A 108,026-nucleotide genomic window follows, 5' to 3' on the forward strand; every position below is an offset into this window, starting at 1 on the left:
TAGATATATAATAAATGACCTCCAAGTCATTTCTCTAGCCATATGCCTGTTTTCAAACACTGCAAAAACTTACCCTAGCCTCTCCGAAGGGAAAGCTACTCGGTTGTGTTATCTAGATAGTGGGTTCCTTGCTCCCATAAATTGCAAGGTGGTGGCAGTTAAACTACCCTGTGTGTAGTTCCGGTCGCAGTTCGTCGCACGCTTACTTGCGGTCAATCGGAGGTCCACTCCCTGCTCTTTCAGCCTATCGACTGTACGGACTCAAGTTAGACTGTCGGTGTGCTGGAAGTGGCTGGGGGGGCCTGTTTGCGGATTGACCACTAGGGGCGCTGTGACGGTTTCGTGACGTATTGTGGCCGCGGCGGTCGCAGTTCGTCACAATTATACATAAAAATAAAATCTTAAAGAGGACCTTTCACTTGTATAAACTATGTGAACTGAGTATGCTGCCATATAGAGCAGCGCCCTGGGATCTCACTGCACTTACTATTATCCCCGGGCGCCGCTCCGTTCTCCCGTTATAGGCTCTGGTACCTTTGCTCCTTAAGTTATAGTAGGCGGGTCTTCCCTTGTCCTGTGGGCGTCTCCTTCTCCTAGGCTGCAGCGCTGGCCAATCGCAGCGCACAGCTCACAGCCTGGGAGAAAAAAACCTCCCAGGCTGTGAGCTGTGCGCTGCGATTGGTCAGCGCTGCAGCCTAGGAGAAGGAGACGCCCACAGGACAAGGGAAGACCCGCCTACTATAACTTAAGGAGCAAAGGTACCGGAGCCTATAACGGGAGAACGGAGCGGCGCCCGGGCATAATAGTAAGTGCAGTGAGATCCCCGGGCACCGCTCTATATGGCAGCATACTCAGTTCACATAGTTTATACAAGTGAAAGGTCCTCTTTAAGCCTGGTATATCATTGACCAAAATTCTCCCAAAAATGTCTCCATAAACAGCTTCATAGCTCAGTAATGCTTATTTGGAGTGAGTGTATATATATATATATATATATATATATATACAGTACAGACCAAAAGTTTGGACACACCTTCTCATTCAAAGAGTTTTCTTTATTTTCATGACTATGAAAATTGTAGATTCACACTGAAGGCATCAAAACTATGAATTAACACATGTGGAATTATATACATAACAAAAAAGTGTGAAACAACTGAAAATATGTCATATTCTAGGTTCTTCAAAGTAGCCACCTTTTGCTTTGATTGCTGCTTTGCACACTCTTGGCATTCTCTTGATGAGCTTCAAGAGGTAGTCACCTGAAATGGTCTTCCAACAGTCTTGAAGTAGTTCCCAGAGATGCTTAGCACTTGTTGGCCCTTTTGCCTTCACTCTGCGGTCCAGCTCACCCCAAACCATCTCGATTGGGTTCAGGTCCGGTGACTGTGGAGGCCAGGTCATCTGGCGCAGCACCCCATCACTCTCTATCATGGTCAAATAGCCCTTACACAGCCTGGAGGTGTGTTTGGGGTCATTGTCCTGTTGAAAAATAAATAATGGTCCAACTAAACGCAAACCGGATGGAATAGCATGCCGCTGCAAGATGCTGTGGTAGCCATGCTGGTTCAGTATGCCTTCTATTTTAAATAAATCCCCAACAGTGTCACCAGCAAAGCACCCCCACACCATCACACCTCCTCCTCCATGCTTCACGGTGGGAACCAGGCATGTAGAGTCCATCCGTTCACCTTTTCTGCTTTGCACAAAGACACGGTGGTTGGAACCAAAGATCTCAAATTTGGACTCATCAGACCAAAGCACAGATTTCCACTGGTCTAATGTCCATTCCTTGTGTTCTTTAGCCCAAGTCTCTTCTGCTTGTTGCCTGTCCTTAGCAGTGGTTTTCTAGCAGATATTCTACCATGAAGGCCTGATTCACAGTCTCCTCTTAACAGTTGTTCTAGAGATGTGTCTGCTGCTAGAACTCTGTGTGGCATTGACCTGGTCTCTAATCTGAGCTGCTGTTAACCTGCGATTTCTGAGGCTGGTGACTCGGATGAACTTATCCTCCGCAGCAGAGGTGACTCTTGGTCTTCCTTTCCTGGGGCGGTCCGCATGTGAGCCAGTTTCTTTGTAGTGCTTGATGGTTTTTGTGACTGCACTTGGGGACACTTTCAAAGTTTTCCCAATTTTTCGTAAAGTAATGATGGCCACTCGTTTATCTTTACTTAACTTCTTTTTTCTTGCCATAATACAAATTCTAACAGTCTATTCAGTAGGACTATCAGCTGTGTATCCACCTGACTTCTTCACAACGCAACTGATGGTCCCAACCCCATTTATAAGGCAAGAAATCCCACTTATTAAACCTGACAGGGCACACCTGTGAAGTGAAAATCATTTCAGGTGACTACCTCTTGAAGCTCATCAAGAGAATGCCAAGAGTGTGCAAAGCAGTAATCAAAGCAAAAGGTGCCTACTTTGAAGAACCTAGAATATGACATATTTTCAGTTGTTTCACACTTTTTTGTTATGTATATAATTCCACATGTGTTAATTCATAGTTATGATGCCTTCAGTGTGAATCTACAATTTTCATAGTCATGAAAATAAAGAAAACTCTTTAAATGAGAAGGTGTGTCCAAACTTTTGGTCTGTACTGTAGATACCGTAGTTTTCGCTTTATAAGACGCACTTTTTTCCCCCCAAAAGAGGGGGGGAAATGACAGTGCGTCTTATAAAATGATGGTTGATTTTTCTTTTACAGGGCTGTAACTGATATATCGCCGGCTGCTATACTGCACAGTGTGGCCGGCGATACATCAGTCACAGTGTCGGGACGGAGGAGGGGCCTGAGGCAACTCACAGCGGGGTCCGGTGCAGTCACTGTATTAACCGGGCCCCGCGCACAGAAGTCTCTTTGTATGTAAAATCTTTCATTAATCCTTTATCAATCACTCTCCTTTGGATAAACTAGCCTAATCGCCTGCATCAGTACTCACTATGAATGCAGCGTGTGGTCCGGCCGGCGTGTGACTGACATCACGCTCCTCCCACTTCATTAATGAAACAGGAGCAGGATGAAGTCATGCACCGGAGGGACCGCACGCTGCATTCATAGTCAGTACTGATGCAGGCGATTAGGCTAGTTTATCCAAAGGAGAGCGATTGATAAAGGATTAATGAAAGATTTTACATACAAAGAGACTTCTGTGCGCGGGGCCCGGTGTAACACAGTGACTGCACCAGGCCCCGCTGTGAGTTGCCTCCAGCCCCTCCTGCCTCCCCACACTGTGACTGATGTATCGCCGGCCACACTGTGCAGCATAGCGGCCGACGATACATCAGTGTCAGCTAGGTGTAGTAGAGTAATAGAAACCCAACAGTCATGCCATGCATGCTGCTGATTCTCTGTAATTCAATCACTTATTGAAAGGGGCATGTTTAAAATAAGGAAGGCAGCAAATGTTGTACATGAGCTGGTTACAGAGCATTTCTCTCTGAAATTCTGAGGGAAATGGGTCGTTCCAGACATTGTTCAGAAGAACAGCATACTTTGATTAAAAAGTTGATTGGAGAGGGAAAAACATATAAAGAAGTACAGAAAATGATATGCTGCTCAGCTAAAATGATCGCAAATGCTTTAAAATGGCAACCAAAACCTGAAAGACGTGGAAGAAAGTACTACCATTCTAATGGATAGAAGAATAGCCAAAATGGTAAGGACTCAGCCAACAATCAGCTCCAGGAAGATCAAAGAAGGTCTAAAGTTTCCTGTGAGTAGTGATGGCCAGCTCGCATTGTTCGCCCGCGAACATATGCGGGCTGCCATCTTTTTTCACAAGTCCGGCGAGGCACAGGTAAGCCCTTACCTGTGCACGAGCCGGTCTGAAAACAAGTGCGGTCAGCGGGAGCAGCCAGTTCCGAGAACAGCTACCGGGGGCCTTCATCGGGCTGTTCTCGAAACTGCCTGCTCCCAGTGACCGCATTTGTTTTCAGACCGGCTTGCGACACAGGCATAGGTAAGGGCTTACCTGTGCCTCGCCGGACCTGTGAAAAAAGATGGCAGCCCGCATATGTTCGCGGGCGAACAATGCGAACTGGCCATCACTGCCTGTGAGTACTGTTACAATTAGAAGATGCCTATGTGAAGCCAAGCTATCTGCAAGAAGCCCCCGCAAAGTCCCACTGTTGAAAAAAAAGACACGTGCTGAAGAGGTTACAATTTGCCAAAGAGCACATTGACTGGCCTAAAGAGACATGTTGTGGACTGATGAAAGTTTGTCAGATGACCCCCAAACACTGAATTCAAGCCACAGTACACTGTGAAGACAGTGAAGCATGGTGGCGCAAGCATCATGATATGGGGATGTTTCACATACTACGGTGTTGGGCCTATTTATCGCATACCAGGGATCATGGGTCAGTTTGAATACATCAGAATACTTGAAGAGGTCATGCTGCCTTATGCTGAAGAGGAAATGCCCTTGAAATGGGTGTTCCAACAAGACCACGACCCTAAACATGCAACATCTTGGTACCAGACCAACAAGATTGACGTGTCAGCCCAATCCCCGGATCAGCCCAATCCCCGGATCTTAATCCAATCCTAATAAAAATTAGTCCGCCCCCGAGGGCGACTTTACCCCATACCGCCATTTAGCGAAGCTAAATGGCTAACCAGCACCGCAACCACCTTCAATCACATTTTGGAATCCAACATTAAGTACATCTAAACCAATTTCAGATAGTATCTTTCCGGAATCATCGTACAATCCACTGACAAATCCTTCCAACCCTACATGCCTGTAACTTTTACCTTGAATAGATCCTATGAATTTTTAAATACTCTTATCAATACGGATTTTGATCTTTTCCATGAAGATTATATTCTTATCTGTCCAGGCCCATCTGGGTGTTGGCTATTGGGAATTGCACGTGTATATCCTCCAGCGTATTTTTTAACACTTTTATTAACTCATTGGTTTTTAACTAGCCCATGTCAAAAGAACCAGCATTATATCATCATGTTAGGCAACGGCCATATTTTTTATGCTGAAATACATTCTGAGTAGATGTTTTTTATTCGCATTCAAGCTGTACTTTTCCCAAAAAATGTAACTGTCATTGAAGCCTAAGTTGTCTGAATTAAATTTTAATGTATATAGTTTTTTAGCTGCCGAAATGAGTTCATTTTCAGTAATCCAGATGATCTTCAGCGAATCTGGAAAAAAATTAAAATTAATAAATATGGTCTATTATACAATTTATATCTGATGTCCATCTCCCTATTTTCTTTTTTTTTTATGAATTCTTTATTTTTCATTTTTATAGAATCAAGCAACATATATGCATTGGTATGACATAAGAAAAGGTTGCAATTATGATACAAGATTCACAGTCGTACCTTAGCGATCAATACATGTTATTCAAGTACATACATGGGCCTGATTAATTGTCAAAAAAGTTGGCCACTTTCAATACTCAAGTATCTTTTAAGCCAATTATTTTTGCCAAAGTAGAAAGAATGGGCAGAAATGTTCTCATTTTTAAACCCAGCTTTGTTTTTACATTCCTTTAGAATAAAATTTAACTGAAATTTCGTTAAAGGTGACTTATTAGAATGAGCAAATAGAGGGCCTTGGATGTAAGACCTTACCCATAACCATTCTTTCACAGCTAGAACTGGACAAAGAATAGATTCCGATAATTCATTGAATTTTATGCAATTGCCAATTCCTGATTGGTCTGTTTTTGATCTTTTTATGAACAATTTGATGTGATTAGCATGGATCTGCAGATCATTAATTAATAAAGGTGCATCTGCATTTTTATTCGCAGCTGCAACTTCGTTGATAGGGAGTGCTCCAAAGAAAGCAAATAAAAATGCAGCTTTGAAAAGGAGAATTTCGTAGGAAGAAGAACATATAGAAGACAAGTAATTTAAGAACGTGTTTAACAATTCTAATGAAATTGGCCTAGTTTTATTATTGTTGGTAGTACCTCTTTAAAATCAGCAATGAAGCAACTGAAGAGCTACCTTCACTATATTATATGTAGAGGCATATATAAAAAGGGTTTGTATTAGAAAAACATGGCTACCTTTTTCCAAAAGTGCGCACATTATAACCCTAATTTTCAGAGACAGATTGGGGAAGTTTTCAAGGGTTCTAACTCCAGTCGGTAAGTATGCCATTTACAACCACTAGACTGTATATAGACCGTGTATAACAGGGATTAGCAACCTCCTGCACTCCAGCAGTTCTGAAACTACAACTCCCAGAATCCTCCTTTCACGTCTATGGGAGTTACAAGAATAGCTGAGTAAGTGTGCATGCTGGGAGTTGTAGTTTCACAGCAGCTGGCGTGCCAAAGGTTGCTAAACCCTGGTGTATAACAAACACACTTAGGCCACCTGCACACGTTGAGGAATATGTGCAGGAAAACTGCAGCGTAGTATAGTATCAGCAAAGTGTATGAGATTCCGCAAATCTCATGTACGGCAGATTGGGAACCTAAAGTGGCCCTGGAAAAAAAACTAAAAGTGGTCCCAACGTTGTAGGTGGGTCCAAAGCGACAGAAGGTGGTGCTCAGAATACCATACCACAGAACCAAAAATACTCTTCAGAAGCTGTCCCTCTGTGGTGGTCATCAAGGCCACATTCTGTCCTCCTCCCAATGTTTCGAATATGGATATGGGAGGTAGGATATGGGCCACAACATCAAACCAACTGTGCCTTCAGCATGCTGCCTGGACTACCTCTAATAATGACCTCTATTGTTCCCCTAGTAGTATGTACCCTGCCAGTGGCACAGAGGTGGGCTAGAGTGGCCCAGGAAAATTTCTTGTAGGGTCTATGGCCAATCCGCCACTGCTCATGTATACTTTGTAGATTATTTCCATGTGGAAACTGACCTGTAATGCCAAAATGTCTGGCTACCCCATTCTGAAGAGTAAGGGGAGCTACCTGTCCCATCACAGACAATTGGGGCATATCGCTAGGAACTGCACCTACGTTGAGAACGGAGTGGGGGGAGTGGTGGATGGGGTAATGTGCATGCCCAGCCACCCTCCATTCATTCCTTTGGTGCCGCCAAAAATAGCCAAGCGCTGACTCAGCTATTTCTGTCGGCCCCATAGAAATCAATGGGAGCGGTGGCCACGCAAGCCTGGTGTGCTCCCATTAACTTGTATGGGGGGAGAGCTTGGCGGTGGCTGTACCCCGTGAAAACCCGGGGTCCTCCATATCCTAGCGATATGCCCCCATTGTCTGTGATGGGAATACCCCTTTAATTGGTAGCAGCCTGATTTTTTTCATAAATATGGTCTGCAGCAGATGAGGTGTATTGTCACGATGGGGATCTTAAGGAGATGGCAGGTAAGCGAAACCAATAACACACTTACATGCCACAGACACACTAACTGGAACCCGTGCACAAGTGCTGCTGTCCACACCAACATAAAAGGACACAGCACACACCACAAACCACACAGGAACCCAGGACACCATAGCTGCAATAAACATGAGACAGGGGAATGTCTAGTAAACATGCTGGACACCAAACACCACCAGACATGTAACACCAAACTAGACATACAAACACCCTGAACATAATCCACTCCATACAAATAGGGACAGGAAGGGAAGGAGACACCGGGATACCATTGATGACCACAAGGGTGGCCCTCACTGGACAGATGGAACACCCTGGACCAGGGGCGGACTGAGAACCCTCAGGGCCCCCGGGCAAAATAAATCAAGGGCCCCCTTACAGGCACCACCCATGTTCTGCTGCAAGCCCCACCCTTGTCCCGCCTCCAGCCACACCCTACACAATCTTTATTAAGATTTCAAAGTTAAAGTGACACAAAAAGCACACAGACCACTTCAGCTCATTGAAGTGGTTTGGGTACAGTGTCCCTTTTGCAAATCGAGCTGCAATGTTCTAGAGAAACTGCATTGTTTACGTTCCAGCAATAAGTCAGCCTCTAGTGGCTGGCAGCCACCTGAGGGCTTCCTGGATTAAAACAGACCTTTGGTCCGGTATCTGACGCTGGACGTCCTCACACCCTGCATGATGACCTCCAGGGTCAAATTTTTCCCCATAGGAAAGCATTGATTCAATGCTTTCGTATGGGGTGATCTAATCTTAGCGTCCATTAGTGAGCCTCTGTTAGAAGCAGTCCCCTCCAGGCCCCAGTATAGACTACAATTGAGGGCTAATGGGCCATGGAGAGGGGTCTTTCTAGCAGAGGCTATCTCAGTGTCCTTTAGAGAGTGTGTTCGAAAGAATCCCCTCCCATTAGAGATTACAATGGGGTCTAATGGGGCCTGGAGGGGGGCCTCTCCAACACTCTGGTTCCTATTCGCAATATAGCAACGCAACATAGCTCTCTGATACCTAGGCCAAGTTGGCTCCTCTTACCTCAATTACGGTTGCTGGCTGGCAGGCTATGGGCTTGCTGGCTGCGGCTGGCAGGCTTTGGGCCTGACTGGCTGGCCTGTAATCCAGAGAGGGATTGTAGAAGCTATGTAAGTAGTCATAAAAAACAGTAGAAGGGCCTGTTGGACAGTGGATGATTGTTATTTGGAGGTTGGAGGGAGAATAACTATTGTGAGAGGACACACATCTGGGCATAACTACTGTGAAGGGGGCACATATCTGGGCATAACTACTGTGAAAGGAGGGGGGGGGGGAGGCCCTTCACAGTAGTTATTAATCCCTTTCAGCAGTCCCCCCTTCAGTGAATGGGGGACTGCTGAAAGGGGTTAATAACTACTGTGAAGGGCCTAGCCGTCTGGGCAACCCCACAGATCGTCCCCCCACCCACCTTGTACTTGTTCCACTGATCCTCTACTTGCGGGCTACGTGGGCATGAGTTCAGTCACTTCAGTGCGCAATCCCATCCTGCGGCGCGTGATCCCGCGAGACCTACAGCGGCGGGTCTCGCGGGATCACACGCTGCAGGACGGGATTGCCCACCGAAGTGACTTAACTCATTCCCGCGCAGCCCACAAGTAGCGGAACAATTACAAGAGGGGTTGGGAATAGCCAAATAAAAAAATATTTTGAACCAAAAGGTGTTATGGGGGCTATGTGGATGGCACTGTTGTGGGGGCTCTGTGGATGACACTGTTGTGGGGGCTCTGTGGATGACACTGTTGTGGGCGCTCTGTGGATGACACTGTTGTGGGGGCTCTGTGGATGACACTGTTGTGGGGGCTCTGTGGATGACACTGTTGTGGGGGCTCTGTGGATGACACTGTTGTGGGGATCTGTGGATGACACTGTTGTGGGGATCTGTGGATGACACTGTTGTGGGGATCTGTGGATGACACTGTTGTGAGGATCTGTGGATGGCACTGTTGTGGGGGCTCTGTGGATGGCACTGTTGTGGGGGCTCTGTGGATGGCACTGTTATGGGCGCTCTGTGGATGGCACTGTTATGGGGGCTCTGTGGATGGCACTGTTATGGGGGCTCTGTGGATGGCACTGTTATGGGGATCTGTGAATGACACTGTTGTGGGGGGGGGGGGGATCTGTGGGTGACACATATACAGGGAGTGCAGAATTATTAGGCAAATGAGTATTTTGACCACATCATCCTCTTTATGCATGTTGTCTTACTCCAAGCTGTATAGGCTCGAAAGCCTACTACCAATTAAGCATATTAGGTGATGTGCATCTCTGTAATGAGAAGGGGTGTGGTCTAATGACATCAACACCCTATATCAGGTGTGCATAATTATTAGGCAACTTCCTTTCCTTTGGCAAAATGGGTCAAAAGAAGGACTTGACAGGCTCAGAAAAGTCAAAAATAGTGAGATATCTTGCAGAGGGATGCAGCACTCTTAAAATTGCAAAGCCTCTGAAGCGTGATCATCGAACAATCAAGCGTTTCATTCAAAATAGTCAACAGGGTCGCAAGAAGCGTGTGGAAAAACCAAGGCGCAAAATAACTGCCCATGAACTGAGAAAAGTCAAGCGTGCAGCTGCCAAGATGCCACTTGCCACCAGTTTGGCCATATTTCAGAGCTGCAACATCACTGGAGTGCCCAAAAGCACAAGGTGTGCAATACTCAGAGACATGGCCAAGGTAAGAAAGGCTGAAAGACGACCACCACTGAACAAGACCCACAAGCTGAAACGTCAAGACTGGGCCAAGAAAAATCTCAAGACTGATTTTTCTAAGGTTTTATGGACTGATGAAATGAGAGTGAGTCTTGATGGGCCAGATGGATGGGCCCGTGGCTGGATTGGTAAAGGGCAGAGCGCTCCAGTCCAACTCAGACGCCAGCAAGGTGGAGGTGGAGTACTGGTTTGGGCTGGTATCATCAAAGATGAGCTTGTGGGGCCTTTTCGGGTTGAGGATGGAGTCAAGCTCAACTCCCAGTCCTACTGCCAGTTTCTGGAAGACACCTTCTTCAAGCAGTGGTACAGGAAGAAGTCTGCATCCTTCAAGAAAAACATGATTTTCATGCAGGACAATGCTCCATCACACGCATCCAAGTACTCCACAGCGTGGCTGGCAAGAAAGGGTATAAAAGAAGAAAATCTAATGACATGGCCTCCTTGTTCACCTGATCTGAACCCCATTGAGAACCTGTGGTCCATCATCAAATGTGAGATTTACAAGGAGGGAAAACAGTACACCTCTCTGAACAGTGTCTGGGAGGCTGTGGTTGCTGCTGCACGCAATGTTGATGGTGAACAGATCAAAACACTGACAGAATCCATGGATGGCAGGCTTTTGAGTGTCCTTGCAAAGAAAGGTGGCTATATTGGTCACTGATTTGTTTTTGTTTTGTTTTTGAATGTCAGAAATGTATATTTGTGAATGTTGAGATGTTATATTGGTTTCACTGGTAAAAATAAATAATTGAAATGGGTATATATTTGTTTTTTGTTAAGTTGCCTACTAATTATGCACAGTAATAGTCACCTGCACACACAGATATCCCCCTAAAATAGCTAAAACTAAAAACAATTTAAAAACTACTTCCAAAAATATTCAGCTTTGATATTAATGAGTTTTTTTGGGTTCATTGAGAACATGGTTGTTGTTCAATAATAAAATTAATCCTCAAAAATAAAACTTGCCTAATAATTCTGCACTCCCTGTATAGCACCTTATGCTATATATGTGTCATCCACAGATCCCCCCATAACAGTGGGTGAATGATCCCCAATACAGGGTCTGGGGGCCGGCATCTGGTGCTGTAATGGGAGCGGGGCCCGGTGCAGTCACCGTATTCTTTTACACCGGTCCCCGCTCACTGTAATATTGAGGCATTAATGTAGGCAATAGGCATTAAACAAGAGAAATTCTCTGCGATCTTCTCCCTCTCTGTACTCACAATCTCAGTAGCAGGCAGGCCGGGCGGCAGCGCAACTCACTGACGTCACGCGCCTGCTCCTCCCACTCTATGAATGAAGCAGGCGGAGCAGGCGCGTGACGTCAGTGAGTTGCGCTGCCGCCCGGCCTGCCTGCTACTGAGTTTGTGAGTACGGAGAGGTTTTCTCTTGTTCACATATGAATATTAGTATTACAGTGAGCGGGGCCCTGTGTAATAGAATACAGTGAGTGCACCGGGCCCCGCTGCCATTACCAGGCCAGCATAACATTCGGAATCGGGGTGCTGGGCATAACACATTATGTTATTCTGCGGCGGGCCCCCATCCCGGCCGGGCCCTCGGGCCATGTCCGAAGTGCCCGACCGGTCAGTCCGCCCCTGCCCTGGACTGGAGCAGAGCTCCAGCACCAACCACAGCTGAAGTACAACTGACTCCAGCCAGGAAACAACAGAAGATATAAGCCAAGTGATGACACCCAATCAGGGAGTTAACCCTTACAGCACCAGACAGAGGGAGGCTACAACTAAAAGGGAAAGTGCACACACCAGCCACAACATTGCCCCTGACAACAGCATGCGTGGCAACCGCAAGTGTGGCAACAGTGTCACAGCGTACACCATAGGCCGTGACATGTATATTATGATGTGTTACAGCAGATAGAACACAGAAGTGTATAATGCAGACATGGTTTGTGACCTGTGCAGGGGTCATTGTGCAGGGATGGGGAGGGGATGAGTTGTCTCCTATTGTCAGTTGTGGATTCTGTGTTTCTCCCAACTTTATAACAGAGGTTTTATCGGTCAATGTAATCCTGTCTGTGGCGATAATGAGATGACTGCAGAAAAGCGTTCATAAGTATTACACCCCACCTCAAATACAAGTGCGTTGTCATAGACTATGCACAGTGCAATCGGCACTGGGGGGTTGGGTCATTACACAATTGTGCATTTAGTCCACATAAGTCTCTGATGTAAGAGAACTGCAGAGCCAACTCAATTAACAACCACAGAACAGCTGATAAGCCTCCAATCATTAGTCATTAGCACAGAATTACATAAAATAATGATGTTCACGATCTCATTTAAATGGTTTCCTCTCTGAAAAGAAATGTTAATCATCAGGAAAGCAATTAAACAGGGAGAATTAGCTGTAGGGATCAGAGCACAAGAGTGAAAAAGTCTCTCCAAAAATTACATGTCCAGGAGCCACTACATGCAAGGGGATTTGGCTTGGGGTCAATGTACTGTTTTAAGGTCAACCTTTTAATTATGCTTTTTAAGGGGAATGTCTCACGATGAATGTCTCAATGTCTTTGCTACAGATGTCTTTGCTACAGATGTCAGAGAAATTCGGGCTCAGGACCCCTCTGTAGGAACACCTCACTCTCAAGCCATCTATGTAATACATGGACACCTTTCCCCCATCAGAATCAGCTGTATACCTGCAGTGTTAAGAAGCGAGGTTTCCATATGAAAGCAGATACGTGTCTAACCAACGGGGGTCCAACCGATGAGACCCCCGTAGATCACAAGAACTGGGGGTCCCAAGTTTGCCCAATCCCAATCAACTCTTAGCTGTCTGAGTACAGGGCTCAGCTCCGACATAGAGTTGAATGCAGCGGACATGCGCAAACACTGCTTTATTCACATGGGAAAACACGAGACTCCCGTTCTTGGGAGCAGCGTGATTTTTTTTTTTTATGCGAAAATTGCTGTTTTTTGTTTATTCCACCTACCAGAAACTGCAATAAAAAGCCATCAAAAAGTAAAATACACAGAAATGTTTTGGGTCTTTGATTGCAGCAACACAAAAAAAAATACACATTTTTAAGAAAAAGAGCTTTTAGCATGCAAAAACAAAAATCTTGTACCGGTGTAATCGGACTGACCGGCACAATACCCACAAACAAGCCCTCATACGACTATGCTGATCGAAAAACATAAAAGTTTTTGCTTTTGATTGGTGGGACTGATCATGAGAACGGAGACCTGGTATCCCGTGGAGCCCCCTGAAATGAACGGAGCAACCATTTGGGCATGCGCGCAGCCACACCATGCCTTTCAAGTACAAGTGCTTCGTTATTTCCGGAACTCCCACAGAAATGGATTTAACCTGAATACCAGAGTGCCAATCTAGGCAGCATCCTTAAGGGGTTAAAAAGATAGTTAAGGGGGAACTGTTGAGCATGCAGAACCCTTCAAAGAGTCACTTGTAAACTGGCCAGGTATGCAAAGCAAGACCCCCAATATCACTGCTAAGAGCCTGTAGTCACGAGTAAGCAGAATTAAAGAGGATTCCTGAGATTAGGTATACAAATGTCTTAAAAAAGGCCCCAAAATCTTTACATTCATCAGGCTTCGATTTTATTTATTATTATTAGATCTGATTTATTTTTTTTCGTATGAGAATAAAAATGAAAGTATACAACAATCACAGTTATGGCAAATGTACAAGTACACATCAAGTACAGAATAAACAGGCTTCAATTGCAAGTACTGACAGGAGTGCTCCTGCACAGAACCTATACCTGCTGCGTGTTCTTATTGTGTTCGAATGGCTGTAGTTATTCTGGAAAGGCGGATCAATTTACATCAATGCCTTTCACCAACAGTCAATTTCTACCAAATGTGTAATGCCGAGGCCAATTTTTAAAACAAGAAAATATTGATTAGTCACGCTGAAAAAATGCATCTGTGGGGTGTTGGCAACTTCAGGGTGTTAATGGGAAACAAACCGTGCTGACATGGGTTACAGCTGAAACACCTCTATCACATAGGTTACAATCGTGCGCGTTTCAGGCCCAAAAGGAGGCTTGTAAAGTGTGGGACTGGGGCTCCTTGGATATTATTCTGAGGGACCACCATTAGTTATCTTATTTGTATACGAGATCAATAAACTCTAACAAGGTTATATGTGATAGTGGGAAGTGACTGGCACCAAAGTCAGTGCCAAATGGGGGTTGACGTCTTCTAAACCTTTGGCACAACTTGTTGTACTAGGGGCCCATTAAGGTGTCAGAGCCTAGGCCCAGGTGGAGGATCCCTTGGGGCCCAAACAAAACCTTGGCTTGCATATTTATCCACATGATTTAATCAACAAAAAGCCTTTCAGACAGCAGGTTAAAGCGGCTTTTTCACCAGGATCAACCCTATTAAACCAGACATACTGCCTGGTAGGGCGCATCATGCTGATTAAAACTTATACCTTTCTTTTGTCTGTATGATAAACAGCTGCAGAGAAATCCGTGTGTGTGTTCATATGAAAATGAGAAGCTCAAACATCAGGAGGCGGGGCTGAATCCTTTGAGCACCGCTATGTAACACCCCCTGTGCTCTGCACACGCCCCCTCTTCTTGATTGACAGGGCTAGACATGCTGAGAGCAGAGCTGTGTCCTAGCATCTACATATCCTATACTCTATGTACTGCAAGAAAATTTAGACTAAAACCTTCAGGATCACAGGTGCATATCCATGAGGCAAACATAATTACAAAAAACAAAATGGCTGCACACCATTATATATACAAAAAATAGAGCTAGGAAATGGGGGTCATTCTAGATAAAAGTGGTACAATACCGACTATAAATGAGTATACATATCCATGAGGCAAACATTTTTTGTAATTATGTTTGCCTCATGGATATGCACCTGTGATCCTGAAGGTTTTAGTCTAAATTTTCTTGCCATACATTGGGGGTGGCACCCCTTTTAGACTGGACATGCCCATCTACCTGGGACTTCTGAGCAGAGTATGTTTGTAGCTGGTTCCTACACTGCCCTGAATATTGTAGGCTTAAGTAAGTCCAAAGTGAGGCGGTATCTTTAGTGTTAGGGACCCATCTGCGGAAGCCACCTTGACGCCTGGTAGATGGGCCCGACACCTATGTGCGCTAAGAGCTTCCATTACTCATTTATAGTCGGTATTGTCCCACTTTTATCTAGAATGACCCCCATTTTTTGCATATATAACGGTGTGCAGCCATTTTATACTCTATGTACTGTAGCTTCACCACACTGAGATCTGCTTAGAAAGCTAATACATATTGCTGCTTTATTCACAGGCATAATACATGATTATACAGACACCAGTATTATGTGTTAGCTTATAAGCATAGAAAACATCCTTCTCTATGTGGTAATGCCACAGATTGGTGATAAGTGTATGGTTTTGCATGTCACTAGGCTTGGCGCCAGGGGCCGGCTCTATCATAAGGCAGCCCAAGCGGCTGCTTGTGGGCGCAGAGAAGGGGGGGGGGGGGCGGCGCCGGGGCAGAAAACAATTAACTTGCTAACTTACACTTGCCCGCTTGGCGCCATGATACTGGCACATGGAGGGGGGAGGAGAGAGGCACTTGATACTGGCACATTAGGGGGCAGGGGGAGAGGATGGCACTATGGCGCCAAAATGTAGATTCGCTTGTGTTGACAAAAATCCTTGCAACGACCCTGTTTGGCGCATGCTCAGTGACATATTTGAAGCTGTTGCCCTCAGAAGCTTCTACATCGCGCAGGCAGTCCACGATACTGCGGCTGCGTAAGATTTTACCGAGCGTACGCAAGGAATCTGTGGGCGAAGTTACATCCAAATAATGACATAGCGGAGGGGGGCGGCGGAAAAGAGTTCAGGTGTGGGCAGTTACTTATGCTGGAAGAGGCGTGCTTAGGCTCTAAAGGAAGGCGGGCTGGGCACTGTAGGGGGGAGTTACTGAGCTCCAGAGAAGGATAATAACGCTCCTCTGGGCACCTTGGACACTCATTTGCATAACAGAAAAAGTGTATTTTATCGCTAATGAAACCATAAAACAAAAAATGAACACTATAGCAAGAAATAAGGTATTTTATTGTACATGGCAGTAGTAACACTTTAATATGCTCAAACCAGGTGACAGATTCCCTTTAAAGCAGCAGTGATAGCTTATCAATGGTAGCAGGTTTGTAGATATACTACTGTAGTTTTAATCTCTATCATGCCCACATTAATTCTAGTTACTCACACAATGATGCTCGTTCCTCTATTTATTATCTACCTTTAGTTTGTGTGTAATAAAATGTGATTATGATGCATATGGATGTTCCTTTCTATATCTTATATCCACTGTGTTCTTGATGATGGCAGAAAAAAGTATATAAAAAAAAGTATATAAAAAATATATTTTCTTATATTGTATTATAACAAGAGTTTCTTCCTGTATATTGTGTCCATTTTGTAATTATAATTAATGTGAGCATGACAGAGATTAAAACTTACAGTAGTAGTAGTATATGGTGGGACACGATGGCTTGAGTACGTGATGTCGAGCCCTCCCCATCTCCCTGACCTGTCTTCCACGATCTCGCTGCTGCCTGCCGTCCAAATATGTGTCCATCTGTTGGACTGTACCGCCCAGGACGAGTACTGTGACCCTGCCGTAGAGCAGCGATGCGGGAGGGAGAGAACGCTCCTGTTGTATGTCTCCATGGCTGGTCCCCGGCTTTCTTCTTCTGTGCAGCTCCCCCCGCGAGCTTCTCTGATCCCGGCACCCTCCCTCCTCCATTGAAGTTTGTCCACGTGTGTGGTTTGACCGGGGGCTCGGCTGAGGCTTGCGGACAGCCGGCACGCCTGCTCTGAACATCTTGCCTGTGCTGTTACCCCAGATCCTTTTGGGTGGCTGTGCACTCCCTTTTGGACACGCTTTCTCCCTTCTATCTGCGATCCTGGAAAATAAGCTCTGGAAAAATCCTGGGCCTTCTGCTCTCTAGGTCGGTGAGATCTATCCTTATAGTTGATTATATTTCTCCCCTCACTTATCCCCCTTCTCCCCTTTTTTGATGTTTTGTTTTTGACTTGGAGAAATAAGGAAGGAGGAAGGGAGGAGAGGGAACTGAGAGGGACTGGGGGAGGACCAAGTAGGGGGACAGAAAAAAGAAAAAAGAAAAAAGAAAAAAAGAAAAAAGAAAAAAAGAAAAAAGAAAAAAGAAAAAAAAAAAAAAACAGGATCTGAAATTGGCCTCTTAAAATATCAAGAACTATTTGGAATTAAAATAACGAGAGAGGAAGGAGAAGAGATTGAGGGGGAGAGAGAAGAGAAAAGGAGATAATAAAAAATTTTTTAAAAAAAGGAAGAAAATGGGCCCTAAGCAGAATAGGGGGTCAATTGACACTTCTAAAACTGGTTAGAGATCTACAGAATCCCTAAAGATTGAAAAAGTAAATACCAGAACTGGACCAAAAGGAAAGTATGATGTAACATCCAAAATGAATACTCCTGGGCCTTCATCGGAGGAGGTCTCCGATGATTATTTTCAAGATGGAGAGGAGGAGAGGGTTGAAGAAGTTGATATCTCCTTGGCGGGTTCCTCTACATTAGAAAAGATCTTAATCACTGTTAAAAACTATGGAAAGGTGATAAAAGATGTCGCCTGCCAGCTGGAGGTAGTCAAGTCGGACGTGTCCTTAATAAGAGACGACATAAGTAAGATACGAGATAGAGTTACGTTTATTGAAAATTCTGTTGGTTCCCTGGATGATGAGTTAAAAGTAATAAAATCTGAAACCGCCAACTTAAAAACTGATTCTAATAATCTACAAAAAAAAGTCGTAGGCCTAGAAGATAGGTTGAAACAATCTAATGCCAGAATTTTGGGGCTCCCTGGGGAGCAGAGGAAAAAAATCCTGCAGTCTTTTATTTTTTAGAATTTTGGAAAAGAACATTTTCTGCCTTTTTTTTCTTAATAGAGAGGGCCCACCGAATCCCCGGGGGAAAACTATCTCCTGGAATGCCACCCCGGGTTCTTCTGGCAAAGATTCTTGTGTCCCGGGATAGACACATGATCCTAAAGAGGGTCAGGGAGTGTCCCCCTATTGTTTATAATGGTAGCAAACTGTCCTTTTTTTCCGGATTTCTCTAAAGAGATCCAGGAAAGGAGACACAGTTTTGTTGCTGTTAAAAAGAGTCTACAGGCCAAAGACATCAAGTACTCTTTTCTTTATCCAGCTAAATTCTGTATAATTTTTAATGGAATAACTCATTTTTTTGATACTCCGGCCTCTGCCACAGACTGGCTGGATCGGAATAATGTTTAATTTGTGGTGGCTTTTTTCTCGTCTTCTGGTTCCTTACAGTGGGGGGCAGGATCAGGACAGGGGGAGCGTTGGTCCATGGAGAGAGATTTGCTTTTTGAAGTGGCGGATCATGGTGGGGTGGGGGTGGAGAGGTAGGTTGGTGGGTTTCCTTGGGTTGGGTTGCGATGAGTCTCCCAGATTGTGGGGGGGGGGGGGGAGAAGAGGGAGGATTTGTTTATTTTTATTTTTTTTCTTGATCGATGTCGGTTAGAATTGTAACCTGGACTGTTAGGGGTCTAGGTGATGAATTAAAAAGACAGGCAGTTTGTGATCGGATTTGGAGACATCTTCCAGTGATCGTCAATTTAGTGGAGACCCACTTTACTGAGGGAGAGATTTCTCAACTCGGTGGGGGATGGGCCTTGCAGACCTATTACTCCACTTTCACTAGCTACTCAAGAGGAGTTACAGTTTTAATTCATAATGGGATAGATTTTGTATGCCAGGCCTCCTCCATCAACAAGCAGGGGAGGTTTGTTTTTCTTTATGGAAACCTATATGGGAAAGTATGCATTTTGGCTTTCATCTATATCCCTCCTCCTTTTTTCTTTATATATTAAATTATCATCTTTTGTGGATCGGTGGCCTGAATGCCCTGTCCTTGTGACGGGGGACTTTAATTGTGTCATTGATCCAGAAAAGGACAGGGTTTCCATGGAGACAGACAGTTATACCCCGCGTCAAGGGTCTCCTCTGTCAAGCTTTTGCCAGGAAGCTAGTTTCTTGGATATATGGGATATTTAGAGTAGGGGAAGCAAAGATCAATGTCTAGGATAGATTTAGCCCTGATAAATAAAAAATATTTGAAATATATAAAAGGTATTAAATATGAGGCTAGGTCTTTATCTGATCATTTACCTCTTTCTGCTATCTATGGAAGATAAGTGTTAGACCTCCATTTAGACTAAATCCTCATTGGATCTTTAGAATGGATAATCATGAATTGATTAAGCAGGAGATGGAATTTTTTTGGGATACCAATTATAACTCTGCAAAGACCTATTTTGTATGGGACTCATTTAAGGCATTTATGAGGGCGGTGTTTATTAGTAACACCTCTAATCTAAGAAAAAGTTGTGCTAAGAAAGAGATCCGCGGCTGCCGGTATGGATACGTTTTCTAGTAGAAAAAAACAGAACAAACTAGGGAAATTATGCAGGGGACAAGCCAGGCTTTTTCGGATTTGCTTCTGGATAAGGCCCAGCAAAGGCTTTTTTTAGGGGACAAAAACATTTCTCTGAATCAGGTGGCCCAGGGAAAATGTTGGCTAGGGTGATTTCTAATAAGGAACCAAAAAAAGAGATAGTATTTGTTCTTCTGAAGGTACAATTATCTAAGATCAAGAAGGTATTAAGGAGGCATTTGTGAAATATTTTTTGGAACTGTATAAATCATAAAATACTATGTCAGATGAAGCGATCGATTCATATTTAGACTCTATTTCCTTTGCAGTTCTTACAGATATTCAAAGAGGCCGATTTCCTTATTAAATACCGATGTTAAACTTTTTTTTAATGGATTCTTACTACTAGGTTGTCTAAAGTAATTTCATCTATTATACACCCTGACCAAAATGGGTTTATTCCTAATAAGGGCAATCATTATAACGTGCATCGCCTGTTTGCTAATATTCAGTCCTCCCGTGGGGTCTCTCGCTCCATCCTGTCTCTTGATGCCTCTAAGGCCTTTGACAGGGTGGAGTGGAGATTTCTCTGGAGGGTACTAGAGAAGATGGGATTTAGTATCAAGTTCATAAACATGGTTAGTAATCTGAGGATCTCTGACACACTTGAATATTTGGGGATCACTATTTCCTCTAAGATTGAAGATTTTTTGCAGTTTTGACCCAATTAATAACTAGATTGAGATCTTAAATAAAGACATGGATTTGACTCCCGCTATCTAGAGCCGATAGAATATCTCTGGTGAAGATGGTGATCTTGCCTCAATTACTTCATATCCTCAGGAACTCCCCAGTATGAATTGAAGACAAATTTTTTAAATTGATTGAGAGAATTATTAATGATTTACTTTTGGGGAAAAAGCGAGTAAGGCTTAAATTGGAGTATTTTTATAAGCCGATGGAACAGGGAGAATTAAATCTTTCCTGGTTCAAGGGCTATTTTATAGCATCACAGCTATGGTTATATTATGAATGGGAGAAGAGCCCACTTTGTAGAGTTTTGGTGAAGAATTCTTTACACGATAATGTCTTTGCTTTAGGGTCCATTCACACTTCCACAAATGGGTCTACATCCGTTCCGCAATATCGGGAATGGGTGCGGACCCATTCATTCTCAATGGGCAGGAATCGATGCGGAGAGCACACTGTGTGCTCTCCGCATCCACATTTCCAGAGCGCGGCCCAGGATGCGGCTCCGCAAAAGAATAGAACATGTCCTATTCTTGTCCGCAATTGCGGACAAGAATAGGCAGTTCTATGGGCGGTGCCGGCCGGGTGTATTGCGGATCCAGATGTGTGAATGGAGCCTTATTGGAATCCGGTCAGTTATTCAGTTCCCAACAGGAGTGTAGAGTTGCTGTGAAGCTACTCACTAAGGGCTCTTTCACACCTGTGTTATTGTCTTCCAGCATAGAGTTCCGTCGTCGGGGCTCTATGCCGGAAGAATCCTGATCAGTTTTATCCTAATGCATTCTGAATGGAGTGAAATCCGTTCAGGATGCATCAGGATGTCTTCAGTTCCGGAACGGAACGTTTTTTGGCCGGAGAAAATACCGCAGCATGCTGCGCTTTTTGCTCCGGCCAAAAAAACCGAAGACTTGCCGCAAGGCCGGATCCGGAATGAATGCCCATTGAAAGGCATTGATCCGGATCCGGCCTTAAGCTAAACGTCGTTTCGGCGCATTGCCGGATCCGACGTTTAGCTTTTTTAGAGTGGTTACCATGGCTGCCAAGACGCTAAAGTCCTGGCAGCCATGGTAAAGTGTAGCGGGGAGCGGGGGAGCAGTATACTTACCATCCGTGCGGCTCCCGGGGCGCTCCAGAGTGACGTCAGGGCGCCCCAGACGCATGGATGACGTGATCGCATGGCACGTCATCCATGCGCCTGGGGCGCTCTAACGTCACTCTGGAGCGCCCCGGGAGCCGCACGGACTGTAAGTATACCGCTCCCCCGCTCCTACTATGGCAACCAGGACTTTAATAGCGTCCTGGGTGCCATAGTAACACTGAAAGCATTTTGAAGACGGATCCGTCTTCAAATGCTTTCAGTACACTTGCGTTTTTCCGGATCCGGCGTGTAATTCCGGCAAGTGGAGTACACGCCGGATCCGGACAACGCAAGTGTGAAAGAGGCCTTAGTCCTGGAGTATTATTAGACATTGGTTTGGAATAAAGGGATCCCTTTGCTGTATGCCCTTTTGCATACGGTAACTATTATTTACAGGCCTTAGACAAATTGGCTAGGGATCCGTATTGGCAAAAACGAGATTTTTGTATAACTTACCAGTAAAATCTCTTTCTCGCTCTTTCCTTGGGGGACACAGAAGACCTTGGGTATAGCTCATCTCCATAGGAGGCGTGACACTAAGTGAAAACTGTTAAGCCCCTCCTCCACAGCTATACCCTCAGCCTGGAGAGAGAGACTGCCAGTTGCGTGTCCAAGCAGTGAGAAAAGGCAAAGACCAACAAGGAACCAAAAAGCCAACTACCCAACGGGTAACAAAAACTCGGAAAACGCACAGAGAAAAAACAATGAATGGGTGGGTGCTGTGTCCCCCAAGGAAAGAGCGAGAAAGAGATTTTACTGGTAAGTTATACAAAAATCTCGTTTTCTCGCCCAGTTTCCTTGGGGGACACAGAAGACCTTGGGACGTTCAAAAGCAGTCCAAAAGGGGGAGGGACCACAGCACCAAGGTGAAGCACCCGAAAGGCATCAATGAACCGCCGCCTGTAAACCCAGGCGGGGTAAGGCAGCATCCGCCAAAGTCAGAGTATGCACCCTGTAGAAACTCAGTAAGGCGTGCAAGGCAGACCTGTGGCCGCCGTGCCCAAATGCCCAGCCGAAGCCCAATGCCTCCGGCCCAGGAGGCACCGACCGCTCTGGTGAAAGGCAACGGTGACACCAAAGACAGAATCCTGCCCTAGGTGCGGTAACCTCAGCAATAGCCAATCTGATCAAGCGGAGGAAAACCACCCTGGAGTCTGTCAACCCTATGCACAGACCTCCTGGAAACCCAAGAGGCCGAACGTCTGCAAGAGTCGGAGATCTCCAAGTAAAAACGGCAAGGCCCAAACAACGTCCAAATAGGTGAGGTGTTGAAGCGAAAGGCAAACACCACCTTCGGAAGGAAGGAAGGAAGGAAGAAACGGGATGCAGAACAGCCCTGTCCTGGAAAAGACAGAAAGCTCGTAACAAAAAAAGGGGCCATTCCGGCACCCGTCAGAGACACGACTGATACGGAACACAACCGTACAGGACAGAAGGGATAGAGAGAACTCCTGTAACGGCTCCAAGGACAAGATTGGAGCGCCGAGAGCTCAGAATACAGTCCCCAGGGCGGTACCGAAGGACAGCACAGAGGAACCAAAGAGCCACTCCGAGGAAGAAGGTCTTGGCAGGCCAGAGGGCCGGGAACGCTGGAAGAGGAAGAACAGCGCCGACACTTGACACCTCAAGGAAAAGACAGAACCTCGGGGAAAGAACTTCAGAGTGGGGAATGCACAGCTTCCCACAGAACCCCAGACAAAAAACCCTAAGTCTTACGACAGATCCTGGACGAAACACAGCCAGGAGTGGACAGTCGCCTGGCAAGCAGGCGAAAACCCAATGTGATCAGGCGCAGACCAGTAACACGGGCAGAAGGGTCGACAAAACTAGCCCCGTCGGCCCTCGAACAACGTTGTCCCGTATCCACCCGAGTGGAGGAGCAGAGGACAGAGGGAAAGAACCCAAAGGATCCGCCAGATGCCAGGGGAAGGCAGGCTAAAGTCCATGCTGATGCAACCACGTTGTACAGTCCCGGTGAGGGAGATCAAAGGACAATCTGGACCGAGGTAGTCCCCCCAAGTTATCGAGAAAAGCAAGTCTACATCAGGACCATCGTCTTAGAACGGGCCACGCAATCTGCACTCAGTGGGGGGACAGAACGCGGTAGACTCGGTAAATAGGCACACAGCTAATACAGCCAGCGTGAACAAGGGAGACGGTACGAGGCCAAAAGGAACACCGGAACCATCCACATGAACAATCATGCTCTCCCCAGAGGGGAGGACAGTGAAAATACAGCCTCCGAAGGCTGGCGAGAAGCCACATCGGAGTGATTCGTATAGAGCGGGAGCCGAACAAAGCCGGCGAGATAAGGCCGTCGAGACAGAGGCCGACAAAACACCCTCCAACCGAAAGGAGGAGGAGTGGGCAACAGGGAAGCCATAGGACTCAAAAGCAGAACCCGCTACACTGTGAGACGCCCGGTCCACCGTCTCGCAGAAGGCGAATACCTTGAAGAACCCAAGGCGGAGGTCCCCGGACCTGGGTAATCCAGCACCCAAGAGAAGTCGGGTGACCTTCCCGAGAAGAGCAGCCCGAACCCGGTAGCAGATCAGACAGAAGCGTAGAGGCGCCAAGAGGACGGACTCATACCACACTGCATCCGAAGAGGAGGAAATTGCAGCAGGCAAGGGAACCGCAGTCCTGCCAGAGCCAACGAAGAATTCGAGAGGCGCTGCAGACAACAGCACTCTCGACCATGTGACCACTAGCGCAGGGAAGTAATGCCGCAGAAGGACGCATGGGCATGCATCTAGGACCCACGAACACTCCCTGGCAGCTCGGTGCAGCAGAGAGCAAAAGAGTCTGTCCGGTCAGGAGGACAGAATGAACTCCCTAGGGACGAGTGCAAGGCTGGCGGCAAGCATCGTCTCCCAAGAAACAAAGATATGCCGCAGGAAGCAGGTGAGGCATACGTACGAGCAGCCCCGTAAGCAGCGAGAAGGCCAACCCACCTAGAAAAAAGGGGGGGCTCGTCCCAGAGTGCCACAGCATGTACGGAATTGCAAAGTGCAACCTGAAAGGGAGTTATGCACAAACCTAGCATAGCATGCGAAGGAACGCAATCAGTCCACCCTGAAAGGGGGGAAATTGTACCTGGCCAACAGCAGTCGGCAAGAGTGCAAAGACCCGTCCCAAAAGGGAGTGATGCCTAAGGCCGTACCTACTTCAGAGAAGCAGGACATTACCCTATAAACCAGCAGGAACGCAGGAGGTCCACCTAGCGAAAGGGGAACATGCACAGGGATATCCTAGCATTAAATGAGTGTGCAACAATACACCCAACACTGAACTCAGCGAGAGTGCAACTACTCTGCCAACGAAGGGGGACATGTACAAGTCCAGCACAGCCATATAAGGACAGCCGTGAATCTCATGAGCGTGCCAAATTCTGCCCTTGAAGTGAGAGGAGGTCACGCACAAGGCCAGCACCGTAACCAATGGAAGTGCAAGCGTTCCACCCATGTTAGAGGGCCATTCTCATGGCCAGCAATGTATCCGGTGAGAGTGTAGCACAACGCCCAGAAAAAGGGAGGGTAAAGCACATGGCCAGCATCTCATCCAGGGAGAGTGCGAGCACACCGCCATGCATGGGAGTCATACACATGGCCAGCAATGTACCGGCAAGAGACAAACACAGTCACTAAGGATGTGTGCATGTCGCCTGAGGAAGGAAGGCATGTCCCGGGCTGGCAGAGAATCCAGCAAGAGTGCGTACACCGCCTACGGAAGAGGGGCCATGCATATGGCCGACAGCGGATCCAGCGAGAGTGCAAGCACCCTGCCATGTATGGGGTACATGCACGTGGCCAGCAACGTACCTGCGAGGAAACAACCAACGACAGAGGGATGTATGTATGCTGCCTGAGGGAAGGAGGCATACCTAAGGCCGGCAGGGAATCCAACAAGGGTGCAGCATACCGCCTAAGAAATGGCCGGCAGCGAAACCAGTGAGAGTGCAGCACAATAACATAGTACATAAGTACATCATAGCACATCAGCGAGAGTGCAGCATTCCGCCAATGGAAGGGGGACGTGCACATAGCCAGTACCGTATCCGGTGAGAGTGCAGTATTCCGCCTAAAAAAGGGGGTCATGCACATGATCGGCAACAGATCCAGTGAGAGTGCTGCGTTCCGCCCAGGAAGGGGGTCCCGCACATGGCCGGCAGCAAATCCAGAGAGTGCAGCGTTCCGCTTATGGAAGGGGGTCGTGCACATGGCCAGCACCGTATCCGGTGAAGGTGCAGTATTCCGCCTAAGAAGGGGGTCATGCACATGGCCAGCCAGGGAGAGTGCAGTAGCCCGCCTAGGAGGGGGGGGGAATGCACATGGCAGGCACCATAACTGGAGAGACGATGAATGCTGCCTACAGAAGGTCCGAATGCACTTGGCCAGCGCCGTATCCTGGAAGAGGCAAGAAAAAACCGCCTAAAAGGGGAAATGCCCTAGCAGCGACGCAGGCTGGGAGCGCAACACCATGCCGCCTGTGGAAAGAGGTCATGCAGACATGCAGCATTACTGATGAGGCTGCAGCGTCCTGCGCAGCCCAATAGAAATCATGATCTATTATTAATAATTTTATCATTATAAATTATTATTTTTTTTTTTTTTTAATTTCATTTAAACCCAGCTTCTGAGGCTAAAGGGGAGCCACTATATAGGAGCCCCTCAGGAGAAACAAAGGGGGGCCAACTATACAGACCCATTTGTGGGAGCCGGCCCGCACCCAAAGGGTTAACATGGATCCGGCCTGGAGGGCGGCGTGCGATCCCCTGAGGGCGGAGGAACCTCCAGGCGGGAAAAAAATCGCGCCTGGAGAAGTTCCCGCCCCCTCCACCAGAGACCGGAAAATTGCGGCCTAGTAGGCCGCGAAGCCGGGGGCTAAATTTGCGGAGTCCGGCCCGTCATACCGCCGGGACCTGAGGCGGAATGGCGGTTCAAACCGGCCGCGGGAGCCCACCCCGCGGGCCGGTCGGGATTGCGGCCCAGCAGGCCGCGAAGCCTGGGACCAATTAGCGGAGCCCCGCCGACCGGCACCTGCTGGGGCATAGTCAAGCCCAATGCCGGCCGCGGGAGCCCACCCCGCCGGCCGAAAGAGACAGGGGCCCGGAGTGGCGGTTTTGCCGGCCGCGGAGCCCACCCGGCCAGCCGGAAGAGACAGGGGCCGGAATGCGGTTTTGCCGGCCGCGGGAGCCCACCCCGCCGCCAGAAGAGACAGGAGGGCCGGAATGGCGGCTCGCTGGCCGCGGGAGCCCACCCCGCCGGCCGGAAGAGTAAGGGGTCCTCCTTACTCCACTGCAGCGTCCTGCCCCTCCGGTAAGCCCAATGTGATTAGGCGAGATGGGGGGAAGCGCAGATGCCAGGGGGGGACCCATCAGGATATAGTCCCCTCACTAGCAGCATGTCCTATGAGGCCAGGAGAAAAGGGGAGCAGATTGCCGCACAGCGGCACCCCAGGGGCCAGCCTATGTCCAGCAGGGGAAGGGTCCAGAGGCCCAGTATGGGGGTCAGGCACGCAGGAGACCATTGGGTGGGGGACGTAGGGCTGGAGAAGCCACTCTCTTACCACAGCCGTCTTCACCCTCGGTCCATTCCAGCAGGGTCGCCCCTTCAGCTACTGGCACCGTAGTGGCAGGACGCTGGAAGAGGGGCTTGGCGTGCGGGCGACCCTTGCGCTGGCGGGATGTAAGGGAGCTAGGCTGCCCTGATCCACCTTGCCTTCTGTGGGGGAGGCAGCAGTGCGTTGATCGGCACTGGCGCAGCTCAACCCCGGGAGAAACAGAGAGGTCTAGTGCGTCTCTGTTGTCCCTGATGATCTGGAACAAAAAAGAAAGAAAAAAGTAAAAATCTAAAATTTAAACAAGGAGAAAACAGCCCTGCAGAGCAGGGAGTGTCTTGCCTCCTTGGACACTAAGCTAAAAACTGGCAGTCTCTCTCTCCAGGCTGAGGGTATAGCTGATGGAGGAGGGGCTTAACAGTTTTCACTTAGTGTCACGCCTCCTATGGAGATGAGCTATACCCAAGGTCTTCTGTGTCCCCCAAGGAAACTGGGCGAGAAATAATATTTGCTTTTTGGCACTGGTTTTTGTGAATGGTCACATTTTTCTTTTTCGGAGCTAGTACACAGGAAAAATATACCTAATTTATCTTGGTTTCAATATTTCCAGTTACGTTCATATAGATACTTCTACTTTTTTGCATGATTTAATAGTAAAGCCAACACAGAGGGTTAAGATTTCTCAATGTTATAAATATTTACTTAAAAGTACATTTTACTAATGTATACTCTTCTGGGCAAGAGGCCTGGAGAAGGGAATACACAATGATTCAAATAGATGAATGGGATAATATATTGTTGAATGTAGCAGAGTTTATGTTACACTCCTATGGCTTAAAAAAAAGGAATCTTAGAAACACTTCTAAGTGTCCGTGGTGTGATTCTCCTGAGGCCGATCATTTACATATGTTCTGGCCTTGTATACAACTTAAAGAACACTAGGGGGCAATACATAATTATGTTACCCAAAAGCTGAAAGTGGCGATCCCATTTACAGTAGAGTCTTGGATTCTGAGCGATCTTACTAAGGTTGGGTGCCATAAGTACAAACGGATTCTTTTAGTTAAAATAATGTTCTTGGCAAGACTTCTGATTGCACGGGCTTGGTTCTCATCTAATACTTCAAGTATGAATACATGGCTAAACCTCGTTAATAAGATTAAAAGATTTGAAATTATCTTATATAAACAAAGAAACAAAGAGGATAAATGGTTTAAGTCTAAGATATGGGGAGAATGGAATGTTAAATTTTTCCTGTCTCAACCTTCTCACTATCCCTGTCCCATCCTTTTCGGTAGGGGGGTGGGGGGAAACGCATCACAAAGGTGTGGGAGTTTGGGAGGGAATTGGGAGGGCTTAAGGAAATTAAAATTATAATTTTGATTTGTTATTTTGTATGGAAATATTAATGTTTGAAATAAATTTCGAAAGTAAAAAAAATAAATAAAAAAAAATTACAGTAGTATATCTACAAACCAGCTACCATTGATTAGCTATCACTGCTGCTTTAAGGAAGAATTCTATTGGAGAAATTTATATAGCCGCCCATTCACAATCAATTAATAGAAGGCATAATTATTGCCCATATATTGGAATGCCCTCAATATAAAACACGATTCTCTTCTCCTTTATGTTTCAACTATTTACAGTACACTAAAGTATAATTAAGTTTTTTTTATTTAGGTTTAAGAAATTATTTTATTATTGTGGAATGATGTGTAATATTAAATGATAATCAAACTGATAATCTCTTGTGTAGAGTGCTTGTCTCAAGTATATAAATAATTTATCAGATTGACTGGGTGAGTCAGATTGACAAGATTGAACACCTTGTCCACAGTATCAGGAGAGTGAGCCGCCGTATCTCTTTGTATAATTATTATATAACCATGATAACACTAATGGGCAGTACGGTGGCTCAGTGGTTAGCACTGGTGCCTTGCAGATCTCGGGTCTTGGGTTCAAATCTGTCCAAGGACATCATCTTCATGGAGTTTGTTGTTCTCCCTGTGTTTGCGTGGGTTTCCTCCGGGTACTCCAGTTTCCTCCCACACTCAAAAGACATACTGATAGGGAACTTAGATTGTCTGAAAAGTGCTGTGAAATATAACAGCGCTATATGAGTGCATAAAATAAATAAAGGCCTTACTATATTGAGAATAGTGGGATTTTCTTAAACTTAGAAACCTGAAAACTATTACTGGTTTATTCGTAGGCACAATATAGGATTATAAAGAAACTAGCCATATTTATTAGCGGTTTAAGCCTAAAAACATTCTCACCATGATAAGGATATAGGGGGTCATTTATGAAGCAAAGTACTCTACTTTTTGGCGTACTTTTGTCACAGATTCGGTCGCAAACATTATTTGCGTCCGAATCCGCAACTTTTCCAGGGGTGGGCCTTCCTCATTTATCATTTTCTAAGCCTGTTTTGGTGTAGAAAATTACAGTAGTAGATTTAAGCAAGTCACATGGCCAGCGCCTAAGTTATGTGGAGGCCGGCGCCTCTACATAACTTAGGCGCATCAAGTGCCAGCGCAGGGTTATATAAGACCAGCGTCTAAAACGCCAGTCTTGATAAATGACCCCAATATACTTTTATTATGGGTTAAATGTGGAAGAAAAAAATATCTGAAAAATAAACCTGAAAGTCTCTCCCAGGATCTCTACATGAAAAACCATACATTTAACACAAAGCTATAGCATTACCACATAGAGATGCGGGTTTATTTCTATGCTTAGAAGGTAACAAAACTGGTGTCTTTGTAACATATATTCTGCCTGTGAATAAAGCAGTGATATGTATATTAGCTTTCTAAGCAGATCTCAGTGTGGTGAAGCTACAGTACATAGTGTATATGATATGTAGATGCTAGGACACAGCTCTATCCTCAGCATGTCTAACCGTGTCAATCAATAGGGGAGGGGGGGGGGAGTGTGCAGAGCACAGGGTGTGTTACAAAGCAGTGCTCAAAGGATTTAGCCCCACCTCCTGGTGCTCGAACTTCTCATTTGCATATAAATAAAAACACAGATTTCTCTGCAGCTGTTTATCATACAGATAAAAGAAAGGTATTGTTTTAATCAGCATGATGAACCCTACCAGGAGTTTGTCTGGTTTAATAGGGTTGATGCTGGTGACAGAGCAGCTTCACAGTTTGTATTGCCATTTACATTCTGAAAAACAGTTGCTTGCAGTTGGAGGAAAGTATGGTCAGTGGGGGTGGAGGGGTGGCACGGGACAGACAGGACAAGACTCGATACACCTAATAGATGCTGGCACAGGTGAAAGACCGTCGCCAAACGCTTACAATGGTGTTGCTGTTAATATTTCTTTACGGATTTGAGGGTAACCACCTACACATAAGCATCACTACGCCCATCTTCTACTCTCTACCACTTTAATCAAGTCTTTGCTCTTCTATGGAATCCTCCACTCTTACCCTCTAAATGCACCCTATAGTTTTCAAGAATAATATGACCTCAACTGCATGCAAGGAGCAGATTACTCCTTTCCCGCCTCCCTGTATCCAGCTTTCATTCTCGATAGATTGTAACCTAATGAGCAGGTTTCTCTTATGACTTCTGCGAGTTGATCAAAGGAAGCAAATTCTACATTGAAAAAAATATATGGCCAAATCATAACAAGCATGAGCCACTTACCAACATGTAGAATAGGATGGCATCCACCTAAGTTGTAAAACCCAACAATCCTTGTTTCCAAAAGATACACACACATCAAATTCTATAATATTCTATAATTTTATTACTTAAACAAATATTTCGAAAGAAGATAGAAAGTTTTTCAGGGTCCAAGTATGCATAGTTCTGCAAAATTATGAGCTGAAAGACTGGAAGCGCCTTCAGTTCTGCCTCCTGTTCAGTTAACATAGACATCACATTCTCTCAGAAGATCCTCTTTTTTCTGGAAGTAATCGTGGAACCAATCTATGTGATCTTTCTTCTGCTGGACAGTAAGATATGGGTTTTTAGAAAGACCACAGATGACCAGCTCCATAAAATGTCTGATCGGTCCATGCCTTGGAAAGTCTTCCAAATACTTTTCCAGGAATATGTGCTCGTGGAACTCTACCTTCTGCTCCTCATCAAGGCCTGGAATATAAATCATACCAACATACTGTAAGTTTTCTTAAGAGCAAACTATGGAGAACATTTCAAAATAGGAGAGGGTGCTTACGGCTGGGAAATACCCCTTAACTTTACAGAAGCACCACTGTCCTCTGCCATCACGGTCATTAAAGGGGTTGTTCAGCAGTAGAGAAAAGGGTCCACTGGAATGAGATGTAATACCAGATGCAGGACATGGTCAAAGGTGGTGCTATTCCTGAACTAAGACCCCTGTTTGAATCCTGGACAGACCCTTTGACAAAAATGTCTCTTGTATTTTACTTTAGCTCATTAACCAGATGAAAGTCTGTAGAAGACAATGTTTGTCATAGTTTTATGAAATGTTGTAGCAGTTTTAAAGGGAACCTGTCAGCAGGATTTTCTGTATAGAGCTGAGGACATGGGTTGCTAGATGGCCGCTAGCACATCCGCAATACCCAGTCCCCATAGCTCTGTGTGCTTTTATTGTGTAAAAAAAATAATCAATTTGATACATATGCAAATTGACCAGAGATGAGTCCTGTACGGGAGATGAGTCAGGGACAGGACTCATCTCAGGTTAATTTGCATATGTATCAAATATATATATATTTTTTTACACAATAAAAGCACACAGAGCTACGGGGACTGGGTATTGTGGATGTGCTAGCGGCCATCTAGCAACCCATGTCCTCAGCTCTATACACAAAATCCCGGTGATAGGTTCCCTTTAAATACAGGAGGCGACCATACTGGATATTCACACTTTCTTCCTGTATTGTCCATATAGGCAATGCAGCCGTGTGTGTCTGCTTAGTAGCAGCTGCCTTACCTAAGCCTCCAAAAGTACATCAGGGCTGTCAATAAAGCACTGTCCTAAAACAGTGCCACATCTGTCAACAGGTGGTATGTGTATTGCAGCTCAGTTCTATTCACTTGAAAGGAGCAGAGCTATAATATCAGAAGCAACCCATGGACAGGTATGGTGCTGTTTTTTGAATGGCTCCCACATTTTGCTGACCCATCTCCACGGTTTGGCCACATGCACACAACTGTGTGCGTTTCGCAATAAGCAAGCCGCAGATCCGCAAAACATGGATCCTGGCAGTGTGAATATCGTCTTTTTTTTTTCTTTAGCAACAGCCAGCACTCCACAGGCAAAATGCAACTTTGTAGAAATGTCCTACCCTAGGGCACAAAACGGACAATAATAGAGTATGTTCTATATTTTTTGGCTGGCGGGTACAGCACACGGTGTAATGTTCGCATCTTTTGCAGCCCCATTATAATGAACGGGCCCACATCCGATCCACAAAAAAAGCAGATCGGATGCAAACCGAAAATACATTTGTCTGCATGGGGCCAAAAGCTGAGAAACGAGCTGCAAACAAAAATTTGGCTGACACTGTCTTGGGGGTCAGAGTAGCGCGGCACTTATTCCTGCTTGTGAGGGTGCGGAGAGGGGAAACTCATACAATCCGATGGTGCTCTGCAATAATGTGGTGCAGAACAACAGGAATAAAGTCTGCACAGGTCCCTGCTCGTCTATACAAGCAAATAAAGGACTTTTGGGGTCATTTATCAAACTGGTGTAAAGTAGAACTGGCTTAGTTGCCCATAGCAACCAATCAGATTCCAACTTTCATTTTTGACAGCAGCTCCTTTGGAAAATGAAAGGTGGACTCTGATTGGTTGCTATGGGCAACTAAGCCAGTTCTACTTTACACCAGTTTGATAAATGACCCCATTTGATTTTATATTCCTGTAAGGGCCTCCCTCCTACTTTGTTCCTGCCGCTGATGATGCATTTCACTTAACATAGATGTCAGTAACAGTACTGATTAAATGGCCACTTCCATCAGGGGTCATTTTCTTAAACTCAATATTCATAGAAAGTAAATTTTATATTTTTTGAGAATTTTTGACTTCATTATTTGTCATTTCAGCAGCACTATGCCACTGAAAATTGGTTGTAAAATATTGTCCTTCTGTAGTAGTCAACAGAAACAATAAGCCCTCCTATTTAGATAGGTAATCCATGGCAGTCTACTGCTGCTGTGGTGGAGAAGGTATTAGAAAGGTAATCCTTAATGATTATGGTAGGTGTAGAACTGGGATCACAGAACGACAGTGCTATTGTTCTCTTGATAGGCCTAGATAAAGATGTTAACAGGAGAGCCATTCATTAGTGTAATGTGTGATGCTCCTAATTCACTACAGACGGCCTCTCTCTGGTCGCAGTGATGGTCTGACAGAGTTAAGAGAGACTTTGCAGTACTAAGGGGGTCATTTGTGACCAGATATATGCCACTTTTGCACCATGGTGCAGCAGAATATGCAAGTTCTTTCACCTTAACGCCAGGTCCAAAAAAGTGGTCTGAGAAGGGGGCAGGCCGGCAGTCCCGTCTCATTTACCATTTTCTACAACTGGTTTAGGCGTAGAAAATGGTCTAAATGTAAGACAGCAAAGGCACCTCTTCATAACTTAGGCGATCCACCGCCAGCTCAGGGGCTTATTAAGACCGGCATCTAAAACACCGGTCTTAATAAATGTGCCCTTAAAAGTCCAATCAAAAGGGGGAGTTAGACAGCCGGGGCAGGAAGTAGAATACATGGCGTAACTTCCAAAAATTATATCCTGAAAAACCATCCATATCCTGTTTATAGAAAGAAAGTAAGTAAAACAAATTTACACAGAATAGTCACTTACCGGTTCCTAATATGTGATTAAAAGCAAAACAAAAAAAAACAAAAAACTTTGTGGCAATGTCCCTTTAAGATCTAGGGCATAAAAGCAAAATACACAACTGACAACCAGATTGAAAACTATAAAATAATAAATTAATAAAAAGGTAACCTGTACATCAACTAGAAAATGCAGCAAAACCTTCCCACCCATTCATTCTTATAACTTCTCTAAAGGGCATCTGTCAGCAGTTTTGTCCTTATGACACTGGCTGATCTGTTACATGTGCGCTTGGCAGCTGAAGACATCTGTGTTAGTCCCATGTTCATATGTGTCCGCATTGCTGAGAAAAATTGTGTTTTAATATATGCAAATGAGCCTCTAGTAGCAACTGAGGTTTTGCCGTTAAACCTAGAGGCTCTGCTCTCTCTGCCACTGCTGTGTCCTCTGCACTTTGATTGACTGGGGCAGGTGTGATGACGTTTACACAGCCTGGCCCTGTCAAAGTGCAGAGGATGTAGCAGTTGCAGACAGAGCAGAGCCTCTAGGTGTAACGGTAACGCCCCCGTTGCTCCTAGAGTCTCATTTGCATATATTAAAACAAACTTTTTCTCAGCAATGCGGACAAATATGAACATGGGACCAACACAGATGTCTTCAGCTGCCAAGTGCACATGTAACAGGTCAGCCGGTGTCATAGGGACAAAACTGCTGACAGATGTCCTTTAAATGTAGGTTATAAATCATAACCAAGCTGTGTAGTAACAACTATTGACAACTCAAGTCTTCTATATCCCATTACTGATAAAGTAGCTCAATTACATTTGTACACTGAATCCCAATTACGAGTGGTGCCTTGGGGAACTGTACAAGGTCATATCACTTGATATGTATTATCCTCAAAGGCACCTTTAGGCCTCTTTCACACGAACAATACGGATTGGCTCAGGGTGCGTTCAGTGAAACTCGCACCAATTCGGAAGCAAGTTCGTTCAGTTTTGTCTGCAATTGCGTTAAGTTTTTTCCGCGCGGGTACAATCCATTTTGATGCGTTTTTAACTTCACAGGTCAGGGCTGTGTGAAAAACGCAGAATATAGGACATGCTGCGATTCTCATGTACACAGACCCATTGAAATGAATGGGTCAGGATTCAGTGTGAAAAGGGCCCTATTCTACTCTGAAAATCCAACAAATTCTACACCTTGCAAGTGGAATACTTAAATAGGTAACGCCACCTCCTCTCCCCTCATTCTAGGGATGGATAGGGGTCTTGGCGCTCAGACACCCACCAATCGTAACTTCTGATATGTCTCTATGACACATCTAAAGTTTTACGAAAAGTTAGTGATGCTTTAAGTTTATACTATTGCAAGTCAAGACATTAAAGAACTTCATGTAATAAAAAAATAAATAAAAATAAAATGAATACAATACCAATATAAGTGGAATTAAAGGGAACCTGTCACCCGGATTTTGTATATGGAGCTGAGGACATGGGTTGCTAGATGGCCGCTAGCACATCCGCAATATCCAGTCCCCATAGCTCTGTGTGCTTTTATTGTGTAAAAAAAAAAAAAAAAAGATTTGATACATATGCAAATTAACCCAAGATGAGTCCTGTCCCTGACTCATCTCAGGTTAATTTGCATATGTATCAAATAGTTTTTTTTTTTTTTACACAATAAAAGCACACAGAGCTATGGGGACTGGATATTGCGGATGTGCTAGCGGACATCTAGCAACCTATGTTCTCAGCTCTATACCCAAAATCTAGGTGACAGGTTCCCTTTAACCGCCTCCGGACCGCCTAACGCAGGATCACGGTCCGGAGGCGGCTGTCTCAGGCAGAGTGACGCATCTATGTGTCATCTCGCGAGACTTCCTGTGAACGCGCGCACACAGGCGCGCGCGTTCACAGGATCGGAAGGTAAGAGAGTGGATCTACAGCCTGCTAGCAGCGATCATTCGCTGGCAGGCTGTAGATGCGATTTTTTTTTAACCCCTAACAGGTATATTAGACGCTGTTTTGATATACCTGCTACCGTGTCCTCTGGTGGTCCCTTTTGCTTGGATCGACCACCAGAGGACACAGGCAGCTCTGTAATAAGTAGCACCAATCACCACACTACACTACACCCCCCCTGTCACTTATTAACCCCTGATCACCCCATATAGACTCCCTGATCACCCCCCTGTAAGGCTCCATTCAGACGTCCGTATGTGTTTTACGGATCCACGGATCGGATCCGCAAAACACATACGGACGTCTGAATGGAGCCTTACAGGGGGGTGATCACCCCATATACACTCCCTGATCACCCCCCTGTAAGGTTCCATTCAGACGTCCGTATGCGTTTTGCGGATCCGATCCATGGATCCGTGGATCCGCAAAACACATACGGACCTCTGAATGGAGCCTTACAGGGGGGTGATCAGGGAGTCTATATGGGATGATCACCCCCCTGTAAGCCTCCATTCAGACGTCCGTATGTGTTTTACGGATCCACGGATCGGATCCGCAAAACACATACGGACCTCTGAATGGAACCTTACAGGGGGGTGATCAATGACAGGGGGGTGATCACCCCATATAGACTCCCTGATCACCCCCCTGTCATTGATCACCCCCCTGTCAGGCCCCATTCAGACGTCCGTATGTGTTTTTTGGATCCGCAAAACACCGACACCGCGGATCCACAAAACACATACGGACGTCTGAATGGAGCCTTACAGGGGGGTGATCAATGACAGGGTGGTGATCACCCCATATAGACTCCCTGATCACCCCCCCCCCCCCCCCCCCCCCCCGTCATTGATCACCCCCCTGTAAGGCTCCATTTAGACATTTTTTTGGCACAAGTTAGCGGAAATTGATTTTTTTTGTTTTTTCTTACAAAGTCTCATATTCCACTAACTTGTGTCAAAAAATGAAATCATATCATTTTACATATACCCATGCTGGGTGAGATAAATATCTCGGTCAAATGCCAACTTTGTATTTAAAAAAAATGGGAAAAGTTGTCTTTTGCCGAGATATTTCTCTCACCCAGCATGGGTATATGTAAAATGACACCCCAAAACACATTCCCCAACTTCTCCTGAGTACGGCGATACCAGATGTGTGACACTTTTTTGCAGCCTAGGTGGGCAAAGGGGCCCACATTCCAAAGAGCACCTTTTGGATTTCACAGGCCATTTTTTTTTTTACACATTTTGATTTCAAACTACTTCTCACACATTAGGGCCCCTAAAATGCCAGGGCAGTATAACTACCCCACAAGTGACCCCATTTTGGAAAGAAGACACCCCAAGGTATTTCGTGATGGGCATAGTGAGTTCATGGAAGTTTTTATTTTTTGTCACAAGTTAGTGGAATATGAGTCTTTGTAAGAAAAAAAATAAATAAATAATCATTTCCCGCTAACTTGTGACAAAAAATAAAAACTTCCATGAACTCACTATGCCCATCAGCGAATACCTTAGGGTGTCTACTTTCCGAAATGGGGTAATTTGTGGGGGTTTTATACTGTCTGGGCATTGTAGAACCTCAGGAGACATGACAGGTGCTCAGAAAGTCAGAACTGCTTCAAAAAGCGGAAATTCACATTTTTGTATGTAGAACAATAAATTTAGAGAAAAATTTATATATAGATGTCGTTTTAAAAAAAAAAAATTTACAACTGAAAGTGAAAAATGTCATTTTTTTGCAAAAATTTTGGTAAATTTCGATTAATAACAAAAAAGTAAAAATGTCAGCAACAATGAAATACCACCAAATGAAAGCTCTATTAGTGAGAAGAAAAGGAGGTAAAATTCATTTGGGTGGTAAGTTGCATGACCGAGCAATAAACGGTGAAAGTAGTGTAGTGCAGAAGTGTAAAAAGTTGTCTGGTCATTATGGGGGTTTAAGCTAGGGGGGCTGAGGTGGTTAAGCTGGGCTGTCTCGTGAACAGTCATTTGGACATGAACAGATCAGGAGCTGGCTCTGTCAATCGCTTGCTGTAGCTTAGGAGTTTGTACAAGCCAGTGAGAGGGACACATCAGGGAGGAACTTGGCAGTGGAAGTCAGTAACATGACTAGTAAGTCATTTTCTACCTATCATTACACAAAAAAAATCCACATTGTTCTCTAGAAAACGTTACATGTGTATAAGATCGGCTCAGCATTCTGCTAATGCTCAGCGGGTGGGCACTTCCTGGTGTGATGTCAGATCTGTGCAGTGCCCACTGACCAATCAGACGCCTCCCCCTGCTCATCCCCATTCTCCTCTTATACAAGATCAGGCAGCATTATCCCCCTCATCCCTTCCTCTGCTTGGACTTCAGATACTGTCACAAGTTTTTAGTGTAGTATACCAAGTTAATAAAATAAAAAAATTGAACTAGGACTGCTTACATCACCCTCTCACCTCCAAAAATAACATACTGTATTCTTAGTCACTGTACTTTCATACTATTTCATTTATTAGAGAATGGTGTAACTAGCATATTTTTAAATGACTTCATTTAAAGGGGTTGTCTGGGTTCAGAGCTGAACCGATACATATCCCCTTCTTCCCCCACTCAGCCCCTCTAACATGAGGCATCAGAGCATTTCATGCATCAATGCTCTCCCTTGCCCTGCGCTGCATCGCGCAGGGTAAGGGCTTTTTTGTTTATATTTTTACACTGCTAGGCAGAAGCTTCCGCCTAGCAGTGTTCCAGGCGACGTCACTGGCACTAATGGGTGGGATTTAGCGCTGCCTTAGCAGTTTTACAGGCTAGGGAGGTGCTAAAGCCCGCCCATTAGTGCCTGTGACGTCACAGGGCTCACTGCTAGGCAGAAGCCTCCGCCTAGGTTTAGCCATAGAGAGCCACCAGATCTCCAGAAAAAGCACTTGCCATGTGCAATTCAGTGCAGGGCAAAGGAGAACATCAGAGCATGAAATTGTCAGATGGTCTAAGTGGGGGATGAAGGAGATATGTCCAGGTTCAGCTCTGAAACCCAGACAACCCCTTTAAGAAATCTGCCTACAGAAAAAAAAAAAACTGTAAAGTCATGGCCACTAGGGGTCTCACTTCCACCTAACTTGCAGTCCACTGTCTGTTGTCGGGCAAGATCCATCCCTGGTAAGGGTCCATTCACACAAATGCAAGGACTCCGTGCCCGTGCTGTGGACTGCCATTTGCGGTCCACAATGCACGGGCACCAGCTGTGTGAATCCCGTATTGCGGTGCAGACCCATTGACTTAAATGGGTCCACGATCTGCAAAATACAGCAAAAGTCCAGAGACAAACTGATAGGGAACAGCTTAAGGCCTCATGCACACGACCGTTGTTTCATTCCGTGTCTGTTGTTCAGTTTTTCGTGATTTTCTGCGGATCTATTGACTTTCAATGGGTCCGTTGAAAACTCGGCTAATGCACCGTTTGTCATCCGCATCCGTGTTTTCAGTCCGTCCCAAAAATATAACCTGTCCTATTTTTTTCACAGTTCGCGGACCCATTCAAGTCAACAGGTCTATGAAAAAACGCAGAGGCACACAAGATTGTCATCTGCGCCCGTTTTTTTCCTATCGTTTGCATGGCAAACTTGACTTAGACTTTTTTTTAACTTTCCTTCATGTCTGGTGATCCTCCAAAAATAAAGGAAGGCACACGGAAACAAAAACGGAAACGAATCACGGAACCCCATTTTGCAGAACGGAACACAACGGTCGTGTGCATGAGGCCTAATGCTAATGTCTGTAAAACGCTGCGGAATATGTCAGCACTAGATAAGTGCATAAAATAAATAAAATAAAAGACAGGACATGTCCTATCTTTTGTGGTGCAAAGGTCCATAGAAGCGCTTCCGTGGGCTTCCAATCTGTGCCTCCGCTCCACAAAAGATAGGACATATCCTATCTTTTGCCGTTTGTTGTGGATCGTATATTGCGGACCCGCCGTTTGCGGGACACAATACAGGCACTGAGCCCTCAGAGGCGTGTGAATAGAGACTCAGAAGACGGTTGATAGGAAGTGTGAGAGCTAGCTAAGCCTGATAAAAAAACTTCTTCTATATTGCTTCTTAGCATCACAGGAGCCTCCAGCCTTTCTACAAGTGTGATTTATCCCTCCTTATCAGATTTTTAAGCTTTCTAGAAGAAAACATAGCGGGAAGTGAAGTCAATGCATAGAGTACGGGCAGAAGGGAGAAACACACTGCTTGTGAGATAAATGCATCTAACTGTGCAGCTGAAACAGGGAATAATATGGCTGAAAGACTTTAGAGAAGCCCAAGCATAATTATTCCTTCACATTGTTCAAAGAAGCACAGCCATTATTCAAACTTTTTTATTTTTTAAACTCACTTTAAAAAGCCTTTAAGGCTACTTTCACACCTGCGTTAGGTGCGGATTCGTCTGGTGTCTGCACAGACGGATCCGTACCTATAATGCAAACGCTTGTATCCGTTCAGAACGGATCCGTTTGCATTATTCTTTTAAAAAAGACTTACAGTGAAAGTCAATAAGGGGACGGATCCGTTTTCAACTGCACCATATTGTGTCAGTGAAAACGGATCCGTCCCCATTGACTTACATTGTAAGTCAGGACGGATCCGTTTGGCTCCGCATCGCAAGCAGCGTTTTGGTGTCCGCATCCAGAGCGGAATGGAGGCGGAACGGAGCCAAATGCATTCTGAACGGATCCCTATCCATTCAGAATGCATTGGGGGCTAAACTGATCCGTTTTGAACCATTTGTGAGATCCCTGAAACGGATCTCACAAACGGAATTCAAAACGCCAGTGTGAAAGTAGCCTTACACAAGCCGATGACTGGAAACTAATGGTCAACACATTTGCTGGAAATCACGTTTTATGTGGCATTAAAAATCACTGCTTGTCAGTAGCACATGGTCCATGTAGATGGGGGGGGGGGGGGGGAAGATGTGCTGTCGACAGGGTGGGAAAAAAATCTATGATTTTTAAAAAACAAACAAAACAACAGATTTTTTTTTTTTTTTAATCAGATTTTTTTTTTATATAAAATGCTTTTTGAGGAAAATATTTTACCATCCAACGGTTATTCCATCATGAAATAAAGATTCATTTTTTAATTATGTAGAATAAGGCTGTATATGTTAAATTTTTTGGTAAATAAGTTCCATTAATCCATCCACAATGTCATGCTCTTCCAGAGGTTTTGTAAGATTATTGGGCAGTTTCTCTGCCTACAAGATATTATCACGGATGCTTGGTTTACTTTTGCAGTTCTCAAAACTGAATTTGACTCAGCAGAGATCACATGCCTCTTCTTCACAGCAAATGTTATAACATGAACAGAGTTGAGAAAAAGACCTTAATCCTAACTTCTACAAACCTATGAATGCAGAATCAACCTAATCAAACTACCGGTAATATGAGACGTTGTTATTCTAAAAATCTTCATCTACTTGCATATTATAAGTAAAACCAGCAAGAATTAGTCTTTATGTAGAAAACTACGATTTAAATCAAGCCTTACTGACTAGTGATTTAAATCAAATCCACCCTGGCTGTCGACAAGTGAAAACTGTATGGGGGCTAACGACTGTATTTACATTCGCTCTTTCCCATACTAATGAGAACTGGCGCATGTAAAAGGCCCCTAATGATCGCTGATCACCACGCTGTATCGTTGATTGAACCTTGTTAGCGGGCAGTATATCTCCCCATGTAAAAAAATATATATAAAATGTCTCAGGTTTACACGTGTAAATGGCTGGTACGGTTGTAATCATACACAGACGCACAGAACGACTCCAGTAGTGGACACATTTTCCTTTCACCGTTCTCATAGAAAGCAAACGAGCATTTATTGGCTTCCAAAGCTTTTCCTTCCACAAATAATTCTTGGTCCTTTAATTTATTGTATTGTTGTCACTTGCCAGGAACTTTCACGTCATATTACCCTCTCTTGTTTGCCGTGCTGTCTCCTACCAAGATGCTCCCCAGGATCTGCCTTTCTTCAGGCCCTCAAGAACCAATTGGTGCAGCCGGCAAATGAGCCTTCTGACATGTTGGTAATTGGATGTGGACCACCACGAACCAGCTTTAAGCCCTGAATGATCCCTGCTGCTCCAAAAGAATGGATGTAATAAACAGCCACACGCATTCCTGATGACTGTTATGTCCTTTATAATTTTGTAGCCTTACTGATCTTTTCTTTGCTAACAGTCTACACAGCGGCATAATGGCGCATAGGACAATCTTCTATGATCGCAGCCTGGGAATTCAGGGACAGCCCGCCTCGCAGACTATGACTCACCATCAATTGTGAGCAAGAAAGAAGGCTGATTTCTAATACCTCTTTGAAAAAGGTCTGAGATTCACCATCAAGTCCATTCCATTAATATACACTGAAATTTCAAAACTAGCCTTCAACCTTCGATTTTACATGTGAGCGCGTTCAATGCTATTTATGAATGTGGCATAAATACGGTACACATTTCAGGAGGAATTACATATACAGCCTGTATCTTCTGTGTCATGCAGAATACAGACTGCCATAGACAGTGAGCTGTATGGTGGACAAACACCACGGCCCCCCACCCATCAGATACTGATGACCTATCCAGAGATAGAAAGATCTTAGAAAAAACCCTTAAAGGGGTTACCCAAGATGTTTTCATCAGTGCAGGGAGCGGGGAGCCAGGTAAGTATATTCATTGTGAGGGGCCCGACATATGGGGGGACATTTTTATAGTCTTGGATAACTCCTTTAATGAAAAGCACAAATGGGGTCATTTATCAAACTGGCGTAGTTGCCCATAGCAACCAATCAATTTCCACCTTTCATTTTCCAAAGGAGCTGTCAAAAATGAAAGGTGGAATCTGATTGGTTGCTATAGGCAACTAACCCAGTTCTACTTTACATCAGTTTGATAAATGACCCCAAAAGTGTTTATTTTTTTGAGTATTTTTATTTTTTTTGCATCACTATTTTTAGTTAAATTGTAAACCTTTCATTATATTTTTACAACTTTTTCCTATTTGTAAGGCTACATGCACACGAACGTTGTTTGTTTCCGTGTCCGTTCAGTTTTTTTTAGCAGATAGGATGCGGACCCATTCATTTCAATGGGTCTGCAAAAAATGGGTCCGCATCAGTATGTCCGTTCCATAGCCCCGAAAAAAAAAAAAATAGAACATGTCCTATTCTTGTCCATTTTAGGCATTATATAATGGATCCGCAAAAAAATAAAAAGGATGGCATACGGATGTCAAATTTTTTTGCGGACCGCAAAACACATACGGTCGTGTGCATGTAGCCTAAAGGGAATGTATCAGAAAGAATTTTCCATTTTAATAATTTTATTTTTCCAGTTACAAAGCAAGGGTTAACAGCCAAACAAAACTCAATATTTATGGCCCTGATTCTGTAGTTTACAGAAACACCCCATATGTGGTCGTAAACTGCTGTACGGGCACACGGCAGGGCACAGAAGGAAAGGAATGCCATACGGTTTTTGGAAGGCAGATTTTGCTGGATTGGTTTTTTGACACAATGTCCCATTTGAAGCCCCCCTGATGCACCCCTAGAGTAGAAACTCAAAAAAGATGACCCCATTTTAGAAACTACGGGATAGGTCGGCAGTTTTGTTGGTACTATTTTAGGGTACATATGATTTTTGGTTGCTCTATATTACACTTTTTGTGAGGCAAGGTAACAAGAAATAGCTGTTTTGGCACCGTTTTTATTTTTTGTTATTTACAACATTCATCTGACAGGTTAGATCATGTGGTAATTTTATAGAGCAGGTTGTCACGGATGCGATGATACCTAATATGTATACATTTTTTTTATGTATGTAACTTTTACACAATGATTTCATTTTTGAAACAAAAAAAATCATGTTTTAGTGTCTCCATAGTCTGAGAGCCATAGTTTTTTCAGTTTTTGGGCGATTATCTTGGGTAGGGTATGATTTTTGCGGGATGAGATGACGGTTTGATTGGCACTATGTTGGGTGCATATGACTTTTTGATCACTTGCTATTACTCTTTTTGTGATGTAAGGTGACAAAACACAGGGTTTTTTTACACTTTTTTTTTTTTACGGTATTCACCCGAGGGGTTAGGTCATGTGATATTGTTCTAGAGCAGGTTATTACGGACGCAGCAATACCTAATATGTATACTTTTTTTTATTTACTTAAGTTTTACACAATAACAGCTTTTTTTAAAACAAAAAAAAAATTATGTTTTAGTGTCTCCATATTCTGAGCCATAGTTTTTTTAAATTTTTTGGGCGATTGTCTTAAGCAGGGGCTCATTTTTTGCAGAATGAGGTGACGGTTAGATTGGTACTATTTTGGTGGGCATATGCCTTTTTGATCGCTTGCTGTTGTACTTTTAGTGATGTAAGGTGACAATTTTTTTTTAATTTAGCAGTTTTTATTTTTTACTGTGTTCATCTGAGGGGTTAGATCATGTGATATGTTTAGAGAGTCGGTCGATACGGATGCGGCGATACCCAACTTTTTTTTTCACTTTCTTTTTTGACCCACTTTGGGACTTCAACTTTTGGGGGTCTGTTCCCCTTTACAATGCATTCCAATACTACTGTATTGTAATGCATTGGCTGTATGAGTAATACAGTGTGTATTACTCATACAGCTTCCTGCCTGTGAGATCCAGGGGGCTAGATCTCACAGGCTCGTCACCGGAAGGCAGCGCCGATGCCTAATGAAGGCATCGCGCTGCCTTCCATGCCATCGGGTCCCCATTACAGCAGCATGGGGACCCGATGGCACCGCCGATCCCCGCTGCAGATCATGGGACCCCCTTGCGCATTGTCCCAGGGTGCCTGCTGATCATGTGTCCCCAAGAGGTTAAATTTTTATGTTACGAATCTTTAGGGATGTTATTTTAAAATTTTCCATGTCACTATCTACATAAAAAAATAAAAAATCCTAAAATTACTTTCGCACTGGCCACTAAGGCTACTTTCATACATGCAATTAAGGAATCCAGCAGGGGAACAGCCTGCCAGAAGTCCCCGGATCCGACCTAGCCAGATACGGTCATTCCTTGACTGATCCTACTGAACCATTTAATTCCAGCCAAAACCCAGCCGGATCCCATTATAGTCAACGGGCTCTGGCGAGGAACTTTCATATCCAGCTAGGCTGGATATGGTGAATTCTGGCAGGCTGTTCCTCTGCAGATATAACCTGCCAGAATGTCGCCATTGCCACTGAGGTGAATAAGGTGTTTTTTTTATATTTTATTTTCTTGGAGCGCTGCCTTTTTCATAAATATATATTATAGATAGATAGATAGATAGATAGAGAGATTGAGATTATTCATTTAATTTTAAAATACAGAATGAACCATTCACAATGACTGTAAAAATGTACGGGGTGGGGGGGGGAAGGGTTAGCCTGGAAACATGACAGCAATTTACGGACTGATCTAACTTACCGGTTTCATTATTAATTGGAAAGGTCCAGAGTTTTCCTTCTTTCGTCCACTGTATCATTTCTTCGAACCCATTCCTTGGCGGGTGTTCACTGACGGACGCAATCTGCTTAGCCAGCTCTAGATCCCAGAGCGTTGGCGGCATCTCTGATAGTAAGAAATATAGATTTTTAGATGTCTATTCAAGAAATCACAAAATTTTAGCACAAAGAAATATTTGGAAGTTAAACATTCATACAACGTGAGCACAAATCTACTCAAGGAGGATTTCTTTCCGGTAGAGTCTGAGAAACAATATGCGCAGATCTTTATCCATTCAGCAGTATGGGGCCAGGGGATTACCAAGACAAACATTTAGTATGGACGGCCAAAGAGCTGGCAGTTAACGCTGGGTTCAGACCTGAGCGTACTTGAACGTACGCTCTGTATGCGCGATTGTACGGGCGTTTGCAATTGCGCATACAGAGACAAGCGAACGCCCATTGTCGCGCGTTCCCGCTGAAGTCTATGTACGGGAACGCACGACAAGACGCCCCAAAGAAGCTCCTGTACTTCTTGGGGCGTCGGGCGTTTTACAGCGCGGTCGTACGCGCTGTAAAACGCTCAGGTGAGAACCATTCCCATAGGGAATCATTGGTTCTTGCCTGTTGAGCGTTTTACAGCGTGTAGGAACGCGCTGTAAAACGCTCAGGTCTGAACCCAGCCTAAGACATAATATGAACGATCCCCACTAACATGCAGCTCCGTGCATAGGCCGATGATCAGGGCAATTATCAGGACTGTTCCTAGTAACGCTAGATCCTGATAACTGCCCTGTGTAAAAGTGACGCTCTGTCATTGGGTGAATGCATTGCGGATCCTGACACCAAAACCATTGTTTCTGGGCAACAGATTGCTCTGTGTGACCAGGGATCTGCTGCCTAGAAACAATGATTCTCGATAAGTGACTGATCCTCACTGTACAGCAATAAATGCAGGTCTCACCTCGTCCGGCGAGCAGGCAATTATTCAGAACAAACCAGACATGAGCCAGGGGTGTAGTAACCTTATATACATCCCAGGAAGACGATCAGAATTTTTTATATTAGTTTTTTATTCTTAAATAGTTTTTTTAGTTTTTAGGAGACTTTAAAAGGGGTTGTCCAGATATTAATATCATGAGGATAGGTCAACAATATCTCATTGGTGGGGGTCCGACTATATAGTATACTATTGCAGTTTATGGGAATTTACTGGCTGCCTGTCAAGCCCTGCTGCAGACAATGGCTTAACAGGCAGCTTCTATGACAGGTGTTGGCGCCTTCAGAAAGACCCGGATGTCATATCAACCAATCAGAGCCCCGTGATTTCGCTGTGGGGGCTCTAATCGGGGGACAAAAGGAGCCCCCTCCCTGTCGAACTGCACAGATGACGCGGCTATTGAACCATGGCAACTGGGGGGGGTAAATGACCGTGATTGGAGTTATCGCCAATCCTGGTCATTGCAGTCAGGTGCGAACTGTATTACCCAGCTAGTGCCTGCTGCAAATGGAGCGGGCTCAGCTTGTGATCCCGCTCAATACATCCCTCCCATACCTTGGATGTACAGTTATGCCCAGGTGCTGGAAGGGGCTAAGTCCTGCAAGAAGAAAGGCAGGGACTACAATAACATTCAAACTAAGAAAAAAGAACAATAACATTTAGACATTACAGTGGCTGAATGAATGTCGGCTGAACCGCCGACTTCTGCGATACCAGCTGACCGTCTAATGTGTATGGGGGTATCCCAACTCACCCCCCACCAACCGATATCAGGAGAAAGAAGGATTTTGGATTGAATCATGCCTTATCCTTTTGTTCTCATGGCAGGAGGGGCGGACTTGGAACTCAAAGTGGCCCTGAGATTAAACGTGGACCCATTTTGCAATTTCAAACTAACAGAAGGTGGGGCAACAGAAGTAGGCAGGGCCAGCAATACCATAGTGCGGAGCAATATACTGCCCCAGCTGAACCAAATACCACATTGCAGCACAAAATACTGCCACCTGTGTCACAGTATTCAACTGTATCACTCTCCTGAGGACGTTGATACAGTTGATTTCAGGATGGCCTGGTGTGTAAGAGAGAATCAGATCATTATGAACCTGGCTGGCGGGCGTGAAGAGGGCTTGGGTGGCCTTCCTAGGCATCGGCCCACCGGAAGGGTCTATGGCCAATCCGCCTCTGCATGGCAGATAAGCTGCTGCCCTAGGTACCTGAGAGCAGCTTTCCCCTCTGCCCATTGAGAACACATGCATGTTCAGCTGAGCCAACATACATACATACATACATGGGAGGGTCGGGAGGAATAGTCGTCCGTGATATCTAAGGTGCATGGCCCATTTAAGATTTTACAGCAGCACTTCTATGAAGATCTCTGTGATGAGAAGCCCTTAGACCAGGCATCCTCAAACTGCGGCCCTCCAGATGTTGCAAAACCACAACTCCCAGCATGCCCGAACAGCCTACAGGTATCAGCCTACAGCAGGGCATTTACAACAGCTCGAGGGCCGCAGTTTGAGGATGCATGCCTTAGACTATGTGAAGAAACAGGTCAAATGAACCAATACAAGGAGCTTCATCCACTATTCCACAGACAGGTAACGTGGCCTGAATGCAGAGAATCTTAGTAATTAAGTAGTGAGACGTTTTTCTATCCATTATGTAAAAGCAAAAAGTATTGGGATTAGTCTTTTATACAGGTACCTCTAATGTGTCAATAGATGGAATAATCCACAATTTCAGGGAAAATCATATAAAATTGCACATGGTTCTATAATTACAAAGCATGAGAGGGGAAACCGGGAAAAAACGAGATTTTTGTATAACTTACCAGTAAAATCTCTTTCTCGCTCTTTCCTTGGGGGACACAGAAGACCTTGGGTATAGCTCATCTCCATAGGAGGCGTGACACTAAGTGAAAACTGTTAAGCCCCTCCTCCACAGCTATACCCTCAGCCTGGAGAGAGAGACTGCCAGTTGCGTGTCCAAGCAGTGAGAAAAGGCAAAGTCCAAACAAGGAACCAACAAGCCAACTACCCAACGGGTAACAAAAACTCGGAAAACGCACAGAGAAAAAACAATTAATGGGTGGGTGCTGTGTCCCCCAAGGAAAGAGCGAGAAAGAGATTTTACTGGTAAGTTATACAAAAATCTCGTTTTCTCGCCCAGTTTCCTTGGGGGACACAGAAGACCTTGGGACGTTCAAAAGCAGTCCAAAAGGGGGAGGGACCACAACACCAAGGCGAAGCACCCGAAAGGCATCAATGAACCGCCGCCTGTAAACCCAGGCGGGGTAAGGCAGCATCTGCCAAAGTCAGAGTATGCACCCTGTAGAACTCAGAAAGGCGTGCAAGGCAGACCTGTGGCCACCGTGCCCAAATGCACGGCCGAAGCCCAATGCCTCCGGCCCAGGAGGCACCGACCGCTCTGGTGAAAGGAACGGTGACACCAAAGACAGAATCCTGCCCTAGGCGCGGTAACCTCAGCAATAGCCAATCTGATCAAGCGGAGGAAAACCACCCTGGAGTCTGCCAACCCTATGCACAGACCTCCTGGAAACCCAAGAGGCCGAACGACTGCAAGAGTCGGAGATCTCCAAGTAAACAACGGCCAGGCCCAAACAACGTCCAAATAGGTGAGGTGTTGAAGCGAAGGCAACACCACCTTCAGAAGGAAGGAAGGAAGGAAGAAACGAGATGCAGAACAGCCCTGTCCTGGAAAAGACAGAAAACTCATAACAAAAAAAGGGGGCCATGCCGGCACCCGTCAGAGACACGACTGATACGGAACACAACCGTACAGGACAGAAGGATAGAGTGAACTCCTGTAACGGCTCCAAGGGCAAGATTGGAGCGCCGAGAGCTCTGGATATAGTCCCCAGGGCGGTACCGAAGGACAGCACAGAGGAACCAAAGAGCCACTCCGAGGAAGAAGGTCTTGGCAGGCCCAGAGGGTCGGGAACGCTGGAAGAGGAAGAACAGCGCCGACACTTGACACCTCAACCAAAAGACAGAACCATGGGGAAGGAACTTCAGAGTGGGGAATGCACAGCTTTCCACAGAACCCCAGACAAAAAACCCTAAATCTTACGACAGAACCTGGACGAGACACAGCCAGGAGTGGACAGCAGTGAACCCGCTGGAGTCGCCTGGCAAGCAGGCGAAAACCCAATGAGAACAGGCGCAGACCAGTAACACGGGCAGAAGGGTCGACAAAACTAGCCCCGTCGGCCCCGAACAACGTTGACCCGCATCCACCCGAATGGGGAGCAGAAGGACAGATGGAAAGACCCAAAAGGATCCGCCAGACGCCAGGAGAAGGCAGGCTAAAGACCATGCTGATGTAACCACGTTGTACAGCCCCTGTGTGGGATCAAAGGACAATCTGAACCGAAAAGGTAGTCCCCCCAAGTTACCGAGAAGGTAAGTCTACATCAGGACCATCGTCTTAGAACGGGCCACGCAATCTGCACCCAGCGGGAGGACAGAACGCGGTAGACTCGGTAAATAAGCACACAGCTAATACAGCCAGCGCGAACAAGGGAGACAGTACGAGGCCAAAAGGAACACCGGAACCATCCACAGGAACAACCAGGCTCACCCCAGAGGGGAGGACAGTGAAAACACAGCCTCCGAAGTCTGGCGGGAAGCCACATCGGAGTGATCTGTATAGAGCGGGAGCCAAACAAAGCCGGCGAAAAGAGGCAGTCGAGACAGAGGCCGACATAACACCCTCCAACCGAAAGGAGGAGGAGTGGGCAACAGGGAAGCCATAAGACAGCTCAAAAACAGAACCCGCTACACTGTGAGACGCCCGGTCCACCGCCTCGCAGAAGGCGAATACCTTGAAGAACCCAAGGCGGAGGTCCTCCGGACCTGGGTAATCCAGCACCCAAGAGAAGTTGGGTGACCGTCCCGAGAAGAGCAGCCCGAACCCGGCAGCAGATCAGACAGAAGCGTAGAGGCGCCAAGAGGAAGGACTCATACCACACTGCATCCGAAGAGGAGGAAATTGCGGCAGGCAAGGGAACCGCAGTCCTGACAGCGCCAATGAAGAATTCGAGAGGCCCCGCAGACAACAGCACTCTCGACCATGGGACCACTAGCGCAGGGAAGCAATGCTGCAGAAGGACGCAAAGGGCATGCATCTAGGACCCACGAACACTCCCTGGAATGAAAGGCCAACTAAATGAATGAGCACCACCCAGCTCGGTGCAGCAGAGAGAAATAGAGCCTGTCCGGTCAAGAGGACAGAAGGAACTCCCTAGGGACGAGTGCAAGGCTGGCGGCAAGCATCGGCTCCCAAGAAACAAAGGTATGCCGCAGGAAGCAGGTGAGGCATACGAACGAGCAGCCCCGCAAGCAGCGAGAAGGCCAACCCACCTAGAAAAAAGGGGGGCTCGTCCCAGAGCGCCACAGCATGTACGGAATCGCAAAGTGCAACCTGAAAGGGAGTTATGCACAAAACCAGTATAGCATGCGACGGAACGCAATCAGTCCACCCCGAAAGGGGGGAAATTGTACCTGGCCAACTACAGTTGGCAAGAGTGCAAAGACCGGTCCCAAAAGGGAGTGATGCCTAAGGCCGAACCTACTTCAGAGAAGCAGGACATACCCTATAAACCAGCAGGAATGCAGGAGGTCCATCTAGTGAAAGGGGAACATGCACAGGGCATCCTAGCATTAAATGAGTGTGCAATAATACACCCAACACTGAACTCAGCGAGAGAGTAACTACTCTGCCAATGAATGGGGACATGTACAAGTCCAGCCCAGCCACATAAGGACAGCCGTGAATCCCAGGAGCGTGCCAAATTCTGCCCTTGAAGTGAGAAGTGGTCACGCACAAGGCCAGCACCGTATCCAATGGAAGTGCAAGCGTTCCACCCATGATAGAGGGCCATTCTCATGGCCAGCAATGTATCCGGTGAGTGTAGCACACCGCCCAGAAAAAGGGGGTAAAGCACATGGCCAGCATCTCCTCCAGGGAGAGTGCGAGCACACCGCCATGCATGGGAGTCATACACATGGCCAGCAACGTACTGGCGAGAGACAACCACAGTCACTAAGAACGCGTGCATGTCGCCTGAGGAAGGAAGGCATGCCCCTGGCTGGCAGCGAATCCAGCAAGAGTGCGTACACTGCCTACGGAAGAGGAGTCATGCCCATGGCCGACAGCGGATCCAGCGAGAGTGCAAGCACCCTGCCATGTATGGGGTACATGCACGTGGCCAGCAACGTACCTGCGAGGAAACACCCAAAGACAGAGGGATGTATGTATGCTGTCTGAGGGAAGGAGGCATACCTAAGGCCGGCAGGGAATCCAATGAGAGTGCAGCATACCGCCTAAGAAAAGGCCGGCAGCGCAATCAGTGAGAGTGCAGCACAATAACATAGTACATAAGTACATCATAGCACATCAGCGAGAGTGCAGCATAATAACATAGTACATAAGTACATCATAGCACATCAGCGAGAGTGCAGCATTCCGCCTGGAAGGGGGTCGTGCACACAGCCAGTACCGTATCCGGTGAAAGTGCAGTATCCCGCCTAAAAAAGGGGGGATGCACATGATCGGCAACAGATCCAGTGAGAGTGCTGCGTTCCGCCCAGGAAGGGGGTCACGCACATGGCCGGCAGCGAATCCAGTGAGTGCAGCGTTCCGCCCACGGAAGGGGGTCACGCACATGGCCGGCAGCAAATCCAGAGAGTGCAGCGTTCCACCTATGGAAGGGGGTCGTGCAGAAGGCCAGCACCGTATCCGGTGAAGGTGCAGCATTCCGCCTAAGAAGGGGGTCATGCACATGGCCAGCCAGGGAGAGTGCAGTAGCCCGCCTAGGAGGGGGGGGGGAATGCACATGGCAGGCACCATAACTGGAGAGACGATGAATGCTGCCTACAGAGGGCCGAATGCACTTGGCCAGCGCCGTATCCTGGAAGAGGCAAGAAAACCGCCTAAAAGGGGAAATGCCCTAGCAGCGACGCAGGCTGGGAGCGCAACACCATGCCGCCTGTGGAAGGAGGTCATGCAGACATGCAGCATTACTGATGAGGCTGCAGCGTCAAGCGCAGCCCAATAGAAATCATGATCTATTATTTTTATTTCATTTATTTTTTTTTTTTTTTTTTTTTTTTATTATTATTTCAACTCAGCCACTGAGGCTAAAGGGGAGCCACCATATAGGGGCCCTGAGAAAAAAAAAAAAGGGGGGCCAACTATACAGACCCAATTTTTGGGAGCCGGCCTGCACCCAAAGGGTTAACAGGGATCCGACCTGGAGGGCGGCGTGCGATCCCCTGGGGGCGGAGGAACCTCCAGGCGGGAAAATTCGCGCCTGGAGAAGTTCCCGCCCCCTCCACCAGAGACCGGAAGATTGCGGCCTAGTAGGCCGCGAAGCCGGGGGCTAAATTGCGGCCCCCGGCCCGTCATACCGCCGGGACCTGCGGCGGAACGGCGCTTCAAACCGGCCGCGGGAGCCCACCCCGCGGGCCGGTCGGGATTGCGGCACAGCAGGCCGAAGTCTGGGACCAAGTAGCGGAGCCCCGCCGACCGCCACCTGCTGGGCATAGCCCAATGCCGGCCGCGGGAGCCCACCCCGCCGGCCAGAAGAGATAGGGGCCCGGAATGGCGGTTCGCCGGCGCGGGAGCCCACCCGGCCGGCCGGAGAGACAGGACTGGAATGGTGGCTCGCTGGCCGCGGGAGCCCACCCCGCCTGCCGGAAGTAAGGAGGCCTGGAATGGCGGACCGCCGCGGGAGCCGCGGAACCTAAAATCTTTTGCGGCGCCCGGCCGCACCGGAATATTAGTGCTGACCGGACCGGTGCCCGTGATGGATCAGGGGCAGCAAGGCGCGGGCCCTGTGGCCCTGAAGCAGTGGCCGGTAAGAGGGAGGGGGACCCTGAGACCGGGTCTGTGAGGGTGGGAATCCTGCCTAACCCCTACGTCAGGGGCAGCTAGGTGCGAACCTCTGCAGCTCCCCAGGCATTCTTCTTGCAGGAAGAAGGGTGCCATGTCCTATGGGAGCAAAATGTCGCCCTGTGGCAGCCAGGGGCCAGCCTAGGGCTAGCAGGGACAAAAGGGTCCAGAGGCCCTGTCAGTATGGGAGTCAGGCACGCAGGAGACCGGGGTGGGGTGAGGGGTGAGGGGGGGGACGTAGGGCTGGAGAAGCCAATCTCTCACCATAGCCGTCTTCACCCTCGGTCCGTTCCAGCAGGGTCGCCCCTTCAGCTACTGGCACCGTAGTGGCAGGACGCTGGAAGAGGGACTTGGCGTGCGGGCGACCCTTGTGCTGGCGGGATGTAGGGGAGCTGGGCTGCCCTGATCCACCTTGCCTTCTGTGGGGGAGGCAGCAGTGCGGATGACCGGCACTGGCGCAGCTCGACCCCGGGAGAAACAGAGAGGTCTAGTGCGTCTCTGTTGTCCCTGATGATCTGGAACAAAAAGAAAAGAAAAAAGTAAAAATCAAAATTTAAAACAAGGAGAAAACAGCCCTGCAGTAGCAGGGAGTGTCTTGCCTCCTTGGACACTAAGCAAAAAACTGGCAGTCTCTCTCTCCAGGCTGAGGGTATAGCTGTGGAGGAGGGGCTTAACAGTTTTCACTTAGTGTCACGCCTCCTATGGAGATGAGCTATACCCAAGGTCTTCTGTGTCCCCCAAGGAAACTGGGCGAGAAAAGGCACATGAAGGGTTTGATTCATGAGATTCCACAAGAAGGGAACAGTTTGAGAAATTACCTGTCTAGACTGCGGCACTTAAATTTAGTCAAATTATATTTCCATTTTGAAAACTACTGTCTTCCTTACATTTTCCCGAAATTACAAGAAACCAGTCAAACCCTTTACTGATGCATGCTACTCCTGGACATGCAATGGTGAGCTCTGCCCATACACCGGTAAAATGACCTGTGGCCCTTATTAAAGGGGCTCTCAGTCATGGCCTATCCTAGAATAGGTCATCAATATGAGAGATCTGCAGTAGGTCCAGCTCCGGACACAGGCCCTGGAACATTGGGCAGTGGCCAGAGTCGGTTACTGTGGCGCTGCTCCTATTGACTTGAATTATGGATCATGAAAATTGATTAAAGGGACACTTTGGAAAAAATTTGAAGATTCATTTAGTCCGACTGTCATTTGAAAAGTAATTTATCGTATGAACCATCCAACCGGGGTTGAACTTTATGGACCTGTTTCTTTTTTCAACCTATGTAACTATGTAAAACACGGTCAGACATACGCACTATTGGGCCCCTTTCACACAAGCGAGTATTGCGCACGGATGCATTGCGTGATGCAAACTCATTGGAATCCAGACCCGTTCATTTCAATGGGGCTGTGTGCACGTGCTTTGGTTTTCACACATCACTAGCGTTGTGTGAAAATCGCAGCATGTTCTATATTCTGCATTTTTCACGCAATGCTGGCCCCATAGAAGTGAATGGGGCTGCGTGAAAATCGCAAGCATCTGCAAGCAAGTGTGGATGCGATGTGTTTTTCACAGATGGTTGCTAAGAGATGCTGTTTGCATACATTGTTTTTTTTTTTATCATGTGCGTGCAAAACACATCAAAACGCATTGCACCCGCGCGATAAAAACTGAACGCGATCGCAGGCAAAACTGACTTTGCCTGCGAAATCGCGCATTTTTCACTGAACGCATCCGGACCTAATCTGCACACACTCGTCTGCAAGGGGCCTTTCTCCAGTCAGACTGAGGACTCAAGGACGCCCAATTCTTAGGATCGCTGGGCGGTGGTTGGACCCCCGGCAATCTGACTTTTCGTGAGATAGTCCCTTCAAAGGGGTTCTCTGGGAATTTAATACTGACGACCAGAGAATAGCTCATCAATATAAACTGCCTGCACAACCCCGGATATGGCCCATTATTGTATACGCATAAAAGGTCTAATCGTAGATCACATTTATGTGCATAAGCCCCATTTGCACAGCCAGCAGGTCACCTATAACGAGCATCAGTGGCACAGAGTATTTCAGTTCAGCTGATTGCCATCACTGTAGCACCTAATGGTTTTTGTATGAGCGGTCACACATTTAGGGTACCCGCACAGCTTGCGAATTATCCACAGCAATGTGTATGAGATTACACTTTTTTTTTTTCAGTGCGGAAGTTAAACTGCTCCGCGGATTTAGAAATCCACAGCGCATCAATTGATTGTTTGATTTGTGTTAAGATTTCACCCTTCTCAATACAAGGATAAGATCTGCTGAAAATGTGCATCAAATCTGCGCAAAGTTTTTGGCTTTGAAATCTGCCCTGGTGAGCAGGTGCCCTTATTCCGAAACTGCCGGGGCTCTGCACCTTTCACTCTCCGCAGCCTGGAAAATAATCACGGGACAAGTTAAATAAGTTGATTTTTAGTGTCACGATAATTTTTAATTTTGGGACAGGCAGCAAAGCAGAAGACGTCAGGGATCAAATATCTCCTGGTATTTCCTGCTCAGTGGAGAAGATGTATTTTGCAATCCTGCTTCCAGCGCAGAAACACAGCAACAGACGCCACCCAAAGACATTCCATAGGAAGTACTATATTGTACGGGCATCTCCTTACACCCAGCAAGGGCGACCAAGCCAGATGCCAATCTCTGTTACTAGTGAGTCACATTTCATGACATTTAACTGGAAGATTTGGTAATTAAGGTGAGGCAGCCAAAATATCTGTTCTGTATATACTGGCTTCAGATAGAAACATAGACATAGAAACATAGAATGTGTCGGCAGATAAGAACCATTTGGCCCATCTAGTCTGCCCAATATATCTGAATCCTATGAATAGTCCCTGGCCCTATCTTATATGAAGGATAGCCTTATGCCTATCCCATGCATGCTTAAACTCCTTCACTGTATTTGCCGCTACCACTTCTGCAGGAAGGCTATTCCATGCATCCACTACTCTCTCAGTAAAGTATTCAATTGTTTATAACCTTCTCCGAGCCCCGTGTGGGTAAGCATACCCTTTTCAGATCATATTGGCTGAAATATAACCCAATTCGTCACCACGACCCCTGATAAGAGATGGTCGGGCTGTCACCATTGACAGACCATCAGCAGATCCCATCAATTTGCCTACAGCAACTTCCAAGGGATGCCCGCACAGAACGCCATGGGGAAGGTTTAGGAACACTTTACACCAGATTTGATAATTCTCCCCCCCGTATCTTTGTCCGCAGTAGATTTACAAAGGTCACCTCCATATCAGTTTTTTATAGAGCAGCAATAACAGACAATTTAAAGGAGGGTCTCCGTTTGAAGTTGATATTTTACAAAAATCTCATTGATCTGTCATCTGTCTACCCATCACATGAAAATGAGTAGCTATTACACAAGCTGCCCACACGTCTCACAGGAAGAAAACAAAAACTGTGGGGCATTTACTAATCCTGTCTAGCACTAAGGGCACTTTCAGAAGGGGAACGTTTCTGTCCAGGAAAAACTCATCCCATCAGCCATCTGAAATTGGGTCTTTAGACTTAATGGGGTTCACCTCTGAACCCGGACGTATCCCCATCTTTACACCTCTGGCCCCCCTGATATGAGCATCGGACCATTTCATGCTTTCCTTTGCTCTGCGCAGGCAAAGGCTTTTTTGGGGGATCCGGTGACGTACCGGGCTCTCCAGGGGGGAAAGCTAGGCAGCGGCTTCCACCTAGCAGTGAGCCTGGTGATGTCACCGGCACTAATGCTCGGGCTTTAGCACGTAAATGAGATGCTCCTATGCTTATATCAGAGGGACTGCCTGGGTGAAAATGGGAATATGTCTGGGTTCAACTCTGAACCCGGACAACCCCTTTAAGGCAGTGTAAACTTAGCCCAGATGCACCAGCTTTATCACAGTGGCTGATGCTCGATGATAAATCTGGTGCATCTCCAGACTGTTTAGTCTAAATTTCATACCACCTATTAGTTGGCTTACTTTGCTGCACCAAAATGTTGGCGCAATTTTGACATATAGGGGGAGATCTTCCCTGTGCTGCCAGGGGATGCGCCTAATTTATGGAGAGGCGCAGGCCTGTTCATGTGCCTAATCAGAAGTCTATGGCAGCTCAGAGCAGTTTTCTGGCGTAAATGAAGATAACTCCTCTGCCCTCTCGCCAAGCCTACTTTTTGGAAGATGCCGAGGGCGGAGTAGTGACTTTTTAGGCCCAAAAAAATAAGGTAGTGCCAGCCCGCACTGTCAAGAGTGGCGCAAAGTATCAAAGGCATTTAGTGTATGTGGCACATATGGAATGTTTGCCACAATTCTAGCTCAATTTTCATTACCAACTCTGGCCCAGTGCACCTATAACAAAAAGCTTAACTGAAAAAGTTAAAAACAGAACTGTCCCGAGAAGGGGAAAGCCAGTTCCATCAAGGCATGAAACTGTTCAAAACAATCTAACAAGGTAGTGGGCGACAATTTCAAATCTCTTTAGTCCTTTGTATTCTGCCGTTCTCGCTGAATTAAACTTTCAGTGGGCTGGAGTCTGCACAATGCCTGCGACAGGAATGCTGCTGTGCAGGGCGCAGACCGCAGTCTCTCCTGTGCCTATGTGCGCCTTTAGCATCCTGCTTACAGTTTAAAACGTTCTTTGGGAAAAAGATTCAATTTGCTGCCCTGACCCTGTACATATATAACCTGGCCTAGGTAAAAAGGCTTCCTGGCACCCCAGTGGCACCCAGGGAACATGCTGCACCGCTGCTTTAGCTCAAGCTAGATGTGATCTGATCAAACCTTCCTATGTGATGCCGGGACAATAAAATCACGGCACACGTAGCGCCGGCCTGCAGTTGCTGATGTCTGCAATCTGGGTTAGGGAGCTACGACAGTGCTAATAGCGGCTGTCACCCAGCTTTCCACAGAACATGAATGGCACTTAAATCTGCTAAGCAAAGTTACGGTCCACCAGTGCACTCCGTTCACCCTCCGCCAATCACAGTCACAAGTCATGACGAACATGGATTAGAATAAAATATATACGCAGTTGCTTTGGTCCGATCAGACCTCTGTTCTGGTGACCACTCGCGTTGCGCATCAACAGTACACAGAGAGCTCATGAATGTACAGGAGCTTAGTGCCTAAAAATGAAAACTAATGAAAATAAAAGGGTTCATCCTCTGCAGTGGTAGAAATGCTGTAACTTGCTATCGGTAACGCATCCCTCAGAGCAGACAACACAAGGATGATTGACACGAAGCAACGTGCATTGGGTGTCACTATTGTGAAAGGCGCTTTTCATAAGGCAGAGAGGTGTTTAATACAAATGTGTGAAAAATAAGAGTTTAGCAAAGCTGAGCCTGTTGTCTGCCGCTGCCTGCCCAATCAGATACACAGCCACATAACAAAGCGTCCATTGGGATAAAGCCGTCATACAGGCTGATACATGAAGCCTCGGTTTTACGGGCTGAAACGCTGGTTAACTTGATGGGCATGTAGCCCAATAAAAACTAGATCCCGTCTTACTAACTGACAATGCACCCTGAGTTTTCTCACCTTTCTTCTGCAAATCCTGGCGGATGAAGGGATTAGAGGAAACCCGACATTACCTCCCAATGCTAAGCACTCCCAGATATTACCGAGGGGCAAACAATTTATTTAAAAAGCCCACGTCCCTATAAATGATCATGTTTATATACTGTATATTGTTCTCTCCAAAGTGTCTCATTTGAAATCGGATCAAAGGACAGTAAATAGCATTGTATTAAAGGGCACTCGCTGTTATTACCGTTTTGTGCAAAAATCTATGTAGTATATGGGGCACATTTATTAAGATCGAAGGTTTAGACGCCGGTCTTAATAAAGGCCCATAGCTGGCGGTGGATCCGCCGGAGTTACGCCTCATTCACACGTCAGTGATTTCCATCAGAGATTGTGGCTCTAAACACAGAACAGGAGCAGATCTTTATACCTTATGTCTGTGGAGGCTCCACTTCTGGTTTTGGCTCGAAATCACTGATCAAAACACTGACGTGTGAATGAGGCTTTATGAGGAGGCGCCGGCCTCTCCATAACTTTGGTACATCCAGCTCCGCTTATAAATGTAAGCCAGCTTCCTTGCCGTCTTTACATTCAGACCATTGTCTACACCTATACCAGGCATAGAATATGGTAAATGAGATGGACCTGCCGGCCCGTTTCCTTATCCGCCCACAATTTTAGACCTGACCTGAGCAGGGCGAATTAGGCTACTTTCCCACCTGCGTTAGGTGTGGATCCGTCTGGTATCTGCATAGACGGATCCGCACCTATAATGCAAACACTTGTATCCGTTCAGAACGTATCCGTTTGCATTACCATGAACAAAAAATAAATAAATAAAAGTTTTTTATTTTTTCTCATGATAATGCAAACCTGAAAGTCAATGGGAGGTGGATCCGTTTTCAATTGCACCATATTGTGTCAGTGAAAACGGATCCGTCCCCATTGACTTACATTGTTAGGCTACTTTCACACTTGCGTTTGGAGCGGATCCGTCTGGTATCTGTACAGACGGATCCGCTCCTATAATGCAAACGATGGTATCCGTTCAGAACGGAACCGTTTGCATTATATTTCAGAAAAAAGTCTAAGTGTAATTTGTATTCAGACGGATCCGTCCAGACTTTACATTGAAAGTCAATGGGGGACGGATCCATTTAAAAATTGCACCATATTGTGTCACCTTCAAACGGATCCGCCCCCATTGACTTCCATTGTAACTCTGGACGGATCCGTTTGCCTCTGCACGGCCATGCGGACACCCGAATGCTGCAAGCAGCGTTCGGTGTCCGCCTTCTGAGCGGAAGCCAAGCGGAGCCATACTGAAGCATTCTGAGCGAATCCGCATCCACTCAGAATGCATTAGGGCTGGACGGATCCGTTCGGGGCCGCTTGTGAGAGCCTTCAAACGCTAGTGTGAAAGTAGCCTAAGTCAGGACGGATCCGTTTGGCTCCGCATCGTCAGAGCGCAATGGAGGCTGAATGGAGCCAAACTGATGCATTCTGAACGGATCCTTATCCATTCAGAATGCATTGGGGCTGAACTGATCCGTTTTGGGCCGCTTGTGAGAGCCCTGAAACGGATCTCACAAGCGGACCCAGAAACGCCAGTGTGAAAGTAGCCTTAGGCATATTTCAGCCTAGTAAATGACCCCCTATGTGTCTATATGAGACCCTATGCAATGGGACACCTCCTAGAGAAAGAGAACCATTTTTCTAGGGAAGATACTGGCTCTCCTTAAAGGATAACTCTCACACTTAGACCCTAATTTCAATTTTCATATATGTAGTTACTGATAACATGATATTCCAGAATCAGTTACTATTAAGACTGACTTACCCCATATTTTTATAAGATTCAGCCTTAGCAACCAGTCTGCATAAAACTGCAATCTCACTATTCAGTTAAGATGGCCGCCACTGCCCTCACCCTGAGGCTAATCCCGCCTGCCCTCACTAGCCAGTAACAATAGCCCCCAAAAGTGTCAGTAACCAGAGCCCTCCCCCTAAAGTGTTAATCTCCTGCAGCACAAAGGGGTCCTCTTACCACATGTTGCTTTCATTTATACACTGAGCAGACGGCAGATCTCCCTTCCCTGGTCTGCGCTGCTTCGACTCTGCATTCCCCAGCTCTGCTGAGTGAGGGAGCGTCTGCTAAGCGCAGGGACAGGGAGAAGAGCACACAGCCCAGGCACTGTTATCAGCTGCTCGGGAGGACCTGGCTTTAATCATTTACTTACAGTCCCTGGCTGTCAGTAATCTGACCTTGCACGCTGCGTGCTTCTGCGTCCTCCTCCGTCTTTCAACACATACAGGTCCTTCTAAAAAAATTAGCATATTGTGATTAAGTTCATTATTTTCTGTAATGTACTGATAAACATTAGACTTTCATATATTTTAGATTCATTACACACCAACTGAAGTAGTTCAAGCCTTTTATTGTTTTAATATTGATGATTTTGGCATACAGCTCATGAAAACCCAGAATTCCTATCTCAAAAAATTAGCATATCATGAAAAGGTTCTCTAAACGAGCTATTAACCTAATCATCTGAATCAACTAATTAACTCTAAACACCTGCAAAAGATTCCTGAGGCTTTTAAAAACTCCCAGCCTGGTTCATTACTCAAAACCGCAATCATGGGTAAGACTGCCGACCTGACTGCTGTCCAGAAGGCCATCATTGACACCCTCAAGCAAGAGGGTAAGACACAGAAAGAAATTTCTGAACGAATAGGCTGTTCCCAGAGTGCTGTATCAAGGCACCTCAGTGGGAAGTCTGTGGGAAGGAAAAAGTGTGGCAGAAAACGCTGCACAACGAGAAGAGGTGACCGGACCCTGAGGAAGATTGTAGAGAAGGACCGATTCCAGACCTTGGGGGACCTGCGGAAGCAGTGGACTGAGTCTGGAGTAGAAACATCCAGAGCCACCGTGTACAGGCGTGTGCAGGAAATGGGCTACAGGTGCCGCATTCCCCAGGTCAAGCCACTTTTGAACCAGAAACAGCGGCAGAAGCGCCTGACCTGGGCTACAGAGAAGCAGCACTGGACTGTTACTCAGTGGTCCAAAGTACTTTTTTCGGATGAAAGCAAATTTTGCATGTCATTCGGAAATCAAGGTGCCAGAGTCTGGAGGAAGACTGGGGAGAGGGAAATGCCAAAATGCCTGAAGTCCAGTGTCAAGTCCCCACAGTCAGTGATGGTCTGGGGTGCCATGTCAGCTGCTGGTGTTGGTCCACTGTGTTTTATCAAGGGCAGGGTCAATGCAGCTAGCTATCAGGAGGTTTTGGAGCACTTCATGCTTCCATCTGCTGAAAAGCTTTATGGAGATGAAGATTTCATTTTTCAGCACGACCTGGCACCTGCTCACAGTGCCAAAACCACTGGTAAATGGTTTACTGACCATGGTATTACTGTGCTCAATTGGCCTGCCAACTCTCCTGACCTGAACCCCATAGAGAATCTGTGGGATATTGGGAAGAGAAAGTTGAGAGACGCAAGACCCAACACTCTGGATGAGCTTAAGGCCGCTATCGAAGCATCCTGGGCCTCCATAACACCTCAGCAGTGCCACAGGCTGATTGCCTCCATGCCATGCCACATTGAAGCAGTCATTTCTGCAAAAGGATTCCCGACCAAGTATTGAGTGCAGAACTGAACATAATTATTTGAAGGTTGACTTTTTTTGTATTAAAAACACTTTTCTTTTATTGGTCGGATGAAATATGCTAATTTTTTGAGATAGGAAATTTGGGGTTTCATGAGCTGTATGCCAAAATCATCAATATTAAAACAATAAAAGGCTTGAACTACTTCAGTTGGTGTGTAATGAATCTAAAATATATGAAAGTCTAATGTTTATCAGTACATTACAGAAAAGAATGAACTTTATCACAATATGCTAATTTTTTTAGAAGGACCTGTAGATGGACCATGCCTAGCAACCTGATTTTAAGCACAGGTAAAAGTAGGCAGTACAGGGAACAAAAATGTGGAATTAAGGGGTAATTGAATACACAGTGAAAAGTTGAAATAGGGCCACCAAGGAGATATTAATCACCACAATCCAATACTCAAAAAATAAATAAAAAATTTACAGTTATACTTTAAGGACACCAGCTGTGTATGGAGACTTGGAGGCGATGCACCATGGAAAATAAGATGCAAAGAAGTATTTATCAAAGGAGAAAAATAATAAAAGTCTAGCTACTGCCACCTATTGGAAGTGGCTTCCTATGAAGCAATGTTCAACTTTTAAAGAAGCTTTGGAATCGAAAAAAAAGCCAAGCTACATATCAGTCTGCAGACAGCTGTTTTGGAGTACTCGCAGGGCCAGTTCTATCATAAGGCAGCCCAAGCGGCTGCTTGAAGGCGCAGAGAAGGGGGGGGGGGGGGGGGGCGGCGCAATTAACTTGCTAACTTACACTTGCCCTGCTGAGCCTGTGTGCCACACAGCCCGGCCGCCCCCCACTGTCTCAGTCACAGAGCGAGCGGCACGCAGCTGACAGGCTGAGGCAGCAGCAACACAAAACACACTGTGAGCTACGAGACCCTGGTGTATTTAAATCTCATTTAGCATGTCTTTCAGAAAAGTTTCTCCTGGGATTCGAACTCCCGACCTTTCACATCAGAGGCAAGGCACTTACCCACACAGCTATGAGAGCTGTATAGCCAGTTACTTAAAAAAAACAAATAAGACTTCTACTGTAGGTAACTTTGATACCTAGTGTACATCCATACACATGACAGCTGCCTCAACACACCCAGCTCTGCTACATCTATACACAGTGTACTGGAGCAGCTGTCATGTGTATGGATATACACTAGAAGAGATATATATATATATATATATATATATATATATATATATATATATATATATATATATATATATAGAATTTTTTTTAAATAACTAACTATTCAGCTCTCATGGCTGTGTGGGTAAGTGTCTTGCCTCTGATACAGAAGGTCATGGGTTTGAATCCCAGCATAAACTTTTCTGAAATACAGGCTAAATAAGAACACGAGCACCAAATCTTCAACACTAGAGGCTGGTGGGAACACAGGCCGGAAGATGCCTGCATCGCATCGTTTACATGGAGGCAAGTATAAAAGTGTTTTTTTTGTTTGTTTGTTTTTTAAATACCGGACTGTTACTTTACTGCCACGGGGGAGGGGTGGGGGAGGAGAGAGGCACTTGATACTGGCACATTAGGGGGCAAGGGGAGAGGATGGCACTATGATATTAGCACATGGGGGGGGGGGGGGGCGAAAAAAAATGGACATGAATCATGAGGGGCAGAAAAGTAAAATGAGGATTCACTTGTGTTGACAAAAATCCTTGCACCGGCCCTGGGTACTCGCCCCTCATCAGTACATGGGAGGATTCTGGCTGGCTGACTGAGATGCCTCACCTTACCCCCCTTTCACTGCCTGCAGGCTCTCTGTAAGTGTACACTGACCTTCTCTCTTACCCCCCAAAAAATCCATCTAGTCTAAACCTAGAGGAATAAGGGAGGGGGAGGAAGGGAATGCAGCTGCAGTATCTCACCCAGAGTCTCAGTGACAGCCACAGTATAAGGGCTCATGAACACACACGTATTTTTCGTCTGCATCAGATCCGCATTTTTTTTTGCGGGCCGGATGCGGACCCATTTACTTCAATGGGGCTGCAAAAGATGCGGACAGCACAGACTGTGCTGCACGCATTTGTATGCTCGCATGGCCATTCTGCAAAAACATAGAACATATCCTATTCTTGTCCGCATTACGGAGAATGATAGGACTGTTCTATTAGGGGCCGGACATTCTGTTCCGCAAAATGCAGAACGCACACAGCAGGTGTCTGTGTTTTGTGGACCTGCTATTCGCGCACAGCAAAACAGGCAACGGTCGTGTGCATGAGCCCTCAGAGGGTGATTAGCAGCATGGGGTACATATCTGATGGGCCTAGAGCACACAACACGGAGGAAGAGAATTGTGCATTTATAGAAACCAGCAGAGGGACAGAAAAAGAACGGAGAGTATAAGAAACGGTTTTGCTTGCACTGTATCTACAGCTGCAAGATATATATACATATATAATTTTTTTTTATTGAAGCCCGTCTATCCGATTGCCTATCTATCCAGTTTTGGTATCTCAGTGATTACACATCATGAGAGAAAAAAAAAAAAAAAAAAAAAAAAAAGCATACGTTTTAACCGCAATTGTGTTTTTGTTTTGTTTGTTTTTTAACACAAGGAACATGTTAAATAAATGGGGGACATTTACTAAAGTATTTATGCCACTATTGTGGCGTAAAAAAGTTGCATATTATGGCGCACGCCATATTTTAGCAATAGTTTGCTACTTTTTAAGCTTCTCAGCACTTTACCGAAGTGCAGAGAAAAGGGACGGGGCTCGGGGGGAGAAGCTAGGATTCACTCTGCCCGCTGGAATTACTACAGCTTTTGCCAGAAAGTGACGTTAAGTTATAGCTGAAGTCTATGCCAGCCTGTAGCTGGAGCATGGCAGGGCAGAGAAGCGCCCTTTATTTATTAAAAGGCATCATTATCACCAGGGAACGGCTGCAGCTGGTCATACGTTTCCTCCTGGCGTGCAGGGGGAATGTGGTGAACACTGCAATACATGGAAGGGCTGAAAACGGCCCTGGCTCATAGCATGGGGGTCCGTCCTCCATGACGAGCATGTGCCCTGTAAGAACATATGGAAGGAGGGTTTCTTTATGAGACAGCTCTTTTCTTGGATAAACTGACCTGTACCAACTGTTTCTTCTGACGGAGCTTCTGAGGGAACTGGGAATATCTTGAGACGCTTTCCAGTGTGTAGTGACCTGCAAGAACACAAAACAGTAAGAAGATATCACTCCCCTATACAGGAACTGGAAATGATGGGTTTCCCACCTAAATCAAGAGCTGCTTACAAGGGGTACACCCACAGCTTAGGGGAGTAATGGTCATTTATATGTATTATTAGTGACAGACCTGTGGATATCATTCCTGTGTGATTTAATGCTGCTAATAAATATCTGATTTCAACAATGTTTTAGAAATTATATGTTCAATAAAAATGTATTACTTTGTGCTATACAATTGCTGTCCTGATTTCTAGTTGTTTTGGGTGTAAAGTTGATGTTTTAACGGACAGCACCATACCGGGCGGTTTTTCGCTCTGCGGTTTGGGTGTGTTGTGGTCAGTTTTGCATCATTTGAAGGGGTATTCCGGTTACATTAAGTTACCCCCTATCCACAAGATAGGGGCTAACTATTATATCGGTGAGGGTCCTACCGCTGGGACCCCTACGATCACAAGAACGGGGACTCCGTACCCCTTGCAACCTCCTGAAATAAAATCCTGCCTGACCGGCCGCTCCATTAGTTTCGATGGGAATTCGGGAGATAGCCGAGCGATGCAGCAGCTACCTACAGAATTCCAATGGAAATGACTGTAGCGGCAGCAGGGGGTACGGACCCCCCATTCTTGTGAACTCCCATGGAAATTAAGGAGTGGTCATGCGCATGCCTGACCGCCCGCTCCGTTTATTTCAGGGAGCTGCAGGGGATATGGAGTCCCATTTTTGTGATTGGTGAGGGTCCCATGCTCCAATGACTTATTTTTACAATGCCTGGTACGGCTGACTCCTCATATTTTTCCCATATCTTTACCTGCTAGTTCTGATCCTGGAATCTTGAGAAAATCCTAGGCCCTTACCCTTCTTTTGGACTACAAGATACACCCGTCTATGAAATAGGTTTCTCCTAGTTTCTAAATGGGGTGCATTTTATAGTCTGAAAAATACAGTGATCAGCCCAGAATACCAAACCTAACATCAACATCGTTAACTGGTAGACAAAGGAAATGTGGCATAAAGGTGGTATTCACTTTAAAGTGTAAAATTCTGTGCCACCGCATTTATATCTTTATAGCCAGAGCTGCGGCTTTTTTCTGATAAGGAGCTCCAATCACCATGCCTCTTATCACGGAGCAATCGCCAAATGATTTTTGCTTTCCATTATAAAATACAGTTAGCATTTAGTTCAATAGTATCTTAGTCTGTACATGTTAGCTCCACCTAGTGGTGGCTACAGGTAGACAGAAAGTTATCATTAAACTCTACGGAAAGGGAAGAGAAACTATGTGAAGGGCAGCATGGTATTTGGAGCTTGGTACCAGACATATTATGAAATAGGGGTTTTCAGGTCAGTGCTGCCGCTTGCTTCTATTGATCCTGGTGATGATGTGACTGGTCACATGATTGGTGGAAGGCTTCTTCTTGATGGCTAATTAGACCCAACACATCTCTAAAAATCAGTCACTTGTACTGGATGGATTTCTCCTATGATTAGGATTGCTGTTCAGCAAAAAAAATATAGCCTCATATACACAGGTGCTGTCCGTATCCGTGCTGCAAATTATAGAACCTGTCCTATTCTGGTACGTTTTGCGGGATGCACATAGCTGGTATCCACATTTGGCGGATGTGCGTTTTGCGGACTGCAACACAGTGACTGTAGCTTAAAGGGATTCTGTCATCAGATTTTACCCCTATAACCTAAACATATGCTCATGTCCAGACTAATAAGAAGAATCCTAAGCTGGCCTTATTAAACCTCACTGAGGCTCTATTTGCCCAAAAAAAACAGGTTTTTATAACCTGTCAATCACTTAAGGTGCCCAAGGGGAGGTCAATTAATACAGGGTGCCCGTCCGCACCCCTCGCCGTCTGGTGCCCAGTGCCGCCTTCCCTGTCTTCAGCGCCGCCTTCTACAGCTCAGCGCCGCCTCTGCAATCCTCCCAGTCCCTCTGCCAGATCCCGCCTGCGCACTAGGCTCAGCCTGATGCGTCTGTGCGGACTCCTGGCAGCGTGCGCCGGCCTAATGCGCACTTTGCTCAACCCCGATATGACCTGCAGATTGGCTGAGCCTAGTGCGCAGGATCTGGCAGAGGGACTGGGAGGATTGCGAAGGCGGCGCTGGGCACTGGATGGCAAGGGGTGCGGGTGGGCACCCTGTATTAACGGACCTCCCCTTGGGCACCTTAAGTGATTAAGTGATTGACAGGTTATAAAAAGATGTTTTTTGGGCAAACATAGCCACAGTGAGGTTTAATAAGGCCAGCTTAGGATTCTTCTTATTAGTCTGGACATGAGCATATGTTTAGGTTATAGGGGTAAAATCTGATGACAGAATCTCTTTAAAAATAATGACAATGATAAATTCACCCTGTGGTCTTTTCTGGACTTTATTGGACAGACCATTAAAAAATTACGTAAATGACAAACACTCAAAAATTAACCCATCCCAAAAAAGTTCACAGAGAGAATCAATACCGTGACGTTAGCCAAAAACTGATTATTTTTAGCAATTTTCAGTTTACAAGCCTAAAAATTCTAAAACAAAAAAAAACACAAATTATGGGGGAGATTTATCAAACTGGTGTAAAGTAGAACTGACTTAGTTGCCCATAGCAACCAGATTCCACCTTTCATAGCTCCTTGGGAAAATGAAAGGTGGGATCTGATTGGTTGCTATGGGCAACTAAGCCAGTTCTACTTTGCACCAGTTTGATAACTCTCCCCCTATAGGCGTAAAAATGATACAAAAATAAACCTGAAATATTCCTGAAAGAAAACCCACAGGGAAAAGTCACTGGCCCAACCAATAAAAGCATGCAAAAAAACGGCTAAATGGAGTCTGGTCCTGAAGCTGTTAAATTCCCAGAAAACCCCCTTTAAATCAGCGCAGAATTTTGCTGGCATTTTGGCATCCATTTACCAGGGAGGTATTAATAAGATACATTCCCATCTGTACACGGTGTTTGTAGGGCTGGCACGCTTACATAGGTCTAATTCTACAGATGGGAACATTTAACCATGCCGGCCTGGCAGACCGCCTGGAAGAGGAGCATACTTCACGACGTTCTGATGACGCAAAATCAAAGTGGTATCAAATGTTCTCAAATGGAATCCTTGATGCATAATATCAGCAATTAGGCGATTCGGGCCAATTCCCAGCATACGTCTCATGAAATAGCTCAGAGGAGTTCTCATCGCTTTAGATATGACTGCCTGTAATTGAAATACTCAGAGGAGAAAATGGAGTTAATGGGGCAGCTGCTAATTGGGTACAACAGAGGGGGCGAGTCACATGTGAGTTAACCCAGTCCTGTCCCATAGCCTTGCACCAGCCAGAGGAATATGACCGCCCATATATAAAGGGGGGGGGACGAACACGTGAAAAGCAAGTCTTCTTGGCGTGTAATACGCTCGCCCACTCCCTGCTTTCCAAATGCCTCGTGTTTAGTTCACTAAATGCAGGAGATTCATTTCATTCCTAGCGTACACGCTGGACACAGCCGCTCAGGAGGTCTGCACAGAACGCCATTAACCCCCCATATGTTTACAGTATAAAGACCAGGTGATTACACTTTTTGGGATGGTTATTTAACATGAAAATACAATGAGCCCTAATTATTAACACTGTCTAAGAGTAAGACTGGCTTTGCTGCCCATAGCAACCAGTCAGACGGCAGCGTTTGTTTTTCCCACAGCGGTTTAAGACATGAAAACTGCGCTGCGATTGGTTGCTAGGGACAACAGACAGGTTTAATAAATGGGGGTATGCAGTGAATGGTGCATATGGGGGTATACATGTCAGTGAATTGAAAATATACTCTTTCGTTCACAAGCAAATTTTTACAGATGCACTTTTCATTCGTTTTCTTGTTGGAGAACCACCACGACACCTAAGGCTACTTTCACAACAGCGTAGGGCTGAAACGATTTATCGATTTAATATAGAGTAATTCGACACAAAAATTCTCGATGCAAATTTTTTGCATTGAGGATTCGTTTGTGTCATGTGACTACGGAGGGGGAGCGAAGCGCTTGCTATTCACTCACCCGCCGGCCCGCACCGCGCTGCATTTTCTTCCTGACACATCGTCAGGTCATAGTGCACTGGGGGCAAGGTGGTGGCACTAGGGGGCAGTTTGAGGCGCAAGCTGGTGGCAGTGGGGGGCAAGCTGGTGGCACTGGGGTGGCAGCTGGTGGCACTGAGGTGAGGAAGAGCTGAAGGCACTGAGGGGAACTGATGCACTTGAGCTGATCCCACAGGGGGGGACAAAGGGTGTTGGGGACTGATGGCAGGAGGTATGATGAGTTTTTATAAAAGAAAACAAACAGTCTATTAATTCATGTTTTCTTATTAGATTACTAAAAAATAATTGATAGAATACTCGATTTCTAAAATAAGCGTTTACTGCAGCCCCACACCAGCGTTTTCAATTCCGCTATTGAGTTCCGTCATAGGATCTCAATAGCGGATGAAAACGCTTCAGTTTTGTCCCCATTCATTGTCAACGGGGACAAAACTGAACTGAACCAAACGGAGGGCACTAAAATGCATTCCGTTCCGTTTGGTTGTGTCCCAATCGCGGACAGAATAACGCTGTATAATAAGACATAATACAACCGGATCAGTTCATGACAGATGCATGCAGTTGTATTATGGTAACGGAAGCGTTTTAGCAGATCCATGACGGATCTGCAAAAAATGCTAGTGGGAAAGTAGCCTAAGAATGTCCCACTTTTTCTATGTGCCCGCATTGCTGAGAAAATGGTTTTAAAATATGAAAATGAGCCTCTAGGAGCAATGGGGGCGTTGCCGTTACACCTGGAAGCTCTGCTCTCTCTGCAACTGCCGCTCCCTCTGCACAGTGATTGACAGGGTCAGGTGTGAGGACGTTTTCACTGCCTGGTCCTGTCAGAGTGCAGAAGGTGCAGCAGTTGCAAAAAGAGCAGAGCCTCTAGGAGTAATGGCAACGCCCCCGTTGCACCTAGAGGCTCATTTGCATATATTAAAACCTCATTATTCTCAGCAATGCGGACACATATGAACATGGGACCAACACCGTTGCCTTCAGCTGCCAAGTGCACATGTAACAGGTCAGCCGGTGTCATAGGTACAAACCTGCTGCCCTCTAAGATGACTGGGAGCCCATGTAACAGGACAGCTGGAGTCTGCCAGAGCAGAAAGAAAATGTATATATTTCAAATGCCTTTAAAAATTTAACATCTAAATTAAAGGGGTTCTCCGAAGCGACAAAATTTAAGGCCTCTCTCTTAGAATTGCTCACCCCCGCCAATCAGTTGATCCATGGGGCCCTGTCCCATTCATGGCTACAAGGTACAGCGCCATACCTTTTGTAGTGGCAGTGCCAGGACTGAGCTGTAGATTGGCCATACTTGACACCTCCTACAGAAGCTAACCGAAGGTTCCAGCATACTGGGAGTAAAATATTGAACTGGCCCTTTCATCGTCTTCCATCCCCCATCTATGCATTACTGAGCCACATCCAGTAAGGAGGACTCCACTGCCCGAGCCATCGTGTCAGGGCCAGAAAGGGTTAAGTGTTCCTCACTGCGAAGCACTTAAAGACGCCACTGGAAGCACTTGCTGGGCTCCGTGTAACCAGTCTCTGCTAAGAGCCTGAATTCTTCCACTTTGGGATAAGCCGATTACAAAACAGGGTTTTCATTTTCTCTCTCCGCTGTCCGTGAATACGACTTTTGTTTCGCTTCCCATCAAACACACACATGCTTTCTGATCTGCCAAGAATTCAGACTCGTCTCCTCCAAAGTGGACCCTGCTGCGATATAAAGCGTCCGAGCACTTTATAGGCTGCAGCAATTTTCTAGGGGGTCAGAGCTATAATACCAGACGTAGGGAAAGTATGCAGCTAACCTGTCAAAAACGCACATGGCGTCTTTAACCCTTTAATGACCAGGCACTTATTTTGTGATTTGGCGCCTGTGGTGGTGTAACTTTTTTTTATTAGTAACCAAAATAATTTCTGCAAGGTTTTTACAGCTTCTCTTTTTTAATTTTAGTTTTATTTGGTGACTCTGCTTGGCTCTGTAATAAAATGTTTTAAAAGTCATGTTTTTCACACATTATTATTACACTCCTCATTATTTGAATATGCAAAATGACATTAAAATGTGTTCCCCATTTTGTGTCGGTTGTTTTAATATATAATAGTGTGGTTTCTCGTAAACTATGGCTACAGCTTCAGTTGCTGTGGGTGTTTTTATTTTCTATTATAATATGTCCCCCAAGATGTCATGACCTTTCGGGGACAATGACACTTTACTTTTTTTTTTTATATTACACTTTTCAATTGTAACTGGGGAATCCAAAGGATCCCAAGTTACAGGGGAAAACTGTCCCCTGTTGGAGCATTGTATACCGGCAGTGCTAATCAGGGTCTGCTAAAACCCAGCAGCTCTGCCCCTCAAGATCACATTATAGCATAGTGGCTTCCTCAATTCACCGCATAGCGATCATTGAGGGCTATGTGTGAAGGAAAGGAGACGGCAGAAGATGTAATATATCAGTTCTGTATCCTCCTCGGGGTGCCCAGCTGTCATCAACAGGAAGGGATCAGACCTGCTCCTGCTAGAATGCAGGAGCTTTATTCTTGCATCGGACATGTACGGTGCTCGGGATTAAACCCCAGCACCACGCGCCGTACATGTACGGTGCTCTGGATTAAAGCCCAGCACCTTGCGCCGTACAAGTACGGTGCTCTGGATTAGACCCCAGCACAATGTGCTGTACATGTACAGTGCTCTGGATTAAAGCCCAGCACCATGCTCTGTACAAGTACGGTGCTCGGGATTAGACCCCAGCACAATGTGCTGTACATGTACGGTGCTCCGGATTAAAGCCCAGCACCATGCGCTGTACATGTATGGCGCTTCCCACATTATATAAAGAAAAGAATAAGCATGAAACTCAGGGCCTATATCATAAAAAGTAAAAAAAAAAAAAAAAAGAGGTGACCAAGGATAGACATTTCACTTTACATACATGTATATCAAAGTATTTTTCTATTGTTTTCTCCAAATATCACATAGAGCTGTTTATTCACATATATACTGAATACACAATCTGTACTCACTTGGCAGTAAAATATAAAAAAAAAAATGTAATTTTTTTTTGCCATTCGGTCCCTTTAAAAAACTCCTGTTAGGAAAACACAGCAGACAGTTACATAATCCATTATTTTGTCCACAGAAGAGAAGAGGATTACGACGTTTGGAAATGATATTTCTGGTATGACCATATTAACACTTCAGTAATGGAACAGCATTGATGTTGGGGGGGGGGGAGAGAGCGAAAAAAAATAAAGTAAAAATAAAATAAAAAAATTCTCTTTTGAAGTCCAAGCAAATATCCTGAGCCACACGCGCATCCTGTCCTGCCTTCTCCGCGGTCATTGTACATTTCCACTGAAACTTTTCATTATAACGCATTCTAGCGTTGCCACGGCAACACGTCCCCTCCCTGCCCTCGGCGCTGCTTTCCCCGCTGTTTTGAATTCTGACTTGGCATAAAGGTTGCAGCTGCCATTTCACATATCTGCGAGCATGCCAGCACCTCTGACCTATTTTAATTCAGTTTACATCTTAGCTGGAGTGGAGGACGGCGGGGAGAGTAAAAGACTAGCAGCGAGACGGATGAAATAATGCTGTGTCACTGCCTGCGCTCACACCTAGCGCTGAAATTAACCGCCCCCATTAAACCATGCAGGGCAAGACTCTGTCTTCTACCCACACATGGGCTTAACCGCTCCATGTCCAGGGCTGGTTCATAAAATAGATATATTTTAGAAATCATTTTGCAGCCAGTTAAAGTAGCAGTACTCTTGCTTCGAACTAGTTTGCAAACTGGGAAAGTTAACTGTAATCCAGGGTCCTGTTACATAGGCCGACGTGAACATTAGCATGCTTACTAGTCAGAAGCGTCAGCACATCTCACGGTCTGTTAATGTAGCTTTTTTATCTTTTTTTTTTTTTTTCCACTGAAGTGGGATTGGATAAAAACTCTGACAAAAAAAAAAAAAAAAAAACACTCTATAAAGCTTGTGTATCCAGCTGCCTTAGGCCTCTTTCACACTTGCGTTGTCCGGATCCGGCATGTACTCCACTTGCCGGAACGCAAGTGAACAGAAAGCATTTGAAGACGGTTCCGTCTTCAAAATGCTTTCAGTGTTACTATGGCACCCAGGACGCTATTAAAGTCCTGGTTGCCATAGTAGGAGCGGGGGAACGGTATACGTACAGTCCGTGCGGCTCCCGGGGCGCTCCAGAATGACATCAGAGCGCCCCATGCGCATGGATGACGTGCCATGCGATCACGTCATCTAAGCGCGTGGGGCGCCCTGACGTCACTCTGGAGCGCCCCGGCAGCCGCACGGACGGTAAGTATACTGCTCCCCGCTCCCCACTACACTTTACCATGGCTGCCAGGACTTTAGCGTCCCGGCAGCCATGGTAACCATTCAGAAAAAGCTAAAGGTCGGATCCGGCAATTGGTCGAAACGACGTGCGGTATTTTCTCCGGCCAAAAAACGTTCCGGTCCGGAACTGAAGACATCCTGAACGGATTTCTCTCCATTCAGAATGCATTAGGATAAAACTGATCAGGATTCTTCCGGCATAGAGCCCCGACAACGGAACTCTATGCCGGAAGAAAAGAACGCAGGTGTGAAAGAGCCCTTAGCCGGTTGTCCTTCTCAGACTTCTCGTAGTTATTGTAGAACATCCAGAATAGTACATTAGATACAGCCACTGCGAAGGTAACAAGAAGGGGGATAACAATCAGACTGGTGGGGGTCCTACCACTGAGACACCCACCGAAAATGAGAACGGGGACCTTGTGACTAGTGGAATCCCCCAAAACAAAGAGAGCAGATAGTCAGGCATGTGAGCATTCATTTCTATGGGCGTTCCAGAGATGGTCCAGTGGTGTACTCTGCTAATTCCAGCACTCCCATAGAAATGAATAGGGTGGCGGCGCACTTTTCAGACCAGCTACTGTGTCCAAGTTCTGGGGGAAGGTCACAGGGTACAGGTCCCCCGTTCTCATGATTGGTGGGGGTCCCAGCAGTACGACCTAGTTATCCCCTAGCCCAGTGATAGTGAACCTCTTAGAGACCGAGTGCCCAAACTGCAACCCAAAACACACGTATTTATCGCAAAGTGCCAACACAGCAATTTAACCTGAACACCAATATCATATATCTTCCATGTACTTTATCATTTAGCTATAATAACCTGCCTACATTAAATGCGCTGCCTGTGCTGTTCATAGCATGTCCTGCACTATTGAATGGCAGGCAAATTCTAATGATGTCTATGGCGAATTCATCCGATGGGCAGGATTACAGGAGAATAACTTTTATTCCGGTATGAGCTGTAGGTAAATAAGGAGCTTGAACGAACGGGCAGGAAGGAGTGTGGCAAAGTTGACTTCAGGCGCCTCATTTGCATACAGCACTTGGCGGAATAAAAAGTTGTCTTCCTGTGAGCCAAGGACATCATTAAAAACCAGATGACTTCCACTGTGAGGTACTGGAGGCGGTTTAGGGGGCATTTTGGTGGTCTGTGATTCTCCCTTGATAGTAGTCCCCCCCCCCCCATATGTACATGTCGTCATAGTACATGGGCATAGTCTAGCGGTGTGTAGGAGCGCATGCATGACATTTTATTCAGTAATGAGGCACTGCAGGTGGTTCCGGGGGCACTTTGGTGGTAACAGGTTCCCTTTAAAGAGCATAGGATTCTCTGCTACCACTTTCGACGCACTTCTTTTATTTGGGGCTGGATCGGGCAGTTACACTGATGGTCTCATCACTCCTCAGCTCCTCCTCTGGTTCCACAGAAATATCACATGTTGCACATTCAGCATGTGATTCTCCCTTGATGGTAGTCTCCCCCCCTCCATGGGCATGGTCTAGCGCTGTGTAGGAGCGCATACAAGACATTCTATTCAGTAGTGAGGTACTGCGGGTGGTTTAGGGGGCACCTTGGCGGTGAGAGTTTCCCTTTAATTTTCATTCCATCTAGGAGGGAGCTTTTTTTTTTTTTTTTTTCTAATGCTTCTCTTCACAGTCATGCTGATCAATGTGTCTGGTTTTGTAATAGGTCAATAGCACTGGCTGCTTTCTCATCTTCAAAATAAAGTCAATCTTCAAAATAAAAAATAAAAATAACAGACACGTTAACTATTGCACTTGCATCCCCTAAGCAGGTCTGGTGGTAACAGAGCAGACTATGGAGGTCTCATCCTGGGTTGTCTCTGTATTGAAGATTTCCTAGGCTACCTGTAATATGTGAAAGATTAGGAGCTGGTATCACAGACCGAGCAAAGTGTGCATGGTATAATACTGCAATAATGGATCGGCCATATCAGACGTGTCCACCCAGTACATTGGCCAAAGCATTCAGCCTGGCACCTGGGGATCTCATCAGCTGTGCCCTGTACTCATGCCAACAATACAGCAGATGAGCTGAGAGTTCACGCTTGGATGTATGTCAGTCAGTTCACGTGCAGTGCAGACATGCCCCTGTGCCACCGACATACCTTCGGCTGTCAGACATCTTCAGGCTCACAATGCGCTTCTTCTGGCACAGCTAAAATCACTGGCAGTGTAGACAAGCCCGTCATTTCCACCTGGCTCTGGGGAGGTTTTCCTGCAATGAATGCCCTGCAGGGAAGGACACCCAGTGTCTGAATCTTCTGCCAAAACATCTTTAGGCCAACAATTACGTCATGTATATAGTCAAATTGGCCTACAGACTGTAAAAGCAATGGAACACAACCCCATCCTGCAGAACGGTGAGATGTGCAAAATATCGGACGTCCAGCCACTGAAACTGGATCCCACCTCAAAGACTCAGGGGGGACGTACCACTCCCCGTACCCCAGAATTCTGCCTCAAAAAGTCACTTAATACAAACAAACATTTTGGGACTTTGTAAGTCTAAATTTTAAAAGTAGGTGGGAAAGTGGGAATAGTTAGCTATGTTAGTAAGTTTCAGTCCAGATTTATCACCGAGATAATTTTTTTTTTTTAAAGTCGCTATTAAAAAAATGACAACCTCCCCTCCAGTAGAGGGGTGGCGTAGAAAATCGGAAGAAGCATTTCTAGATACAGGTTTACCCTGGGTTCACACCTGAGCGTTTCTGAGACGCGTTTTACGCGCGTATTTGTCGCGCGTTTTTTGCAATAGTAAACGCGCGTTTGTGTGATTGACTGCAGTGTTGTCCAATGAGTCTATGGCCAAAACGCGTGACAAACGCCTCCCAAAAAAAGCTCGAGAACTTGTTTATGCGTCGGGCGTTTTTACAGCGCGTTCAAACGCGCTGTAAAACGCTCAAGTGTGAACCAGGGCCATAGGGAAGCATTGGTTTTCACGTGTTGAGCGTTTTACAGCGCGTTTGAACGCGCTGTAAAACGCTCAGGTGTGAACTTAGGGTTAGGCCCCTTTCACACGGGCGAGTATTCCGCGCGGATGCGATGCGTGAGTTGAACGCATTGCACCCGCACTGAATGCCGACCCATTCATTTCTATGGGGCTGTTCACATGAGCGGTGATTTTCACACATCACTTATGCGTTGCGTGAAAATCGCAGCATGCTCCTCTTTGTGCGTTGCGGTGCGATAATCCACGCAACGCAGGCCCCATAGAAGTGAATGGGGTTGCGTGAAAATCGCAAGCAAGTGCGGATGCGGTGCGATTTTCACGCACGGTTGCTAGGAGACGATCGGGATGGAGACCCGATCATTATTATTTTCCCTTATAACATGGTTATAAGGGGAAATAATAGCATTCTGAATACAGAATGCATAGTACAATAGCGCTGGAGGGGGTTAAAAAAATAAAATAAAAATTTAACTCACCTTAATCCACTTGCTCGCGTAGCCGGCATCTCCTGTCTTCATCTGAGCTTTGTGCAGTAACTAGGACCTTTGGTGACGTCACAGTCGTCACATGATCCATCACCATGGTGATGGATCATGTGACGGATCATGTGACGGATCATGTGACGGATCGATGTGACGGATCGGAGTGACGGATCGGAGTGACGGATCGGAGTGACGGATCGATGTGACGGATCCGGAGTGACGGATCGATGTGACGGATCCGGAGTGACGGATCATGTGACGGACCGGAGTGACGGATCATGTGACGGACCGGAGTGACGGATCATGTGACGGACCGGAGTGACGGATCATGTGACGGACCGGAGTGACGGATCATGTGACGGACCGGAGTGACGGATCATGTGACGGACCGGAGTGACGTCATCACAGGTCCTGTTCATGTATTTAATGCTCACCCCAGGTCCTGTTCAGCAAAGGAGCCAGAAGGAGATGCCGGGCTACGCGAGCAAGTGGATTAAGGCGAGTTAAATTTTTATTTTTATTTTTTTAACCCCTCCAGTGCAATTTTACTATGCATTCTGTATTCAGAATGCTATTATTTTCCCTTATAACCATGTTATAAGGGAAAATAATACAATCTACAGAACATCGATCCTAAGCCTGAACTTCTGTGAAGAAGTTCGGGTTTGGATACCAAACATGCGCGATTTTTCTCACGCGAGTGCAAAACGCATTACAATGTTTTGCACTCGCGCAGAAAAATCGCGGGTGTTCCCGCAATGCACCCGCACATTTTCCCGCAACGCCCGTGTGAAAAGGGGCCTTAAAAGATACAGAAAGCAGCGGGCAACAATTTGATAAACTTGAGTTCTACGTATATACCCATTTTTCACCCAGTCAGCCCCCCCCCCCCCCCCCGATATGAGCATCGGAGCTCTCCATAGGGTAAGCTAGGTGGAAGCTTCTACCTAGCAGCGAGCCTGGTGACCTCACTGGCACTAATGGGCGGGCTTTAGCCCTGCCCCAGCATGTAAAACTGCTAGGGCAGAGCTAAAGCCTGTCCATCAGTACTGATGATGTCACTGGCAACTCTGCTAGGCGGAAGCCTGCACCTAGCAGTGTGAAAATGTTAAACGCTCCGATCCTCATGTTAGAGGGGCCAGAGGGGTGAAAATGGGGTTAGTTTATCATACACAAATTGCAGACAGATCTCTGTGTAGTTCTGGACTCTTATAATAAAGTACAAGTACACAATATATAAGAAGGTATACATACACATCGTAAAATGGAGATTTTGGTTTGCCATATGAGATTAGTTCAACACTATTTAACTGACCCAACTGAAATCATTAGATTGCCCCTTGTATTCTGTGATTGCTAAATAGCCACCATAGAACAGTTTAGTTAAAATATACCAATACGCTGCTGCCACCTCCCGGCCTGTTTTGCTATATACTATTAATAACTACCGAATGCTGCTATGGACGCGCTGCCGCTTCCAGATGAAGTGCGATCAGCCGCAGGGTTCATCGCATAAATCTACTGCCCTCTACGCGTGCGAGTGGGTGCCATCTTTAAAGTGGCGACTTCTGCTGCACATGTATGCTGGAGGTCGCCAGGGGGTTAAAGGAAATCAGTCACCATGATTCAGGACTATTATCTGCAGTAATACATGTGTAGTGCAGCCACTTATGTCCCACTGGCCTCCATCCCCCACTGTCAGCAATCAAAGCTGTGCTGAAACACACAGTCCAGACTGCGGTGTTCCAATAACAGAGAGAACTTGTGAGCATGCGCATTCCCGACCATGTATTTCAGCGCAGCTCTGGGTGCTGACAGCAGGGGAAATGGAGGCGAGGGGGGCCAGTAAGAAAATAAAAAGCAATCTGGACTCCATATGTGCAGTACTACTCTTGCATTTCTGCAGGTAAGGCTACATGCACATGACCGTATGTCTGCGCAAAAAAAAAAAAAAAAAAAAAAAAAAAAAAAAAAAAAGGGATGACATCCGTATGCCATCCGTTTTTTTTTTTTGCGGATCCATTGTAACAATGCCTAAAACGGACAAGAATAGGACATGATCTATTTTTTTGGGCGGGGCTACGGAACGGACATACGGATGCGGACAGCACAAGGTGTGCAGTCTGCATTTTTTGCGGACCTATTGAAATGAATGGGTCGGCATCAAATCCGCAAAAAAAAAAAAAAAAAAAACGGAACGGACACGGAAACAAACAAAGTTCGTGTGCATGTAGCCTAACAGTCCAAGACCCTGACGACAAGTACTGGCTGCCTTTTCTTGCAAATAGGCCATAAACATTGATTAAAGGGTTTTCCAAGATTTTTTCAGCAGTATCTGACCAGCTGGTCGAGAAGGCACACGTTCTCGCAGTAGCACTGCGTCCTTTTCGCAGCTTACCAAGCACAGTGCTGTACATTGTATAGCGGCTGTGCTTGGAATCGCAGTCCAGTCCCATTCACTTGAATAGGGCTGAGCTGCGCCTAGACTGCAAGAAGACTGCGTTGCTACTGCAGAAGATCACAGAGTTAAGGCCTAACTTGGCAGATCACTACTGATTTCCAAATGGAAAAAAATATAAAAAATATAGAAAGCAATTAAGCCCCTTTGGCAGCACTCAGATATTTCTGTGCCAGTCAAATCAATGGCGGTGTGTTTAGAATATTGGGTCAAATCTTTGGTGGAAGGGGGCAAGGAGGTTTGAGCGGTAAGAAAATAAAAAGCAATCTGGACTCCATATGTTCAGTACTACTCTTGTATTTCTGCATGTAAGGCTACATGCACATGACCGTATTTTTTTTTTTTTTTGCGGACCGCAAAACACAAAGGATGACATATAGAAGCCCGATAATAAATTAGTGGCGAGATTACAGATTTTGCCAACATATCGCTGGATTTCTCCTTGAGCAACAAACCAACAAGTTGCGTTGTACATGGTAACAATGGGTTTATGCACTCGTCTTATTAAAGGGTTAACTTCATTTTTATGCAAATGATGTCACTTGGCTCCCTGCTGTGCAATACACAAAAGCAAACCTCGCCCTCCGCCGCGACGCTTTGTCGTTAAGCCTGCTGCCATAATCTTGGAGCTATAAAGTGATCACGCTTATCATCTCAACAAAACCTCTTTGTTTATCCAGACAGAAAAGTTCTGCAGAGACTTAAATATCAGCCTTGAGTATCATTGTGGCAAGTTTGCAATGATTTACCTCTCTAACTAGTGTGAGCACAGTAAACTCTTGTCTCTATCTAGCGGCTAACACTGCAGGAGAGACCCAAGGACAAGGACGGCTGTGTCTTCTAATTAGCTGCAACAGGTTAGAACTGAAACAACCCAAAAATTAGCCCATACCGACCACCGAGAACCCTGTCTCCTCCATTTAACAGGAGTAAATAATTACCTTCAGTACACGCAGTCTGAGGACTCTGGGGCGGACGGTGTGTGACTGCCACCAACAGGTCGTGTGCAGCACTGCAGATCCATACACACTGGTTACATTGATAACTACCTATTAACCCCTTAGGCTACCGGAGGTTTTTTTTGTTTTTATTCCCCATTTTCCTTGAGCCATAACTTTTTTATATTTCCGGTCACATAGCTGTATGAGGGCTTATTTTTTGCAGGACAGGTTGTACTTTCTAATGCCACCATTAATTATGGCATAAAATGTAGTGGGAAGTGGTAAAAAAAAAATCCAAATGGGGTGGAACTTGGAAAAAAGCGCAATTCCTCCACCGTTTTATGGGTTTTGTTCCCACAGCGTTTTGTTTACGACAAAACTGACCCATGCCCTTCATTCTCTGGTTCAGTATGATTACAACGATACCCCAAATGTATAGGTTCTAAATAGTGTAAAAATAAATGTAAACTTTGATAAAAAAAAATTTTTTTACATCACCATATTCTGACCCCCATAACTTTTTTATACTTATGTCTACTGAGCTGTTTACGGGCTATTTTTTTGTGGAACAATCTAGTTTTTATTGATACCATTTTCGAGTGTGCGTGACTTTTTGATCACATTTTATTACATTTTTTGGGGTAAGAGAAGCAATGAAAAAATTGCAAATCGGCCATTTTGACTCTTTTTCCATTACACTATTCGCCGTATTGCAATTTTTTTTTCTATTTTAATAGCATGGGCCTTTTGGGTCGCAGTGATACCCATTATGTTTATATTTATTGTTATTTAGGTATTTTTTTGTAATTATACAGAAACGGGGTGATTTAAACTTTTATTTTTATTTATTTTGTATCTATTTTTTTTAAAACTTTGTGATGATTTTGGGGCTCATTTATGGTAACAATTATAATGTTTCATTTTGTTCTATCATGGATTTTTGAAATGCCATTTAAACTCAATTTTGCTCATTTCTTATCATGGCCTGCCATCTGGTGGCCAAAATAAGAATTGCAGCATGAACACTTTCAGCCTCGTCAGCGAGGATGAAAATGTTCAGCGCAACTACTGATGCCCCAATTGGCCACACAGAGCATTGGCAGGAAGCACAGAAGCGTGAGCTTATGGCATTTTGCGAATTTAGATGCCATGATTTCACTTTGTCACGGTAGCTAAAGCATTTAATTACTACGATCGGCATTATTGCTGTTTGAAACAGCAGAGACTTGCTGGCCATGGCGCCCGCTGCATGTGTGAGCAAGCGCCATGTTCGCAGATCGCTCCATGTGTACATGTACGGCACAGGTAGCAAAGGGGTTAAAGGGGAATAGCGAAATATACAAGAATGACCCTCACTCTCTAAGCATGAGTTTGATGCAGATTCCATGCCAACAAAATGCACGGCGGCCAAGTGGAGACAGCTTCCCACTGTTTTCAATGGGAGGACCGGTTTGCAGTCCTACATCTTTTCTTGGCCCGGTTGCAGTAATAAACTGTTTCTCAGCCTCCGGTGCAGCCAGTTTCTAGGTGGGATTTGTGTCAAATTGAAAGGCAGCACTGCAGTTACCATCCCTGTCCACTACATAATGGACGGAGCTGTGCAGTTCTGGCACCGTGCTGGGTTTTGGACTCAAACTCATCTGATATTGATCCTGAGGATAGTCCATCAATATCAAAATCCTGGTCAGCCCCTTTAAATGTTAATTTCATCAGCTCGACACCATTTTTCAACCGTGAGCACACAGATCATAAAATGATCATACATAAGTTCTGTGTATAATCGAACAGTCCTATCCTATTTTTGGGGGGAACAAGGTGACAAAAAAAAATGTCGAATCACGCGGTTTCTCTTTTTTCTTTTACGGTGTTCACCACATAGGAGATTTTTTTTATATTTTAATAGTTTGGACTTTTCGGATGTGGCGATATGTGGGACTCTGTGGCCACCACCACCAATAATTTTAATACAGGGGAGGGCGCACTGCACCACCAATGTTTTTAATACTGGGGGGGGGGGGGCTGTTTCCAGGGACTATGACCACCCATCCAGCAGTGGTCGTGCACGCACATTATAGGAAAAGGCGATGGCCTATGCGCACTTCTGCCAGTTCCAGTGGAGAGAGAGGCTGCCACCTTTTCCTATAAGGGTGCAAGATAGGTCACTGCTGCTGGATTGCAGGGTGGTCATAACTATATTTCTCCAAAAACTTCAAACTACTCATGAAACGCTTATAATACTTCAGTATGTCATAGAAACATCCAACAAAAAGATCTAAAAACACTAAAGCAACACAAAAACTTTGTGAAAACCAACATTTGTGTGTCTCAAAACTTTTGGCCACAACTGTAAAGACCTATGTGAGGGCGTGTTTTTTGTGGGGCGAGCTGGTTTTTATTGGTACCATTTTGGGGTTAAAAATTTGACTTTTTATATTTTAATTGTTCTGACATTTTCAGATGCGATACAAATTATATTAATTTTTTGTCATTTATCTGCATGTGAAAAAGGGAGAAAGGAAGCGATTTTTTTTTTTTTTTATACATTTAACATTTAAAAAAAAAACATTTTTAGGCACCCTAAGGGACTTGAACATGCGATCACTCAACTCCTTATACCCTAGACTGCGTTAGTATACCATCAAAGTCTATGGCATTTCTGCTGGCTTAACAGTCAGTCTACTATGGCAGACCTGGGACCCTTCACAAGGCCCCAGGCTTCCATAGCAAACAATCGGCACCCTTCTATGTCACATGGAGGTGCTGATAGGAGGTCCCCTCTAACTGCTCAGATGACATGGTTGCTACTGACAGCAGGATCTGAGGGGTTAAACAACAAAGAGCGGCAGCATCTTCAATCCTGGTCATTGCCAGCGGGTGTCTCCCATTTTACACAGCTGCCACCTGCTGTTTATGGAGTGGGCTCAGCTCGGCTAAACAAATTTCATTCACTCGCCGTGTATAAAATCTGCAGTAGAAGGCTACTTTCACATCTGCTCTTTGCATTCCAATATTGAGATCCGGCACAGGATCTGAAAACCGGAGCAAAACACTTCTGTGTTTAATATATTAGGATGCATGCGTTCCGTTCGGATATGGTTGTATTAAATAGAAACAGATCAACCCGGATCAGTCACTAAAATCAACGTACGTCAAATGGTGACAGATCCGTTTTTTTAGGTTCTGGAAAAAAAAAAAAAAGTTCCAGCACCATTGACTTACATTGTTTTTAGTGCCAGATCCTGTTTGTTCTGTTTCGCACATCAGACGCAAAACCACAACTTGCTGCGGTTTTGTGTCCGGTCACAAAACTGAACTGAATGCACCCTGATCTGTTGTCCCTATTGACAATGAACAGGGACAAAATGAAAGGGTTTTGAGAACCTTTGCCGGATCTCAAAACTGGAATACAAAGCGCAGATGTGAAATTAGCCTTAATTGACAGTAAAAAGTGACTTACTTTTTGGTGGCGTCTCTCATAAACTCTCGTTCTTCGGCTGATATTTGCTTGCCAGTTTTGGGCCGTTGCTTTGTAACCTTCATTCCAGAAATGACATTGCTATAAGAGAAAAAAAAAAAAAATAATAATATATATATATATATATATATATATATATATATATATATATATATATATATATATATATATAAATAGGCAAGTCAGAATGAGCCACAACAGTGTATAGAACACAAGATGATCTCTATGCAATCACCCATCACAATTAAGAAGAAAAAATAATCTCAAGATGTGATTACCAAGGCAGCATCCAGGGAAAAAATAAAATTCTAGATCCCTGTCAAAAGGATTATCCCAAAAATTAAAATAAGCCATCATATAGTACATGGCAATCTCTTTCTAACAAAGCTGGAACCAGCCCCGTACCTCACATGGATCCAGAGATCTCCACATTCATTCTATCAAGTTGACAGCTCAAGGGGAGTGTCTTTTCTGCTGCAGCTAAGGGGGCGTGTCTCAGCTCTGCCTATCACAGCCCAGGAGGCGTGTCTCAGCTCTCCCCAATCACAGCTCAGGAGCCAGTTGAAGGGTGACACTGAGCATGTGCGACCATCTCAATGAGCTGGACAAAGAAATTAGAAATAGAACAAACAGCAGGTGGCTGTTTTCTTGGATAACAGTGACTATACAAAATTTTTATTACATGCAAATACAAAAGGATTCAGATCCAGGGGCTTGTTTGAAAACGATAGAATGTTTTTCGTGGGACAACCCCTTTAAAGGGGTTCTCCAGGAATTAAGAAAATGTAAATATTTAAATATTACTTCATTATAAATATATTGCCAAATACCTTACATTAGTTATAATGGCTTATTTTGTCTGGGGAGCAATGATTAGGAGAAACAAAATTGCAGCAGTCCTATTAGTGCACACAAAACCTGTCCTAATCACACAGGAGGACAAGTTACTTCACAACACTGAAAAAAAGAGCCTCCTCATCCTCCTCTCTGCTTGTCAGAGATTATAAACACAGTTTAATATGGTCATCAGCTGAATCTCTGTAGGAATAGAGCTCATGAGCAGCAGCACTTGTATAGAGTCTCCATTACCACAGTCTGTTCTGTCCCTCCTCTCCGTACTTCACATCTCCTCATGAAATCCATTCCTACAGAGAATCAGTTGCAGATCTTCTCATCTGTATTCAGGATCGTAATCCCTGACAAGTAGGAGAGAAGGATGAGGCAGCTCTTTATCTCAGTGTTGCGAAGTAACTTGTCCTCCTGTGTGATTAGGACAGGTTTTGGAGGAAATATCTTTTTGATGTGTAATCTGCTAATAATATATATTGCTGAACTTCTTTCTAGTGAATTTGGTGTGCCAGGAATGCGAGTCACAGAATTCCTTCCCCCCCCACGCCGGCCGAACTGCTAAGAGTACCGCCGCAAGCGGCCAGCAGGTATCAGGGACATTTGCACGAGTACAAGTACTCTGCAAATGTCCCGTATCGGTTCATGCTAGGGGCGGGCAGCCGTGGACGCAGATTTAGAAGCGGTCAGCGCACATGACCGCTTCTATGACGTCACGAAATACCGCGGTATTTAGGAAACAGCGATATCGACATATCGCCGTTTTTTTAATACCGCTGTATATCGCGATACCGGTATATCGCCCAACCCTACTCTGACAACAGCCTAGCAAGTGTGCATCTTGGGAGTTGTAGTTTTACTACAGCTGGAGTGCCAAAGGTTAGCCATCACAGGTATAGCCTATAGGATATAAATAGAATATATTGTGTTATATGAGCAAGATGGCGGCTCACCCCTACCTGATTCCTAGATTTGCCTACATTATACAAAACCCCAATAAAACTAAATTTGTCTTGGTAGCTAAAGCACTATAGTGACCAATACATGACCTGTGCGCAAAGCATGCCTCGCTTACACCCAGGGGACTCCGCTATGGGGTGACTGTAAAATATAATTAAAACAGAACATAAAGAATGTAATTAAAACACATAAAAAATGCTGAAAGCTGAACTATATAGTGAACTACAGGATGCTTCACCCAGAAGCTCAGAAATTAAGCTGTAATAGGAGTGATTTCACACAGAATATGTAGAGAGGTGGAACAACACTGACATCCAGTGGTGAAAAGAGGAATTTTTATTTTTCTAGTCAACAATCCCTGAATTACAGTATATGGGTCTCGGAGGGGCTATTCACACTGTTTGCTAGGAGTGCACCACCAAGATGGAGGGTACCGCACCTCCAAATACATACTGCAAAAATCAGTGCCGTATACAGCTGGATATATTATATTTTTTCAGCACTTTACATTCATTTATGCAGTTAATACAGCATTAGTAATCTTTAGGATAGTCAATGTTTGCAGAGTCCTGTTACACTGTGTTTGGTTTATGATTTGTATTCTCAGCCACAGCGACATGCACCTGCTTATTTGGATGCGCTGACGAACTTTAGGGGAGATTTATCAAAACTGGTGTATAGGAAAACTGGCTTAGTTGCCCATAGCAACCAATTAGATTTCACCTTTCATTTTCCAAAGGGGCAACTAAGACAGTTTTCCTTGGTTTGATAAGTGTATAAATATATATTTCGTCTGTGGTTATGACTGTCGCGTCCCCACCAGACTGAGGGCAGACGCCCAGCAGCTCCCAGCACAGCCCGTCTTCCTAGTCCGTGCAGAAAGACGCATGTCTCTTAGCTGTGGCTCGGAAAAGATCACTGCTAATGAACATTTCAGCCCAAGATTTCTACTATAAATATACGATTTCCCTAAATATAAGTATATTACAAAAATGTTCCATATCCCTGTCCCTACACATTAGCAAAAATAAATAAATATGACAGTTACACTTTAATAATTGTAAGAAATCTATGAATTTAGAAAAGATTTAGGCTACTTTTACATTAGCGTTTTTTGCAGATCCGTCATGGATCTGCAAAAACGCTTCCGTTACAATAATACAACGGCATGCATCTGTCATGAACGGATCCAGTTGTATTATGTCTTCTATAGCCATGACGGATTGATCCGTCTTGAACAACATTGAAAGTCAATGGGAGACGGATCTGTTTTCAATTGTGTCAGAGAAAACGGATCCGTCAGTTTTGTGCCAGGACGGATCCGTCTTGCTCTGCACCATATCGCGGACAGAAAAACGCGGCAGGCAGTGTTTTGGTGTCTGCCTCCAGAGCGGAATGGTGACTGAACGGAGGCAAACTGATGCACCCTGAGCGGATCCTTTTCCATTCAGAATGCATTAGGGCAAAACTGATCGGTTTTGGGCCGATGGTGAGAGCTCTGAACGGATCTCAGAAACAGAAAGCCAAAACGCCAGTGTGAAAGGAGCCTTAGGGTCCATTCACACGTCCGTTTTTTCTTTCCTGATCTGTTCCGTTTTTTGCTGAACAGATCTGGACCAGATCTGGACCAATTCATTTTCAATGTTTCCTGAAAAAAAAATCTGACATTGTGCTGTCTGTTTTTTTTCAGGACCTATTGGAAATGAATGGGTACAGAACTGGTCCAGATCTGTTCAGCAAAAAACGGAACAGATCAGGAAACAAACAACGGACGTGTGAATGAACCCATATGTGTGTGTCCTGGAAATGCAGATAATAATGTACAAGTCTAAAAGGGAATAAAAGAAACATGTAAAAAGTGGAGCGGTTACTGTATATTTAGTGCCATGAAAAAGGTTGTCTGGGAATAAATGACATTTCACAGGAGCCCGCAGCCACACTTCCCTGCTATCTGCAGCTCCGGCTGCAGTGTCTCCAGGTCCGCGGGTTGTTTATTTCATATGCTCCGCTGCAGCCAATGACTGTTGTCCACAAGAGACACATCTCCACTGAAGCTAGTTATTGGCCACTGCAGCAGAGCAGATGATCATGCCCATGGAGGGGACGAATTAAACAAGCCGCTGACCAGAAGATGGAGATGCAGGAGCCGGCACGCAGGACCAGAGCGGCAGGTAGTAGGGGAGTATGTAGCAGGATCCTGTGAAAAGTTACTCATTACTTATGACAACACCTTTACTGTGTCTTCCTGTCATGTCTAGGAGTTCTGAAATGACTGCAGACATGCCTAGTAGTGAATTTCCTCCTGTGCTCTTTGGAGGAGGAACTTACTACTAAGTACGTGCAGAACAGTTTCAGACATTGTAACTAAAGGCTTTGGAGCAGCATGAAGATATCTAGTATAAAAACAGGAGAGAACACAGGAGAGGTGAGAACTGATAATCTGTCATCACTAGAACACCCTGCTGATCACTGTTTATAGTACAAGGACATGAGAGGTGAGAACTGGATTTTCTATCACCACTAGAACACTGCTTATCACTCTGTATAGTATAAGGACAGGAGAGAACACAGGAGAGAAGAGATATGATTACCACTGCTAGAACACCCTGCTGATTACTGTTTACAGCATAAGAACGGGAGAGACTACAGGAGAGGCAAGAACTGATTATCTACCACCACTACACCACTCTGCTGATCACTGTTTATTAGTATAAGGACAGGACACAGGAGAAGTGAGAACTGATTATCTATCATCACTAGAAGACCCTGCTTATCACTCTTTATAGTATAAGGACAGCAGAGAGCACAGGAGAGGCAAGAACTGATTATCTATCACTGCTACAACACTTTGCTGATCACAGTTTATAGTATAAGGACAGGAGAGGGGGAGAACTGATTATCTATCATCACTAGAAGACCCTGCTTATCACTCTTTATAGTATAAGGACACATCTCTTTGTTTTACTTTATTTATCTAAACTTGATCGCAGCATCTGAGGGGTTAGGGTACTTTCACACTAGCATTTTTTTATACGGCAAGCCATGTACAAATGGAAAGCTTTTTCCGGACCGATATTTCACCGGATGCGTCTAACGGGTCCGGAAAAAGAAGCTTTCCATTTGTACATGGCTTATCCGGTATCATCCGGAATAAAGGATCCGGTATTTAAAGATCAAAAGTATCAAAAATAGCTCCTCCTATGTCACGGCGCATAGGAAGACCGGATCTGGCGATGCGGCATTTTGCGGAACACTTGGTACCGGATCCGGCATTAATACATCTCTATGTAAATTAAGGCCAAATTCAGCAAGTGCAGTATTGTTCCGGGATTTTGGCCGGAAAAAATACCACAGCATGCTGCGGTATTTTGTCGAGTCAAATACCATACAAGGGAACGGATTGCTTTCCATTCAGACAGCATTAGGACAAAACTGATGCGTTTTTTTCTGGTATTGAGACCCTTTACCGGATTTTAATACCGGAAAAGAACAACACTAGTGTGAAAGTACCCTAAAATGGCCGGTATTCGAGTTCTCGGATTCTGGTCACAGCAGGCAGGTTTCAGCTGTATAGCACCGTTGGAACCCACTGTGCACGGGGTCGGTTCATCTTGTCAGCCCAGTCCGTTCAATCCTTACGCACTTCAGACTTAGGGCTCTTTTACAGGAGCGTGTCCCTTGTGGGAATTGTGCTCCGTGTTAGAGAGGGATTGTGCGGGCTGGAATACAGAAGCGCACAGTGTTATTATGATTGATAATGCTGTGTGCCTCGGCCTGACAGCCTTATGTCAGTATGATTCAGTTTCAGAAAGGTCAGGCAGAGCCACACAGCATTATCTATCATAATAATGCCGTGTGCTTCTGTAGTCTAGACCGCACAATCTCGCTCTCACACGGAGCGCGATTCCCACAAGGGACGCGATCGTGTGAAAGAGCCCTTACATCCAGGTGTGCAAACGTACATGTGGATCTTTTTGCTGGAATGGTTCTAAGTATTTTTGCTTTGTTACAGTAGATCACTACTTCAATTGTGTTACATCTGTGGAAGGCAACTTTGGGGATGTCATGCATTACAGTGGCTGGCCTGGAGTTTACGTCACTTCACTGAACAGATGCATGGGTACAGTACAATCCTCCCAGGCACCATGTCACACCTACAGGGGTCCATTACGCTGACATATGGGGATGTGCTTGGCATTGTCATCAGCAATTGAGGTTTAGCACCCCACCAAACAGGTCTGCATATGCACAGCTTCACCAGTGTGTGACTGTCACATGAAGGGCGTGTGACAATACATGAAAAGGTACATATGATGAAGTACATAATCCTAACCTGATATTATCACTGCCCTTTCTTCTGATTTCCTCTGCCATTTGTTTGTGCAAGCGCAACTGCCGGAGTAGTTCAGACTCCACTTGTTTTTGCTGGGATGGATACGATGATGCCACAGCAGATGCCGCATCGGCCAGCTCTTTACTCACCGGCTGCTGCCTAGAAAGAAAAAAAGAAAAAATCTGTGTGTTTACAAAAAGAAGACAAAAAAAAAAAAAAAGTTACGATCATGGGGGGGGGGGGGGGGGGGGCGCTTCCTGATAAACACACATCAGGAAATTCAGCCCAATTATGTCATATCCACAGAACATGCATGTCCTATACATCGGAGGTTTCTGACTTGATAGCTTCAGGGGACCCAAATTTCCTGACAGGGTGCTGAGAGGAGGAACACCCATCTATCAGACATTGGTGGCAACAAGCAGCTGGAATAATGCTTACGGGAATATAACAGTTTCAATAAAGGTATAAGATAAAAGTTTGTCCTGGTCATGTGATGGGCACACAGGTGCAGCACTGGTTCCAGTACAGCTATCAAGCTGTCACCTGTGTGCCCATCACATGACCAGGAGAGACATTGAAAGCAGCTATAGAATGACAGCAAGCCGAGATCTTGAAATCCAGAAGATCATGAATACGGAAAGTATTACAAAATTGTATTACTTTTCGTTATATGACAAAGGGCACGGGCCGTGTGAACTCGGCATCGCAGCGCGGACATATTGACTTCAATGGGGCCGTGATCCTCCACGTGGCGAACGTGCATTTCCACGGGCTTCCGGGTCCGTGCCTCCACGCTGGTGAAGATAGGAACCACTGATGTCATTGGGTTTGCACCAAGATGCGGCGCTCACAGGGCCGGTGCACGTATTTTGCGGACCAGCGGTTTGCGGTCCGCAATACGGGCACAGCAGCACCCCGGTCATGTGAATGCGGCCTTATAGTTTTGCTCGACCTCTGCTCGGGCTTTGGAAAAAGCACCTAACAGTTGAGCCCGAGCAGAGCTCAGGCAGCAGGGTGAGGGATGCTTTAACCCTTCAAATCTCGGGATAGGCAGCAGCTAGACATATTGACCTCGTATTGTTTGAAAGCTGACAATCTAAGTTTTCAAACAAGACAATTATCCTACTTCAGGAGATATGGGTGGGCAGGAAAGCTGCAGAAAGCGATAGCAGGTTTCAGCTGCTTTCACTCCCAACCTGAATTTGCTTTCCTGGGATTAACCCTTTAACACAAAAATGAATTAGTGTCCTCCAAACATACTTGCATACCTTCATGAATAGAGATGAGCGAACTTCTGTTTTAAGTTCGGCGTCTAAAGTTCGGGGGCGGGTTAGCGGAGAATCCCGATCTGGAACCGGATATGGATTCCGACTTCCGTTGTGGTCCGTGGTAGCGGAATCAATAATCGGCCATTATTGATTCCGCTACCACGGACCACAACGGAAGTCGGAATCCATATCCGGTTCCAGATCGGGATTCTCCGGTAACCCGCCCCCGAACTTTAGACGCCGAACTTAAAACAGAAGTTCGCTCATCTCTATTCATGAACTCTCTGCTTAGTCAATGTATGAACACAACTTGCTCTGGCGATCAGCAGTGTAGTTCTTACACCAGGCACTACTCAGTAACCTCATTTAGGCCCCTACACACATGAATTTGCTTTGCCTCTTTACTCCAAAAAACAAAACAAAAAAAAACACACCGGTAAAAATGCATAAACAGCCAATCGGTGGGGTCCTGAGAGATTGACCAGATATTGTTGTCATATCCTGAGGATAGGCCATCAATATTAAAATCCAGAAATATTCCTTTAAGACAACCCAAAGCTCTCAGAATGCAATGTAGCAGAGAGAATTACATTACAGCAGCTCAGCAAGCAGTCACTTGTGTGTTGCCAGCTGCAGAATTGTGAATTCAGCTCTGGACTTAAAAAAGGGTGGAATTCAGGATCAATCAGAAAAATGTATAATTTTTATCATCATTAGGACAAACATCTTACTCGTCCGGGGAACTTTCTTCTGCCACCATCTGGAACATTCTGCTGGCGCTTTCTATGTTGTCGGTGTTCTCTTGACTATGTTGTTTGGCCTTTATCTTCTTCATCGCCTGGAACTTCTTCTTTGAGCTCACTTCTACTTTCATGCCGCTCAGCAAGCTAGCCAAGGTATCCTGCTTTGGTGGCTGGGGTGGCTCTGCCTTGTGTGGCAGCGATGACTTGTCCTCAGCCTCACCAGATGGCTTCCCTGTGCCATTATTTTCAGGCGGGGATTTCTCAGTCCAGACGACTCTGCCAACCGAGAGCCGTCTACAGACCAGATCCGCATATCTACAGGAACAAGACACCAAGATCTACATGAACTCACAAAAACACCAGCAGCACAATAATGAGGAAAGAAATCACTGGGGCGCCTAAAGCCAAATAAAAAAATCAAATGTACTATATATAAAAAAGCGTCTACACTAGCCCGCTGGCTCACCGGCCGCAGCGACCACACTAGCCCGCTGGCTGACCGCCCACACTAGTCCGCTGGCTGACCGCCCGCAGCGCCCACACTAGTCCGCTGGCTGACCGCCCGCAGCGCCCACACTAGTCCGCTGGCTGACCGCCCGCAGCGCCCACACTAGTCCGCTGGCTGACCGCCCGCAGCGCCCACACTAGTCCGCTGGCTGACCGCCCGCAGCGCCCACACTAGTCCGCTGGCTGACCGCCCGCAGCGCCCACACTAGTCCGCTGGCTGACCACCCGCAGCGCCCACACTAGCCCGCTGGCTCACCGGCCGCAGCACCCACACTAGCCCGCTGGCTCACCGGCCGCAGCACCCACACTAGTCCGCTGGCTGACCGGCCGCAGCGCCCACACTAGCCCGCTGGCTCACCGGCCGCAGCACCCACACTAGCCCGCTGGCTGACCGGCCGCAGCGCCCACACTAGTCCGCTGGCTGACCACCCGCAGCGCCCTCACTAGTCCGCTTCTTATTTTTTAGGATTGCTTTAGAAAATGAAAGCAAGAAACTGGTTGCCATGGGCAGCTACTCCACCGTTCCTGTGCGCCGAACATTCTAGCTCCCCGCAGCAGGCACTAGAGGTCACCACCACTGACCCAAGGAAACAGGGTTAACCCTTTGTAAATCGTGCAGCAGCCCTCTATGGCAAGTCACGTGACCATGGGTTCATACTGGGTCCCTGCAATTAGACAAACGGCGGAGCTCCCTCTGAATCTGCCGCCTTCTATCCCATGGGAGGCTACCTACCTGTGACCGGTCAGTCGCCCGCCGGAGATGCCGGCTCCGTACAGTGACAGCACAGCCCGCCGATACATCTCCAGCCCTCACTGCCGCACGGCGTGACCGTGACCTGGGGGAGCACAAAGCAAGGGCGCACGTGTCCCGCACGAACACTGCGCCGGCTGGAAACAGGAGCTGTGTGAAAGCGTTCCCTCTGTCACACGGGAACCCCGTACAGAGATAATCAGCATCTAATGTTAAAACGAGTCACAAAAAGGCGCACACCGTGGGTAATAATAAGTACAGTGTTCATCCATAACTAAGGAGACATCACATATGGTGACACAGCTATTATTGTCTAGTCTGCTCCTGAAAACCGGGCTGTGATTGGTTGCTATGGGCAACAACAGCAAAAAAAAAAAAAAGTTTTTTTTATTCAGATTAGTTTAATAAATCTGACCCTTACCCCGGGTGATTTTCCATTTTTGCATTTTCATTTTCTTCCCTGTCTTTTTGGAGCCATAACTTTTTTTTTCCAGTCACATAGCTTGTTTTTTTGAGGGACAAGTTGAACTTTCTAATGCCAACATTTAATATTGCATAGGACGTGGTGGGAAGCTGGAAAGAAAAATCCAAATTGGTTGGAATTGGAAAAAAACATAATTTCACCACGGTTTTATGGGTTTTGTTTCTACAGCGTTCCCTTTGTGGTAAAACTGACCTGTTACCTTCATTCTCTGGCTCAGTACGATTACAGCGATACCACATTTGAATAGTGATTCTTGTGTTTAAGCAGAAAAAAAATACAAACTTTGGGGGAAAAATAACTTTTTCTTTTGATTGCCATATTCTGACCCCATAACATTTTTACAGTTACGTCTACAGAGCTGTTTGGGGGCTAATTTTTTGTGTGGTGATTTATACTTTTCTGTGACACCATTTTGGTGTATGACTTTTGGATGTGGTAATGCCTATGTTTATTTATTTATTTTTATTTTAGGGAAAAGGGGGTGATTTGAACCTTTATATTTTTTAATTATTTTTTATTTTTATAAACTTTTTTTTAACTTTTTTTAAGTCACCCTAGGAGACTATAACATGCAATTATTTGATTACAATTTGTATAAGGCCTCCTGCACACGACCGTTTTGCGGGACGTTAAAAAATACTGTCGTGTGCAGGAGGCCTAAGGCCTCATGCACACGACAGTATTTTTTCACTGTCCGCAAAACGGGGTTCCGTAAGGCCTCATGCACACGACCGTTGTGTGCATCCGTGGCCGTTGTGCCGTTTTCCGTTTTTTTTTGCGGACCCATTGACTTTCAATGGGTCCGTGGAAAAATCGGAAACTGCACCGTTTGGCAGCCGCATCCGTGATCCGTTTTTCCTGGCCGTGAAAAAAATATGACCTGTCCTATTTTTTTCACGGCCAACGGTTCACGGACCCATTCAAGTCAATGGGTCCGTGAAAATCACGGATGCACACAAGATTGTCATCCGTGTCCGTGATCCGTGTCCGTTTTTTCGTCCGTGGGTCTTCCTTGTTTTTTGAAAAAAAAATCTAAGTCAAGTTTGCCATTGAAATGATAGGAAAAAACGGACACGGTTTTTTTTCACGGTCCGCAAAAACGGGATCCGTGGGTCCGTGATCCGTGACCGTTTTTTCGTCCGTGGGTCTTCCTTGATTTTTGGAGGATCCACGGACATGAAAAAAAAGTCGTTTTGGTGTCCGCCTGGCCGTGCGGAGCCAAACGGATCCGGCCTGAATTACAATGCAAGTCAACCAGTAGGAGGAGCTCCCGGCCGGTCACAGACATCGCAGCAGCAAGCAGGTAAGTATGAATCTTCTACTGTTGTACTATTGCTAAGTAACCATGGCAACCAGGGCTGCAGTAGCTTCCTGGTTGCCATGGTTACCGATCGGAGCCCCAGCGATTAAACTGGGACTCCGATCGGAACTCCGCTGCCACCAATGATGGGGGGGGGGGGAATGGGAGGCCGCACACTGCCACCAATGGTTGTTACTACTATAGAGAGAGGGGGGGCCGATGGTGGTTGGCACACTGTGCCACCAACGATTTTTAACTATAGAGGGAGGAAGGGGGGGGCGATGGTGGGCGCACACTGTGCCACCAACGATATTGAAACTGGGGAGGGGGGGGTCTGCCCCCTGCTGCCTGGCAGCCCTGATCTCTTACAGGGGAATATGATAGTACAATTAACCCCTTTAGGTGCCGCACCTGAAGGGGTTGATTGTGCTATCATATCCCCCTGTAAGAGATCGGGTGGTGCCAGGCAGCAGGGGGCAGTCTTGTACAAAGTTTGCAGTGTATTCTAACTAGAAGCGTCCCCATCACCATGGGAACGCTTCTGTGTTAGAATATACTGTCGGAAATGAGTTTTCACGAAGTGAAAACTTAGATCAGAAAAAGCTTTTATGCAGACGGATCTTCGGATCCGTCTGTATGAAAGCAACCTACGGCCACGGATCACGGACACGGATGCCAATCTTGTGTGCATCCGTGTTCTTTCACGGACCCATTGACTTGAATGGGTCCGTGAACCGTTGTCCGTCAAAAAAATAGGACAGGTCATATTTTTTTGACGGACAGGATACACGGATCACGGCCTCGGCTGCAAAACGGTGCATTTTCCGATTTTTCCACGGACCCATTGAAAGTCAATGGGTCCGCGAAAAAAAAACGGAAAAGGGCACAACGGCCGGATGCACACAACGGTCGTGTGCATGAGGCCTAAGGCCTCATGCACACGACAGTTTTTTTTCACGGTCCGCAAAAACGGGGTCCGTGATCCGTGACCGTTTTTTCGTCCGTGGGTCTTCCTTGATTTTTGGAGGATCCACGGACATGAAAAAAAAGTCGTTTTGGTGTCCGCCTGGCCGTGCGGAGCCAATCGGATCCGTCCTGAATTACAATGCAAGTCAATGGGGACGGATCCGTTTGATGTTGACACAATATGGTGCCATTTCAAACGGATCCGTCCCCATTGACTTTCAATGTAAAGTCTGGAGTTCTTTTATACCATCGGATTGGAGTTTTCTCCAATCCGATGGTATATTTTAACTTGAAGCGTCCCCATAACCATGGGAACGCCTCTATGTTAGAATATACTGTCGGATATGAGCTACTTCGTGAACCTCAGATCCGACAGTATATTCTAACACAGAGGCGTTCCCATGGTGATGGGGACGCTTCAGGTTAGAATACACTACAAACTTTGTACAAGACTGCCCCCTGCTGCCTGGCAGCACCCGATCTCTTACAGGGGGATATGATAGCACAATTAACCCCTTCAGGTGCGGCACCTAAAGGGGTTAATTGTACTATCATATTCCCCTGTAAGAGATCAGGGCTGCCAGGCAGCAGGGGGCAGACCCCCCCCCCTCCCCAGTTTAAATATCGTTGGTGGCACAGTGTGCGCCCCCCATCGGGCCCCCCCTTCCTCCCTCTAATGTTATAAATCGTTGGTGGCACAGTGTGCGCCCACCATCGCCCGCCCCCCCTCCCTCCCTCTATTGTATTAAATCGTTGGTGGCACAGTGTGCCAACCACCATCGGCCCCCCCTCCCTCTATAGCAGTAACAACATTGGTGGCAGTGTGCGGCCTCCCATTCCCCCCCCCCCCCATCATTGGTGGCAGCGGAGTTCCGATCGGAGTCCCAGTTTAATCGCTGGGGCTCCGATCGGTAACCATGGCAACCAGGACGCTACTGCAGTCCTGGTTGCCATGGTTACTTAGCAATAGTACAACAGTAGAAGACTCATAGTTACCTGCTTGCTGCTGCGATGTCTGTGTCCGGCCGGGAGCTCCTCCTACTGGTAAGTGAAAGGTCTGTGCGGCGCATTGCTAAAGAACTGTCACTTACCAGTAGGAGGAGCTCCCGGCCGTTCACAGACATCGCAGCAGCAAGCAGGTAAGTATGAATCTTATACTGTTGTACTATTGCTAAGTAACCATGGCAACCAGGGCTGCAGTAGCTTCCTGGTTGCCATGGTTACCGATCGGAGCCCCAGCGATTAAACTGGGACTCCGATCGGAACTCCGCTGCCACCAATGATGGGGGGGGGGGGGATGGGAGGCCGCACACTGCCACCAATGTTGTTACTGCTATAGAGGAAGGGGGGGCCGATGGTGGTTGGCACACTGTGCCACCAACGATTTATTACAATAGAGGGGGGGGCGATGGTGGGCGCACACTGTGCCACCAACGATTTATTACAATAGAGGGAGAGTTTTGCGCTCCCTGCCTTCCCAGAGTCATATCTTTTTTTATTTTTCTGTTCACATAATAATAATAATATTTATTTATATAGCGTCAACATATTGTGCAGCGCTTTACATAGCCGTATGACGGCTTTTTTTGTTGTTGTTGCGTATAATGTTGCATATCATGTAGTGGGAACCAGGAAAAAAATTCCAAATGGGGTGGAATTGGAAAAAAAAAATTCCGCCACAGTTTTACGGGTTTTTTGTTTACGACTTTTGTTTGACCAGTTACTTTAGGGTTTCTGTCATTAGAAAAATGGGTATTAACCAGTCTGACATTAGTGATCTGCTAATGTCAGCTGAACATTACTATATTAGTCCCATGTCACTATGTGCCGCCGTTATTTAGAAAAAATAACTTGTATAATATGCAAATGAGCCTCTAGGAGGGGGGGGGTTGCACCTGCTCCTAGAGGCTCAGTTCGCTTACCTCTTTCCACGCCCTTCTACAGTTGTTTGGCAGGGCCAGGCCAGCGTTAGTCTCCTGTCTGCAGGGGAAATCTCGCTCCTGCGCCATCCCGCGTTCAGTTTTTGGTGCAGGCGCAGTGAGGGAAAGAGGTTTGCCGGCAGCAGGCTTCCTCACTGTGACGTATTCAGCGCAGGCGCAGTGAGGAAGCCGGCCGTCGGCGAACGTCCTTCCTTCCTTCCTTAGCACATCGCTAATGTCACCCAGGTTAATACCTATTTTTCTGATGACTGAAACCCTTTAATTCTACAGGTCAGTACGAATCCAGCGATTCCTTATATTTCTTGCGTTTTGATACTGATAAAATAATTAAAACCTTGGTTTTATTTTTTTTTCGCCATATTCTGACCCCTAGAACTTTTTTGTTATGTGTACGGAGCTGTATGAGTGTTCATGTTTTGCATGGCGATCTGTACTTTTTATTGATACCATTCCGGGGTGTGTAGGACTTTTTATTTAATTTTATGTGGAAAATGAAGTCACCAAAAATGGTGAATCAGTCATTTTGATGGGGTTTTTTTTGTTTCGCCGTTTTCAGTATGGGAAAAATATTTTTATAGTATGGCCATTTTCGCACCTGGCGATAACCGTGATTTGTATTTCTTAAAAAAAATTATTTGGGGGAAAGGGGGGGGGGTGATTTGGGGGTGGGAACTATAACAAGCAATCATTAAATTGCTATTCCCATAGACTTCAATGCATTAGCATTGGAGTTTATGAGAAATGTACTAGTTTCCTATGGAGCCCTGTTACAGACAAGGGCTCCATAGGAAACACTGTGCAGCAGCTTCCTGTCATTCACTATGACAGAGACTTCTGCATACAAGCTCTGGCTCCTCCAATCAACACACAGGGGAGCCGGAGTATAACCGGAAGTGCGCGCTTCCAGTAATACACACACTTAGATTCCACGGTCAGGTCGCGGATATGAGCCGTGGGTGTCTGCTGTATGAAACAACAGGCACCCCGCGGCTATGGCACCCGCTCCGCTCGGGAGCAGACTCCATCTTTAGAGACCCAGCCAGTGCCATACTAGTACGGCGCTGGTCAGGAAGGGGTTAAAGATCCACCATGTGACATACTATTACATCACATGTTGGGAAAGGATTAAACTGTAACTGTCATTTTTTTTTTTTTTTTTTGCTAATTGCTAAAATTATCTGTTACATTCTGTGTACTTTTTTATAGACGCTGCTGACAGCGGCATTATCTGTGCTACATCTCCTGTTTAACGTGTGCGCATCCTAAAAATATCTGTGACATTCTGTGTACTTTTTTTGCACATACACTTACAAAACCTGCGCTACTGTACGTGTGACATACTTGCAAGAATATATACCATTAAATATGTGCAAGGCGAGCTGTAAGGGACGGGGAAGTGGCCGTGCTGCTGATGGTGCACGCAGAGGCCGTGGGCCTATGCGCGGTGAAACTGTGCCTGCTGCCAGAGCACAAGAAACACACTCATCCATGATACCTAGCTTCATGTCCCAGTTTGCAGAACGGCGCAGGACACCACCCTCGAAGTCACACCAGTGCGACCAGGTGGTCAGTTGGATTGCAGCAGATAATGCTTCCAGTCGGTTAAGTACCACCCTGTCTTCCACAAAGTCCAGTCTTAGTAGCCAAGAGTCTGGTCAACAGAATCCTCACCCTGATACTCCTTCCTCCCACCATGAAGAGTCTTGGCAAACAAGTGATCCCACACTCGGATATTCAGAGGAGCTCTTTTCATCACTTCACTATTCCTTGATTTGGTCCTCTCGACAATCCCGCTTGAAGAGGGACATGAGGAGATATTGTGCACTCATTCCCAAACTCTTGAGCATCCACAGTCACAAAAAGATGACGGTGGGGAACAGCAAATAATGTTTCATGAGGTGGATGATGTTGATGAGACACAGACTTTGCCAATAAGTCAACCGCAATTAGTGTCTCAAGAGGTTGACGATGAGGATGAGACACAGTTGTCAATAACTGAGGTTGTTGTTAGGTCAACAAGTCAGGAGGATGACCAGAGTGAGGAAGAGGAGGTGGTGGACGATGAAGTCACTGACCCGACCTGGGAAGGTGGCAAGCCGAGCGAGGATAGCAGTACAGAGGGGGAGGGATCTGCAGCACCACAACAGGCTGGAAGAGGCAGTGGGGTGGCAAGAGGGAGAAGGTAAGCCACACCAAACAGGCCTGCAACTGTTCCCTGGAGCACCCCCTTGCGGCAATCTCTCTTGCCAAAGAGTAGGTGTTCCACAATTTGGCGCTATTTTGAGGAAAGTGCGGATGATAAAAGAATTGTCATTTGCAACCTGTGCCGTACCAAAAAGGAGCAGGGGCATGAACACTAGCAACCTCACCACCACCAGCATTATCCGCCACATGGCATCAAAGCACTCTAATAGGTGGGCCGAACGCCTGGGTCCACAATCAGTGCCTGCAGGTCACACCACTGCCTCCTCTTCCCCTGTTTTATGTGCTGGCCAATCCCCTGTCCAAGACGCAGGCCCGGGTGCCTCCAACCATGCACCTGGACCTTCACAAGCACCATCAGCAACTACATCCACTTCTGTGTCCCAGCGCAGCATACAGATGTCTATACCCCAGGCCTTTGAACGAAAGCGTAAATACCCAGCCACCCACCCACAGGCCATAGCACTAAATGTGCACCTTTCCAAATTGCTGGCCCTAGAAATGTTGCCATTTAGGCTTGTGAACACTGAGGCTTTCCGCAGCCTGATGGCGGTGGCCGTCTCGCGTTACTCTGTCCCCAGCCGCCAATATTTTTTACGGTGGGCAGTCCCAGCCTTACACCAGTATGTGTCCCGTAATATCACCCGTGCCCTGACCAACGCAGTTATTGGGAAGGTCCACTTAACAACTGAACCATGGACAAGTGCTTTTGGCCAGGGACGCTACATTTCCCTGATGGCACACTGGGTGAACGTTGTGGAGGCCGGAAGCGAGTCGTATCCTGGGATGGATCATGGCACAGGTGCTACCTAGGATTGCAGGCCCTACTTCCATCACAGTTTCCGCCACACCTACGTTAGTGGCTGCAACCCCCCTTCTCCTCCTCCACTTTCACCTCTGAATTATCCTCTTGCAGCACCAGTCAGTAGCTGGAAGCAGTGTAGCACTGCAGTGGGGAAGCGGCAACAGGCCGGGCTTAAACTGATCTGCTTAGGTGACAAACAGCACACCGCCGCAGAGCTGTGGCAGGGTATAAGGGACCAGACTGAGCTGTGGCTCTCGCCACTCAACCTACAACCAGGCATGGTTGTATCTGATAATGGCCGTAACTTGGTGGCAGCTTTGGAGCTCGGCAAGCTCACACACATACCATGCCTAGCACACGTGTTCAACTTAGTGGTTCAGCGGTTTCTCAAAACCTACCCCAATTTGCCTGAGCTACTGGTGAAGGTGCGCTGCATGAGTGCCCACTTTCGAAAGTCATCTACAGCTGCCGCCGGTCTGGCAACGCTGCAGCAGCACTTGCAATTGCCAGCTCACGACTGTTGTGCGACGTGAGCATGCGCTGGAACTCCACGTTCCACATGTTGGCCAGCCTTTGTGAGCAGCAGAGAGCAGTAGTGGAATACCAGCTGCCACATGGCCGTCGCCTTTCTAGTCAGCTTCCGCTCTTCACAAGTGACAAGTGGGCATGGATGTCTGACCTCTGTGAGGTTTTACGCAACTTTGAGGAATCAATACAGATGGTGAGCGTCGATGCCACTATTATCAGCGTAACCATCCCACTTCTTTGTCTACTGAAACGCTCGCTGCTCACAATAAAGGCGGATGCTTTGCATGTGGCAGAGGTGGAAAAGGGGGAAGAGAGTACACAGGGTGATAGCCAAACCACCCTCAGTTCTATCGAGAAGGAGGAGCAGGAGACAGTTGTCTCTGCTACAGAGGGTAGTACCCATAGCAGGTTTATTCCATCTGTTCAGCATGGATGGGCGGAAGAGGATGAGGAGATTGAGAGTCATCCTCCTGATGAGGACAGTGAAGTCTTGTCTGTTGGGACTCTGGCACACATGGCTGACTTTATGTTAGGCTGCCTTTCTCATAACCCTCGCATTGTACGCATTTTGGCCAACACCGATTACTGGTTGTTCACCCTTTTCGACCCCCGCTACAAAGAGAACTTCTTATCTCTCATCCCTGTGGTGGAGAGGACGAGCAAAATGGTGCAATACCAGAAGGTCCTTGTGGAAAAATTGCTCTAAAAATTTCTAGCTGACAACGCTGGCTGCAGAGTACGTAGTTCCTTGGCCAACTGAGGAGGGGAGGGGAGGAGAACACACAGCCGTTCCAACAGAGGCAGGGTAACACTCTCCAAGGCTTGGGACAGTTTTATGACACCCCACCAGCACCCTTAACCTGATGCGCGGCCTAGTGTCACAAGGAGGGAAACATTTTGGAAGATGGTGAAGGAGTACGTAGCAGACAGTGTCAGCGTCCTCGGTGATCCCTCTGTGCCTCACAACTATTGGGTGTCCAAGCTGAACACGTGGCACGAACTGGACCCCTATGCCTTGGAGGTGCTGGCCTGCCCAGTGCTGCTGGGGACATAATAACTGATAAGCACATCCGCCTGTCAACTGAAAATTCTGACCGGTTGACTCTTAAAAAAAATGAACAAGGCCTGGATTGTCCCTGACTTCTCTACTCCACCATAGAAAATTGGCTGAACATAAAGGCACTCTAAATGTGGCTTTTATGGTGTATTGAATACACTGTATTCCCATGCACCCCTCCCACCATTAAAAAGCGTATATGGTTCAATCTTCCTTTTCTCGTCCTCCTCCTCTATCATACCAACATGCTTATTAGGCTGCCCTCGCTCCTAATTTTTTAGAGGGTCAGCTCAGCAGCAGGCCCTCACCCATAATGTTTTAGAGGGTCACCAGCAGGCCCTCGTCTATAATGTTTTAGAGGGTGTGAGGGATAAACTCTTGTTTCGGGGGTCATTCTCACAGTAATATTCAGGACACCAGGTTCAAGGTTCAAACAATGTGCATTTATTGTGGCACCCCAGCAAAAATAAAACAACAAAACAATAATAAATAAACACCTTGCCCATCTGGGCGCTACCTAAACACAGTCATATCTTTGACTCACCTAAAGTACCGTTCACACACGGTCATCTCATGCGGCTTTTCCAGCCAATCAGTCCAGATGATCCTTCCACACTTTTTGGGGGATTGTGGCCCAGTAGTCCTCCCGACTCTGGCCTTGTGACCCTTGTTCCCAGGCGTCACGGCGTCCCCCAACGTCCTGGCTAGCACCTAGCTCCGTGGCCCCTCAGCCAGCCCGGATGAGACCACTCATACAGAGCCTACAGCAGGAATCTGTTTCACAAAGACTCTCTCTCTCTGACTGACAGTCTGGGCTGGGCTCTTATCCCAGACTGATTGTGGCACCTGGTGCTGCCTCAGACCTGATGACTGACGGGGAAGACATGGAAACTCCTGCCATAAATCTCCCCTAGCAGCTATGAGGCCTGTCACTGCCTCACATACCCCCCCCCCCTTTGTTCAAGCCCATAGGGGTGAACACTAGCATCAAATCCAGATGCTCGTGAGCGGGCATCGACCTGGCTTACAGTCTTCCCTTTATTCTGCCAGACCTAGGACAACAGCGCTTGGCTTGTCACAAACATGAATTCCGAAGCAGATAAGACCTACGGGATTTTCTTGCCCATCTCATGAGCAGGTACTCTCTTTCACAAGCGAGGATGATGCGCTTTCGCACCCGTGGTCTTTCTCTTTTCTTTTTTCTGTTCCTCTCCACATTTGGCATTCAGTCTCTGGAACTTCTCTCAGAAGATGTTTTTATACGACCGGCAGGTTCTCTTTTTAGATTTTCTGGCTTCTGCACATCCTCCTCATTTCCTTTCTTGGACTGCTGCAACTCTTGCCCGAACTGTTCCCAGTCGTGTCCCGACATTTTCTCCTTTGCCTTGCGGGGCTCCTTCAGCAGAGCAGGTTTATCCCCTCCAGCTTCTTTTACGTGCCTCCGATTCACTTCTTCCTTTTTTCCAGCAGTGGTTTCCCCTGCTTTGGCGGCAGTTTCAGAGACCTCTGGTCTTTAGTGTTTTTTGTTCCACTACGGTAGCCGCTCCTTCAGTTACCGCAGCACCTGAGGACTTCCTGTCCTCCAACACCTCAGCCTTAACTTCTTCAGCCTTGGTTTTCTTGGACCCGGCATCATATACCTGCCGTCTTAAGTCCTTTTCTTCTTTCTCATCGAGGTAGGAGGTACCGGGGACACCGGGGTCTTCACCAGACTCGTCGACTTCTATCATTTTCTCCAGAGGCTCACTTAGGACACTGTTCTCCTTCCGGGAAGAATTCAGGAGAGCCAGCCCACAATAGTAGAGAGGATCCGCATACTGGTCATCCATCTCCTCGTATTCCTTCCCCAGCAGGCTGCTGGCTACTTGGACGGCCTTGCAAGCGGAGGGTATGTCTTTCGGGACCAGGTCCTGGCTACCCACTGACTTGAGTCTCTTGGCCTCTGCATCCAACACAGCCCCATCAACAGGATAAGCAGAAAGATCCTATGTCTTCTCTGCCTCGGTCGGCACCGCAGCGCCTCCATGTCCAGACCCATTCTTAATAGGCTTTGGCTTAGACTTCTTCGACTCATAGACATTTTTCCCGACATCATCCTTTGAGCTATTGAGATCCTCCATCTCTGCTCTGAGTTGCTTGTTCAGCCTCTCAAACTCATCTCGCTCCTCTTGCGCTTCTTCAAGGGCTCTAGCCAAGGAGAGGGCTTTGGTCTCTTTTTCCCAAGCATCCGCCTTTGCTCAGTCATGTTCTTCGGCATATCGGGCCAATATGTATTTCTCTTCAGCCCGGGGCCGGTCAACCTTCTTCTGTTTCTTCTTAGTTTTTTGCACCAGTTTGTTGGAAGCACCCGCTCTTGGGCCTCCTGGTCCAGCTGCTCCTCGCTGGGTTCTGCTGCAGCAGATATAGGAGTATCACCATTCTCTTTTGGAGACCCTGTGGTGGTTCCACCCAGAGTCCCTTTAAGAACTTTATCAGTGTCTACCGCAGTTTTCTGTATTACTTTGGAACCGTTGCTCTTCACCTGGATATCAGGCCGTAGACCCTTGAGCTCACTCATTTATTTCGGGGTCTCCTCCTTTGACCCCTCTGCAGCCTTCTTCTGTGACTCTGTGAAGACAGATAGTCTTTTATTTATCATATCTAGGGACTGTGTAGAGAGGGAGGAATCATCTTCCTGATTGCAGCTGTACCGACTTGTCAACTCATCTACCACGGCCTGGGTATGGGTCTCAGACACTAGGCTGAAGTCTCCCCACATAACTCCCGTCATGTCAGGTACAACCCTTGTCTGGTCGCTACAAGTAACCACCTCAATTTAGCAAGACCTCGACATGGTAGCTTCCCTCTCAGAGTTGCTAACGGTCACAGCACACACATCACCTATACCGCTTGGGTCATTATTAACCCTGACCTCTAGGGACACCGATGAGCTATTCTCCACCTGGGACATTAGCTTATTGACCCTAGAACACTGTGGAGACTGCATATCCACCTCTGGTACGTGTGGTAAACCCTCTAAGACTGCCACCCTTTCTTGCACGTTCACCAGAGTAGGATTGCTCCACTCTGTGTTCAAATTTATCTGCACTTGTGCATCATTTATATGTTTTCCACCAGGGGGCGCTTCTCCCCTGTCCATGACCTGAAATGGAAAAGGCATCTCATGCTCACATCCTTTACAAAAATCCACATTGTCATTATACCGTTCAAGTAACTTGACACTTTTGCTTTGCATCTTATCTGCACCCTTGTTTTCAATGTGCAGCTCCTTCACATTATCATTTAAAGGGACAGGTACAGGTTCTGCAGGAGTTTTGTCACTCTCTGCAGAAGAGTCTCCATTACTCAAAACCTCCAAGCATAACGGGAAATTACGGCCCAACATTCCCTCATGTATGAGCGTATTTGTAACATCAAGTTCACAAGACCCTGCTCTTCCGAGTGTCTCGGCGATTTATCACTCACCGGCGCAGACGGTTTCCACTGCGGCTGGCTCACTGACACTGGAACTGTGACAAAATTATAAACAGGAACAGTCTTACCGCCTGACGTTGTGGATTCGGTAGTCTCGGGAGACGACAATATTTCCAGTACATCTCTACCAAGATCACCAGCCTTCTCCTGGTATCCCGAACAACGGCAGACTGCTTACTGCAACCGTTGCCACCAGAAACAGCATGGCCTGGAGTGCCAACTTTTCCTGGACGGTCACTCTAGCCGCACCCTTTAGGACTCTGTGCACAGTTGCAGGTAATATAGGAACTCCGGAAAACCGCACTGGTCTCAATTTTCTTGTCTTCCCGACGGTTGCTCTTGGCAACGGCATACATTTGCTTTTCCACTGGAACTCCACTCTCAGCCAAGTTCAGAGCAGCCTCTCCACATGCAGCACTCGGCTTCCTCAACAAGGATTTAGTTTCCTGCACCAGCTGCTTCATTATTTCCTCTGTGGCCCTTGTTTTCCGCCACACCGGACCACCTTTAACCAGGTAGTGGTTTCTTCTAGCAACCGCATCACGGTTCCTCCACACATCCTCTCCAGGCACACCACCGACACCTTGGACTTTTGCAAAGTGTCCCCTCAGTGTTGAAGACTTTATCTCACAGGCCCACTGCAATCGCACAGTTTGCACCACAGAAAAAAAGTTGAGTTGTCGTTGCCTCCTAGTAACCACATTGCCTTTTACTTTTCAGCACGGACGCTTGCCCTTGGTGGTGACCTCTTGCCTGCATCTTCCACCAATTGTGAAGGATTAGCTCCTGTTTCGGGGGTCATTCTCACCGTTATCTTCGGGACACCAGGTTCAAGGTCCAAACAATGCATTTATTGTGGCACCCCAGCAAAAATAGAACAACAAAACAATAATAAATAAACACCTTGCCCGTCTGGGCTCTACCTAAACACAGTCATATCCCTGACTCGCCTAAAGTACCGTTAACACACGGTCATCACATGCGGCTTGTCCAGCCAATCAGTCCAGATGATCCTTCAACACCTTTTGGGGGATTGTGGCCCAGTAGTCCTCCTGACTCTGGCCTTGTGACCCTTGTTCCCAGGCATCACGGCGTCCCCCAACGTCCTGGCTAGCACCTAGCTCCGTGGCCCCTCAGCCAGCCCGGATGAGACCACTCATACAGAGCCTACAGCAGGAATCTGTTTCACAAAGACTCTCTCTCTCTGACTGACAGTCTGGGCTGGGCTCTTATACCAGACTGATTGTGTCACCTGGTGCTGCCTCAGACCTGATGACTGACGAGGAAGACAGAGAAACTCCTGCCATAAATCTCCCCTATCAGCTATGAGGCCTGTCACTGCCTCACAAGGGTCACCAGTAGGCCCTTTTAGAGGGTCAACAGCAGGCCCTTGCCCATAATGCTTTTGAGGGTCACCAGCAGGCCCTCACCCATAATGCTTTAGAGAGTCACCAGCTGGCCCTTGTTCTTAATGTTTTAGAGGGTCACCAGCAGGCCCTTGCTCCTAATATTTTTGAGGGTCGCCAGCAGGCCCTCTCCCATAA

At 46.2% G+C, this 108,026-nt stretch overlaps 1 protein-coding gene across 1 annotated transcript; it reads right to left on the minus strand.

Moving 5' to 3' along the window:
• Positions 1–30,719: 30,719 nt before the first annotated feature.
• On the minus strand, positions 30,720–93,888 carry MRPS31 (mitochondrial ribosomal protein S31). The gene is made up of 7 exons (XM_044286088.1): positions 93,709–93,888; positions 92,457–92,783; positions 90,455–90,613; positions 84,298–84,396; positions 65,441–65,517; positions 45,199–45,342; positions 30,720–31,089 (listed from the first exon to the last, which is right to left on the minus strand). The coding sequence occupies exons 1-7, from the start codon at positions 93,774–93,776 to the stop codon at positions 30,857–30,859; spliced, it is 1,107 nt and encodes a 368-aa protein (XP_044142023.1). The 5' UTR covers positions 93,777–93,888; the 3' UTR covers positions 30,720–30,856.
• Positions 93,889–108,026: the final 14,138 nt, after the last annotated feature.

Source organism: Bufo gargarizans, chromosome 3 (genome assembly GCF_014858855.1).
Source record: "Bufo gargarizans isolate SCDJY-AF-19 chromosome 3, ASM1485885v1, whole genome shotgun sequence".
Taxonomy (NCBI): Eukaryota; Metazoa; Chordata; class Amphibia; order Anura; family Bufonidae; genus Bufo; species Bufo gargarizans.

Bases quoted from the DNA above. Each gene is read 5' to 3' on its own strand.
- MRPS31 (XM_044286088.1), bottom strand. From the start codon at position 93,776: ATGTATCGGCGGGCTGTGCTGTCACTGTACGGAGCCGGCATCTCCGGC. The intron at 92,784-93,708 runs GTAGGTAGCCTC...TTGTTCCTGTAG, and splicing joins GGGCGACTGACCGGTCACAG to ATATGCGGATCTGGTCTGTA. The intron at 90,614-92,456 runs GTAAGATGTTTG...TTTTCTTTCTAG, and splicing joins GAAGAAAGTTCCCCGGACGA to GCAGCAGCCGGTGAGTAAAG.